At 38.5% G+C, this 144,179-nt stretch overlaps 2 protein-coding genes and 1 pseudogene across 2 annotated transcripts in view; 2 read left to right on the forward strand and 1 right to left on the reverse strand.

Moving 5' to 3' along the window:
- The first annotated feature begins 35,845 nt into the window (after positions 1 to 35,845).
- On the forward strand, positions 35,846 to 43,710 carry LOC139727132 (uncharacterized; annotated as a pseudogene).
- Positions 43,711 to 48,080: 4,370 nt separating this feature from the next.
- Positions 48,081 to 103,175, forward strand: LOC139727097 (pituitary homeobox 3-like). The gene is made up of 3 exons (XM_071638077.1): positions 48,081 to 48,554; positions 74,418 to 74,632; positions 100,809 to 103,175. Exons 1-3 carry the CDS (start codon positions 48,359 to 48,361, stop codon positions 101,376 to 101,378), a joined length of 981 nt encoding a protein of 326 aa, XP_071494178.1. The 5' UTR covers positions 48,081 to 48,358; the 3' UTR covers positions 101,379 to 103,175.
- Positions 103,176 to 138,933: 35,758 nt separating this feature from the next.
- The window catches only part of LOC139727098 (uncharacterized), a 7,618-nt gene continuing 2,372 nt past the window's right edge, over positions 138,934 to 144,179 (reverse strand). The window contains exons 3-4 of the mRNA XM_071638078.1: positions 143,986 to 144,154; positions 138,934 to 141,241 (exon numbers count right to left, since the gene is read on the reverse strand). Of these exons, the coding sequence (XP_071494179.1) occupies positions 140,988 to 141,241; positions 143,986 to 144,154 (423 nt within the window). The 3' untranslated portion in view covers positions 138,934 to 140,987. The remainder of the gene's footprint in view (positions 141,242 to 143,985; positions 144,155 to 144,179) is intronic.

Genomic DNA, 144,179 nt, shown 5'->3' on the forward strand with positions numbered 1-144,179 from the left:
AATTGGCCATTACCATTAGTCGATACAAGTTAAAAATTCCCTTTTGTGACTTGACTTGAGGATCTGATATCATGACTCAACATTTCAGGAGAACTGAAAAGTCGTCAATGACAGCAGAGGTGTAAAAGAGATCGAGTGAAGTCGATGGATGTAGCATCAGCTATGAGACATACCTTGATAAGTTTGAAAGGCTTTCTGTCGAGGGACTGGATTTTGACCACTAAGACAACTCTATGTACAGTGGAGCCCAACACTGCCACCATGTTATTTTTCGCATGATTTTCATGTTCAATTGGTGCAGAAAGCTATCTGCCTTGTTACTGCAGTGTCAAATTCTAGCAGTCAGGCTGTGAATGTCATGAGTAGGTTGTCCTCTTGTGGGACAAATTCATTTACTGTCTTCGGGCATATTTAATGGTGTGTGCATGGAAAAAAAAAATCCATAGAGGTTATGCAACTTTTATTCATTGTTTAGTTTTCATCAACCTGCTTCAATGAGCAGAGGAAGAGTGCCAGCTTTGCAACCAATATGCCATAGATGCCTTGTTTACTTTTTGTGTGGATGTGTCCTTATGCAGCTGAGTAATTGTTGATTGATTCCCAGCAATCAAATGCCTTGTAAGTACCAGAGAAATGCCTGTCAGTTGTTGGAATCTGATGTCTCATAGCAGAAGAGGTAGCTTTATAAAATCAAGTTTCATGGGCACTTCCCTGGTAGAAGACAAATTGGTTGGATGTTTAACCCACTGCATATGTTAACTTGTTGGGTGCTCTGCAGATTCTGTGGTGTTGAAAAAAAACTTGCAGAAAATGGATTAAACACTGGTCCCCTTGACCTGTCCACTGCATCCAGTGGGTACCCAAAGAAGACACATTGCAATGACCACTAAACCAGTGACCTTTGGGACACAAATGATTTTGCTCTTGTGGAAATAACCAATGGTGTGTATCTCCAAACAAAAGATGGAAGTGTGGGGTTTCTAAAAATGGAATATGCACATTGTCTAATGCAAGTTTGACATTTAGACATTTTTACCGATGCTTGCCAAAAATCTCCAGGTATCCCAAGCCGATATGAAGGGATTTCTGCGAAGAGCCATATGAACAAAAGCTGCAGTGACGTGTGGTGCCCATTCAGATAGGAATCATGTTGACAGGATGTAGATTCAACCGACTGACTGGAGAAATGCTTATTTTTGTTTAATCCTGTCTTTTCTTTACTCCAGGTATTCAGTAATGAATATATTAATCCTTAATTATTTTTGTTTTCAACCTTTTTCAGACCATTGCTTTTCATTGCAATTTTTGTTAATTTATTTTATTATGAATAATTGTTAGATTTATTTCAGTTTGTCTTATTTTTCTTCTGAATTTATTTTTGGACAACAAATTGCAATGTGAGGTATTAAGTGCAATGCTTGTTTGTAAATTGATATAATGATAATTATAATTACATTATAATAATTAATATATCAAATTCAATTTGATAAACGCTAATCCTGATTACTGATGCTGTATTTCGTCAAAGCACATAGGTACCACCTGTAGCGTGTACAATGTGTATCACATTGTTTCTCGACAGTGCCGAGCATGACTTGAAAGGAGAGCAGCAGTTGTTTCTCCCTCTTTAACACCTCCCTGCTATGCATGGACCATGTGAAGTGTCCAGTATAAGGTTTTCCAGTGCTCCTGGTGTGTGTGGTTATAGCGCCATCTTATGCAAAGTGCTTTACAGTGTACACAGCCAGCACTCAGTCTCGCTTTGACTGATCTGGGGGGAATTCACTCCACTGTGTTTTAACTATGTGTTTACCGAGCCCTTTGTCTTTCATCCCAGTATAAGGTCTCTTCATCAGCTGATATTGTTAAGCAAACTTTATGTCACAATGCTGATTAGGTAATGTGCATAAAGAAGAAAAAAAAAAGGAGAAAATTATGCATATCTGTGTTTGTAAAAGAGAACAAGAGCTAAAAAAATCGCACTCTACAATTACTGGAGGAGATCCAGAAATAACAGGCAATAGCTTTCATATTCAGTGAAATAATCATAATTCATGATTTCATGTGGAACATGAAGTGACACAGTGGTTGAAAAACCGGTTTTTGTGTCATGCAATATTTATGGAGTTGGCTTTGTAAATTTTGTTGACATTACTGCTGGCGTGTATGAATGAACGTGAAGAATTTGAAGCTCATACCCGTATCCAAGAATTTCAAATCTTATGTCCTGTGTGAATCACAGTATGTAGTAATGGCCAACACTTGCATTTCTTTTTTTTTTAAAGGACTAATTTATTTTCTTTTCTTCTCTTTTTGTTGTTGTTGCTGGGATTACATCTCTAGATTTGTGTTGATAAGGCGTAGAACAAGGCTCATGGACGGTAACGGACTATATGTACATGAGATATAATGATAATATTTCAATCTCAATCAAACTTTGTTACTTCTTAACTAAAACGTCTATTGTGAATATGCGTATTTATTCAAATGAGTAATCATGAATTTCTCCAAAAGGTTTGAGTGATATTTAGAAAATGCGGAAATTCAATCATTAAATACATTTTGATATTATTTTCCAGAATTGACAATTGTTGTGCATTAGTGCATGTAATAGATGCCAGTCATGTATATTTTTGCAGATACTTTTGAAATGCTCAAACAGAATATTGTTTGAATCCATGGCTTCCGAGTATGATTATGCAAACCAAAATCTTTCAATGAATATTTGTGAAAGGTACATTATTAGCAAGCTGTTTTGCCTTTCATCTAAAGTTTACTAAAGCCCATGATATCAGCATAGCACATTGAAATATCAAGTGCAGATATCCAGTGGGCTTAACAGTGGCAAATAAAAGAAGTCCCCAACTGCGGAAATAAAAATGTCCAAAACTTGAGGTCTTTTTTCGTTTCTAGTCATGTCGAGAGAATCAAATGTTGTTATTCCCATTCACGAAAAATGAGTGAAAAATATGACTATGAACTGAGATATCGTATGTGATGCAATTTATTTTCCCACTTTGATTTGTATTCAAAATTGAGGTGAATATCTTTCTTTTCAAAAATATCCTCCTGCCCCTGCCTCCGCACACACACACACACACACACACTCACACACACATGCACACTCCTTCAAATTTGATAGCTATGACTTTGCACTGATATCATACGTTAGTTTTGATTGTAAAGAGGATGTCCTTTTGCAGCAGTTGCGGTTTTCACTAATGTTAAAAAAATATATGCATAAAGATAGTAATATTTTCATTTTTAAAAATATTTTCCAAAGTGAAATATGTGCAAATTATGGCCATCTATGAATGCCTGGAGGATTCTGCAAACTCTGTTATGTTCTTCCTTCATCAAACTTCCGAGTGACTGCTTGTCTCTCAGCCACACCAAAGAAAAGTTGAATCAATCTTTCAATGACAAATGTTAACAGAGTGATGAAACTCGATGTGAAGTCATACAGTGTACATGCAAGCGAGCTTACAAATGTATTTGTCCAGCTGAGGAGATAATGTCATGTGTTGCTTGAACATAATGTCAATACACATTTTCCCATCTTTTTTTTTTTTGTTCTTACAGTAATGTTTGCCCGTTGTTTGGGTTATGATTAGACTGTCTTTGCTCCCATTTAAGGGATACATTTCCAGTATCCCGAAGTATTCCATGTTCTGGCTTATTTTAAGAATGGGTATATTTTCATGAAATTTGGCATTGAAGGAGAATTTTCTCTGACATTACTTAACCAAAATGTTGGCAAAGATAAGCTTTGGAGTGGGAATTTTGACACGAAGCAATTAGTAGTATGCAAATCACATACTTTCTCATATCAAGAGTTAATTCTTAGTGGAAAATTGAGCAAAGAAAATGGGATTCTTCTCAATGCTTTTTACTCTTAAGCTATTAAAATGATATTGAATAGCTTTATGATTCCTGAGAACTTGCATTCTATCACCTCATGCATTTTCAAGACCATTTTGTAGCAAGTTTACAGCGCCAAGTGGAAACCCGTTTTATTTTTTGTCAGTTATGTACTAGTATCTCGGGCTGATATATGTGAAGTAAGCTTGAGCGAGCAGACCTGTTGAAAACCGGGATTTAATTGTGATTAGTCAGAATGATAGAGGTCAGAAGGCGAATGAAATTTTGGATGCATGTGCTCTATATGAAGATGCTATCTGCTGACAGGCAGAAGGGTGCAAAAGTTCACAGAAATTGCTCATCGCAAATGCCCTTTTGTTACCCAACTTACGGCATCAAAAACAAAACAAAACAAAACAATTGCAAAATTTTGCAATAATCGAGAAATACATGAGACAGAAGTCGTAAAGAAACTACTTTCTTCGCATTGATAATGGCCATTGTAGCAAAATTGTAATCCTGATATGAGCAACGAGCAGGTGGAACATTCCAAAAGTGATGAACAATAATTGAAACATTTTATTGCAAAACGGGTTAACTCCATTAAAAAAAGGTATATATCTGCAAAAATGCAAAAAATAAAGAAAAATGATAAGAAAAATATGGGATATTATCACTCAACTCTTCAAGAATATTTCTTGTTGTGCATAACAGGTGAGGTATCGCTGAAAAGGTTTTATTTTGCTCTGATGATGGACTTTGAAATGTTTAAGAATGGCCGTTTTACAATCAAACTCGTCAATTGCAGATGTCCACCTACAACTGCAGAGTTGCGCAAATGTACGAGCAAATGGTTCTGGGACATTCTCATGAATTATCAAGTTGACCCCATGCATTGGAAGTTATTTCTGATTATCTCTTCCTGTGAATGTATCTCAGATATATACATATATATGACCTAGCAATGGATATAGCAATCAGAAGAGAAGATCATATCTAACGCGTATAGAGATGCACGTGTTTTCCTATATTGTCTCGTGGTATCTGAGTCTGTGAAGGGAAATATAGCATCCTATTGATTTGGTTTTTATGGAACTGGACACGACATATGAAATACTCTTGTTATTGTACAAAGTATATGCCCAGTATGTGGTGACTAGTAACATGGTACTGACAAGAAATGATGTAAAAAGTGTTAAATTATTACTGACGGGAAGATGGAGAGAAAATTTTTATTCATTTTTGGATGAATTAGAATAGAAACTACATTGTGTTAATTGCGTTGATCATTAATTCAATATCCCAATTACATCCCGCGAGGTTGAGTTTTGGTGTTCTGTGATAATGGCAAACGTACAGATATCTGTGAGATACAATGTACAACACACGAGGTACCGAATTGGGAGAGCATGGCATCGGTGAGCTGGGTATTTACATTGTAGTACATCGTACCACTCACTGGATGATTCGCTGTCCTGATAGTGTTAAGTGATGTCTAGAACGCTGCTAATCTCAAGCGGACAAGTAATGCCTTTTATCCACAATGAGACCTGTTATCTTCAAACCAAGGTTTGTTCTTTTTTCTTTCATAAATGAAAAATGTGTCCCAATAGTAAACTGTTTCGATAAACATCATGTGTGAGATTGTGGCAATATAACATATTAGAATAGAGAAATTTTGTAAAACAGATTGTATTAAAAGTAAGTACTATATGGGCATAAAAGAATTGTAACGTGTGTGCATGTGTGTGTCTGTATGTTTGTGTCTGAGAGCATTGTAAGCTATAAAGTGAAATGATGTATACATCTCGTTAACCCTGTCTTGCCAGAGCGTTGTTGTTGCCGTCATTAAGAATAAAACGATTTTGTTTTCTTTTAAACAGAAGTGCTTCCTGCATGTATTTGCAATGATGTGTATCCATATCGCCAGCAGGCTGTTGTGTGTGTGTATAGCATTTCCCAGGTGGCTGTAAAAGGTATATATATATATATATATATATATATATATATATATGTATATGTATATATAAATATTCCTATACAGGGTTCGGCGCCAACTGTGTTCTCCAGCGGCCCATTTTTGGCCAACTAATGAGTTTGGTGGCCCGATATATTTTTAGTGGTCCTCGGATATTAAATGTATATACTATATGTATTCTTGAAAAGAAGGTGATGGAAGCAATGCGATGAAGCAAAACTGCGGGGAAGATGCTCCATCAATTTCATTTTCAAATTGCACTCATCCAAATGTAACATACCACAGGTGAACCCCATCATAACGAACGCCAGTCCCCTGCCCTGCTCGCAGTCGCACCGCCATAAAACAGATGACGTGTTTGTTTGTTTGTTTTTTTCCAAGGAGGTATCACACACCTCCGTGGATTTTCATACACATAGTTAAATAGAACTCGATTGGCGGCCGCCTTTTGGTGGTGTATTGTACAAAGCCATGCAGATAATGCTACTTGTATAGGATGCCAGCGCCTGACTGGGCCTGGAAGCCGGAGATATTCACCAATAAAGCATTTTGAAATTACACGGAGTATATACGGTACGGAGGGTCATTCAGATTAATGAAGTTATTCAAAGTAATTAACTTTTTCCCTACTTTTTATAGAAGGAGAATTCCGTGCCTGCTACAAGTTGTCTGGTAAGAAAGAGTGAAATTTCATAAGTACAACAGTGAAAATTCGATCAATATCGAATGAAAATAGAGAAGTTACGTATTAATTGTGAAGTGTAACTAATTTCCTCAAACCACTTCTCAAACAGTCGATATGAATATAATGAGTGAGCTGATGTCATCCCCTTACAACTTGCAATTTAATTTGTACACAAAATCTTGAAATTTCCATTTTAATTATATATTCATTCATTTATTTGTTTACTAAGTCATTGTCCTTTTTTTTTTCTTTTTTTTTTGTTCAAACGCATTTATGCCCCATGCAGTCTCAAATCCTGATTATCTGACTGATCATTGTTCGGAAGTTATTCTGCCCGGAATCATGTTATGTTTGAAGCTTTAATAGCAGAAAATTTGAATTTTCGTCTCTTTTTTTTTTTTAACACAATCAATAAGCAAATTTGAGATGACATAATCAGCTCTCTCATTATACATATTCATGTCAACTCTTCAAGAACTGTTTTGCAAAAGTTAGCGAAATTTGACAACTTCCATCACTTGCCTAATTTTCATCCGATTTTGATCAAAATCAATTTTGACTGTAGTGCTTGTAAGATTGTACTCTTTTTGTTCAGAATAGTTTTTAACTGGTCTGTATGAAATCTCCGTTGAAGGAATGCTATTGTGTCTCTCAGGTACAATGTGTTTCTCTTGGCGGGAACAGTGTTACGAATCGGTATGATAATTATTTCACGTGTCCTATTTCCATGTGGGATTTGACCTGAATCCGTATAAGGTTGCCCAGGTTCATTAGGGTGGGGAAACACCTATTTACAGCATTTACTGTATTGTACAAATCCTGGCCAAGGAGATGAAATTTCATAATATTACAAGTCATCTATACCAACCACCTCTATACGCAGAGCCTCTTGTTGATTAAGATCGCGAAATACTGTATGTATTCGTATGCCTGAAAACATGTTTACTGTGATGGCGATTGAGCCACACCAGTAATTTGGCTACCACCTTGATGGTCATCACGGCTTATTATTTTCGAGTATTTCTTTTTTCAGAGTCCGGAGATAAAGATGGGAAGAGAAATAGAGATGGTAGCTGCCATCAAGCAAGAAAAAGAGAAGGACTCGCCAACTGCATAGTACACATACTAGGAAACCAAAGACCAAAATATAAATGTGGATTGAGTGAAAGTAGCAATATTACTAGAACTCATAGTTAAAAGTTTGAGGAAAATCGGACAATTGATTCAAAAGTTGTGAATTTTTAAAGTTTCGGTGCCGTCATTGCTGGATCCGAAGACTACTACTGTTCTTCTTTGACAACAAATAAAGAAAATATTCGGAGAATTCCACTAAATTTCATTTTTCATCAAATGTACAGATTCCATCAAATTGTTATTACGCTATGTTATACATTATGTTAAGGGAAATTCGCCCTGCTTTCTGAAAGAGATAAGTCAAGTGCTTCATTATGAAAAGTGAAAATATGTTGATTTTTTTTTTACTATTACCGTTATATTGTTGTCCACAATGACGTTATGAAGTATACTTTCCTCCGTATCCAGCGATGACGGCACCGAAACTTCAGAATTTCCAAAATTTTTTAATCGATCGTTCGATTTTCCTCGAGCTCTCACTAATACGTTCCAATATTTCTGCTTTCATTCAATCCACATTTGCATTTAGGCTTTGGTTTCCTTTAACTTGTCTGTGTAAAACTCGAAATAAGGTGCGAGGACCTACTCCATCTTCATCATGCTCATGGGCACAGAACCGGAACTGGATGATCAAAATTTAACTTCATAGTATGTATAGTGACCAATTCTCGCAGGAGGATGTCGACGAACTTCCACTTTTATCATAAAGTCAAAGTTTGTCTGTTCGTTTGATTGTTTAGTTATTCCGCAAAAAAAAAAAAAAAAACAATTAAAAAAAAATGTGAAATAGAAAAGAAATGAAATCAATCGCATAAACCAAGCAAAAAGAATTAGAGTTTACAATTTTGCGATATTCAATAGTAGGGGCCTACATGGCAATGAAAAAGAGAACTTAATAATTGAGAAAAAGCCTTTAGACCTTGTGTGAAATGGGTTCTCTCAGGTATGTGCTTGTATAGAGGCACAATGAATATCATACAATTTCAAACACCAACAAGAGAAAATAAACAGATATGAGAATTGTTATAACATGCAGACAAAAACAATGATGTTCACAATTTGCTGAGAAAATACTTTACGACATCTTTTAAACTTCTTTAACTACGTATAATACTGCATATTATTTGACAAGGAATTCCAGATAACAGAAGATTGAAAAGGCCAGATTTTTTATTTCAGCAAAAGTTGTATTAAACTTTAAACATGTAGATATGATATAAAGATTTTTATAAATAGATTACTATTACTTGCAGAGTATCTGAATGGCGGATGCTGTTATTCACGAGAAAAAACAAACAAACTTAGAGATGACAGATTCTGAAAATACTAGAAACCAAATTTTAAATTCCAGATATCTAAATAAAAGGGCTGAATGAGCCTAATAATCACAACCAATGCAAATACGTACTGGGCTTTTCTGTAATTTCACTGTTAGACTGACTACAATTTTTCCAAATAGCTGCACAATAATATGTTAAATAAGGTAACATTAACGAATTATACAAAATGACAAGATCTAAAGGTAGATAATACTTTAGGTTCTGCAAAATATAGACACACCTAGACAGTTTACTGACATAATTCCGCATAGTAAATGTTTATCATTATGTCAGTATGCACACCAAGAAATTGACACAATTGTCTAATCTTTCCATTAAGTGTAAATTAATAACTTGAAAATCAGAACCCTTACTAAATCTGTTATGAAACATATCGTTGGTTTTATCAAAATTAATAATTAACTTATTGCTTTATGAACTACATTTTTCTAATTCGAACTCAATATATCATTCAGATTTACAGTTCCATGGGTGTAAAATAAAGTGGTATCATCAGCATTTGATATGAAATCTAAAATATAAGATAAACAATTGGAAGAAGAATTGGTCATATCATTAATATACAATAATACATAAAATAAAGACATAGAAAATAAGGACTTAAATAGAACCTTGAAGAACACCGTAATTGATTTGAGTTAAAGATGAAGAACAGTATCCAAAGGGTCAAGTGAAAATCCTTAAGTTTTTCCTTTTTTCCGTATTTTGAATATGGATCACAGTTTTTAATGAAAATTGGTGTTTATATTACCAGATTGTGATTATTTACCGATCATGCGAAGCTACGAGTATATCGTCTCACATCGTCAAGATGTATAGACCTATTGGGAGAACAATAGAGGAGGCATGTCAGTCGCCAGAGCGATACGTAGTTTAAATGTTTCATCAAAGTAATAACAAAATCCACCATCAGTCTGATGCGGGGTTATAATCAGGTACTAAATCAGGAAGAAACAAAAACTGAATAAAATTGTTTTTGCTGACAATTTTACAAAAGAAAGTGAATATTGGCCTGGACTTCGTAACATTATCAACGCACTCTCTGGAGAAACTAGAACAGTTTGGGGGCAAACAAAATAATGATTACAAGCATTATCAGACTCATCCTTTCGTAGCTGCATCTTTAGCACCATTTTATCGATATCAATAATAGTCGATCAGATAAGTACCATGTGCCTTATTGGCACTTGGGATTTATTTCAGTGGTAGAACTATTAGTTTCTATTTTTTTAAGAACCCCATTTCTTTGCGCTATGTCATAACATGTTTTGGAACAGGCTAAGCTTCTCATTTTGCAGACAAATATTTAGACAGCCGCTTTACTGCATTGTGCATGGGTATTCACTTAAAGATATAGATTTTGTTTTCATTTCACAGCAACATTTCACCATTTTTTCAGGGACAACTAGGAAACACCAATTTTGACATAGCTTCTCCAGGAGTCATGAAAAATATTTACAATTTAACAGTAAGTAGTAGATGATATTAAAAGTATTCACTTTTGAAGATTTTGTGGGATTCTCAGTACTGTAATCAGTTACAATCCAGAGAGTGTGGCATGCGAAATTTACCAAACCGCACAGATTTTTCGATTTTTTAAAACTATCGCTAAGTTTTTCACAAATATTTCTGCAAATCACAGGTATCTAATCCACTTTCACATTTCAGTAGCTCCTACTGCAATGTAAGGTAATTTGCATATTTGGCTGTCGACATGCATGAGTAAAAAATATATTAATCATAGAAGAAATTGTCTTGTAACTTATTACAGTTGTACAGTATCCCCAGAAACAGTTTTAAAGCGGAATTTATAGTCTTTGACAAAATAACACATACAAAACAGTGAATATACGATATACAAATTCATATTCATTTTCTAGGAAACATGCAGATTACAAAGATTAAGATGTCATGGTAGGAACTACTAACATTTCAACATCGGGTATGTAATCATTTGCATATCACATGTACGTGTATATTATTATTTTTTCACTTCTAATTCGTTGATAAGAACCTACTCTTTTGACTATTATGGACACACCATTATCACCATGTTCCATACAATTGCAAAGATAATGAAAACATACTTATGCAACATGGCCTACTAGTGTGCGTATTGATGCATGGCAACTCCTCATTTGCATATTTTGCCAGTAATCTGCATATTGGCGAAGATTACATGTGATGATTCCCTATTAGCCTTTTCTCTGCCGCTCCTGCTTCTCATTATGGGATGAAATCAGTATTAACTTATCTAACTGTATGTCTTGGGAGAATTCATGAGAAGCAATACTCATCTCAGGGAGAATTCAAAAGTGATTATTTTATTTGGTAGCCATTTTGCTTGGTAACCGGGTTCGTTGGATTCAGTTTACTCGAATTAATGTGCTCTAGAGCTTGGTTCTAAACTTTTTTTTGCAAAAATGCCGCTCGCATTCCCATCTTTTTTTAACTCCTGTATGTAGACTGAACGACTTTATACGTCATCATGAAATGCAAAAGTCCAAGCTGCATCATCTCAGCGCCCAGTAGGCTGTGATTGAGTCTATAATTTGTTTGTTTTTTTTTTGTCTTGGAAGTAAGTCTACTGAGGCTATGCATCACTGATGCAATTCATGAACATCGTATATACCTTGAATGCTTTCTAAATCTTGCCTTCATCAACAATAGTTTTCATTTACAGTGCGCAGCGCGGTCAACGGTCGGTTTTAGCACGGCAGCCCCGACATGCGGCACGGTGTATGATCATCCCCTATCCTTTCTGCCTGCTGCGCGATGATTTATAATATTTCATTTTTCCTGGAGATAATCTCCCATTTTCAAGGTCACCCCAGGAATGAGACAGCAAGATAGGCTTTGGTGGCAGCGATGCGAACTCTTACAAGGTGCTGAAACATGACTTTATCCCGCCAGAAAATGACGCATCTAAAATTGATCTCGCTCGAGCTACGTGGCTCATGTTTTTTTGCATTCTCTAAAGTTTGTAGAGTAAGACACTGAGTCCTCTGTGCATACCATTTGTTCTTTTTTCCCCATGAGGGAATGATAGAAGGGCAAACTTATTTGACATATCGTTCATAGGTCCTATACTGCAATTCTCTTCAAACGAGTTAACCTGTCATTAATTGCAGATGAAAAATGCGTTCAAGGATATCTTTACTATCACCATAGATGAATAAAAAATCTCCTGACACTTGACGAAAAATAGTTTCAAAAACCGCGAAACTAGGAACGAAGGCTGATTGTCCTTCTCTTCTTTCTCTCTTTCTCTCTCTCTCTCTTTCTTTCTCTATCTCTTGCTCTCATTGTAAGCATAAAATTGTCATTATCAAAAGCCATAAGCGTGAAAATCTCTGTGGTATATAACACGTGCGTAATCTGCACTCGGCTTGAATAGAAACAGTGACGGCAGAATTGGTTCTTCCCGTTTTCCAAGATGTGTGATTTTGAATTTTCGGATTCATTAACTCTCACTGATAGCTCTCTCTCTTTTGTTGTTGTTTTGTTTATCTTTATATATAAATATTCATATATATTGAAACAAGAAAGGGAAAACTGACCAGAAACAAATAATAAATAGTGAAAACTTTGAGCAAAGAAAATGGGTTTTCATCGGGATTCGAACCCGAGACATCCGGATTACTAGACCGGTGCTCTACCGACTGAGCTATTGAAAGCCCTAGATCGGTGTTCGTCCCAAACCCTTAATTCTCTTTGCTCGTATGGTCAGAAGCTATTGTGTGTATGTATTAAATATTCATATATATATATATATATATATATATATATATATATATATATATATATAACGTATACACAAAATATTCATCAATATAGGACGAATAAAAAGAGACTTTAGACAAAAAGATGCACATATTTACATACTAATGATTATTAAATTTATAAAGATGAGTTCACCACAGCTAATTCTTGATACAGGAAGCATAGTAGAGTATCTGTGGCTGGCTGCAAAGGACTGCGAGGACAGAGATATAATGTGGAGCATTCAAAGTTGGAGTTCACGAGTTAACAAGGCTTCTGTCATCGCTTCTGCTCCTAATTCATCAAAACACATCATCCTGCGAAAAATAATACCGTGTACGCCACGCTTGTATCAAAACACCAACGTGTTTCCACATTCGACGTGGGGTCTTCCTACGGCTTGATCAGAACGTAATAGGCCAAAAATCGCTCTTAAGACGTCGCAGCCTCCGCAGTTTCCTGCCTCTCTCCGCCAGGCGCTCGGGGGATTTTCGGCTGGATTGCTGCGACGCGAAATTTCTGCCGGGTCCATCTCTTTTTAAAGGAATGAGAGCAAAAACCATCTCATCAGAGGGCCTACCCTCTAAAATCACCCCACTTAGTTCTAAGATTATGTTTGCTACGATTGCATTTACTATGTAACAGACCTTGCTCCATTTCACAAAACGTTTAGGATGGTGCAAAAGGCTGATTACTTAGTTTTGTTCTGTTCTGTTTTTCAGAATGTTCCACAGTGCAAACAGCTGAATGACGTTCCAAACACACCTGAGCATTGCATGCACTGCCAGGGGTAGTACCGTAATGAGATGAATGCTACACAAACTCGGTAAAGCGGAAATAACAGATCAGTGAAAGTTTGGGCAAATTAGAAGCATAATCCAGATATTTAATCAAATTAAGAAATAATAAGAGCATGAAGTGAAAGGTTCAGCACCAATTGACAAATATCCATCAAATCGAAATCAATCATTTACATCAATAATAATCATCTAGCACGGTGTTCAAAAGCAGGCAGTGTAGTATACGTCGTATTCGTATGGACTGTGGACTTGCCTTATAGTCTCTCACATAACAATAGTCAATTTTTGCCCGTTTGTAACAGATCTACAAGACTTTTTATTCGAGGTACATGTACATGATTTATTCTTTTATTACAATCGACGTTGATTTTTCCTTCGTAAATCTCTAGATATAGTTTTACGTTGGTTGGTGTTGGAATGTTACCACAGTTCTTGTTACTTTTCCCATCTTGAATGTATCCGTGTTGGACTGTCTCTTCCAATTTAAAAACAAAACAAATCATTCAAACAACCATTTTGATTTTCATGCCACAACGCAGGGCGTCATAAAAAAACAAAATGGAACCATGGCCCTAAAAATGATAAAATAATAATCTATAAAAAGCGCCTCAAAGATGCATATGATGAATTTGTCATGGCAAAGATATCACCATTCAAAGATCAAATATACAGTTGATTGAGCTATCATACTCTTAAAATGCGGTTTCTCTCAAAACGTCAACATGTTCCTTGCTAGTTCATCTCCTATAGTCTGTTACGTTTGATTTAAAATGAAACGATCCAAGATCATTTCAATGTACTCGTAAGTTCTCTTGAAGGATGTTTTTAATAATTATTCTTGTCATGCGTATGTCTTTGTCCTATCTTTATTCATCTGTATACATACCACAATTTCACTCTGACTTTGACATACAAAGCCGGCGGCTGTCACTGACGCAACCGTGTCGGAACTTCTGCATTTTAGATGTCGGTGTCGCAAGCAACTTCAAAAGGTCGGGATTTTGAATTCCCATTTAGGTTATGAGGTATGCCCTTTAACGTACTCACATTTTTAAAAAGGAGAGAATCCCGTTTATTCTCTCATTACGTGGGTAGGCTTGGCGGGGAATCTGTCGCGATGACACGTGTTTTGTTACCGTGCGTCTTTCTAAGCCATTTGTTGAAAGGTTGTGTGAGTTTTAATACTTTCCAAGGTCGTGGCACTTTGAAATGTTATAGTTAAACAGCACAATTTCAACGGTTAAAAAAAGAAATGAACCCTAAGTAATAAAGCCTTTCGACAAAATCAGTAAAAATGACACTTGACTTGCTACAACTCTAGCATGTATCTAACTTCAAACAGAAAGAGATACGCTTTGAAATTTTTATTTGAATTAGGCAACATGCGCAACTCGACCAAACGAAATCCACAGATTGACAAAGAAAACAACAACTAAGTGTACAACTAAGTCACAACTAAGTCACAGTATACAACTAAGTCACAACTGAGTATACAACTAAGTCACGTCAATTACACATTAATATACTGCAAGACAGCTAAGTTGAGGGTTAACTCCTTTTCAGTTCTGGTTTGCCATTTAGTTCAGTTTGTATAGGTCTTTAGGTTGTAACTCATTCCCACTTGATCTCCTGTTATCCCCTTCATTCCTTTCCTATTCAGATGTGTTCATTCACACCATCATCCGCACATTTGACTCTTGTTCAACATTCCCAGCCAGTTGTTATCTTCATCCTATACTTGGTGTCTTTGGTAGTTTTGGTGAATTATCTAGGTTCTTACTTTTAAGTTGGCCTTCTCTAGTGCTTTCATTTCTGTTTGTTGATTTGAATATTCAAAGTTGCAATTTAGTTTAGTTTACGCAAATAATGTTCATTGTGGTGAACTTTGCGGAGTGCAAGCAGCCTCGGAATAACTCAGTGCACCTCAGGGCTTCTAGAATGAAAACTACAATCTCAAAGCATGTCACTTACCTATATCAGAAACGATAAAGAACATGGCATTAGATTTTCTTCAACATGCCATTTTTCCTTCCTCTATTCTTTCTACAACAACAACAACAACAACAACAACAACAACAACAAATCTGTAAAAAAAGAGAGTTAATTCACCATTGACCATTTAATAACCTTCAAAGGAAAAAAAGAAGACTTTCAAAAATGTACACATAATAAATTCAATTTAATTCAATTTGATTCAATTCAAAGTTTATTTCATTTTCGACTAAACATACATGCTTCACTTCCTTTGATAACAGAGAATAAGGTAAACAGAACATTGTGTAATGAAAAGACTGTACAATAATTGAGGACTTTATAGTAATTATACATTGTAGTAAAAAAGAAACAGAAGTGGTCGAAATGAAGTACATGTATGACCTTGCTTAAAGTGCGAAAAATGGAGAGACCCACTAAAAAGACAGAGCTTGTAGAATGTGGGCCCCTCTGGAAAAGAACATCGATGGGAAGATTAATTGAAGCATCATAAATACCAAAAAAAAAAAAAGAAGAGGAAGAAGTCTGGAAGCCCACTAAGAATTAGATTCACAGATAAATACACTTACTTTCACAGACGCGAACAAACATGAAACAAGACTAGACAACAAATCAATTACTGAAGAAAAGGCTGTACGGGACAAAACGGAATGGACAAGACTAACAAACGCGAACAAACATGAAACAAGACTAGACAAATAGTTACCTAGAAAACACAACAAAGTAAAAATGGATGTTCCGATTATCAAATTCTCGTTTCAAAAGTTAGTAAAGTGTATCTTTTTTATACGTAAAAAAAGGAATAATTGTTTGTTGTGTCGTAAAGCTAACCAAGAGCTTGATTAGTGCTCTACAGTGACTGTCAGGCTTAACCACCTTCACTTATATGTCTATGCCTATTTTGGCATCTTTAGACAGGCAAACATTGTGATATATATACATATCTGTCTATCTATCTCTATCGATATATATGTATATATATATATATATATATATATATATATATATATATATATATATATATATATACATATACATAAATAGACATATGAATATGATATACATGTATAATGATTCTGTTTGTGATCATCATGCTAAGAATTATAAGACAATATGATTATTATATGGCAGCATTATGATATATGTATATATATGGCAGCATATGATGTTATTCTGATGATGATTTGAGGTTAGATTGGATATTTGTATTGAATTGAATGATTGATTTGTGTATATAAAGGAAATGATTTAGAAGATTGGTAATATGTGAAACTGCATTATATATTATATGACACATCAGGTTATTCATATAACAATCGTTCTGTTGGTAGGTCCTGACGAAGGCCCAATGACGGGCCGAAAGCTTGACAAATAAAAGGGAGACTAAGATCAAGAGCAACGTCCCGCCTCAGTCCAATTTCTTTCAACTATATATACATATACATATATATATATATATACACACACATATATATATACATACATACATATAGATATACATATACATGCACATGTACGTATATAAATGTGTGTGTGTGTGTGTGTGTGTGTATCGTACATACATCTTTGAAGGATTTTTTTTTCTGCTAATGATGTACAGTTATCCTGAAGCTCTCTAAACGAAAACTCGCAATGCCAAACAGGACTTTGAGAACTATGTATTCACTGAATCACGACGAAAACAAACGTTATTGTTATCTTTAGCTTCATGATAATCATCATAATATACTAGTATCGAATCGACGTCGTCTTATTCATGAATTGATTACATGTGTATTCAACTAACACATTGCCCATGGGAAGCGTGTATTAAATATATATGCGAGTGTGTCACATCTAGGAAGCAAGCCGTTACTTTGCATACCAACAGCGCGTGAAAGTTAAACTATGCAATCACAAATTACATGAATTACTTGTGAGCGCATTCTTTTCTTTTTTCCTCTTTAAACCAAAGGAATTTTTCGTTATCTTGTTGACAAAGTGTTTTGCTTTTATGTCTCCGCCACGAAGTGACGCCGGAGGCATCATGTTTTGGGGTTGTCCGTCCGTCCTTCCATACGTTCTTCGGTCCGTCCGTCCGTAATGAATTTTGTGGACGGCATGACATTTGTTGTATCTATTTATGAGTGGACTAACTTTTGGGTGAATATGCTCAAGGTCAGAGGTCAAAGGTCAAGGTTAAATTCTCAAGATTCACTATTCCCAATATCTGTGCAATGTCTGAAGGTATTTTCTTGAAACCTGGTGTATATATGTATTACCCCATAGAGTTTTAGGCCATGGGATCAAATGTCATACGTCTAAGGTCAAGTGAAAATGCTAAAATTTCACTTTTTGCTCCATACTAGTATCTCGAAAATGGCCTGAGGAACCTTTACGAAACTTAGTACGTATGCATGTCCTGCAAGTAAGTGATTATCGTACTTTGTTAGTGGGATTTTTTCGGTAATGAGTTTAAAGTTCAAGGTCAAAGGTCAAGGTCAAATTATTAAAATTCTACTATTTCCCCCACATCCCCGCAATGCCTAAAGGTATTTTCTTAAAACGTATAGTATATACAATGCAATACCATAATGGCTCAAGTTATTATCATGAAATTGGCATGTACTGCTAGACAACTATTCTCATGGGAATTTTGTGGTCATGGGGTCAAAGGTCAAGGGTCAAAGATCAGGTTGTAATGCTAGAATGCTATCTAATCCTGAAATCACAGTTTTTCTCCATACCTTGTACATTACTCACATGCATACACTTAATAAAACTAGATATGTACATGCATTACTGCACAATGATTCAGTAGGGAAAGATTTTAGCCATGAGGTCAAAAGACAATTAAGGGAAATGATCAAATGTCACAGTTTTCCCCATATTTTGAAAGTGGATGTTACCAGTTAATTTAGTGATTATTTGAAGAATTGTGGGCCATGGGTCAAAGGGCAAGGGTCAAACGTCAAGTGAAAATGTTCACGCCAGCCATCCATCCAAATGAAAAGTTCAAAGAAAGTAAACACTCAACAAATAGTGACAAACATGTCATTTTGATGTGGGGTGGGTTTTTTTTTTGCCAATTATGTGAAACTGCCAACTCACATTGTCAATACGCACTCTTGACCTTTTTGTTAGAACTATGCATTGTGGCGGAGGCATACAAGTCGTCATAGCGACATTTCTAGGGTTTTTTCCCTTTTTTGTAAGAAAAGATGGGGGATAATGCTTTATGTCAATGCCTGCAGTAATCTTTGCAAGTGAAATGACTCCGTTCATTTTCGCTGCCTTTCTATTAACTTTGTATTCGGGCCAATTTGTGTAAAACTCTTTCTTTTTTCTTTCTTTTTTTTTTTGTATTCTCGGTGTTCTACTATTGTCTGGCGTTAAAGTGTGCGTGAAAACCTACAAAGACTTAGCAAAACCAGCCACCAGTAGCCCTGATACTTTGATTCAACCACCATGACCATAAAAAACATGAAACTGAGTAAGCCAAGTTTCAGGGAAATTTAATAGTTCCTTATATAGTGTTTATCTCTCGCTTCTCCCAGCTATCAATGATAAATGACATTCAGTTGCCTTCCAAATAACAGTTGTCTACAATAGCGTCATGTTCATCCAAAAGATTTTTTTCTTGATTTTTCTAAACAGTATTTTATCTGTAATACACGAATATAGACGCCGATGGGTTAGCCGTGCTAAATTGAAGAACAAGCCCACCTTCATAGACATGTGGATTGAGTGAATGCAGCAATATTAGTAGAACACATCGGTGAGAGTTTGAGGAAAATCGGACAATTCGTTCGAAAGTTATGAATTTGTGAAGTTTCTACTCAGTAACTGCTAGATGAGAAAACTACAACAGCTTGTGATGTCACATGTGTACAACGTTATGAAGAAAATGTAAAGAATATTTTCTCTTTTCTTGCATAATAAAAAAGCACTTGACTTGTCTCTTTCAGAAGGCAGGGGGGATAATATTAACCTTAACATACGTCAATGACAAGTCGAGGAAATGCGCGCTTTCTTTTACAAAAAAATAGATTTTGTGAAATTCTTCCTTGCCCTTTGAACATTTCCCTTGTCCTTTGACCCCATGGCTAAAATCTCTCCATATTAACAGGGTCATTGTGCAGTAATGCATGTTTATTATCTACTTTTATTAAGTGTATGCATTAAGTATTCTACAATTTAGGTATGGAGAAAAAGTGTAATTTCAACATTGAATAGAATTTTACCATTTCAACCTGATCTTTGACCCTTGACCTTTGACCCCATGACCTCAAAATTTCCCAAGAGAATCATTGTCACTGGATTTACTCCTGCTCCGCACCACGGATTCTTTTTTCTACTATTTGACTGATCTTGTGTGATTCTAGCGTTTTCAGCCTTTGAATCACTCCTGAGTCATGTATGCGTTCGCTTCACATGCTACAGTTTTTAGTAGAGTACTCAATAAAATAATATCAAGCAATTTTAAGGGAATCGTGTTAGGTAAAATTAGAGATCGATTTCATAAGAGACCCTTGATTGCTTTATTCTCTTATGAGACCTGTATCTTATCAAGAAGAAAAAAAAGGGGGAAAAAGAGCGGAAAATATGCTCTCAAATGGCGTGCATCCTAGCAAAAATCCCCCGCTTTAAAGCATCTCCAGTCTAGCAAATCCCAAGCGCCTGTCTGTCGGGGCGCCGCGATATCTCCTTGAGCCTTTTTTCGGGCAGGTTGGGCTTCGTGGGAATTTGGGTGATTTCCAGAAAATATTGGTCATAATGTGCTACGATTAGGCTTATCTATCTCCATCTCTCCCCCTCTCTCTCTCACCCGCTCTCTCCCATGGTTCGTTCAGTGGTTACTTGCCACAACGTTTTGATGAACTGATTAAGCAGGAAGGGGTAAAAATGACACAGCACCAATAGTGGAAAGTGAGAAAAACTGTCACAAACTTGTGAAGAGTCTCAGCTAAATAATGTCTCATTGGTGAGTTTCAAAATGCACAATGAATTTCCCGCTTTCCATTTATATCAATTATTGATAGGTGTGTGTGTGTGTGTTTGTGTGTGTGTGTGTGTGTGTGTGTTGTGTGTGTGTGTGTGTGAACATGCGGAGGTTCTACGTGTATAGTCATCGCATTAGCACTTATCCAATTTGAACTTCTGTTATATGCAAATTCAATTATTCATGTTTTTCACTCAAAAAAAATAACGTAGAACCAGTTTATGTGGTATCGAATGCTGTGCAACCATGGCAGAAGACGTTTATACCCATGGCAATGAAATATGCAGCAAGTTCATGTGTAGTTGTACACAGAGTGATCAAGTTATACTGTGGTTGGTGGAATACTAGTTTTTATCAGATATATTCATATCTTGTCATCCTGTATTATACCACACGAGCAACAATGCAACATGGGTCCAAATGATAACTCTTTCGGTGACCTCCAAATCCTTAACAACTCTAAGATCTCGCGTCATTTGATTGGTCGGTACGCTCCGCTTATCTCACACGAAATGCCCTTTCTCTTTTCTTTTCCCTAAAAAGACGAATCTTACCTAATTTTCTTTTATTTTTCAGTTTTGTTTTGTTTGGTCCCATTACAGGAGAGCATTGACTGCCTCTATACTTGGACGTGCTCCAATCATATCAAACACTACATGAACTTGAACTAATCCAGGCGGAGACATTGATATTTTTAGTCCTTGCATTTTTTTAAAGTTTATCAAAATGTCTCATGTGGTCTGGCATCCTGGAGAAAGGTGACAAAGGATGCACCCCCCCCCCCCCCTACCCCTCATGCTCTTAGCTTCTGCCCGACGATGTTAACAACTTGCCGGCTGTTGACTTCCTACACGGCTTCGCGCTCTGTTGTTGGGTTGAAACCCCGCCAAGAAAATTATAAACTAAGTACTCCATGCATTGTTCTTATGAGTTTTATAGAGCCGGAAAACAATTCTACCTATTAACCGCCATTAATTGCTCTTTCCTTGGGCGCGTCTACCAGCGGTACATCTGACGCAGTGTGATTTCTTGTTCGGCCGGTATTATTATTAACAGTTTAATTTCGGGGAGATGATGGAAGGCGTCGACCGAGTGGTCCGTGTCAGATGTTTAGAGAGAATAATGAACATTGACAGCGCAGGTCAGTGTGAAATTCCATGTATACTATATCTATACTTGTTGCATACTCTCCATAAAAGTATCTATAACTCCCACTTCCAAAACACCAAGGGGGTGGGGGTGAGGTAAGGTGGTTTCTTGGTCTACATAAATAAAAAAAAAAAACACGTCAACACATCAACGTCAAAAAAGGAGTCATTCTAATGCTGGAGCTATAATTACTGAACAAACGATAATGGTTATGATGATGATGGTGGTGATGATGATGATGATGATGATGATAATAATAATAAAAAAATAATGATGGAAATAATTTAATGATAACAATAACAGTAATGTTGATGATAATAACTACAATGATTATTTCAATAAAAATGATAATTATCACACCAATAATCGTGGTCTTACCATGGATTACCTCCCTGATGTGAGGATTAACCACAGACCGACCTATTATCACAGTTCTTGAATGCTTGCGAAGTGTATCTCCTTGGTTTCACACACACACACACACACACACACACACACACACACATACACGTCCTGGCTGGTCCTAAAATCTGTATCATATAACTTTGATAAGATTTCTGTTGTCATTCTTTTATTTACAGGAGATGAATCACCTTGTGGGAAAAAAAAACACCCTGAAATACCAGGACTTTTCACTTAGCATGTGGAAGATAGTGTTTACAAGAACTCCCTTTAATTTTCACTCAGTATAATCAATTAAGTATTACCAATGAACGTCACATTATTACATCATTACTTTCTTTGAAAGGGCCCAAATATTATCCCCTAAACTGGCTATTTGTTGATAGCAACAACGGCATCATAGTTGGGCTGCACCGGTTGGTGCGCATTGCACTCACGGACCACGCCCCGCCTCCTGTCGCCCGCTAATCCCCAGTCGCGGTTTTTTCATGCGCGATCAGAGAACCCACTACGGAATGACTATTACAACAATAGGAAACAATAAATTTGGGATAAGCGGCCACATGGGTATTCAGAGAGAACCTCAACGCGCCGGAAGTGTACGCGCACGCCGAGCGTTATGCCACTCGCATGCTTCACTCGCCGTAATGATACCGTTTTTTAATAGTAAAGGCAAAGTCAAGTGACGTTAGGAAGGGAAGGGTAATGAATGGACGACGTGACAGCTAATGGAGTGGAGGGTTGTAGGACCAACATTGTCGACTTTATTATCGTTGAGGAATATAAGAAATAAGCATATTGATAATAGAAATAAAGATGGATAGAGAGATGCCGAGATAGAGCTGAATTTAGGACAGATGGAAGTAGGGGAGAGAGAGAGACAGGGAGAGGGAGAGGCGGGGAGAGAGTTGATCGTCCCTGGTAACATTGCTCGATGACAATAGAAGCCGAAGGCGTGTAAGGCAACATTGTTGCCATGGAGATATGAACTGCGGTGAAATTCAATACTCACAAAGCAATGCAGTCGCCTCAATATTCTGCATATAGCTCTTCCTCTGAAACAAGCATTTTAAACAAGACATTAACATCGGACAAGGCGGGGCTTCAAGGCATTTATGTTTTTGTGAGAATCTGTCATTGGGAGTTACTGTCTAGCTTTGTAACATCTCTCGAACGTCCTCATACCACCATCATTCTCTTATCATTGGCATTTGCAAGAAAATATCAAACATGAAGTGACTAAATCTAGCACTCATCAAACATTAGTAACGCTTTAATTACTGAATACTTCCCACAATTTGAAAAAAAAAGGTGAGTCGTGAATATCAATTTTGCTTGCAGCGTATCTCATGGGTGATGACGGAATCTGCAAATTGCCAATATCCAATCGCAACACGTCCACGTAGATAAGTATCTAAATGCCTTCAAATGATTTAAAGGTGCTGAAACAGACAAAGTATTCATTATTGTCATTAGCGTCTATTCTTTCGTTTCCTTCGTACTTCTAGCATAACAAAAACAAATAGAAAACTCAGTCTTCAGATCAACACCGTGCAAGCATAAAAAAGAAAACAAAATAAGAAGATGACAGTAAAAAAAAAAGTACATGAATGGGGCTGTGGTCTTGACCGCTGGATTATTACTATTGTCTTCTCGTGAGTGACGTCACCATCCATCTTGGGTCTGCAGGAAGCAGAAAGGAGCAACGGCACGGCATGTGCGTGACGTCCCATCATGCAATGGGCGCGGTGACATTCTGTTGGCGAATTCTCATCAACTCTCGGAGAGTGACAACCCGAGGGGCGTGTAGCCGTGTGCGAGGAAGTGCCTGCTTTGGAGCCGCTATGCAAATAGAAACCTGTTCGATTTGCAGGCGAAAAAAAGAAATGCACACGGTTTATAAATATCGTCCTCTTTGGTAGGTGACGCGGCACTGGCTTTGACAGTTGCACCGGAAGTACTCGTTTATAGCGAACGATTCAAGTGTCATATCCGAAGCTGTTGCCACATAGTGCTGACACTCGAAGTCGTGATTTAGTTTCTGGATTGCCACTATGTTTACGAATAATCGAGGTCAAAAAGCAACACAAGACAATTGTATGACGAGGGCAAGTACAAACCACACCGTGAGTGGTTTCCAAGTTCTCTAGGTTGATCATTAATTTGTTTTGCATCGAGTTGCAGTAGTACATCGACATCATGACATCATGCAGTCGTCGTCAGTGCCAAGTAGTCCCTAGAAGAGACATCACAAAGAGAAAGAGAGAAAAAAAATGCTTTGCTTCCTTTTCTTTTGTTCATTGCTTTACTGTCATGTTCGTTCAAATATTACTCAACAATTTTGTTCAGTTGACTTTCTGTTATTTTTTAGTGAAAAAGGAATGCAGAAATATATCAAATAAGAAAAGGCCCTATTTAAAAATCAAAATGATAAAACAAAAACAACAACAAACGAATGAACGCACATGCCGAGCTGGTAGGTTTGGAAACGCAGGCATATTTTACTACATGATGCAGGCTTCTTTATTCAAGAGAGATGAAATGAAAGCCATATTTTCATTTCACATTCCTTTTATTCTGAATTCGATATCGCGAAGAATTGTGCGATGCTGCTGATTCAAGAAACGAGAAGCCAAATGCACACGTGGAATGGCCTGGCCCCTTTTTTCGACACCCATAACGAGTAACGACAACCCTCCTCGCTCCGTCCACGTCACCTCGTATTATTCGGCTGGGCTTGGTCCACGCAGCTGTCCGCTAATAGTGACCAGCCGATAATTAGTTAATAGCCGCCGTTTAATCACTCCCTATCTGTATTAATCGAAGCTTGATTATGCCCTTGTTTCAAACCCATCCAGAATCTTGTCTATGATCCCTTCGGCACGCTCATCGAATCGGCACCTAAAGGCTCACATTATCCTACTTTGTCTTTTTTAAATGCGTTCGCAGCTTCTTGATAAGCCGTGGATAAGTGAAGTAAATGCAATGTTATGGATAGGGCTGGGGACAAATTTTGGCGACGCTTAAAATGTCTGACCGGTAAGAGAACAGTGAAATGTTTCGGCTTCCACACCTATGCAAACCCTTTGAATCAATCTAAGAAAAGGCAATCAACGTTAAGCAGTTGTGTGGTATTCAAGCAAAACGAATTCATAAATTTGGCATAACCATATAAACGATGAGCCTGGGGAAAACGAATACAATTCTAGAAAAAAAAATGATAAGAAAATGAGAGTTTTAAAGGCATTCTGAGGGCACTCAACTTTGAATCCGTTAATCTAAAACAAAATCAAAGTTTTCTGCGCGTTAATGGCGCAAATAGTCATTGCAATTCCACTTTTAGTGGACCCGTCCTTTTTTTCTAAAAACGTAGTTAATACAACAAGTTTGGTTTGAAATCATGCATACATACTCTCAATTCCTCAAGGATTTTTAGTTTTCACTTTGTAGTAATTATCAGTAATTTCCTTATATCATTAATGTTTTGTGGAAGAAAAATCAAAAATGGATTGAATTGAATGAATGCAATTCCACACCATCTTCAGCTGATGTTAAAAGAGTATAAATCAGACAGACAGAAACATAGAAGTTTTAGCGAAAACAGACTGAATACTAAGGAAAAAATAATTGAAGCTGCACATGTCTAACCGAAACATCAGTATATCAACCGGATATCTATGCGTTGAGGTGAATATTATCATCCTGAAACTCCCAAGTCTCTCAATGTGTGTACACCACACAATATCATAAAATTGGCTTTGATCATTTACCAACTACAAAAATCTAACTCATGAAAATCCATCTCTATTGCAATAATAAACATTTGAAGTGAAGTTTTCTTTCGTATTTTATGTGAGAAAAAAATAGTGAAGATTGATGTGCATGTGAATGGAAGATTTGTAAGGCCATGGGTGTCGTCGCCTTATTACCTACGCTCTAACTATGTATAGATAGATTTTCGATATACACTCAGCAAAAAAAAAAGAAAAAAAAAAGAAAGAAAGTAAACACTTTTTCGAGTTGAAAATCAATGTATTATATACCACATTAAAGGTAATTTAATTGACTATCAAAGTAGTAGGTCAATATAAAGGGAAACTTTACGCGTGAGTGAACACATTCGTTTTTGACCTCCAAGGCACAAAAGTAAAAATGAAAAATTGACATGCATGTCTTTCATTTGGTAGTGCGCTTTAAGATAACAATGATAACAAAAGACCAGTTTAACGCAAAGAGAGACATGAATGAAATAGCAAAAAGAAGTTTTCGTTCTCTTTATCTCTTTATAACCTCAAACAAAATCAAAGTTAGAAACTTAAGGGGGAAAGTAAGAATTTTCTGTCAACTCAGACTTTAAATAATATAGGGAGTAAAGGCATAAGGATGATTAAATGAACAGAATATCTTTATTTCATTATTTCAATTTAGCGATTGTCATGAGACAATTTCAAGAATCAAATATCACTCTCAATTTTCCTAATTTTAGAAATCAATTCAAATTCCTACCATCTTTGTTTATATTGCTTCTCTCATTTCTTTTGAATCTGGGTCTGACGGAAGATTCTTTACTTTCCTCCATTATTTTAGCCTTTATTGATCTTTTGGGCTTCAAAGATATTGTAGAGGTCAGAGCTTTATTTTTGCAACCTATTTCATGTTTTTGTGTTAAATTTGTCTTTTTCCCTATTGTTACCTGGAAAAGCACTTATGAAGAGCATGCATGAATGACAACTTGCTATTTTTTGCAATTTTTACTTTTGTGCCATTGAAAAGAAAAACGAAGGTGCTCACTCATGCATAAATTTTACCTTATTATTGACCTGCCAGGTTGATAGCCAATTAAATTACTTTTCATATTATGATATATAATACATTAACTTTTAGACAAATACTCTATGAGAAAAATAAACTTGAATAAAGTGTTTATTTTCTTTTTTACTGAGTGTATATGATATTTGAATATTGTTTTTCGAGTGATCCACGCTTTACATGCTCCATAAATGAGTGAAGTACATATGGTATTGTGTTATGAGCTGTGATAATATAATGTGTTTGCCGCATCTATATACTGCGTTATCGACTTATAAGTATTGTCACATCGCGTAGTCTAAAAGTGCAAAATTAGTCGTAACTTCATAAAAATACAAACTGGAAGAAGGAATCATGTCATGACGTCATAAAATTAGCTATTGACCTACACAAATATCTTCACTAAAGTTTATTATCATCCTTCTCATAGAACGTTGCATAGATAGGGTATCATTTCGGACGAACTGGATGGCAGTTGCTAAATTTTCAAAACAAAAACAAAAACACGATTTGGGGTAAAAAATTTTACGTAAAACCTAATGAGTGAGTTGGGAAGTCATATCATAGATATTGTGTGTAAAGTAAAATTCCGTAATATATGTATAGATATAGGTCTATGATATGCATATAATATATCACATATTCATACCGTTGTATGAATATGCGATATTCACGTAGGCCTATTCATTTATGTATTTATGATATGTGCGTATGTACTACATTGGATTATGTATGTGTATGTACATATATATATATATATATATATATAATGACTGTATAATGTATCATAATCATATAAATGCACTTGCAAATCTATGTTTTTGGGTAGGATAGAAATGTTCTGAGTTTACTTATATTTTCATATATCTTTGATAAACATAAACCATACCATCATGATATAAGTATGAACTACCCTTACAAATATTCGTTCAAATCTTAAAATAGTACCGTGCTTACGCACAAACATTTAGATATACTTAGGCCCTACATACCTATAGATATTATAAGTACATACAGCCCTACTTAGGGGTACAGAACAGACAATTTAAGGGCTTTTTACACTGGTAAATTTTTGCTTAGCCCCGGACCAACGGTGGGGCTAAGGGGGGGGGGGGGGGGGCCTTAGCCCCACCGTTGGTACGGGACTATCCTTAGCCCACTTTCTGTTTACACTCGTTTTTGCCAAAGTGGGCTAGCCCCACCGATAGTACGGTACTATCTGGCCCTGCAAAATAGCAGGGGTTAGCACCGCAATTGCGGTGCCAAGCAAGTGAGTGTAAACAGAACGAAAAAATAATCCTGGGCTAAGCGAAGGAGGCGAAGTCCGACCCTCACTGACCAATCAGAAACGAGGTAATCAAGTGCTGCCGGTGCGTGCGTGTACGTGTACAGTACACAGCGTAATTATGAATATTCATGTGGTTTGGAAAGTCCGGGGCTAAGAAATACGAGTGTAAAAAGGTCAGTTTTCTCCTTAGCCCCGGACAAGAGATAGTACGGGACTAATTGGCGAGTGTAAAAAGCTGAAAAAAATTGGTACGGGACTAACGATAGTCCTGGGTCAGAGAAAGTCCGGGGTTAAGAAACACAAGTGTAAAAAGCCCTATAGAAACCCTAGACCGAACTCGTCGGAGGAGGGGGGGGGGGGGGGGGGGAGGGGTAATTAATAACGTTGGAAGGGCACTGGCATGCGTAACGCGGTGCAGAGCAAAGGGTGTAGTCCACACCGCTGTAGTGATGCGGTGTTGAATCACTAGCAGCACGCCGGGGCTTGGCAACCGATGAATAATAGGAGTTTGAGTGATAGTTTAATAGGTCCCGGTCTTGCAACGACACTTCGCGAATCGACGTACGAGGCTTTTCACCACCACCGAAGTTTGCAACTTCCCCCTTCTCTCACCGTAATTGCTTGTACCGTTACAACAAGCCAGTGGCGGGGTCATTATCTCTCTAGTCGACTCATTCGCAACATCATTCGCTCTTCAGTCTTCGGAATTAACAAACCTTGCTTTAACGGTAACTGTCCTCCACAGCACATGCGCAGAAGGCCTACCAGTCATCGACTTTCGAGTTAAAACCGTTGGAATCTCTGATTTCCTGCCTGCAAGATTCAGATAACCTTTTTCTGTTTCTTTCTCTTGCCTGGGAATTTTTTTTTTTCGTGGGAAAGCTATGCAACGTATCGCGGAGGAAATTTACCACGAGTGAGATATTAAAAACATTCGTCAAACATTCATCACTTCACTCCTCTTTGACGGGAAAATTTGCACGTCATTCGCGTCAACACTGTAATCATACTTGGGGCTCTCGGCTTGATCCATCCAGTAGCGGTGCCAGCTAGACATCTCAGCCGTAACTTCGGGGCAAGACGAGGCGCGCGCAACTCATCGTCCTAACCCGGCTCGCACTCGGTAAGTCATACTAATTTATCTAATTAAAGTTAATCTCTTTAGTTCAAGCGTCTTTTCTTTCTCACTCTCTCCTTTGACAATAATCCGTGGATCACATTGATCCATTTATGCTTTCATGGCAAAGGTAGTTTGGTAACTCAGACGAGAGCTTGGTAAGGTGAGATCACCTACTTAATTGTTGAAAACTTCTTCTGCTCCCAACATCTTACACTGTCTTACGGAGCCCACAAGTTGTTCATTCAATTCTAGAAAATCTCAAGTTGAATGAACATGTATGAGTGCCAAGGTTCATTCCTATGTCAATCTATATTACGAGCTACACATGAATTATCGTAATATGTTTATCTAGCGCGTATGCTCATTACCGATACAATCGAATTGTTTGTAAAGTTTCTACAGTGCTATGCTTTGTGCAAACTGTGTTTTAAATTTCTAGTACTTTTATATCAAAAAAAAGTTGAACCAGTTTCGAGATAAAAGTAACAGAAAGTTTGCAAACATTGGATTCCATCGGAAAGTTGTTCGGAAGTCAGTTTGGAAGTTTACAGCTCTCTGTACCCTTTTGAGTGTGAAATTTGCATTGACTTCTCTGGTATCACCATGGTGATATGAATTCCGTGAAGAGTGCCTTTTAGAAGCGTGGGATAGAGTTTTGTTTCCCTTCATGCAGGTGCAATAGATTAGCGCGTAATGACTAAATTGTTGAAAAAATACCAACTACCAAACGATAAACACTCCTGTAGACGGTTAAACAGTTTGATGTAATATATATATATATATATATATATATATATATATATATATATATATATGAAGAGTCGATCGCACAATGGGTTAGCGTCATTTTGTTAAACATCATCAGAAAGACTAAGATTAAACCTTTCCAATGATACCTCACTTTTTAAATAACAAGGAATATCTTTGAAGTTATGATTAAAAATATCCAATATTTTCTGATAAATTTCATTGTTTTTAGCGGCTTTAATCACACATATCTCAAATCAACAAGAGCAGAGTTAACTCTTGCAATGAAACATCCATAACGTGCACCAATTAGCCTCTAATCATGTAAAACTGTTCTCAATATTAAAGCAAAATCAGCCAACAGTTTTTTTTTTTGGGGGGGGGGGGGGGACAGGAACGCTTACATATTAGAAATAAGCGTATTTTGATGTTTCGCTTAGTTTGTTTTATTTCTCCCATTGAGCTTGTGATTTCATAAGAAAATCAAGAATTGTCAAACAAATATAAGCAAGAGTACTCAAGAGAAACCGATATAAATACGTGCATGATAAACATACATACATTTCATCGATATTTATGTACCTTATAGGGTACATACATTATATCTATCGTATCTGAGGTATATTAACAGGACTGCTGGAAGAGACCGTTATCGATAACTTAAGCAATTTGCTTGACCAGGAAAACAGCCTCTCTGCAATGAATAATAATGCTCAAATATATGATATATGTAAAAATGATAACATACTTTGATTAGGTAAGAGTGTGGTAAGAGTGATCTTTACATATTGAAATATGTATAGTATGATATAATATAATATAATATAATATAATATAATATAATATAATATAATATAATATAGCATAATATAATATAATATAATATAATATAATACAATATAACAATATGATATAATATAATATTCACATAGACAAATACAAGTGGTATATAAATAATCAACGAATAACACGCTTCTTGCGCCTTGCTTACATTTCCTTTATGATATCAAAGTTTAGCCAATTAAAATTCATTTCCTAGAATCACGACCTCGCATCCTCCCTCACAGAGTCGTTGAGGCGGTACATTGTCTCGTCCAAACATGTTTTAATCAACTAATCCCTGTCCCACGTGTACCCTGTATCCCAACGCCCCTTTTCGCTGCACCGGATATAGGTATTTGCTGATGATTATAGCCCCTAAAGTTGTGGCGGCCCGAGTTGCGGTTTTGATGGCGTAGTGGAAAGGAAATCTAGACCACTTTTGATTTTTCCAGGACTACAAAGATGTTACTTTTTTTCCCTTCTTGAATCTAAACAGTATTCATGTGTTATCCGCTTCATTCACGCATGCTTTTGTAGAAAGTTCAAATTTGCCGTCGGCTTCCTCATTGGAAAAGGCTTAAAGAATTCAACCTTTGCTTTGACATTGTTGACAATTAAATGCTGTTAACTAGGCCAGCAATCCATCATACATCATACATACCATACATACTAAATGTTTTTTTATGTTTCTGTACTTGAGTAGGTTTTATTTACTGGACGTCAAAGTCAAGCTTGTAATAGCTTGAAATGACGAACCACACAAAATGTATAATTATGGCACATATATGTTCCTTGTACAAGCTATTTATATATTTGTGTATAATGCATAATATATTCAAATTGTGAATAAAATAAAATCAAGTCAAATCAGATCAAATCAAATTAAATCATTGTGGGAATGAAATAATCAGAGAGACGGTCATGCGCTGCATTTTTTTTTTTAATTTAGAAAGGAGTCTAAAGGTATTGCTTTTCCCATGGCCTTTGGCTCGAAAGTTTTTTTGTTTTGTTTTGTTGATTATTTGTATTTGATTTTCCCTAGAATGCAAGCACATTGCACCGTGCTTGAAATGAGATGGCAACAGAGGATGAAGCCACACTGTAATCTTTGATGAAGTCATGCTATAATTCATAGCTGATATGAGTTTATTGACCTGGGAGTTTCAGTCATTAATGCTATCTCTCAAGTTTCAAGTTGATTTATTTCATTGCCAACAAACAAATAATTAGAAATACAATGAAACACTCGTATACACAGATGTAAGGAAATCAGTACCACAATGCGATGAACAGAATAACATTGTAAAAGAGATACAGGTAAATTATCAACGGAGATACAAATAACTGTTACGTCACTGTGGTACATGCATAAACAATATTGCTGGAAATGGAGGGGACTGCTTAAAAGCAGAGCTTGTAGAATGCAGTCCCCTCATATGCTATCTCTACGTATGCTATGAGAGAGAGAAAAAAACAAGAAGGAGTAAAACAAACCCACAACTCTTGGTTGGAAGAACTCTTGCATAACGTGAGAAGGACAAGGTGTGATACAGATACTCTCACTAATTATGTTATTACTGGTGTGAGAATATCAGCCCAATTAGCAGTACACCCTCATGGCTGCCCAAGGTGACTCTTAAAGCATGCTTTAAAAAAAAGGGGGGAGGAGCATCTGGCAGTGAAACTAATCCGTGCTCAAGTAGACTTTAAGATACCGTTGCGCAAAAAGTCACCAGTAATATCAACAACAAAAAAGAAAAAAAAAGTTATGGAATCACATAGTCCCTTGTCCGCACGAGAAGGTAATATCTGGCAAAATTATAATCAGACCTGCAGAGGCAAACAGCCAATAACTTCTTCTTTTCATATTTTTCACTATCCAAGTCACTTTCATTGCTTTGTCTGTTTGACTTTACGCCAGTCAACATGAACCATGAGTGATGTTTCGATTGTGCATGTTATTGTTTTGCAAACTTTGATTTCAGAATACGAATAAAAAAAGATAGTTGGATGGATAGATAGCCGGAGAACAGAAAAGAAAAAGAGGACGAACCGATTAGTATGGGTTGTTATTGCTGAATACTGTGAAAAAAAATAAGATCACCAGGCAGCGAAGTAAAAGTTAAGATTTTGATTGCACTTAAGACTAGAAAATTGAGAAATTTTAGTTTCAGAAACAGCACTTTAAGTAGCAAACAAAAGTTTGTAAATGCGATGAAAAGATGACGTCACAAATAACTGTCTTATGCATCGGTCGTTGGAAGACTTATGATGTGATTACAGCATTATCTTACTAATTTGCATAGACGCAGTGGTGACGATATCATTGTTTCTTGAATTTACATAAATCTTGAGCATTATGCAATTTTCATGGTCTGTAGTCTTAACTCTGTTTTCTCAATAAAACTTCTGTCTTTTCGTTGATTTTTCTTTATGTCTTATGGTAAATGTGTGGATGGAGTTGAGTGTCACCATAATGGGGCACATTATTGTGACAAGCCAGATCGATAATCTAATTGATAAAAATTGGTATAAAAATACAGACATACACACGACTGAACACACACATTATCAATATACATATAATGTATGTAACCATTATAGCACTGGAAACGATGACAATAGGTACATATCAATATCAGCCGTAAACAAGGATCCTGGGTATGGTTTAAAAGATTTCTCCTCCTTCCTGGCTACACAGGACCTTATTTGGGCAAAAAAAATCAAGACGATAATAGCAAAAACCGGACTGACGTACGATAACAATGCATTATTCTTAGAGTTTGTAATATGGGGGGGGGGGGGGGGGGGTAAAAACTCCCCCTAATGGGAGAGAAGGGTAAAAACACTTGCATCTTCCGATGGAGTTTGATAGACAGCACGGGCTGGGGGTCACCGCCTAGAATGGGCGTGGCTGGTCGGGTCATGTGCTCCCACTCCTATTTCTGTCCCCCTCAACGCCCATTTTGTGGAAAAGGAGAGGAAGATAGAAGATGAATATTAAAAGAAAAATAATGCACCAGTGCTATAATGGTGTCTCCCGTACCTCCCCCCCCCCCCCGTCTCTCATTCTCTTTCTCCCTCTTCCTCCTACACATGACATTCAGGTATGGCGTGTTGAAGGTAATTAATGCCAATAGCTTCCAACCGCGATGATAATATTAACAATTTGCCAGTATCGTTGTCGTCCTAGCGGTTTTGACAGTTTTGATGGTATTAGTCATGAACCTTTTTATATACACTCATAACCAATTTAACAAAAAGAATATGAGTTTGATATGAGTGTTGGAACACTCATGGAAAAAAATGCTTGCTTAAAATCACCTTACATTTTGAAGACCCTAATTAATAAGTAATAAGTAATATTGATTTGCACTTCAAAAATATCAAAGTGGTTTTTTTTTTCTTTTCAGTAGTAAAGTCCAACGAGAAAATATATCTGGGACCATTTGCTAGGTTACCCCTGTCAAACTATATTAAATTAAATAATCAGATTCATTCAATTCAAATATCATACTTCTATGATACTTCTACACACACCACAATGGTGGTGGATAAGAATTTTTAAGATACTGAATGTTAGCAATGGCGGCCTTGTGACTTATTGTTATGTATTCTAATGCAATTAATGGTCTGCAAAGACTGGTTTTAACAGAGAACGTAACATTTGAAACTCGATCTGAAGCTTGGTACGTAATACTATAATGCCTTTTTCTCTTCTTTTCTTTTAATTCTCTTCTTCTGACACATAGCAATTACGATATTCTGCCTCACCCACCTCTAAAAAGGTCATATCCCTTAAAACTCAAACAATAATTCTAAATTTGTATGATGTACATCTTGAATTGGAAACAAAATAAGTTTATGATAACGGACGGATAAACATTGTGCAGGAATTGGATAGAGGATTAGACAGACAGAATCCTATTGAATCCTACCAATGTTTCGGTGTGTTTAGGGTACTAAGTATGGAATTGTAGCCCTTTTTAGAATTACACGGAATTATCAGTTGGCATTAATGTAAATAACAACATCAAATACCGTTACAACTGAACTCTTGATTAAAATCAAGCAAAAGCATAGCAGTTTTGGAAATTTCTGCTTTTTATGTTGCCAAAAATTATCACATTGGTTGTAATTATGTACCCAAATTAGATAGGTAATTATTTTAATGTTTCCAGGTTTCCAATAATTTGCAAAGCAAACAAACAATCAAAGCATAAAATCATTCCTATACAATACTAGTAATTGTAGCAAAAGAAATCATACGAATTGTTTACATTTTCAGCGTTCGTTGTATCAAATCAAAGTTTCCAGCTAAATCATACACAGATTTTTTGCCATACACTATTTATCTTCAACAATCATATCACTTAAACAACTTAAACAGCTGAATATTTCCACGTTTACATAAAGAGATAATGGAGAAACCTCATAGTAGACACAAGAGTTACACTGGCGCGCCTCCCTTGGCTCGACGAAACATTTGCATATGTACCAGATGTGATATGAAACACAGGAAAAGATGTATGTACTTCCGTATGAAATACATGAAAGCCAGCCAATACCGTCGAATGAATTCCACTGATATCCGCTTTCTTCTACACCCGTATGTTTGTCATAATTCTTCAAACTAAGTGAAGGTTGAGCTGCTTTGAAACTATAAATAAATTATGATTTATTTGGTGTGGTCAACATAATTATTATCAAAGTCACAGCATAGCATGAAGGCATAAACGCATCGAAGTCCTAGGTGAGTATCGTCTGTGAGACGTTTTCATATTGATTTGATTTTGTAATATCATTTTCCAAGAAATTGGTGCACATTCGTTGGCATCTTTTTTCAGATGTATTTTGATATTGTTGAGCAGTTCTGAGGCTTATAGAAAAAGACTGCTCTGCAATCTTTGACATCTATTGTCTCATTTCATTTTGCTCTTTATAATTTTTCTCTTATCATCGCAGATAGCGCAACATGTACCATCATCCTTTCGGCTCCGATCATGCCGCCGTTCCAAGAATCAGCGACAACACTCTCCCGTTCGGCCTCGGACTCGGAGTGCTTGGATCGAAACTCACGCCGCCGTCGACCACGTCGTCCGATCCACTCGCCAGCCATGACGACATGGCTCACCATCCGTCGTCACATCGCCAACCGATGTCGCCCGAGAGCGCCAGCGGCGACATGATGTTGCCAGAATCGGCGGCCAGCGGCATCCCGCGATCGGCAGTGGCGGCAGTGGAGGTGGAGCTGGGCATCCTCCACCCAGCTTGGGCATGGGTGGACAGCTGGTTGCTGGCTTGCACAACCCGACGGACCGTTCGATGACATCGGAAATGGATGGCCTCGGATCGCCTGCTCCACGGACGGCCATGGGATCACTCGGGTGCGATGAAACAGCGCCATCTCCAGGCGGAATGAGAGATGATCCCGACAACGTGATTCTTGACGATAATGTCGACGATGGAAAAGGTAAGGGAACTTTATCAAGGTCTTGCCGGACTAGAAGTATGTGTGTGTGTCGGGGGGGGGGGGGGGGGCTGCAGTAAAACTCTCTTGAATTAGAGCCTTGTGCCGAGGTATTGATCTTGACCGGACGGATGGACAACGTGCTAATTTTTACCTGTCCTTTAATTTAAAAAAACAACAACTATCAGATAACTGCTAAATATTGTATTGCAAAACTAATATGTCGGCATTGCGCGTTGCAATGAGATATTTTCGTTTGCAAAATCCTAACACGAAAATAAATCATTCGTGTTCAATTTTTGTTTAACTTAATTCCAAAATTAGTTAGTGACGTGTTCCCTGAATTAAGAACAATGAGCCTGCACAAGGAGCATGCTATCTACGCAGACCTAACGAGACCTATGAGAACATAGTATAAGAATGTTTAATGTAGGGCTCATTCAGACTGTAGTACCGCTACATACCTGGTCAAGTGGCATCGTTATAGCCCTATTCAATCTCAACTGACGCGCATCTTGACAATACCGAAACGCCTGCAGAAAAAGTATGATAGCCAACGAGAGAGGGCGTACAATAGGCTGTGAAATCAAGACTTCGTGCTCAGTGCTTCGAGACGAGAAGGTCGTTCGCACTGGACACGAACGTGCATGAAGTATACGTGCAGTTTTACCTATTTTTGTAGTAGCTCCTTGTCTGGTCTATGTCACCTCATCCCATTCAATGATCGTTGTTGCAAAGTCGCCAAAAAAGCTCTCTAATGGTCCGAAGTTTTAGAACATTCAATAGAGCTGATACTTGAAACTCCTGTGTGAGGGCAGTGTTGTGTGTTAAACCACTGTTCTTTCAATATGAAGCTGTAATTTCTCCAGGTTTTGCAATATATTTTATCATAATTTTAGCAACGCAAGCACAGAAAGATGGATGAAGTTCTAGAGATCTCCTAAAGATAATTCCCCATGGTATGGCAGCCAACAATTCAATTACTTCAAAATTATGCTGTTGCTTGTTGCATTGTCGTCATCGGTACAGTGCACACCGTCACAAGCGGAGAACAATAACTGATTCTAGTTTCAAATGAGTTCGGAGGAACGCGACGGTTTGCATTGTCTCTTCATGTTATTAAAGTTGCAGGCAATCTGAGCATTTTTATGATGACGTAACACCACAGATTTCTGTCTTTATACAGTGGCGGATGGGGGGGGGACGCATCGGGTGCACCCCCTTTATTTTTTGTTAAAACAAAAGAAATAAAAAGAAAAAATGGGGGGGGGAAGGAGTGGGTGTGCCCCTTTAATTTTGTAAAGGCATCCCCTCTTTACGGAATTCCTGGATCCGCCCCTGTGATATGTCGTCAAAACCACTGGTTAGTAGTTCGGCCGTAATTTGGCTTTAAATGCCAGTCACTGCGGCACTGTAGTTTTGCCGCGTTTTATTTCATTTCAAGGAATTATTCCCAACATCTTACAATTCTACACGCAACATTTTCTCAGAGCCCCACCCCCACCATAAACGGTGCCCGTTTGACCCAATCATCAAGGAGTTATAGCGGACGCACGTTCCATAAATTAACTCAAAATAACGACTTAAAGCGATACACACCGTATCATTACTTTCTGGCTTCTGATGAACACTTCTCCGCGAGAAATGGAATTCTGCTACCGTGATCAGATGAAAGAAGGGACATCATAAGACTTCAAAGAAAGAAAGAAAAAACCCTAATTTTAAGAAAGAGATATTCAAGCAGGACCACTGCTGAGTACCGCATGATAATTCTTATGACGTCCTTTTTCTAAACGCTGATATTGGCATGGAAGGCACACGGAAATTAATCGACTACCTGTACTGTAGGGAATTTTCTTACAGAAAGTACAAAAAAAAAAATCGCATAAGTTTGCTACATGAGGTGTCGTTCGAAGCCAAAGTAGGCGATTACTTCTCATAGAGCTGCTAACACCATTCTAGTGGTAAACCGTTAATTCGAAATAAAGTCAGCCGCTTTGTACAGTTTACGTTCTCTATTTTCGGAGAATGTAAAAAAAAAATAAACTAAAAAGAAAGGAAAATGTAATTCCGTCTTTAACAAAGGGTACTCAATTGCTGCATCACTGTCCTTGAATACATCAAATACAAAAGTATGTGTGCCGATGCGAGGTGAGGTGGCACCGTTTTTATAAGGAGTGCGGCTTGAAAAATGATTATCCGCTTACATAACGCGGCAAAGCGGATACCACCCGCGGCTCAAGAATTGTTTAGTCTTCTATAAACAGAAGTTTTAAACCCAAATTTCGCACTTTTGGGGCCAATCGGTTATTCACAGTGCATTCTGAGTTTTACTGAGGCCTTTTCAGGGAGCTCGAATGGTTGATATCGCGTGCGTGTGTAGCGTTAGCAAAACATTGGTATAGATCTCATGTGTCTCGAATTAAGTGCGGAGTGTCATGATTATTCATTAGCTCAATGTGAAGTAGGATAAGATGGCAACATAGACGACCAGAAGAGACAGACACACAGAGGTAAAGCAGCAGGTACACTGATCTTTTTACTTGTTTATTCATGGATTTGGGTTTTGCAATTGCGATTTGGGGGAATGGATGTTAATGGAGGAAGAATCTTCTCCGGGCTTTATCCCTCGTCAACATCATGGTCATCAGAGAAGACGCAGATGGACCTGGTCGACTGTTCTCTCACGAAAGCACGAGCAGCGTGACCGCCGGAGCACATGGACTGAGTCCTAGACTAGCGATTTACGAACGTTTAAAAGGGAGGGGACATATACGAACATAACTTATCCTCTCCAAATACACCCCTGATCATAAACCTGTAATTTGCTTCAAAGCCTGACACGCTGCGCTCTCTCTGACCACCGGATTTTTATTGGCATATAAGCTGTCACGTCCGTCAAAGGGGAAAAAGAAACGTGGAATGATCGTGTTCCAACTCATTGTTAGACAATTTGGCACCGACACCAACATTACTAAGCAAGGCTCTCACTAGGAACGCAGTCCTACTGTTACAATGGCGCATCGCTGCACTCACCTTCATACTCCGGCGTCATCGCCTGGAAAATGCGGCAATGGTAAGCTTTTCATATATGGTTAAAGTAGAAAAAAAAAACTTGAGATGAATAGGAGGAATCAGTGGTAACTTTACTCCGCCAGTGTTTTAAGGCGTTCCACATCCCGTTCTGTTCGGCACGAAACTTCTGCATGCCTCTTATCAATCGATCGTCTGAGCTTCCAATGCGCGCGAAAGTGATGTGTGACCAAGGAGGTAGTGTTCACTAGTACCTCCTTGGAGTTACAAATTTCTTGCATTAGTGTACTATGCAACATGTCCAGCATTGGCAATACCCGAACATTGCGTAAAATTGAAGGGATGCTGGAGAACTAGATGTAAGAAAAGGGCGGCGCGCGGCGGGAGCTGGAAGAGGAGAGACATGCAGCCAGAAATACTGAGTAGTATACTGACAAAAAACACAAATTCAAAATGTTGTTGAAGAACGTAAGAGTAAGGACCGTCGACCATGGAGCCATTACCATGACTACTTCCTTTTATTTTCGTCTCCGGTATCAATACTTTCATGCAGGTGTTAATTGTCTTCCTCATGATTACAAGTGTATGTGTGTGTGAATACAGCTGACGAAAAATTTCTAAGCTCTGACGTATCCTATACTCCTGTAATATCTTCGCTTTCATGATAAATGTCAACAGTTGTACTCCATAACATCGTACTAATATGCTCAAAGCGTAGTCTGTGCAGGGAGGGTCTCACCTCCCTGGTCTGCTAGGTCTCCTCGTTCGAATGGCGTGATAATTTTGACATCAGCCCGCTAGAGTTCTTTCGTACTTGTCCTATCGTACTTGTCATGACATAAAGCACAACAACAACAACATTAGCAATAGCAACAAGAAAAACCAAAAGAGATAGTATGGCGAAATGAGAGGAGATACCCCCTAAATTTTATCGGACACCGTAGTGGCGTAATTATGTTTGTGAGATTATTTGCCCTTTACTTTCAATACATTGTCGTCTGAAGCTCGTCAGCATTTAGATATAGAGATTCCTGATTAGTATGAGCTGTGTTATGATGGGTATAATTGGTTCTATTTTGGTCCAAAAGGTTGGCTGATTTGTACAGAAAATGTTTGTTAGGTTGTAAGTCTAACTCAGAGAGCTACAAAACAATGTATAGTCATCGATGCGCCAGGAAATATCTGCAAATATGCTTTGTATCTGCCTGTTGTCCAGTCCATCAATCAATCAATCTATCTATCCATCTATCTATCTATCTACCCATCTATCTATCTATCTATCTATCTATCTATCTATCTATCTATCTATCTATCTATCTATACATACATACATACATACATACATATATACATACATAGGCCTACATATGCATGTAGCTCTACATATCTGTTTATTTGTTAATTCATACATGTAGGCCTATACAGTATATCGGTATGTATCTATTTATTACTGTTTACTTATCTATATTTTCATCTATCTATTTCTGTCTACCTATCTAGCCATGTATTCATCTATATATTCATAGTTTTGTATAAATCATCTAACTACATTTCCATTTATCTGTCTATAGAGCTATCTTCTCATGTATTTATCTTTCTACGAATTATTAACTACTAATGACTTAATATTTATCTTCTAACCTGCATCTTTTTTCTTATTTATCTATCATTTTTTATTTATATTTCTCTCTAACACTGTTTACTTTAGTATGTTTATCTACTCATACTTTCCCCTGTCTTTCCATCTTTTTGTCAATCAGAATATTTGGGAACCTATTTTTACCTTCAATATGCCTCATGCGTGTATTGCAGTACACGTTAGGAGAGCGTGTCGAGTGTGTAGCGATCGGATGTAGCCATTGTTTTGGACGGTGTAGTTGTTTGAATTACTCATAATAGCCTAATTAATGAGATTAAGTGTGACTGGGATTGCTCTAGCGTAGGTGGCGTGATTGAATTGACAACCATTTCGGCACATCAAACAGGGCGGGGACGCCAGGGTACCAAGGACATGGAACTCCCGTAGATCGTGAGTAATGAAAAAAACTAGTGAACGAGAAACTTCGTTGCCGTGTTCCATCCAGGCCAAACATGTATTTGAGTGACGGCTGTCTCATTTGCCAATCATGTCAAGACCTGTTGCGGCTGTAGAAGTGCTCCTTCTCAGCTAATTCATTTTTGCATATTTTTTGTATTGCCCTCTTTCTGACTTGGCTGGCAAGAAACACCCTTTCACATAATTATGATGAATAGACATATTATAAAAAAAGGTGGTAGGAATGGTATAGCACTCAATCAGACAGAAACATTAACATCAAGCTATCAAGGTGATACACGACAACACGTTGGGTTAGATATTTGTGCATCTATATCATTAAACTGATAGGCGCAATTACGTACGGCGTCTTGAAGGCGCCTTGAGTTCCTATTATATGCATAGCCAAAAAATGACTACAGTAATGCTAATGGTGGGATGGAGGCCATTTAAGATCATCAGGTTCCCGTAAGAAATGGAAATGAGGAATGACAGTTTTGAGTGTTGACAAAGTTCTTTGATGTAAAAAAAAACAAACAAACCCAGAAATGAAACTCCGATTTCCATATTGACTAATAGGAAGTGGACGAAAATTCAATAATTTTCTTTGGCAAGTGGGGGTCTGAGTTTGATCAATCTTTAGACACAGCCTGTGTGATGATGTGTACCACAGGTGTGGAAATTGCGAGGAATTAAAGAAGGCGTGAATATATTGGTGAAGGGTATGTAACTGTTCTGTTGATTTGTAGGCCTAGATATCAAAACGCTTATAGATACGCTTTAAAAAAGATGGTAATATTGGTTACTTTGATCCCTCTGTGTATTCGTGTATTGGCAGTCGCATCACTTCTTCCTAAAGTTGATGCTGCTGTTTTCTCTTCACGCACTAGAATCAAACGTGAATTCTTGCGCCAAGAGATGGGGAGAAACGGATTGAGTTGACAAGCTTTCTTACTGGCATGTTCGCCAAAATTCCCTCAAATGAAACAAATTGCGACGAAAGAAATAACGAATAAAGCACTACACAATTGTTAATCCTTTAAACTAGTCGGAAAGTTGTCAAATCACGAAAGTAGTCAAATCATGCATGCAATTCATTGCTGAGATGAATAACAACAGGAATGTGGAGAATCCTGAATGACGCATTCAGAAAAGGGATACTCAGAATTTTCCAATCTTGTGTGTGATCACCATTCTCTTCCTCTCGATTGCCGTAGGAAGTGAAATTGTTATTTGAAATCATGTTCGAACAATTAGCAGAACGAGAGACAAAAAGGACGATAAGGTTGACATGGTTGATGGGTTTGATAGGAAAGCGAGCAGCTGTCGTGTGTACTGATATACGAGAGAGTGGACGCCCAACAAGCAGCGCAACACACACACACACACGCACGCACTTTTTCTTTCTCTCGTTATTTTTTTCTTGAAGTTTAACTTTAGTCTTGATTTTCTGCTGGTCGTGTGGCGGTAGATCATTAAACGACATCCACATCTGCATATGGCGTGCTCGCAAGCATAATTGGGATCAAGTAAGGTGTGGTGGAAAACTCTAAAAATAATGTCCACCACTTTTTGCCCTTACATCACGGGAGGGATCAGCGCCTTCGCATGCAGAGGAAATCAATTTTTGGGACGAGCCATTTTGGAGCACTCGTGTGTGACCTATGACGGCTGGGGCAGAGTCATCACATGACCCCGTCTTTTTTGTATTAAAGACTGACACAACAAATTTCCAATGTGTCCGAATCTCGTTCGTAGAATTGAAAATAAATGTGTAACAGAAATTTCTCTGTGGATAGAACAGTTCACAGTGAACTTGAAGTGTGCCACCCTGAAGGGTTCTCTCGTCAGTCAGGAGGCAAAAAAGCAAACAGACAAAAACAAAACATAATAAAACACAAAAGACGAAGAAATCAGGTCCAGTAGCTATGAAAGTTGAATAATGACGTTTCGGTAGGCCTCTCTTCTCCCCACCCATATAACAAACCGCTGTTTGTCAACATTTCGAAGCCCCTTTAAACTTTTATACTTGGTAGGAAGGACATTCTTAATTCTACTTTCTCCTCAACAGGAAGAAGAAGTTGGATTATCAAGAACTAACGAAACGTTTGGTTTTGACCAGACAGTGATGTGCGACCCGGAAGTGGTCTACCTCCACCTCCAAATCCGTAACGTGACTTCCGCCATCGAGACCATCAAGGGCAAGGCGTTGTGGAGAGTTGCTATAGAGCGGTATGGAAACAAAATTTCCGTCTCACAGAGAGCGCACGTTAGTGGGTTTGCGAGAGAGAGAAGTTCTTAGATTTTTGATAAAAATTAATGAAACAATAAGATGAAAATCAAGGCAATAGTATCAAACAATAAGCGGAATTGAACGAGCAGCATACAAAGTATTGAACATTTGCATTATCGTATATGTCATCGAATACGACGCGCCATGAGCATTTTTGATTCGCTACCTTTTGAGCACAGAGTGACGTCAATTCCACCAAATTTTCAAACACTTGCAGTTTGCAATTCGTTGGGATCTGTTTTGTATTCTTCTTCTTTTTTTTCTGTTCTTTAAAACAACAACAACATTTTTTTTTTTTCTGGTGGGGGGGGGGGGGTGTTCTGTGCAGTGGGTTAAAATGTGCCCCTCATTACCATAAGTAAAACTTGTCATTGTCATTATGCTATATATCAAGTTAGAAAAGGAAGACAATCCAGCATTCTAAACTGAAAAAAAAAATAACAAAGGCAATTTTTTTCATTATTTTTTTTACACCCATTGTCATCCTCTTCTCAACTAGTGAGACGTTTTTCAGTTTTGCGAGTACGTGATAATGGAAGAGCCACAGCTTGTGCCAGTTACCAAGTTTGATGGTTGACACACAATTGTCTTACTTTTGATTGATGGTAGAAGCAGAATACACCATTTGAAAATAACGTCAAACTAAATGGACAAGTCCCCTCCAGTAACTGTACTTCCTCGGAAAAAAAGTACCCTTTTCAATTTCCTCATTAGAAGTCAAATGTATATTATTTTATCCGTGGCTGGTTTTACTATGCTTCGCTTGGAATGCGGCGATTTTATTTTTGTTATTTGGACAAGTCTTGTCGGTACAGAACCCACCAGAGAGCCGTTGCGGTGAGTGAATTGCCTCTCCCAGCAATCGCAGCACTCGGGGCCCAATTCACAATCTAAAATTCATACCGTACATAATACATACATACATACATACATATACCCAGATATACCTGAGCATTCCAGTCTGTCAAGAACAAACATAAAACCTACGATATGGAATATAACATATATCATTATGCACATACATGTATTTGAACATTTATTCACTCAGTTATACATCCATGTATTCATGTATTCATGTCATTCATTCATTCATTCATTCATTCATTCATTCATTCATTTATCCTTTCATTCATTCATTCATTCATTCATTCATTCATTCATTCATTCATTCATTCATTCATTCTTTCATTCATTCATTCATTCATTCATTCATTTTTAGCTGCATTTCAAGATGAATCTTCTTCTCGTCGTCTGCGCTAAATAAAAAAAAAGAAACTGAAATGATTATTATTATTTGTAGATGTTATTAACCTCCACTTTTGGATTGGGATCTGTCAATACTCTCCAGCAGCTCTCTTCGAAATATGGAATTGACTAGTTCATTAGAAGACTGTTATTTCATCATACAATAAGCAATCACATCATTATCTTCATCCTTCGCTTCTCCTCTTCCATTCCATCTTCATCATCATCCGTTTTTCCTCCTCACTCTTCTTCTTCTCCTCCTCCTCCTCCTTCTCCTTCTCCTTATTCTCCATCTCCTCTTTTTTCTCTTCATTCTTCTCTTTTTCCTCCTCCTCCATCTCATCTTCTTCCTCTTCCTTCTCCACCGTCTTCTTCTTCCCCTCCCCTCCTCCTTCTCCTCATTTTCCTTTTACATCTCCATCTCTTTCTTCTTATTATCATCGTGGGGGCGCTGTGGCCTAGTGGATAAGAATCTTGCCTTCCAGTCGAGGACCCGAGTTTGAATCCCTCTCAGTGCTTACGTCCCTTGACAAGATGTGTGTCCCTCTTCATCCTGGTGTATAAATTGGTATACGTGACAACGCTGGGGTAATAAGAATGGCAGGGCCCTCTGGAAGAGCAGTGACAACACTGAAGTGGCTACCCTGGATAAAGAAGACAGCACTACTAGAATGTTATTATCATCCTCCTCTTCCTCTTCTTTCTCCTCCTGCTCCTGCTCCTCATCTTCCTCTTCCTCCTCCTCCTCCTCCTCCTCCTCCACCTCCTTATTTCTCCCACCACTTGTGTCTTCTTGTATTTTCTACTTGTTCATCTTTTCTCCTTGCCCGTCACCTCTGCCTTCTTGGACGATTTCACTCACATTATTATAATCCTCTTCTTGTCCCTCACAAATCTGAAACATGCTTACCGGTAAATTCTCCTCATCTCTACACCCTGATGCCATGGAGCTAGCGAAATGCTGATACACTGACGCTATCGTGCCTATACATCAACCCGCTGCTCACCCCTCTCTAGACCATGGACACTGGTTGACGATTAGGTCTCCTTTGGTGATGACACTAGTCATCCGCAACCCTAACTTTCCTTTCTCAGCGTCATTCCCGCCGTCAATTACAATTCTCGTCATTCTTCTGTTCTCAGGCTCCTGTTTCTCCTCCGTTCTCTAACAATGTTATCATTACTATTGTCTTGTACAATTATCATTTTTGTACCACAACTAATATTGTTATTATCAATATCATAATCATCAATATTATTACACCACCAATATGTTATTAATAAACATATCATTAATATTATTAGATCATAATTGTTAAAGTGTCATAGATAGTATTGTTGTTATCATCATCATCAGCATCATCATCATCATCGTCATCATCGTCATCATCATCATCATCATCATCATCATCATCATCGTCGCCATCATCATCATCATAGTTATTACAATAACTACAACTTCTGTTAAACTATAAGAGTAGGACTCTTTCCACCTACCACTGTTTTTTAGATAGGTACCTACATATTATTATGTCAGTCATGCTAGAAAGGAAATTGAATCCAGAACCTCTTGTGCCAGGCGACGCGTGTTCACCGTGTGTTCACCATCATACCACCACGTTACCAGGGTATTCCTCACTATATTCCTGCGATGAATAGGGCAATACATTTTCAACAATAACAATAACTTATTGAAAGACTCGTGGATGTAGTCAACCTTAGTTGGAGATACTTTTCTGTCATTATTGTATTCATCAGTTGTACAAAGTCAAAAGAATTTTAAGGTTTTGATTCCGAGAGGGTTGACACCAGGGCCTCATTTCATAAGATATGTTAGGATAGTAACTCTTGCTGGAATGGCAACTTCCCATAGCAACAGTCAATCAAGAAGCTTGATTCTTTTCGTTTCCATGGCAACTACCATTCCAGCAAGAGTTGCTATCCTTTCACCTGCATGTTTATGAAATGGTGCCCTGATAGTATCATCAGTGTGCTGAAGCTGCGCTGATGTAGGGATGAGCATTCCATGTGCATATGAATAGCGTTTCACCACCATAGACCAAACAATTTATTCCTGTGATACACTGGGCGGAGTTATCATTTTTTTTTTAAATGAAAGAAAATATCTTGCAATTTGTAGATAAACAGATGACTTAATTCTGAGATCAGTTTATATAATCCACTGACGTGTGTGATTTTAAAAACCTGAGTATATTCCTGATAACTATTAATATTCACTTTGAGTTTGTTTGCAAGGGGAACTGATTATGTTACAATGGGGAGAAACAGCGACCTCTCAAATATCTTCTTATGCTTCTCTGAGCTAAGTTATTGTTAGCACCGACGTTTAGTATTATTATGTTCTTTTTTTGTCAAAGGCAGCAACAGGTATCATGGAGTTCCTTGACGTATATTATGTTTTTACGGAGTATCTTTTCGGTGTGAATGGATTCTTTGGTCCATTTATTTTCATCTTTCCTCCATCCCTGCCTTTTCTGGTCCCCGACGACATTTTCCTCGGGTCCTGTGTACTTTCCACCCGCCGCAGTGCTCCGTCAGAGGTGTATGGACTTGCTGATTGACGAAACTTGGTCCTCAGTGCACGACACGACCCCTCCTCCCCTTTTTCGATGTCTTGGAGGAGGGGTGGGGTCGAGCTTTCATCCGTCTATAACTTCGTGCTCAGAAAGGAAAAAAGGGAGGTTGGCGTAAAGAAACAAGTCATTATGCAGGTCAGCCTAAAGAATTCCTTTGATTGGTGGAACGCCGCCCACCATATCTGCCCAGTGCGCGTGCGCAATGACTCCTTGACACAGCAACTCTTTTGCTCTTACTCTTTCTCGCTCTCACCGTCTCTTTCCCCGTCTCTCTCTCTTCTTTTTCTGTATTCCGGTCTCCCCCATGTCCTTACACATACGCACACGTAATGTTTGTGTACAACGAGTGTATGAACACGTCCAGGGTTGGTTTTATTACATCGACGATAATAAATTAGCACTGATAGCCTTAATACCATTCATAAATTTATTGCGAGTTCCAAATTTGTGAGTGGCTAGTCAGGGTAATCTAGCGTTTATACTCTGACTTAACAACTGTTCTAAATCAGTGGAAACTGTCGGCTTGCAAGTGTTATGCATATAATCATGTTATTTGGACTGGTTAAGCTTGCTAAGTCTTTGCGTTGACTTTTTTTCCTACGGCTAGCGAGGGAGCCCTGTCCGCGTAACAAGCGGGCCCGAGCCTAGCTCGCCTGCTGGATTTCGCCGTAAATCCAAGAGGATTTCGCTCCGAGGATAAACGTACGGGTGTGTCGGGTCCCCACTCTAACCCGGAGTTAATCCATCCCGGATTTTCAGAAAGTTAAGAGAAAAATAAGGAAAAGGTAGGGGAATATCTTGACTCGCTGGAGGACATGGATTCCGTACCTGGGCCATTGTCGACTCTGGAGGACTTAGTCGGTGCAGGAATACCCGGCGAAGGGAGTGCAGCGCTCGTTGGGATGAGCGCACGATTCGGCTGTCACTCGGCCGACACTGCCCCAGCCCCGGGAGGCTATGCCATGGGCTCGGCGGTCAATAACATTCTAGCCGCGAATAACAACGGAATGGGTACGTGTTTCATTCTTCATTTTCTCTACCTTTTCACCCTAGACAAAAATAAGGTCAAATTGTCGTGTAAACTAAACTTGTACCTTCTTGACCTGTATGCTACGTGCAGACTGTATCCGTAATATCAGACAATCATGATTGTTACGTCTCCCAAGGCATTTGAGAATTAAGATAGATATATAGTGAGATACCTATCGTATAAATCACCCAGCAGCTCCCGGTAACACGTTACGTCCACAGTACGGATTTCTCGCTGACCGAGAGTGACGTGTGTAAAGGTGCTCTGATGTCTCCACACAGTTGATGATATGAACCGATATTATCACCTGTACGTTGTTTTGGTTACAGTATCCATAATCATACTATATTATGCCACCCAGCATGGGCACCAGTCAGGGTTTATGGGGGGGGGGGGGATTCATTATACCCTTTGCATATTATTTATTTGAAATTTTGTCTCCCTTTACTGCCCGCCAAACTGCGAAATCCTCCCAAAATGATGAGAAATACATTCCCTCCAATCACTGGCAATCCGTGATTGTTGCTTTTTCAACCTGTCATGTGTTCCATGTAAAAGTTATGCACCTGTGGTAACTAAAGTAGCCATCAAGACATGAAAGTATCATTGAGGCTTTCAAAGTTATTGTCTTATTTTGCCGTGAAAGTTGTATAAGTGAAAGTGATAATGCAGTCGACATTAGCCTATTCAAAATCAGCCCTGATAATGGTAACATATTCAATGCAAAATATTTTTGTTGTGATTTGATATTGTGAAGTGCAGTGATAGAAAGTTTAGATTAAAGAAAAATAAGTATATGGATGTCTGATAAGTCTTCAGGTTTATTCTTTTATTCATGTGAGAACTCAGCCAGCTAAGTTTCATTCGGAAGAGTATCTCGAAACAGCGTCAAGAATAGACAATTTTATTCGAGATCGTAGCAATACATACACAATTATGTACAATTGCAAGGCATGCCAGGCACTAACCTGTGTCTCGTGATATGACCTTAGAACGTTGCTATCACTTCTGTCGTAATTTTTGCCTAATTACGGCAGACGGCGTCTAGAAACAAAGCTGGGTCACGTGACTATTAGTCATTCTAGCGTCAGTCCAATCACTTTCACTCTTTGCGCCAAGATTACTCACCTGAGATCCCTCTATAAGTTCCCCTGATATTATTCAGACGCCATGGTGTCAAAATAGCGACGAATCCGATGATATTCTTTTGATAAAATCCCTTGTGTATCATAAACTTGTATTTCTTTAAACCACAGTCAGAACGGAAGAGTGATGTTTAGTACGTGTAAACATGTTTTTTTTTTTTTTCACAAGCACTCTCAAGAAAAATGAGAAATTGGAAGAAAAAATATACGCGACTAGAAAAGAAAATGATTTCCGTCTCATCATTGTTCATGTCCGGAAGGCTGTGTTTTCTGTGTCTTTTGTCGCTCACTGTGCAAGTTTTGTGGAAAGGACTTGCTATCGGGTCTATACCTCACTGCGACATGTTGAACTCTGCGTATAAGCTTACATAAAACTCGAAATTTTCATACGACTAAATGGAGCTGGTATATATATACACGCTTCTTTTCAGGGTTGAATGTCCCTCCTGGAGGCAACCACGTGCGTTTTGACCTATACGTAATAATTCAAACGCTCTTTGAAACTCTAGAAAGTAGTAGGAGATATTAACAATTGCTACTCGAGGAATAAAAAAAAGCTTATTTGAACTGAATTTTCTCTTATTTTTTATTCCCCCCGAAATGAGGATAGTCCACTGACTTGACGAGTCACATAACCGAAGTATGTTTTTTTTTTTGTCTCTCCCCTTGTGCCGCATTATATCTATAAGTAAGATGTTGTGTGATGTAATCTTTAAGTATTTTGTGACCACATAGAAGTTTGAACAGGAGGAATCACAGTTTCGGTTTTGGAAATTATAATAATTATAATGATAAAAAATGGTCTGATGCGGTGGCTTCTATTTGTGGCAGTCATACGAAGAAGGTTGGAGATTGGACATGTCAGGTGCTGAACAGAAAACGGCATATCCACACTTTGATATTGACTTATATCTCTTATGCCATTATATATATACAGAAGACGAAAACTTTGCATAAACATTCACTAAAAACATGCTTGAAAATTGTGCCAATCATCGTCGCCTACCACGAACAATATGCTATGAAATCATTTCTCAGATATTTATATCTCTGAGTGATTTCAAATAATATTTCAATCATCATGATTTGCTGCAAATTCTACTTAATAACCTCAACATCCTTTGAAGAAAAAAACAAGTCCCCAAAGAGAAGAAAGGAGGTAAATGACAATTCACAAAAACAAGAAAACAAAAGAAAAACAAGGCAAAATATTGACTCTGATGAAGGGAGAAAAAAATACACAAAACGGATCTTTCTTTTTTTACTCAAGTTTCAGAGGGCAGAACACGTCTCTACCGGACGTGTCACTCAAGACCCGCAAGAAACACACACACGAAAACAGACGCAAACGAGGTGTAATTACACGGTTGGTATTGTATGCAGACGTGCAGAAGATGAGTCCACATACTGACTTTCTCTTGCTGTTGTTGTTTTTTAATCATTTTTCTCTCTCTCTTTTCCTATGAACGGGAAACATTTTGGGGACAACAAAAGCGTAACCAGGAAATGGCCGAAGATATCGGATGGTTGCTTGAGATATAGTCCTTCTATACTGACAGATAACGAAAGAATCATACAGAAATTTATAATAAAAGCGAAAGAGGCCCCGTCTCATAGATACAAGAGCTGTATATTTTGATTTCAGTGGGTGGTGTTTAGACATGATTAAGGAAAAATAAGACGCTTGCTGAGATGAAAGAACCTTTACCCCATCAATAAGGAAACATAAACAAATACACTCCGTTGATTCCCATTCATCACTGCATTGTCTTGTGAAAATGTCTCGCAGGCGTTAACCATCAGTTCACAGCAAACTAACTTTTGTAAACGGAACAGTATTAATACAACGGTGTTGAATTTTCGGGGGGGGGGTGTGCTTGTAGATAGTTGTGGGCATTTTGATTGCGATAAAAATTGATCGTTGTGTAGAATCTATATATTCCTATAACCCTTTACAGCTTATATGAATGAACAGCTAAAGTGAATGCTGAACTTTGTTTTAAGTATCCGAAATTTCTGTCAAAAGCCTGATTCAGTTGTAAATGCCTTGGAATTCACTTCGTCTTTCAAGAAAGAAACTTTTAGATAACATACGAAATATTTGGAAAAATGTTCATGCTATTATATTAGCTCAGAGCGAATGATAATGAGTTTTATCAGTCTCAATTCTGTCAAAACAAAGAAAACCTTTTATAAGATTATATAATGTTGGTTTTCATGGAGAGAGATATATTTTGTGTTTAAAAATAGATAGTAATGTGACGCACGTCATTTTCGCTATATTATGGGACATTCCCAAGATTAAGTATTTTGATTGAGCTTTCTCAGTGTTTCCAGAGATCGATCACGTAGACGGTGGTGTCGTATAGGCCTTTCATATGCCTACACAACGTCAACTTCCCGTCAGTCATCTATCGATCACGCGATCGTCGTTCAAGCACGATATCTAGTGGAAAGATGAAGCGGCAATTAGAGATTCTTCGGTGCCCGAACCGCCGCGATGGGTTCCAGTTGATAGCCGCTCATCATTCGCGCGCGATGACATACGCCGGTTGTCTGCACAACGGCAGTCAGGCTCGTTCCAGAAGTACTTCGAACTTGAACTTCATTTTTTTTCTTTAACCTGGTGGGTCATCCTCCTCCGCAAACACGATTAGCTAAATATTTTCCCACAATTAATTGAAGTCACTCGTACACAGGCAAACGTCTTGAAAGATATGCCAGAGATACCCCCCCCCCCCTTTCCTTCTTCTTTGTACTCATCTAGGAGCTCACCGGAAGCAAACCTAATCGACGTATCAGCCAGAGGGATTATAAAATAACTAAAACACGCAGGAAGTTACAGTCGTGCATCAACTTTTTGCTAAATTTTCCTCTCCAAAATAGTCATAGTCAGTGGCAGCTTTTTATCTTCAAAAAACTATTCATTATGATGTCTCGGAAAACGTGTAGGTAATTTAGCAAATCTTGGTAGAATTCTTTTAAGAGTGTCTGTACTGTTCCTGTGATCATACCGAACTTAGAGATCTCTGGGGTTATGGCGTTGTACCCCGACGAAACTATATCATTGTCTTGCTGGAAAATAAATATTTCGTACCATCTTTCATCACGACTTGCCAACCAAATCGCGTCCAGATTAGCGATGAAAAGCAACCTAAGATGTTAACATGTCTTGGTGTTTGTTATTGAAATTCAAACTTTTACCCATCTCAACTGGCCCGAATTGTTAAAATTGCTTACTTTTTTTCCCTTGGAAATATCTACATGGAAATCTGAAACCTATCTGTTGATAGCTACATGCCTCGATCGAAAAGCACAAATGAAATGCGCATGCGTCAATAGGGTAGATTTTTTTTTTAAAATCTCAACGAAGGTGTTAATATTTGTCAAAAGAGTAACATCATTTGACAGGAACTATAATTCTTATTGATCGAGAATCTTTGAGCAATGATGACGTTTTACTGGCTTTCATGGCAATATCAGTAGTTTACATAAAGACGCATTTAGGTTAGTGGATGAGGAACACAAAGCAGTATATGATTCGAAAGTTATGCCCAACTTATGCCCAAATTGTTTGATTTGTGATACAGCCCTGTCACGCAGAACTATATCCGTTTAATACAAATGGAATACGGACATGAGTGAGAACTACAATTTTAAACATTATTACTGCACGAATAGACGTCTTTTTTGTCCTCCGTTCAATAATGAAAAAATTTAAATCTTCCAAATAAAATTGTGAGACATATGCCATTCATATGACCTCAGGTTAATAATAGTAAATGTACACGCTTGTATCTTAGTGAGTTAAACACATTTTGTGCACAAATATGTTCACATATCAATAGACCATACGTTTGTTTAATTTTCCACAATAAATTATGATTCGCATTCTCAACTTTCCTCCGAGAATTCAGGTTCAGTGTTTGTTTGCTTTTTCACGTTAATTCAGTGACACTCATTGCCAGCAAATATAAATATATATGAGTACAGGTAGCATGCGATTAATTTTAAAATGATAGGGGCACATCTCTAGAAGTAGCAAAAAAAAATGTGACAAATAAATATTGACATTCCACAATAATATGCAGTCAGAGCAAATAGAAATAGAAAACTGAGACGAAGATTGACAAAGACACAGACACAGACACTGACACTGACATAAGCAGACAAAAACAGAAACATAGACTGGGATATACAGATGGAATGAAAGAATCATCGTTTCAATGCCCAGTAATTAAGGAGATGATTTGAATGGAAATTATTTTTCTTCTTAGAATCGGTGAATACCAATTTTTTAAAAAAAATGGTTTTATCAGCTGTATTCATTATGAAATGCACATCACAGCGAAGTGCCTCTGTGCTGCCTTCTTTACCTTACAGCGTTTACACACGGTGTCAATATTAAGATAATCGTGTTATCGGTAATGAGTCCATCGTTGTGAAATTGACAACAATTGTTTATCTACACAGTCACATCGACTTGCAGGTTTATATTTTGTATAGAAACTTCGGGATGACTAAATTTAGTGATGAAAATGGCTTTCTTGCTCAACGAAACCGTATGCATGCCATGGTGGGTGATGAGGAAGCCAGAATCGCTGGCTGGCGATTCAACTCGCACCCTCGCCGCTCCGCACATTCCCTCTCTCGGGCCGGGCTCCCTGACTCTGGTCCGATTTTTCCCCTCCCCACCCGATCGCACTGTAGTCAAATCGGGTGCAACAAGAGAATCGCGTGTACTCTGTCTGAATCCTATACCCGAATGTGGCGGCCCTGGCGACAGAGGAAATTTCGACCACGGTTCAGATTTATCTCCTGGTATTTCTTTCATTCTGTTTTTTTTTTTTTTTGCTCTTGCACATATAAGTTGATAAGGACAGAACATGTTTGAAATATCATAACGATACGCGAAGCTTGCAAGTGCAGTTGAAACTTGAAGTTCTGTCTCGTACTTGCAATGTAGTGGACGACGTACCTGTCAGCCCGTGTCTCAGATGATAGACATTTTCAGATATTTTGTAACATAGATCATATTTGGATGATAGTAATGGTCCATTATGACGTATGATAATGTCACTATAGCCTGCCAACTCGGATTCTTATAACCTTTATCTCGGCAGCGTTTCCAATGAGCAGATTTAGGGGAGGCCTCGTATATCTCTCCACTTATCCCCCTGCCTGTTCTCTACAAAAAGAATTTACTAGTGGGAGTCTGACTGTGACAAAATGTTTCGCCGACTGACTATTCTTCACCACAAGTTAGCATTTCCGTCACTTCCCACGTCGAACTGCGTGATATGAGCTAGAAAAACAATCACAAACAAATGAGGAAGAAAAGAAGAAAAAAAAAAGAGGAGAAAAACGACTGATTTTGTTGTTTCTTCTCCTGAGGCGGGCATGGCAGCACCCAAGACGAACAGTCATCACTCTCCTTCTAACTCACTCCGATGGTCTTGTGGACGCGCGTCCTGATTAGTTTCGATCTGTCTAATCATGAAAGTATCTCCAGAGGACTATAATAGTGTCAAAGTTGTTCTGTTTTTGCTTCCCCATCATTCGTTCTTCTTCTATTTTGTTTGAAGGGGTTGCTTCATGATTTATTGTGTTACGTCTGTTTTATATATATACATATATTTTTTTTTCATAACACATGTTCATCCCACATCTCTCTTCTTTTATTTTTGTTTGCGTATTGCGTTTGTTTTTAATTTGCATGATTTCACCACTTGAAATCCGATACTTCTGCGAGTTAACTAAACACGGATGATACTCTGAGTTGGATGCCCGCTGTCGGGTCGCGCAAGTTTGTAGCGGCCTATTATAGGGCAGAAGAAAAGAAAGTGGCGACGAAGCAGCCTTGACCTGCGCTGCCTTGGCGGGGAGATGAGTCAAGATGTGCTACAAGTTCACATGTTCAAGTACTAGATGGTGGCTGATCAAAGAATGATGATAATGATGTAGAACGATTCCAGGTAACCCAGAGAGATTACCGATCATAATGAATTCAAGTAATAACATGCGTATTTTCTGACGGAAAAAAAGAGAGAAAAGACTTAGTGTTTCTTTGATGTTTGAAAGACGTTTATTCGTTTGATTGTTTGTTTGTTTATTTTTGTATACTCTATTTATAATTGTTGATACGTGATACTTGTCACATAATAATAATTGTACTCAGACTTAATGCTGAATATGTTTTAAAAGATTGGTATCTAAGTAAAAAAAAAATACAACCCAAAGTTTATGAAATGTTCCTCGAGATACAAAATAAAAGCCATCTAACATTGCTTGTAAGACGTTCTGGAAGGAGTATTTCCCACATTTCCATTTATGCTCATGTATTGGTTGGTATACAAAGCACTCTCTTCAAGTAACCCAAATTTGCCAATACATGAGTTATGTGGGGAACATTTTACTTTGTGCATATTAGTAAGTAGTTATCATATTAGCAATGAAGAATCACAGGAAACATCGGACTATATAATATCCTCACACCCTCAGAGCAGATCATCATAATTAGTATTATTATATTATATCTTCGCTGGATTTGAATAGACGAGAATGCACTCCAACTTATAAATAGTACGATACAATGTCATAGATATCAATTCTTCGTCAGTTGGCATCAACTTATCTTGTGAAATAAAAAGTCAATCAAACAAAACACTATAGGAACTGTACTATTGAGTTCTTCACAATATTACGGACTCCGCTGCGAAGAGTATAGGCCTAGATATAGGAGCTCCTTGATTCTCCCAGTTCTCAAACATAGTATTATCCTCTCTTCAAACAGTCACTTCTGGGTTTTAAAAAAATATTGATGATATTATTATCATTTTTTTTTTTGGTTAAATGCGTCGGTGCGCTTCACTGATGAAGATCGTGTGGACGGTGCTCGAAATTGCGTGCTGCTTGTATGGCTTTTCCCCACACTCGTGCTCAAACAATTTTCCCCAAGTTAGCAAATACCGGAGATGGGGGCTTTAGCCTTTCAGTCCTGAAAGGCGGAAATTCCACCTGAACGCCCATTCAGAGACTCATAATTGCTTGATCTCTTGTCTTCTTCCTACGAGACCTCCCCCCTCCCCCTCCTTACCCTTCTCTTCAAACAACCCCATCCCCTTCTATCACCTTCCCATGACTATATAATTATTATAGTACAGACTTATTCCTTGTGCTTTTCTGCCCCAAAACTACAACCTATTATGAATGAAAGTTCAGTCAAATATCCAGTCTTTTACCTCAGGCCTGACGTGACTAGCCTGTGTCATCATGTGTTGTACCCCATAACTTGTAATCCCGGAGGAGTTTCATAATTACTTCATGAGTGTCGTCTGCTTTCTTCATGCCCTTTTTTCCCGCCATTATGAGAAAACAAATAAAAGAATAAAAACAAAACAATAAATCTTCTGTCGCTGAGAGTAGCTTTAAAAAATTCGATGTCGGCCTTCTTAAAGGGGAGAAGTAACCCTACCAAAAACCCCAAATACAAAACTGGTATAGCTCAAAACAGCTAGCCCTGCCAAAAGCAGCAACTAAGGGGAAATTCTTAGAAAAGTTTTTACTTTGTCAAACTGGCATAATTATCATGGTATCTACAATAACTTCCATGACCCTTTTAGGCTATGCTTAACCACATGCTTACTGTTCCTTTTGCCCAATTTTCAACTCTTTTAGATTGTACAGAAGAAAATAATGTCCTTTTTACATGAATTTGCACGCCAGTGTATTGGCAACTTTGTCTTGAAGGGCAATCAAAATCAAAATAACCAGAATTGCTTCGGGGTTTTTCATTCATTCATTCATTCATTCATTTTTTTTTTCCATTTTCAACAGAGACATATGAATATTTTACAGAAATTGAATCCATAGATTACATCACAATACATATTAAAAGATAAGTTTACAGATTATTTCAAGTAAATGGAAATGCTGGAAATGGAGAGGAATGCTAAAAAGCAGTGCTTGTACGGTGCATTCCCCCCCCCCCCCCCACACGTAAAACAACAAATTATATGATTGATATACTGTCATACATAAAGAGCGGAAATACAAAGAAAATAAGATGTTTAAACCAAACAAAGTCGAAACAAACACCCTGGAAAAATCCCTACACTAGCACTACTAGCACGCTGAAATCAATAGAAAATTTTCTTGTTAAATAGGACAAATAAACCAAACAAACAAAAACGAAATGAGCGTAATGTAATTTCCAGACCTGACGTCACAATCTCGTGAGCGAAGCACTTTTGTGAGATGTTAATGTTACTGTATGTAGGTATAGATAGTTGTCTTGACCCATTTCTTTCTACCCCCAGTGTATTTTAGTAACATTTCGATAAAGACGTTTCTCAATATATAGTATTATTATGTGTTGATGAAGGGTAATCAGAATAAGTATCAATCAACTCAGTGTATGGAATGAATTACATTTGTCCAGATTTTGGCCTCGAGAATGACATTTTTTTTTAATAAAGTTTTTTTTCCCCTGTAAAGGAACCAGATACTTCCTTAATGACGACAGCACAAAAGCTCATTATGACTTAATTCAATTTTATAGAATAACGAATGACGACATTCTTGACGTAATGAGTGATGGAAAACTCAAGGTATCATCCTCATTTGGCCAATATACGTCTACGGCTACTGATGGTTGTTATCGGATACGGTGTGATTTGAGGGCGGGCTAAAAGTGAGCAGTCCTGCTCCCAAGAGTTGCGGCGGGTGTGAAGTCTTCACGTCGCCTATCGGAGCGGCGCTGTTTAGAGCAAGTACAACTTGAGTAACAATATACTCGCAGTGCCCATACATATCAGTGACTCAACTTTTCTCTCGTTCTTGAAAAAAAAAAAATCACCCAATCTGACTCGCTGTCTTTCCGTCAGATGACTTAGCAACCCACTTACACAATATTGGCAGTGGTTGTGGGCTGAAACGAACGAAGAAAGCAAAAAAAAAAAAAAAAAAAAAAAAAATGAAGCCAGAGTCCGGTTGATTTCACGGAATCATGATTGTATGTATCTGTGTTTTTTCGGTTCTTCTGAGCCATTTTTCATGGTCGATATGAAAACATACTGCGTCCTCTGTTAATCCGCGTACATCACTTTTTTACTGCTGTATTCCTCGACAAAGGTTTCGAGAATAAGTGAACTCAAGTTTATGCGAATATTAAATCAGTTACATAATTATTGTGCCACTTCTTTACATTGTAGGTGCAAGAAACAAAAATCTTCTTTGACTTTGATAATTTATATATACTGTAAATATCGATAGATAGATAGATAGATAGATAGATAGATAGATGGATACATTAATAAATACATTGATATATATAGGTACTGATAATATCATGATACATTAAACAGTACATTTACCGTATGCGGTACAGGCATTCATCAAAATACGGTCAAAATCGTTTTAATTTATGAATCATACCAAACGGTTTCGTGCTAAGAGAACTTGCTATTGTTGAGATTTCATGGGCAGTTCAAAGACCAGTAGAGATATCTGCAAGGACTAAAGATGATTCAGTTCGAAAGACATGGCGACTTCTTGGGGATATTTGTTTACCACAATGTTATGGAATGTCGTATTCTGGAAAACATTATCACGTGAATTTCCTCTACTATAAAAATTGTCATAATCAGTATTTCTTTGCTTGCATCTCACCAATTAGTCTTTGAGTCTAAAGATTTTTTTGTAATTTCCCCCAAAAGGGGAAGACAACGTCATTATACCGGAGACTATCATTATGAGTTTACACATCTAAAACAATTGTAGAAAATTATGATTTCTCAGAAATTTACAGCGAGTCGGATTTTGTAAAGTAATGCAAAATTCCGCCTATTCTTTGGAAACCACGAAGTAAGGCGACAACATTGTTTCGATCTGTGGCATCTAATTATAAACCTTCAAATAATGCTGTCTAATGTGACAGATTTGTGGAAATGGATCTCGTTTTTTCGCCTTTGTTTGTTGCCTTTCATTTTTCTTTCCCGTCAGACTTTTAAACAATGAAAGCTACCAAATTACAGCCGTCAATATATCCGAGTAATTATCAATGTCTTTTAGCAGACGTGAGATCTAGTGGGATTCTGGCCCCTGTACTTTTTATTAGGTCACGGTCGTGGAACTTTGGGCTTGAATTACCGGGTTTGGCCCGATCATCGCAGCGCGGTGGGGCAACAGATACGGGGAGGAGAGAGAACAAATAATTTGCGGTAGTATTATATGATAATTTGGGCGGGTTTCGCGTTTCAAGTATTGGCAGTTATTTGACATTATTTTAACATATCCGTTGTTGGCATCCTATAGCGACGGAATGATGAGGGAAAGAGAAGATTTGGTCGAATTCCATCCATCCTGTCATGCAGTATGGCTGCGACTATAGCCTATTGACAGATTGCTGCTTGTCACCGAATTATAGACAACAACAACAACATCACAATCTCATCAATGTGAAATCTACACAAACGTGCATTTTTGGTCCAATTTAGTGCTAGTTCTATTATGACACTAGGAATGTTACGCCGGTTCATGTCAACAGACACACTGATATGTTTCTTACTCAATAGTTGAACTCAGATGTTACATACATCGACCTAAGTATGTCAGCCTCTGTCATTACTGTAAATGCTTTCTTAAACCTGCCTGTGAAATAAAACCGAAAGTCTGATTATGGTCATAATGTGTCCATATTCGTGACGAATTCTTTTGAGTTCCGCCAACGCTTTCGATTTCGTTCCAGTCTGTGATTTCTTTAAGTTTATGCTCCAAAATTACACGTTCTGGCGGATACACATGCACTAATGTGCCTTTAAAAACATCGGGATATTGAGATCATGTATGACATGCTAGATATGTTGTGATAAACCTGCGCGGGATCCTCAACAGTTGTCATGACAACGCAATCTCTTTTCCCGCGAAGGCCTACTTTCTCGGTAAAGGACTGCAGCGATTGTCTTATAAGAGAAGGTCATTTAACCACAATGACACATTGCTGATCAAATATTATGAAGCTTCGTAAATTTAGCGCAAACCTTTACAGTGAATGCTGATAGATGAAATGGGAGTCATTCCAAAAAATGTAAGAACATAAATCATTACCACCCTTCCCATTAATTTGATACTTATCTTTTCTCGATGTACCACAGACAATTGCCTTCATGATACCAATCATTGCAAATATGTCATGTTACATGTTTCATAATTTCAACTCTACCTTGACAATTTAGTCTGTGAATTTATCATACGAATATCATATAGATATAAATTGCAATCAATGACCTCAGTACCCATGTTCAAACAATCGATCGGCCGTTCCCATGATTTCTACCCACTTATGGCGCTAAATTCTTGGTTTGAAGGAGGCAGAGAACATGACTGTTTGAGAGGAGTACAAGTTTCTTCCCTTGTAGGAAGGGAAATCATTGGTTAGTCCGTTACCCTGTCAGCGTGATATGATATATGGTTTCCCTTTACAAGCGCAGACGAATATAGATTCGGCTGCAATCATGTGGTATAGGGAACCATCATGGAGGTCGCAGTCACCTCATACGGAGATGCATATAGGATGAAACACCATGTACCATGCGTGCCCTTTGTATAACCTGTTCCTCCTTTTCTCTTTCTTTAACCCACCGCGGACCTCGAGTTCAGCATACCTTTGACATTGCTTACATACCTGTTTGCCGATTTTAATGACAGAGTTAATGAAGGAAACTTGAGGGAAATGACAAGCGATGTCATGAACCAAAGGGCACGGAAATATGCTCTCCTAAATAATTTGAATTTCATCATGAGTGACTTTGAAATACTCTGACTCACTGCTTGGTCGATTCGCAGCGCGTCGTAGTTCTCTTCGGAACATTCTGCTTGTATACTTTCTATGGTGTACCGTTTCGTGTCTTATTCTACGATTTGCAATCAAATAAGAATGACTGCAAAAGGGTCTCAGATCAAATTTTGACCAAAAAAAAAAAATTGTGGATCAGATTGACGAACAAACACGTGTTGCTGCTTGTTGTGCTTTTAGTGGTGTCTGGCAATCCTGTGTTATTTCCACCGTGGTTTGTTTTTGCGTGAAATCCACTTTCCCTGGCTTTCGTCTCCCCTCCTCAGTCCTGACCACACCCATCGTTCCAGAGGAACACCACTGCCCCCCTTTGCGTGCAGGCATCCCCTCTGCCCTGTCCCCTCTAGGCGAGATTTAGGCAAGGGCCATGTCCTGACGTTGTTCAGGAATGTTTTGAACCAAATGGCATGTAATTTGGCCCCTTTCTGAACTAGTGTCCTTGTTCGACAATCCCAGAGACAGTTGCCGTTTGCCTACTACATTGACACATTGCGAATCGAAAGTACAGCAGTTACAAGTCTTCATGTACATCCTTTGAAATGAAATCCATCTCAAAGATATAGATTCTATCTCAAGACGATATCACTTAACGACAATGATATAGGTAACTGAATATGTTTGATTGATTCGATGAATACAAACTTATCTTGCATCGTCTGACCATTTTTCATTTCCTCCTTGGTCCGACTGATCTTCCTATTGCATGGCTCGTGTGGAATTGAATCTACGTTTTCAATGATGAACTGAAGCTCATACATCATACAAGTCTTTTCCTTTGCTTTACTCTACATCATGATAATTTGTATCATTTTCTGTGTTGAATTTTGTGAAATCATTCATGCAGACGATGAAACCACGATCGAAATGACAAAGGTGGGTTGTGACGAATTGAAAAAATAGAAGAATCCAGCTTTATGTGACCTAGAAATGGCTACATCATGAGCATCCTGGACAGAGTTGTTGGTGTCGTTGTTTTTGTTAATTATTTTCCCTCCAAACCGCCACTTCCTCCCCCCCCCCCCCCCCCCCCCCCCCCTCGGTATTGCTCACCCTCAACCCCTATCCATACGATTCCGCATCCCCTGTATCAAAGACGCGGGATGCGCCCCTGAAATGTTCTGTCTAACTTTTCTTTTTCAAGATGTCTGCGCGGTTAGTTTACCTCAAGCGGAGATTTGAGGCAAGGAGAACCGTCTTTGAAAATATCAATGCTTGGGGTTTAACAATATTGCTGCATCCGTGAAAGTGGCTCCATCATGATTTTATTGTGGTCTTTTGTTTATTTCGGATATCTCCATAGCTTCGGTTCCAGTTCGGTTTGCATTTTGGCCCTGTTCTAATGATAACTCTTCGATCTTCTGCTATACGTTTCTTCTTCTCAAAGTTACAAATTACATGAAACAAAGTTACAAATTACATGAATTGGAAATGGAAATTATAATCAAATCAATATCAGACTTATATCTCAAAACTCTGAGCTTAAATGTAGATTTATTACTGTATGTTCACGGATTTTATGAACATGCCCATCTCAGGATCCATGCCCAACCTAAAAAAAAAAAAAAATATCAAGATTAGCGATACCAATAACGTTGAAATGTTGTTCCCACTTTTCATAGAACCGCGGAAGAGTGCAGTTTTTGGTCCATATTCCATGTAGTAAATATGTCTGTAGGTATTCTCTGAACTGTTGTAGTCTTCCATCTCCTTGGAATCTCTAATAATGTGAAATTCTTGTTGTCAGAATAACTATGAAAAGTAATTGCATCCCTGGATTAAATTTCTCCACATGACTATAGCTCAGTGCTATGAGTGTCATTGTGGATTAAGCCATGACTTGTTCAGTTCATTTTCACTTATTTTCCATCCGACATCCAACAAAAAGCATAGCAAAATACGAAGTATAGATTACACCATTACATTATTTGATCAGTTTAAAAAAAAAACACATAACACAATATGAATCGTAAACTATATGATAAGATATGAAATGTAAAACAAAGCAGAAAACTAAGAACATCAATGCAAACTTTGAAAGGTTGAGCAATAAGGATGAAAAAAAAGAGTGATCTACTAAAAAGCATGGCTTGTAATACATGGATCACTCAAAACGTAGAAATATGTTATTAAACAACATCATTTTAAACAGTCAGTCATTAAGTACAAAAAAAAGAGAAGCAACTTCAGACTAATCTTACAATGTTACAATCTGATGTAGGCACTATTCGCTGAGCCGTATGTGTACCCAACGAGACAATGATGGCGAAGAATGAAATGCAGACAATAGAAAATACATGCACACATAATATTATACTTGTGCAAGGGAGACAATTAACAATTTTGTACGACAATTAACAACTTGTCCGTATAGTACGAGCAACACGTGGAGTAGTGGGGTACTTGATTTGGTGCTTCTGGACATGATTAATATCTATCTTTTTTTTTTTCACACATGCATGTTCACATGCATTTTTTTTTTATTTTCATTTCCAATCAAACACAGGTAATACACTTTGACATGATTACATATATTGGAACATAATAATACATATTGGTTCTTAAAAAAACTTCATGGAAATGGAAATTGAGGAAATATCCTCTGCCTTTCATTTCTTTCTTCTGCCCTTTCTCAAGAACTGCAGGCAACATCCTTCTGTCTCCCTTGCTTTTGGGTCACCTTTCTTCCTAACATAGAAATCCACTCTCCCTGTAGCATCTCTTCCCTATATACTACTTCTCTTTTGAAGTTCTGTGAGGAGTTCAGATCCTTGTGTTGGTTTCCCGCCTTTCCCGTCTTTCTTTACCAAAGATGCTCACATCCTTCTCGGAGCTGCGGAGAACATCCTTCTCCACCCGGTTCGAGAATCTGTAACAGTTGTTGTCCGATCGTTCGATACCCCCACCATCTCATAAGCGCATTGTCATTTGCGCATCATCGCCTTCAATCAGTTTCTTGAGCTGAAACTCAAAGTTGTCTTCGCTTATCTTCCTCCATCTTCTCCGTCATTCCTCTTTTTTTTTCTCTCCCTCTCTTTCTGCAGTCTAACCTGCTTCGAGTTAATATCCGCTGACTGGCTTCTATCTATTTTTCTATCTATCTATCTATCTATCTATCTGTCTGTCTATCTATCTGTCTATCTATCTATCTATCTATCTATCTGTCTGTCTACCTATCTATCTATCTGTCTATCTATCTATCTATCTATCTTACTATCTACCTATCTATCTATCTATCTATCTTAGTATCTACCTATCTATCTATCTATCTATCTATCTATCTTACTATCTACCTATCTATCTATCTATCTATCTATCTATCTATTTATCTATCTATACATCTATCTATTTACATTGTATCTAATTATCTATCTCTCTCTCTCTCTCTATCTATCTCTCTATCTATCTCTCTATCTATCTATCTATCTATTTATCTAACTAACTATCTATCTATGTAGCTATCTAACAATCTAACTATCTATTTGTCTATCTATTTCTATTTCTCTGACTTCATGATTATCATTTCTCGTTTTCAAGTTTCTCGTACTCGTGTTCTCTCTCGTCGTCCGTCTGGCCCATCTATTGATTCATTCAGACGTTCCCGTCGGAGTCAGTCCGTCTTTATGTCTCTCTGTGTGTCTGTATGATTGTTCTTCTCTCACTCTATCTATCTATATCTCTGCCTCTCTCTGTCTCTGTCTTTGGCAGTTGGCTGCCCCCTCCCCCACACTCCCCTTCGAGTCTTTCTACCCTTCCCCTTCCGTCGCGCCCGGAGCAAAGTCGGAAGGCTGTACAACGAACAAGGAGTGTCAACCGCCCGCCTATGCCTTCCTCCACGGCGCAATGACTAAACACCCTATTGCTTTGCGGCCGGAGGCGAGAGGAAACCCGATATGAGCGCTGCAATTTGGTTAATATGAGGGGGAATAAGAAATGGTTATTGTCAATAATTTTTATTTGAAGTGACTGGTCTGTTCTGAGCTGACGTCTGTACTCTCTGGACAGTTGCGTTGATACAGCGATACCGCTGTAAAAGACAGCCGATGAATTCGTTATACAGCCGCAAGTTTTCTGGCCGGTTTTGTGCGTGCTTTCAAAAGTCATGAGAAATACCATCGGATCCTGTTGGCATTGTGTTGATTTGCATTCATTGCGAATAAAAGAAAATATATAGCAATAGTCTTATTTAAAGCGATGTTCACATGGCGTATGATTTTAAATAAATCAATGTTAATCTAGTTGTGCAGTTTACAGCATTTTTCCAAGGTATAGCATTAGCAATGATACTTGCCAATTTCGGCCACACACCATCCCATTAAAAAAAAATCATACGCGTAAAGCGTGACGACATTATTTCAGTGTATACGCTGTATCATATTATTCATGTTATGTTAAATGCCGCAGGTAGGACCATTGTCGTATTATATTACAGCATAATGTTCCAATGAAACAACAAAGAATAAATGAGTTGTCAATCACCGTACTCAAAGTTCCCTTTTTATGTCTAAACTCTTGGGCCAGACTCGGCTCATCTGCGACGAATTATTTCATTTCTCCCTGTCCTGTAATCGAATTTGCCAGTACATCAATCGGCCATTTACTGCGTCCAGAGATAAATCAAAACCGATGCGTAATCATCCTTTCTCGATCGACTCGTCACTGGCTCCCATCGAATTGCGTTTGACGTTGCCGAGTGAGTGATTTGTTGGGGACATGGAAACTGAAATTCCTCGTATACGAAAGTCTTCCCCCAAAAGAGAGAGAAAGCGTGTAAATTAAAACTTCGCACAAACGCAAGTGATTATGTTTGTGGTGAGAATCACAGCGAATGAGTAATGAGCGGCGGTCTAGAAGCGCCAAGTCACCGCCTTTCCCCCTTTTTAATAAAAATAAAGCGAAACAAAACAAAAGAAGAATCCTCCTTGAAGTTTGACTCATATTATGTTTCACCCGCGAAGATACACCTTGGGTTTGGACAGGGAATCTAGAATCACGCAACAACAGTATATAGGGATCTGCCAATGCAAGCGCAGGGTGATGACGAGAAAAGTTTCGACCAATCAGAAAGCCCGGCTGGTTGAGGCGGATTTAGTTTTAAAGTTTATCTTTATATGGTCAGTCACTTTTCAGCATGTGCGGATAAGATTCTTATTCGCTTACTTTATTTGATTCTAGTAATACCCTGTAAGATACATCATCCTTTTATCGCCAATCTCAACCACTTTTCAAAAGAATGTGGAATATGGTCACGTGATGGTTTAAATCAGATATTGACGTGACTTTAGCTCTAACATTTAAAAAAATGGAGCAATGAGTAATGAAATATTAGCTGGACATGTGCACTGCTCTGCGAGAAACAACGACTGATAACACTCAAAATAACATCTAAAATAATTGATAAACCTATTACTACGAACGTTCTTAAACAAATAACCCTTACGTCATATTATTTCGATGGAAGATTATTGTGCAATCGCTTCAACTGCAAACTGCAAACTGTGGATTTGCTGTTGTTCTTGTATTCTCCACGCCATACTAATCATCTTGCATCCATGGCGTCGCTATACAATATGATCAACGTCCATTCCGACCATCCGTAATCTTTCAATTAGGCGTTTATTGGAGCACGTAGCAGAGACTGACAACTCCCTTAGCTAGCTCTGATTAGCCCTCTTCCTGCTGCTCGGATAATATTTTCCCTAGAATCCAGTTCGATTTGCGAAGACGGGCACTTCTTATCGCTGCTATCTGGCAAGGATAATTCAACCCATCTTTGAGGGTAAACTAGAACATCCAAAGACAGCAGCGAATTGCGAAAGTCTTGATGGCCAATCATCAGTTCAGATACATTTGCGCTTCTTGAAAATGAGTGATCAATTGGGAATGAGAACAATATTGATTCATTGATAGATCGAGCGACATGAATGTGCCATGAAAATATGACTATCACGTAACCACAACACGAACGTTGAAGTAAGTATAAGGACAAGCGAAAATAAACCACGGCAATAGTTAAATATAAGCCTATTTCGAAAGACAATCATTATCTGTATAACTATCATTTAAAAGACGTGACATTGTTGAAAGATGGATAACCTTGCAGAAGACACAAGATTTGAAACCACAGTGTAGCTTTATAGTCACTGGCATAATATACCTCAAAATAAACTCGTTTGATTTCTTATACCGAATTTGTGACGACAGAAAATTCGTCTTCCTCTCCAGGAACTACAAAAAAAAGAAGCAAATTCTGGAAATTTTTTGTCATGTATTATCAAAGTTGTCATGTAGATATGGATATTACGTGAACTTCAAAAAATATCCATTTATCAAGGGGAAAATAATAATCATGTTACTTTTTCAATATTTCAAATCAAATTCTCTGGATCCTCTTGATCCTCTGAAAAGTTAGAGAATACCTTACTAAAAGCACCCTACAAATTCTTTATAAGTACAGTGTACTCATATTACCCAATATCATTACGATTGTATGAGGAAACTGTGGTATCAGTTGAATCGACTGTATAATTGTCATTACAAAAACGTTATTAATGGTTCTCACTACTTAGTACAAATTGAATGTTTGTAAGACTTTTGGATTCTCCGATATACATACGTGGCAAACACCAATATCAATTATGAACATGCTAATAATCAGCTCCCTGAAATGTTTGAAAATAATGCTAACTTCCTTAAAGCATTCATTCATACTCTGTCCGTTATGCAACAGATTATTACTTGGAAAATGAACGTGGTCCTGATGTATGGAACTCATTGACTGACGGTCTTAGACGCAGCTCTTCTCTATACAATATAGTTAATCATCCTATAATACCAAAAAAAAAAAAAAAAACTCTTCTCGCAGTGTATCACTCGAATTACAAGTTATGCTCACCGATCCATTTCACCCCCCAAATCATAACAATTGGTTCACTGTAAAATTATCATTGTTTAAAATACAAATCTTTAGGTAAAATTAGTTGGTCTTGTTTTCCTGTGTAAAGCTCCCAACTTCTGAACACTGCATGCTGTCGCTTCTCTTCTCTTTTCCCTCTTCTCTTCTATCAACTTTTCCTATCCTAGTGTCCCCTAATTCTTGCTTTTTCATTTCGTTTCTGTCTTGTTATATCGCCCTTGTGTTGTCCCCCTCGGTCAAATGACACTGAAAATACTCGAAAGTTCACGTTATCTATTCTGTGTTTTTTGTGTTTTGTTCTTTCAGTCAAAAATAACAGGAAACTGTAACAAACCATAATGTTCAGAGGTTGTTATCCAAGTCAAGCGAATTGTACTTATCGATAATGGTCTCCTCCACCTGTATACTTTAAGATATACCATGAAATAAATGTACGTAATATTCACATTCTTATACATTTCTAATGAGTACTCTTGTTTATGTTTTCATGTGATTTTTTTTTTTGGGGGGGACTATGTCGTAACAACTGTTTCTTTCATACGAGTGGAGAAATACTGCAGGGCGTGTTTAGAAAGCAGATTTACAAAACTGAACAAGCCTACCCTGCAGTATTAAAAAAGAAATGAATAATAGATAGATAAATAAAACTTATTGAAACTGAAACAGAAACTAATTTTAGTCTCTGTGTAAAAATAATGATAAGATCATGACAATGTTACTCTACCTTGTGTTGGTAATGTACTTCGCTGTCGAAATCCTTCTATTGTATATTCAGTTGTTGCATATCAATGGCACAGGTAATTTCTTCAGAATGATTGACCTGCACTTTCATTTACCTGACATAAAAAGTCTCTACCTACCTACCTATCTATCTATCTATCCATCTATCTATCTATCTATCTATCTATCTATCTATCTATCTATCTATCTTTATTTATACATGTATAAAAGCAATACAAGTAAATGTGTATCAGATAAAAAAGAAATACATATAATCATAGTGAAGAGTCGTGCAGGTGACTTTAAGGACAATCTTTCGAGGTATTGGTACAAATCGGTTTGCATGTGTTCCAATCAGCTTTTTGTCCCGACACCAAAGTAAGTAGTGTGGGACTGAGTAAGACACAAACGGGGGGCCCCTGCTAACCCTCAAGAAAGTTAACCTCAAAAGATCATGGAAAGAAGTTCTCATGACGCGAGAGAGACACATCAAGCTTTGGGTAGCTTCCGGGTGTTCGTATATCGACCTAGTTGCGCTTCCATTCTTTCTTCCCGCCATTTCCTGTAACAGAATATGGATCGGCAATAAAATGCGGACCTTTCGTTGAAATTCAAGCTTTTCTCTGTGTGTCTAGGACGGAACAACGAGTTCCCCCATTTGGCCTAATTAAGCGGTTTTTCATGTCCTATCGGAACAACTTGCCACAGGGCAAAATGGCTATTATGCTTGACTTACGGATGAACTCTTGTCTGGTGAATGAAAGTGCAGTTAAGACATTCCGAAGAAATTGTAAATTGCAAGTTGCATAATCACAGCAAGATGATGAAACAGAGTTCGCAAACTTTGTTTGGGCTTAAGAAATGTATCTGTACTTCAGGAATATCCAACTTCAGTTTTTTATGTTTGGAGATAAATGTAGCGTGAAGTATTGGACTGTTGCACGCCAGAAACTTAGGACTTCAGTGCTTCGAGTAAAGTTAAAAAAAGCTTTGTCGTTGTATCGTACAGAAGTTGATAACATTTTCTTTGTATCGTACGCCGCGATGCTGAGTCCTAAGCAACCGAGCGATGATAGTTTGCTGGTATATATTTGCTGTTTGGACTTGACGCTTGAGAAGATAGGAATTTCATTAAGTCTTCTTTATGACGTCAAAACAAAAGTTATCGTTGTTGTCGTTTGTGACGTCAGGAGAAAAATCTTGCGTCTTCCGCCGTTCCATTGCGTCGGGTGTGGGATATTCCTATATGCCCACAAACTTCGCTCCAATAAATTGATCCGCTTCCACTGTTTGGAGCACTTTCTTGACACCCGTATTTTGTAACTCGATCAGGATTTTTAAAAAGACGGAGATTCAGGGTAATGAGAACACAAACATGACACAGGAAACAGAAAATAATAATAAGGTCATTCGGCGGAAGTGTGACATAGTTGTTGTGTTGGCAGCTGGGTCTCTCGGTCAGTATCGATTTCATGAAACACGGAGAAATTTTGTAGCGGATTGGAAAGGAGGTAAAAAAAAATTGTCTTCGACTATGCGACACTTCCCAAGATGGCATCGTATAAGGAAGAAAACCAATTTTCACAGCGAGAGATACAAAGATAGAAATATTGAATTTGGTAAAGATGAAGCATACAACCATCCCAAACAAAACAACAGCAGCAGCAGCAACAACAACAACCAAAAGTGTTTGGCTTTCTAGATGTAAATAATTATTCGTCGTATGAGAATGTCGGTCAGTGTAGACAGCTCAGCTGTGAATGAAAATTAAGGCGTTAAGACACCAATTGTGTTGAATAGGATGCCAGCTGGTATAGTTTTCCTATTCTTTTTTAACTTTTGATTTGTGTGACCCAGTTTGATCACTTCCAGTAATTCATAGTGACCCATAACTTGGAGATGAAGTGTGATTGTGCGAAGAACCAAGTGTAATCTTATACACTTAAAAAAAACCAGAACAACAAAAACTGTTCCATAAATGTTGCGCAAAATTCTGGTTTAAAAAAAAGAAGAAATTTGCTTATCAAGCTTATTGTATACCACAAAATCTGCCAAATCAAATCAGTCTTGTATCTTGCCTTTAAAAGACAATTTCACACAACCTTCAAGTTGACTTCAACATTAGAGGATGGTAGAGGAAGGTTTCATCAAAATTTGATCTAAACTATTATACATGAGAAAGTTGGGAAATTTGAAAGATTCCTGTATTTTCACAAATCAATGATATTATACGCAACCACACATTCTTCTGGGCAAAGGTGATGATGTAATTTCTTTACATAACCAATGTCTCAGACAACAACAACAAATAACTTTACCATTTACATTTTGATACGACATCAATAAGGATGAGATGATAAGATGAAAGCAATGATCGTCAAAAGGGAAATAAGAGGTTGCTCCTGCTATCGCGTGAACTACAAACAGGATAGATAGATGGATAGATAGATAGATAGATAGATAGATAGATAGATAAATAAATAGATGAATAGATAGATAGATAGATAGATAGATAGATAGATAGATATTTGTGCTGAAAAGAATGGAAAAGTTGTGAGATGGTGACATCTCCTTTTCGATGTTTGCGTGTACTAAGTCCAAAAAAAAATGCAAATTCTAGAGTTCCAGAACTGTTTTTGTTAATTTCAAGTCCGATTTTGATGCAAGTTCTATCTATCTGTTCGTCTGTTGATGCTGCTGTGTGTGTTTTTTTTTTCTCTCTCTCTGTCTTTCTGTTTTGAACAACGTCAACTTGACATGGTGTGAAATACACTTGAAAGCCCGCTCGCAGTGATCGTTGATATCAAAGAAAACGGAATTACCTTCTCCCATGTCGTCATGAGATGGCGCCTTGTTAGTGGACACGATATCTATTAATGAAGTTGCTCATTATTGTTGGTCATGGAGAAGAATAGATATTGATACTCATTTAGAGCACTGTGACTGCAATAAGACAAAGTTTGACTAACTGATGACGATGTGTTTCGCAAATTTAGCTCCAAACGCAAGTCTCGAAAAGTGCATTTATTTTCTAGTTTTAGGATATGAAAGTGAAACACACGCACACACACAAACGGTTGATGCAACAGCTCCTCAGGTCAATCAGTGTAATGAGAACAGTCCGAGTTGTATTCAAGGATCAATTTCCGATTTTTTTCCTCTCATCTCACGCACCAAAGATGTTTGACAAAATGATTTGCCGAACGAAATTACAGAAAGAAAATTTTTGCAAAGTTTCCATAGCCGACGTCCGTCGCACGTCTGTATGATTACCGCAACAATGCAGCAACTAAAATAATTGGAGTTCTATCTGGTGTAGCGTCTCTCTCCCTCATTTCCGACTTTACTCACGAGTTGTTGCTGCGATCTTTCCGTGAGTTTCCGAACAAAGAGCAAACAGTGATGTTTCCGGTGTCTTATAGAAAAGCAAAGCAAAGTAAAACAAAACAAAACAAAAACAGCGACACTAGCGTGACCCTTTCCGAGATAAGCGCCCTCACAGTCGATTCGCACACCTTCCGCAAAGCGCTCCGATCAGAGTTGTTCCACTGACCCCTCTAGACTCACCAAAGCCAAGTCGAAGCGCGTTGTCACGGTCTTATGAATGTATTTTCCTTCTGGAATCTTTTCCAAACATATCGTGCCACCAGTCTGGCTAAATTTGTTGACTTTGCCGCTAATTTTCCTACTCCCCCGTTCCGTAGATATTTCTTTTTTTTCTCTTTCTCTATCTCCATCACCTTTTTTTTTTTTCCCTCGGCCGCATGTAAAAGGAACATGTGCTGACCTTGGCAGTGGCGTAACGACAAAAGCGATAGTGCTAAATTGATCTCATATTATCAGTGCAAACAGTTCAATAATGTGTGAGTGACTTTGATGAGTTGAACAGTGCATTGTGTTTAAGGGTAAACGTAGAATCGCTTTCAGTCTGTTTATTTTCGTTTGAGTCATACTCGTTGGAAACAGTTCTTCTAAAGTCTCTCTTCTTCGCTCTCTCACCTGATTGATGTGTCACCTGACGAGATTTCTGTGTTGTTGTTGTTGCATACGTGATTGACGCTTTTTTTTCTGATTGTTTTGTGCGAACCGACGCGAGTCACGATGTTACAATCCGACGTGAGGACAGTACGAAAAAACGCAAAGGTACTCAATAACTAGGACTGCGTGATGCCCAAGTATTTTACTGTCGTGCCGGTTCGTGCAATCATCAGTGGCGCACCAGGATCGCCAAATTAACTGGCGTCGGCTCCACAGCAGTGCCACTGCTGTGCCATTCCGTAACATAGATTGCGATAATACATCATTCGTTGTATATAGGCACTTCAAAGTGAACCTATAGGCATTTATCATCGTGTCATCGACAGAATTATGTCACTTTCTCTCAAACAGATCTTTCGCACTTCTGCTATGTGTATGTGATGGGGGGGGGGGGGGAGGGAACCTCCCCCCCCCCCCCGCACACACATACCTCGCAGCTGTCTTCTGCTTATGCCAATTAATCTCCATCATCTTCACCTTCTTTACCCCACCCTGTATACACCTACACCCCTTTATTTTCCTTTTTTTTTTTGCTCTCATTTAATCAGAAAATAATTAAAGATCAACCCGCAGTCGTTGTAGTCGTCCATGCCAAAGTGGTCTCAGTAATTTCAAATTCAGTATTTCTTCCAATCTTGCCCCTGATCTTTCATTTTAAAGGCGGTATTTACATGCCATAACTTTTGTAATACCGTGTGTATTTCACTTTCACGAAATATTTGTTTTATCATTTGAGATTTCTTACTTCCTTTCTGGTGAATATCAAATCATTACAGTCACAATATAGTCTTTGTTACCATTTTTTCTCTGCTTGACTAATGGTTATTCACAATTTAGACTAGTGGATGTGAGCAACTTAACTCGGATGGATGTAAGCGACACAACTTAGCAATATTCTACGAAAAACAAAGGTGTGTGCACATTATTATACAATCTAATTGTAGCAAGGAAATGGGAAATTCCACACAAGAAACAGCAACAGCTTGTAAAATGAATGAGTAGGTCGGACATCTCATGTTTCATTGTGGAATTTCAACACTTGCCTTGGTGAAAATTGACCGCTATTGTTGTCCGTGATGAGTTTGAAACTGCCACCTCATATTTCAGACGACCAATCGATCGATGATAATCTTCTTCTTATTTTCAATTTTGTATTCATTTGTGACACGTGCAGACGGTAACTGCGAAAAGTCGTGCAACGATCCGGACGCAGATGACGGCGGCGACCAGGATAACGGGAAAAAGCGCCGCCAACGACGACAGAGAACGCACTTCACGAGCCAGCAGCTGCAGGAATTGGAGGCTAATTTCGCACGGAATCGCTACCCAGACATGTCGACGAGGGAGGAGATTGCAGCCTGGACGAACCTCACGGAACCCAGAGTGAGGGTACGTTTTGTCGTGATGCAGACGATGATATACGTAAAAAACCAAGATATCCAATTTTTACAAGACTGTAATGTCATTTCTTTAATTTGACAGACGGCATCCCCTTTGATACTGATCAGAGAATGGTGGATCATGATTGGTACTATTACGTCATTCATGGGCATATAAGTTCTTCTCTTCCACCATTTTCTCAACTTCTAAATGTGAAATAAAAACAAAAGAAAAGAAATTGCTTGGAAATGATATCCAACACTGTTACCCTAAGCCACCACCACTACTTTCAAAGCCATCGTACTTCTATGCGCGAATTCCTCAGCATCCTTATAAGCCGTATGTGTTTGTGCCTCTGTGTGTGTGTGTGTGTGTGTGTGTGTGTGTGTTTGTTTGTTTGCTTTTCTAAAAATGCATGTCTATGAAATCACTTGTTTCATTTAAAAGTTACTCTTGGTTAACATCTACCTATTTACAACACCATGATGTATATTTATTTATCTATTTTTTAAATTCATTTATATATTCGTTTATTTTTTAGAGGAAAGTTTGAAGCATTACTGCAGCTAGGCCCCAATGTCCTCCTACACTATACTGTTATAGGGCCAACTTCCGCCTACTTGCCGATCCCTATTTCACGTGGTTTCGTGTAGAATAGATTCAATGTTACAAAACCTTCCATGACTTTTTCGTCTGCCTGTAGAATAAGAATCAATCTCTCTGACTGTGACGAACTTTCATACCCCCCCCCCCCCTTCTCATTTGGTTTGAGACATACATCGAATCCATCACTCAACGGAAATTCATGTTTACTGTCAGAAGTCGCATCCATCTATTCCTCTTCCTCCTCACACAAACCCCACCCCCCCCCCCACTCCGAATCGATGAGGAAAATGAACGAAAAGGAAACGACAGGAAAGGAAAACACCGGGATTAAGTTTGTGTTTTCTCATTTCCTCCCAATGACTGATTGCAAACTATTAGGGAACATCTCTGTTATGACGAAACCGCGTGGAGGAAACAGAATGTCACAGAGATCAATGGAAACTGCAAACATTGAAACAGAAGTGATGAATAAAAAGGGGGAACGTGATGAATGGGGATATAATGACGAATTACGCGCTTTCAAATCTTAGCCCTTTTTTTCAATATGATATCGGAACGACGCTGTTGTTCTGTTGCCAGTGAGCAGAAATGTGATATTTTCTTTTCTACGGGATCTCTCTATCAGAGCACGGTAAGAGTAGATAGTTATTGGGCTTACCGCTTGATTTACGCTGTCTGTCCTACAAAAAACATCCCAACGTTATCAATATCGAACGAGTATCTTGTTTATCGTTCTTTTTCCGCAATCTGTTTTGCGTTATCCACAAGAGGGGGCACATTTCATTAATTACAGATCTGCCTCATGTTCAGTGCATATTCAACTATGTGAGGAAAAATATTTCTCATAGATAATTTCAAGTCTCCGTAATGCATGTTTGTTCTAATAAACCATTATCAAATCAAATCAAATCATTGAATGTCTAGTAGCCCGGCCAAGTAAAAGTGAACAAAAACCTTAAACGGAATAACATTCCCAGGATGTTGCTCTTATTTTCTGAAACGGTTGTTCTTTGAATTTCCCCCATTTTGTTTACATCAGCCATTTACATACAATCAAATCGAGGTTTCTTCCTTGCAGGGTGAGACCAGTCTGGTTTTCGGCTTGTTATGTAAAGTTTGATGTTCATAAATTCAAATGGGCAACAATTTCACGTTTGAATATTATGATGGCCGAATATTAATTGAAATATCGGGAAAAAAATCATTTCCATCTGTAATAGTGGCCATGTTCTCCTTCGTTCTCGTTCGTTTGTCGAGGTTAATTCGGGTGCAGTATTAAGATTCTGACACGAACAGTTTTAGGCAACCCTGGATGCAGTTTACTAGCTCAAGATGATACTCGCACGAACTCTGTGTGTGTGTGTGTGTGTGTGTGTGTGTGTGTGTGTGTGTGTGTGTGTGTGTGTGTGTGTGTAGAGTGTGTGCTCTGTGGGGAACAATTCGGCTTCATCCACTTTCTCCTTAAACTTTGAAGTCAGCGCGATGACTCAGCTGAAAAGAAGAGAGGTCATAGCATCCACAATCTATATTGTATTGTTGTATTTATAGAGAAAAGAGGGAGAAAGAGAGCTAGAGAGAAAGAGTGAAGTCAAAAGGGCGAAAAGCTCGTCACTCACACGCAAACCGCAGAACCACCATGGTTCATTGCTGATTATTGAATCATGAATTGAACCGCTGATGAATTGGTCACGATTTCTTCGTTCCTGTCTTCGAGTCCCTTTTCTGTTTCACACCAGAAATCCTAGGATACACCGTTTAACCCTTTCTGCGCCATTGAGTCAAACCTGCTCAAATTTCACACGTGTACATAGTGGACAGGAAATTGATGTCGCATGCAGTGGGTTAATAAGGGCGTCAAAAAAACCCCACAAAATGTTAACGAGCTATAATAACTAGTATAATCGATTCGACTAGTCATCCACAGGGTGGCAGATTTCGCGCCCTGGCACATCAGACAAAATAATGATGAGGCTTGTTCTTATCAAATAGCACCCTCATTCCATTCACTTCCGGAAATCCATCTGTGGCAGACGGGTCCAATATCACCTCCTTCTCTATAACTAACTGTGTGCCCACTGCACTTTTGGTGTGCACCGCTGTAGTATCGAGTTTCCCACCATTTTCCCCCCTCCAAAAACCGCATTTTGATGAGTCCATGTATTTTATAGAAATACACCAACAATGGATTAAAAGACAGTTGGACAACAATGATTAAAGTATATTTCTTTTTTTGTGCAATCCTCCACATGTCATTTACGGTTAACTCGATTACTCATAGTCCCGTATTAACTGTTGGACAATAAAACGACACGAGAATGTAGTTTCGATGCACTGAAAGCGAAGAAATCTACATTGAATGCTGGCACGCAGAACCACAATCGTTGAAAGTGGTTACCAATCGATGACACATTACTGGAAAATCCGCAGAGTTTAGTTCATTTTTATTTCATTCTCTTGTACGTCTTTTCCTCTGTCTCTGGACAAAAAGCGGAGATTATCACCTTCTCTTAAAACTTCCAGTTCAGATATGGTGAAATGATTATAACCTTATCCAAAATGTACGGCTTTCATCATACCCAGGAGTACATCCGGAAACTTATGAGAAGTGAAGCTGAATAAAAAGAGTATCAGGCTTAAACGTAAATGTATAGTAAAATTTATAGGTATAGACCAAAGCAATATAGACGGACCTTGATCAGGATCAAGAGTGCTACCGTAGTCAAAGAGCAAAAAAAAAAAAAAAAAAGAAAAGAAAAAAAAAGAGATAGGTTAATTATTATTATTATTATTAGTAGTAGTAGTAGTAGCAGTAGTAGTAGTAGTAGTAGTAGTAGTTGTAGTAGTAGTAATAGTAGTAATAGTAGTAGCAGAAGTAGTTGTTGTTCTTGTTATAGTAGTAGTAGTATAGTCTATTATCCTATATCCATATTCATTATCAATTATGTATTCATCATTTTATAATGATTAGTTTTGAATTTTTAAAATTAAGTTTTACTTTGTTTTACTTTTTTCAATAGCTGAACTAACGTTTGGTCACGTTGTGAAAAATTATATCCCACCCTCAATTCAGAAAAAGAAAGAGCAACAACAAAATATTAAAAAGAGATTCAAAATAATTAAGAAACTCAGAGTGGAAGAAAGTGTGAAAGAATGATATCAGGCTAGAAGTAATAACGTATAGAGTCTCAGAACTGATACGGTAGCGTATCTCTTTTAATTGCGTCTCGTCGAATGTCAAGTATCAGTTTAAAAAAAGCCAAACAAACGGACACTGAAATATAGTTGTAAGCAGAGAGATAAAAAGAGGGAAAGAGATATAGATAGATAGATAGATAGATAGATAGATAGATAGATAGATAGATAGATAGATAGATAGAGATACACGTAGATAGATAAATAGATAGATAGATAGAGATAGATAGATAGATATAGATATAGATAGATAGATAGATAGATGGATAGATAGAGATACACGTAGATAAGTAAATAGATAGAGATAGATAGATAGATAGATAGATGGATGGATGGATGGACAGACAGAGGAAGAGAGGGATAGAATATGTGTGTTTATGCATATGTGCGTGTGTGTATCTGTCTGTCTGTGTCTGTGTCTGTTTCTCTTGATGTGCTGTACGGAGCACACGCCCTTCGTGTCCAGAAGCCGTAACGACAGCCTGGTCTGGATGTCGCTTCTGTGGGTTCCCTCCGTGGATGGCTCCGCTAATCATAACTTACCCTGGAAAAAAAAATCAATGAAAAAGAAGATGACAACAACAAGAAGAAGAACAGAGAGCGAAAAAGACAATTGGTGCTCGGTTTTCAAAGCGTAATTTATACGTTTAGCACGATGCTCCAAGCCTATGACGCATTATATATTTACGTTTTGACAAAGTTGCGACTCGCCCTAGTAATTATTGCAAGTTCACGAGCGACACTGGGTGGAGTCGGTAATTGGACAATTGGAAAAGCTTCGCGTGAGAGAAAAATATAAATTGACAATTTCCGATATAACCCTCCGTACGACGAAGCCAGTACAAAACCAGTCCAGCTCTCTCCCAGTAGATAGACAAATACAGTGTGATGTAAAGAGGGGAAAGATACAGACACTACAAGGTTTGCAATGAAGAATTACAAGTAATAAAGAGGCTTTTGTTCAGGTTTGAGTTTCTTCAGTTTGTCTCCCTCTACAAATGAAAATAATATCTTTCTTTCAAAGAGACCTTTGTGTTCAAAATTAAATGGTTGAGTTTATTCGACATTGCAGAAAATATATGATACATGAACAAAAAGACATACAAATGAAATAAGAAGATAAGCTATGTCATGTCCGTGATGGTGATTGAAATAAGAATAAGGACATACAGCGACACATGATGCGCGTCATTGGTCTACAAACTTTTAGGCTTGAAACGGTTGACAATTGGCCTGACAATATTTTCAGCGATTTCGATAATAATGGTATATCAAATAACCAATGTTAGTCTTGCAATCCAGTTCATGATATGTTATGTTATTCTTTTGGATTTCGACCAGAGTATTTGTTAACTTGCTTACTACTGCCTAAAACAACTTGTTCACATTGCCGCTAAACGATCCCGAAGAAACACACACAAAAACTGTGTCTGTTGTCGTAAGGGCAAAATCATTCTCGAGCAATAATTGCACTTCTTGGTTTGGGGATTCCAACCTTAAAGAGACTCCTATTTAGAGTTCTTTCAGTCCGTCTTCCGCTTTAAAGATGAATTGATGTTCGTGAGTCAGGAACGTGATAATAGGGGTAATACTGTTGCCCGTGCAGCGGGCCTGCATTAGTCCACAGAAGACGGCAGCCGCGATAGCTGCTGCGACTCTATCCGAGACGGGCTTTGCGAAAGAGCCGAGTCACAGGGGGGTTTCTTGAAGGGTGCCAGAAGTATGTTATGGGAATGACGGATGACTGGATTAGCTTTATTTTGGGATGCATTGTCTTCAAGCAAAAGTACAGTTCACTTCTGCCAGTGGGCAATTCCACGTCTTGTCCGGCGGGCAAAGCACATCCTTTTCCCCCCTTGATTATCATCCATAATATAAATACCAACTTGTTGGTTAGTCCTCCAATAGGGCTCGGTATTCAGTAACTTCAGCCAGACACGTCTCCAAAGTGCACTTCATCCCGAATGACTCGAGAACTTTTTTCTCCCCTGACACGCCAGCATGTCCAAGGAATAATACCGTCCCCTTATACTAGTCATTATGGACACGAAAACGAAGAAGAAAAAAGTGATAACTCATGTCACTTTACCATAATTATTGCACTATAAAGTTTCAGATTTTATACATTAATAAGCTTTTTGATGGACATGCCGCATGCAGATTATCATTTATGACTCTACAGTTATTCCTTCTTCAGTCATGACTAGCTGCAGACCAGGCGACTGCGGACGGCTCTTCTTTTAACCCCCCCCCCTTAATTCTCCTTTGTTATGATTTGCTTTCCTCGCACCCATTATGTTCATGGTCAATAATATTTCCTAATCTCGTGCCTTGGCAAGAAAGATCATGCTTAAAATACAAAATACACGAACGCGTCCCTAAAAGGCAAATGAAGACATTTGTATAATATTGTTGAAATACCAGGCAAGGCTCCAGCTAGAATATATTATGGACATTATGTTTTCCTGTATTTGCATGTCCTTCAGTAGAATAAAGACTTAGCGCTGACCTTGTGCAATCAAAGATTTAGATGCCGAGGGTTAAAAACTAGATCCCTCCTCTCACTGATCACAGTCTTGGTTAACATGGACAGGAAACTCACTCCACATATAGAATTGTAACCACTATCGTAAGTAGAGAAGCCTTTTATTTGAGGAAGAGGGGGGGGGGGACAACGAAAAGATTGTCCATGGCAACAGGTTACACGAGGTGCATTTTCGGGAAGAAAGGAAGCACAGGAAAGTTTCAAGAAAAATTCCCGATCTTTCCCCAAACTATACCAAAGGTAACAAACGGTGAAACAGAAAGTGATTTGGGCCTCCTATTTTTAAGGCCAAGTCACGGTAGAAGACAATACCGTTTCATCACCCCCGTCTAGCTGTGTGCATGTTTTATGCGGGTAATAGAGTGTGCCTTTGCACATGTCAAGTTCAATAGCTCAACTCATTTACTACCCTCATATTTTCTGACGGATGGTGTACAGTGCACGTCAAGACGAGCGTTGTGACGTCCAACCTCCTCTCTCTTTTTTCTCCCGCATCCTCGCTGGGCGATTGTTACCATAAATTAACCCCATAAACAAAGTCGTCAACGCATAGTGCATTTACACACAGTGGCAAATTATGCAGTGATTCCTTTAGCTTTGGAAGAGTTCATTAAAAGCTACATTAGAATGCTGCGCCGCCGTCTTATTTTGGCGAGTCGAAGTCCGGCGCAGTCCCTCGGGAAAACCGAGGGGGGAAAAAGAGGTAGACAGATGCGTCTACAATTGCTATATACGGGAAAGAGCATAAACACTTTTCTCGTTATATGCCCATTGTACACGGTGACAACGAGTTCAAACGTTTGAATTTAGCCTGTCACTTGAGAGAGAAGGAAAATAGAAAGATAGGGAAGAGAGAGAGAGAGAGAGAGAGAGAGGAGAAAAAGGAGGGGAAAAAAAGTATGACGAACTTGCGTGCTAGAGCAGGTGAAACCGATCCCTATGGCTGCCCACGCGAGACCGAGCGGCACGTCAGTGGACTGCGACCCCAGAGCTTCCCGGGTCTGTCGCACGCGCGCTGCCTGTCATTCTCGCGCTCATATCTCATGCGTTTTAGCGAGCTGTCTGAATCGGAGGCTGAGAAACAAATTGATGAATCGGGGAAACCAGCTCAAGTTACGGTGAATCGTAACAAAGTACAACTTAAAGGCGCATCCACTTCTTGTCGTATACATCATAAAGCTTTCACTTTCCTTTTCTTTCTGTTCCGACATTATGAACAAGCAAACAACAACAACAACAGCAAAAACCCAGAGAGATGTACACTCCTGCTTTCACAACAAGTGCGACCATTTTATTGGGAACAAAAATTTGACTTGTATACTCAATCGCACGCAATGTTGTATTCAGCCTTGCAATGCATGTCACTGTGAATCATGAAGGTGTATGAAAAGTAAGGAGAATTCATCTCTTTGTAAGATTTGTTTATCTTTTCCGACGAACTGTTATAAATCGCATTTTTATTTATTTTTTACTGTTATTATGTTTCATTATTCCCTTTAGAGTGAAAATACAGAAAGATACAGTTTAGACCTAGGTGTATAAATGGGTACCTGTACCTAGGGTAATAATAATAATAATATTATTATTATTATTATTATCATTATTACTTAACAATAATTGCGGCCATCCCCATTTGTTCAATGAATAAAAATGAAAGAATGAATGAATGTCTTACATAACATAGTAAACAACATCGTTACCAGAACGAGAAACGAAACATGAAATCACATGCATTGACGCGTGAAGCCTACATAAGAATCAATGACTAGTGAAAAGTAGCCTATGTTTCTGGCGTATGTGGGAGACCACATTAATGTGGAGCCTGATTTAAGGGGAAATATAGTAATTGATATCTTCGCCTTGACATTGAGTATAGCGTCTTTCCACGCGTAACCGGCTTCCAGGTTAGGGCCAGACTCGCCTCCATAGTCCGGCAACCTCCCGCTGTCCCTGGAGATATGGCGTCCCGGTCGGTATTACGCCCCAATTAGCATGGAGGACTCCGTCTTCACGGCCTGATAATCGCTTAATTACCTTCTCTGCAACAGGATAAAAAGAAAGAATGAAAGAAGAAGATGCACGGGGAAGGGTTGGAAGGAGATATCAAGCTCACTCATTTTTTTTAATGACGATTTTGTTACCCTTCATTCATAATCGTCTTCTCTCATACCACCATCGATAGAAAGATAGGACTAGGCATGAGGACTGGAAGAAGTAGGATTTGGAGAGCAATCTTGGACGTCGTATTATAGCTCACTATAGCTGGGATAGCACTGGGATGAGACGTCCTTACACACGGTAACACAGAATCAAAGATGTCGGCTTAAAAAAAGAGGGGGGGGGGGTTTGAGATGAAGTATCATGAGTGTGTGTATGAGTATGAGCATCATTTTTTCCCCTTAGAGTTAATGAGAGTCAGAGATCCAAGTGGGGTTTGTTTGTTGCTACGAGCGTCCGATTTCCCAAACCGTTCACGAATGGCAAGACTGGTTATCGTGGATGAGAGAAATCCCATCCGAATGCTCACTCTTTTTCACCCCCATCGCATCGGTGGTCGTTCTCAACCTTATTCTGCCAAAAACGAGCAGAAAGCAAGACGAGATAAACGTGTATTTAACAAGAAAAGTTTCGATAAGATCGGATCCTTCGCAAGGAGATCTAGTGGAAGGGGTTGATACGGAGGGCACGATAGGGTTGAAATGCCGCCTCAGAGGCGTATGTTATCAACTTGCGGTATCGACATTCTAGTTCTACCGCCAAATTATCTGACGCATCAGATGATGTAAAAACGTCGCACCAAGTTAGCCGCATTAGATGTTTTAGCGGTGTTTCGATATTAGACGAGACATCTACTTGTGCACCCAGGGAACCAATGACTTCCTTATATACTTGCGTCATTTCAGTCCTTACTCCAATTAGTGAAACATCTACTTCTCGAATTACCTCCTTTGGGGTACGCATTTTAATCAATAACGCCAGCGCTATTTTGTCGTAATTATCATTTTATAGTTTCACAAAACTCTAAATCCTAAAAAGAGAATAGAAAGAAGAGAGATAGCTGGGCAAATTGTGTTCTCAGTGGAAAACAAAGTTGGAAACTCTTATGGCGTACACAATATTACAGAGACAGTTCAAAGTAGAAAGGGTTTTGGTGTTTGCTTTTCTTTTGATTTTGTTGCGAGTTGATTCTTTGAAGTCGTAATACCTTATACTACTGCCTTGCGTCTGGTAAAAAAAAAATCCAATATTTCCCGTCAAAGAGGGGACTTTAAATGTTACTCAGTCATTTATTAAACAGAGACCATTTTCCTTTTACTTCTTTTTACATCGGCCTCTCAACAATTCATTTCTACCATGTACGATCACAATTTGGATAAACTTCCGAAGGTTCATTTCGAGGAAAAAAAAAATCGGAAATCACCAGATGTCACAATCAAAGCTTGGTAATAAATGTCTAATTTTCTTACAGCACACAAGTATTCAATTATTCATGTTGCAGTTGCTTTGAGAAATTGCAGAAGGTCTTCAAAGTGCATCAGACATGCATTGCAAACAGGCAATTTCGTTACAGTCCAATGCAGGCAAAATTATTTCACCTTCCACGCCACTTACCTATGATTATTTTTAAAGAGCATCATTCCAAGTGCTGCCATTTAAATAAATACCTGTAGTATCTCCTACGAGAGTATATCAAACTATTTCAACGTATATTTATGAATTCTTTCTGATTCTAATCGTCCTAATATCAAAAGCATCGTATGTGGATGTCATTGGAATATCAACTCGGACCGATTCACTGTGATCAATAAAATTGCCATTGCCGATTCCTGTATTATGAGCACCGTCCCATAAATTGCGCCATCTTTGTCGTAATTACACCAGGGTGAACGCCGAGTCTGGTATACATGTAGGGGGCCTACTTGCAAAAATATTCTCGTACATAACTGTGTGGAAAAAATCGAAATAAGACGCATATTAAACTATAATCATTGTGTTAAGTACACACAAAATTTGTTCTGTTTTCAATGCACGTTTGTTTTCATGAAATTATTCCCAATTGTCTATTACTGTACACATCAGGTTGTTTTTCTCCTTGTTTTCTCTTACGAAGTACATTAATTATATCATGCTTCCCCACATTTACGTCGATAACAGAGTAACTTTTGATTGGTCAGATCCTTTTTTTTTCCAACCTCGAAGTCAATGGGTATTGTGATTCGCCGTCAGCACTGTAGCGTGTAGCGTGTCATGTGCTTTACTAATTGTGAAGCACATGACATATAATTAGTTCCAATGATTTCTCATTCTGGGATATCAAACTTGTTGGATAGGAGTTTTTAGCAATATCAGGATATATGATGATTATAATTATGCATTGTGTCAAGAGGCGTTAGAGCAAAATATTGTCTTATTTTCAAAACATAATAAGCTCCTCCTTTTTTCTTTTTTCTTTTTAGATTGGAGTGTGTCTGCCCTGTATACCCATAGTCACAGTCTTGATTAGAATAAAATGTCTTCTTGATAACTTTAAGTTGGATAATAGCCGGATATTAAACAATAATAGAGGACTACTATTTCAACTTTCTGACAAGAGTTAAAGAGGAATGTTCTCGAAAAGTCACTGCTCTCTGACGTCGTTTGACAGCCAATGAAAGTATTGTCTTTTTTCGTGTTCTTTAACGTATCTAATAAGAAGTACTCTTCTGCGATTAGAAAGAACATTTCTATGCCTAAATATGATATCTACCCTGCTGTCCAGACCGTAGGTCAGTATCCATGTGACATCTCACAAGTGTGTCGGCCTATATTTCATTTCATTTCATTTCAATTTATTTTCTTATTTCTCAATCAAGAATACATAACATAAGACAATATGGAACTATGCGTGACATCCAGCTTGGATGTACGATGGGACATTACAAATAATCGATTATCTGTTTTGTTGTGGTTTATATCACTGCCTAATTTGTTTGACTCTTTTGGGACAACGTTTGTCTGTTTTGGGTTTTTTTTAAACCAATAGTCCAATCAGTCCACGTTTGTGATCAGTGCAATTGTAATTTTCCACTGTAAGGCTTGGAGTATTAGTTTCCGTACAGTAATGGTCAGTGCCCGGCGAAATGATGTAATCATGATTTATGCAAGACAAGTCAGCAACATCTGTGGCTTCGAATTCCCCAAAATATTTCTTGACATTCACTTTGTCATCGGACTAAATGTTCCATATACCGCCCCATTTTACTGAATTTCTTTAATTCTTGCTTTGCTTTGATTTATTTTTAACATATGCATATGATTCACTTTAAAGATACTGGTTTTCTTTATCAGTGTTTATGTAGCTGACCGTGCTTTGAAGTTCTTCGTCAGTTTTTTTTTCCTTCCAGTCCAGTCCCCTCCTCGTCAGTTTCTTGTATACGTGTAGACGTATGAATAAGTGATCAGATATTCCAGCAATGTAGGTTATGAGAACCCTTTGCCATTTTCCTCTTAAGAAACTCTTGCTATTAAAACCACACACACTGGCGGAAAGAAATTTAAATGGTGTATCGCCGGCTCTAATCGCCTGGGGGCGCGTATCCCTGCTCGCCCAGGTTCACTTTTCGCGATGTGATGGCTCAAATTTGACCTTCATCGTGTACTGTTGTCTGTCAAATATGATTTCGTGGGATTTTTTTCCCCTCTGCTTCTTTTTCCTTCTTCCTCTTCTACAGCATTCTTAGTCGTGTTTTCCGTGGTTATCTCTCGTGATGTGGGAATTGAGAAGATGGAAAATAGCCTCGGGAGGTTGTGTTGTAGCAGAGCTGCAGATGGACGGAGACGGGGGGAGAGAGAGGGAGGTTGGGGATGGAGAAGAGAGGGATGGGTTGGAAGTGGGTGGGTTGGAAGTGGGTGGGACGCGGAATGATTTTTGCAACCCGCCAAGACCGTCCGTCACTCAGCAGCGACAAGAACACGTGCTGCTCCCGTACCTCAGCACATCCTCGGCTGCCGGGCTGTCCAGCCCCGCGCTCCCCGCTCATGGCCGGAATACGAAGGGGGTGTCGCCCATCCTCCCCTAGCCGAGGATCTTCCGCCGAGAATGATTGTGTCATTTTTTTTTTGTCCTTTCATTATTCAGCATTTTTCGTTCCACCCTTCACAGAGAAATTCTTGATTTTAAATTCATGGAATTCCCGATGACGTGCACTCGCCAAAATGGATAGAGAGTCTGGCACAAAATGGTGGCTGCGATGAAGAGCCGCGTTAGTGTTTCAGAGCTGAAAACTGATGCATTTTTGCATCAATAGGTGAAAAGAAAATTCACGCAACGTTAGAATAAATTCCAGGTAGGGTGACAAGCGTGGCAATTACTGGCACTACAGATTGAATTTCGACATCGGAACCACCCAGTCACGCCTCTGTGGAATCCTTTACACCCGAGCTTGCCAGACAGACACCCGCGCCAGGAAACTGTCCGAATGCTTAGAGAGCTAACGAATCTCGGTGCAGTCCCCACGGGTCACCCCATCCACATCCCCCCCCCCCCCACTCTTCCTCTCCTCCTCGTAGACCAAGGCGGATGTACGCTTTGCCAGAGTTTGTTGATGCGTTTGTCGATAACCTCGCAGTTTGTCCGCTTCGCTCCGTCGTGTTACTGAACCCAACCGTGTCTCCCTAAAACTTCCTTGGCAGGACACACTTAATTTTGCCTTTCTGAGCTCTGGTAATCCCCCATGCGGGACAATGCGCTTAGTAATTTCCCACGTATAACCACACGTTGAGCCGCGAATAAGAACATGAGAGGTGTAGGGTTTCGCATGAATGACAAATCTCTAACTTTAAGGTTCATCGGCCCGCTTTTGCAAAAGATATGTCTCACAATATTACAAACATGATGGTAGATGCAATTTTAGCTCAGAACGCTATACGCATCAAACTATAAATGGATTTTGCGTGGATTCTTTTTTTTTTTTTTTTTAGCAATTCATTGTCACGAAAAGTTAAAGGCGTCTTCCAGACGCCCTAGGAACAGATCGTTTCGCCTCTGTACTGGTATGACCGCCGAAACACAACTAGTATACCCTGTCAATTGTGTACCATATAATGAGTGTAATCTTTCCACTGTTCATCCTGGTAAATTCCATCTTGACAACCACGTTCTTCCATCGGGAAAAGCTGACAAGTTAAACAATAATCATTAACTTCTTTAAAAACCAAGAAAAAAAGATTCAACTTTAAAGCAAACAAGCCGACCCGAAGCATCATTCTTGGTCATTTCAGATTGAAGTAGCGGTGATTTGCCATGATATTGTTGTTGTGTCTTCTTAAATCTGAAATATTTGTGAAGAGTGAGTTTCGTTGACTTCCGAAATGGGGAGTATACATTCATTGCATTTTAGAATTATGAAAAGGTCGACACACTCAGGAAGCCGAAATGGCAACAGACTGACGAGTTTCATCGTTTCAGAGCTCAAATACGGCAGCAGAATCTGTAAAAAAAAAAAAGAGGACACAAAGGAAAGGTAAATTTGTGAAGTGGTTGACATTTGTAAATTCTATCACAATAGATTCACTTACATTTCCTCATCTTACTTAGAAGTAGAACAAGTTTATAAGGTATCAGCATAGAGCTACTATTGTAGCTACTATTGCAGCTCCATGGTATCAGCAAGTGTATAATTTTATATTTGAAAAAAAAAGAAGAAGTGCGCTCAAGGTACACAATGAAACACACAACAATGGACATTTTTCCCTTTTCCAAAAAATTTCACGGCATTATCATGTTCAGTGTCATTCGCTAGTGAGTAAAGCAAGAAACTGGGATCTCTTGCATCCTCAAGGCAACACCATGTGTTAATTAACTTAGCTATCCACTGTCATTACGCCGTCTCCACAAGTTGACATTAGTTTATCCCTCGCGGTATTATCGCGGCGAGATAGGATAACGGTGTCATCCCGGTGCGGCAGGTATATAGGGTCGCGGTGGCGGCGGGCGGCGGCGTTTCATTTGTTTATTTACGATACACCACACCTGAGCTGCGACTCGCCTCACCACCAACGCATAATCAACGAGAGAGCTGCCTCGGGATGCATCCCCCGGAGGCATTTCACACCCCAAAGGAAAGTTCGAAAGGTGAGAGCATCAGCAGCTCAAGGACTGACATTAATGATCCCACATTGAGAGGGGAAAAAGAAAATGATGTATATTTGCACCTAATCATTACATCGAACTTTAACTTCCCCAATATGACAGCGTATGTTTTTGTAGGATAATGGTTATGCATATATGGGTGTCATAAGTAATGAAACAAAAATGAAAAACCAATAACGCTCCGGTGTTTTTTTTTTTCCTGAAAGCTGCCCACTGAAATGTTGTCCCGTAACTCATGATTTCCAAATTAATTATGATGTGCCAGCGACTGACTTTACTGGCTCTCTTTCTTTTCCTTGACTGCTCATTGATATGACGTCACACCAACTTAGATCTTATGAAGACGAGAAAAATTTGTGTCTATCAAACCTATTCTTACTGATTTTCAAAAACAAATCACAAGGTCATTATTATTTGAAAATGGAATGATTGATAGAAAAGGTAATTGTCGATTGAATTCGTATTCAGTTACAATGATGTCACCTTTTTGGTTGAAACAAATCGTTTTCATGCAGAGTTCGGCCAACTCAGAGTTAGATAGGAACCATTTTGAATCCTACGTTTAATTCATGATACTCTCAAACACTAATATTGATCCATTGATATCGAAGAAAATCAGACCTTCGTACCGTGATGAACCGCATCCACGTTCTTTACTAGGCAGCCAGCGTTTGTCTCAGTAATGGCGCCATTTCATTGTCCAAGAGTTGGACAGAGTTGGACGATTTCTCCTCCTGTGGTTCTGATTTGAGATGTGAACGGTGGTCCGCGGCTGGCAAGAGATATCAAGTCGAAGGTGTCACTAATTTGCACCTCGGCGGCACTGGTTGGTGAGGTAATTAATGACAGGGCGGGTCGAGTTTCCATCACGATATGGCCAGACAGATCTAGCGTCAGCGTTTGTATGTATATACACTATGGAACGCCAGTTGTATCCTTATCACTTCTAGGCTTGCTGACGACACGAAGCGTCTTTCGGAACTTCTTGCCTGCCGTAATCACTCACTTCAAAGGAAACGGCGACATATGAAATCAAAAGTGTATTTTTCATATAATGAAGTCTATTTTCGAAATACTTTGTCTTAATCAGCTGAACTGAATATTTAGAAAAAAAATATAATGACTATCAAAGATTTAGTATCTTTTATCTATGAGCCTGCATGGAGAGTAGAATAACAACATGCGAGTCATTTTAAAGTTTTAACGGAATGTTTGATATATTTTAGCATGTTCAAAATTTGCATTTTCGACTAAAACCTTGAATGGATACTCATGTGACATTACTCTCATTTTTAAGAACCAATATTTCAGATTTTTTATATCCGTTTTGGCGTTACAGTCAAAAATTTTTTAGACTTGCTCACATCGTAGTAGCAATATTACAAGAGAGAAAAGCTACAAAAAATAAAAAAACACCGATGACTGATGAAAAAGTAACACTTCTATGAGACGTCCTTTCATTAAAAGAATGAATAAATAACAACGAAGAGAAATATCTGACCTTTGGTTAGTAACATTTTAGGCGAATTTTGTATAATCAAAAAAGTATTAAATAAAACACTATGCGAAGTGAAAGCCAATGACTATAACAACGATTTAATGCACTGCCGTGCTTTTATTTAAGTACAAAACTTTGCGAAACGTATTTACAACCGTCTTTACAGGAAAGATCACTGTGGGGATTGTTGGGGGGGGGGTTGTGCGTGTGTGTGTGTGTAAACTCTTTTTAAAGACAAATTGTCAATAATTGTCAATAAGTCAAAGCAGACATCTTAGCTTGAGAACAGATTGAATGAAAAGTTCCCCTCTTCTTGTGGCCTTGCAGCTGTACAATGTACAAAATTTCAGTGTGAAAATATGCAAACATGAAAAGATTCATAAGAAATACCATCGTCCCACCATCATTCATCTGTTCCTAAAGGCCGGTAAAAAGATGACATGCTTCTTCACAGAATAATACAGAGATGATGTTGCTCCTTAGTACAGTGCTCTTCGCTCGCGAAGAATCGCATCCCAAAGATGCCAAGTTCAGATGGATTCGGCCTGTATGTTTTCTCTCCTTCCAAAGAAGATATATAGAAGACAGAGGCGAGAGAGAGAGAGGGTCCAAATAGAAGGGAGGGAAGGTTTTTGTAAAGGGCGCTTTTACATCGTTGTCTGTCGTCGCGCCGGGCGAGCGGGGTGTCAACGCCGCATTACCGGGCCGATGTTGTCGCATTCCACTCCCCCACCGAAACCCATCAGCTTGCGCCTCACCTTTCCCCATCGAGACCCTTTGTTCTCCACCGACCAGGTGTAAAACTTGACATGCCGCCGATACTGATCTGACCCGCATGTCACTCAGGCCGGGAGTAAGCCCGTCTCTCTCGCCTTTCACTAGCTAGTTTTACTTCTACTCTCTGAGTTATACACACACTCCCTCTCCCTCCTTCTCCCTGTCCCTTCTCCCTCTCCTCCCCTCTCTTCTATCTTTCTTTCTTTCTTTCTTTCTATCTTTCTCTCTCTGAGAGACAATCTCCTCCAAACACCCCAACGCCTCCACCCCACCCCTATCTACTTCACCCCACCCCACCCCGGCCCACTCGCGTCCTCCCTGTTTTACTCACAGACAACACCAGACGATGTTCGGTTTCCTGGTTCAAACTTGACCTTCAAAGTATCTCCTGACGAAATCTCTCCAAAATTGGCGTGGTAAATACGATTTCCAGATGCCCATTAGCAGTGTCGATGTGTTCGAAACAAGACAAACTGTTATTGTTTGTTTTTCTTTTTTGTTATTTTTTTTTTGCGTTGCTTGTTCTCTTATATTTTTTAGCCTTAAATTGATCCGCATATTTGCAAGGATTCGGGATCATAGTGGTATAGGGGAAAACGCACACAAAACTGGATACAACCTACAATAGTTACATTACTAATGATATAAGAATAAGAATGGAAATCAACTTTTATTCAGGGAAGCATTATGTAGGCATGATGTAGTCCATTGTATTGTACCAAGGAGGTACCAGGCGAGCCTAGTACCTCCTTGATTGTACCTATTTTGTTAAAGAATTAACACTATTATTGGGATTTTAGGTAAAAGATGGAATAATTTTGGCCCTGAGGGATGTAGGGATGTTCTCTGCACAAGACGCGTTTCTTATTTCTTTTTAGCTTTAATGAGCAAGAACCTCCAAAATGGACAGAGATTATGATGATGTCGTAGAGCCTCTGGGAAAATGTTTTCGTTGTTACCCCAAACCCAAACTGATCCGTGCGTGCCGCTGGTTCATTCACTTGATAATTTCATACCTGTTCGCACATCGCTTACACCGAACACCGGTCGGTGGAGAAACTCGAGCTCGCGCCGCATTTGGAGCGTATTATTTGTGCACGCCATGCCAGCCGCCATGTCAAGGGCTCCCTCCAATAACATGTTGCCTCGCACTGCATGCTGGGACGTGATGAAACATCCGCCACGCTGAATGAAGATGACACACTCGTACCTGCCCGGGGATGTACGGAGTGCATGCAGAACTAGGGACACACACACTAAATCTTGCGCCAGCGCCATGGCCGTTTCAAGTGCATTGAAATTGAAAAAAAAAGAAGAAGAAAGATATCACAGCTTACTTTTACACAGTATACCAACCCTAATAATCAGAAGCACAGCTGCTATATATTGTGAACAATCTTTGAAGGTTTACATAATGGCCCAAATTCACGAAGGTGGTACAAATGAAACCATGGTTTAAACCATGGACAAAAACCATGGAGCGCCAAGTGTCGCACGGAATATCTCGTTACGAAATTGGTCATTTCGTCAACAAAATGACCGTTTCGTTAACGAAATTATAATTTCGTGGACGAAATGTTCATTTAGTTACAAAATGTCATCATTTCATTACAAAATAATCATTTCATCGACGAAATGACTGATTTCGTAACGAAATATTCCATGCGACACTTGACGCTCCATGGTTTTTGTCCATGGTTTAAACCATGGTTTCGTTTGTACCACCTTCGTGAATTCGGGCCAATACGTTGTTTAAGACTGAACTGCTGAGCCCGCAGTTGTCATTTGAGTAAAGTTGATTCGTGAAACATTTTCACAAAAAGCTGCACTGCAGTCATATAGGCCTACAATGTAATACATATCTTTAAGCGTGCACACACGCACTTACTCGCATATCAAAAAATGTACGAGTCGCGTTGTTTTATCCAGTAAATTTCTGATTTGGCTTGGGAGATTATATGGATTTTACAAACTATACGTATAAACGGACAAGTACTGTCACCTCGATACGTGAAATCCTGCAGAAAAGCTGTCGTTATCTTCGCCCTGACACGGTGACGAAAATGAAATAAAACAGATATTCAAGGTGTTCCTTAAAGGAACATGGTCATCAGCATCCAACAAAATTAATGTTCATCGTTTAGCATCATCTTCATCCCTACCCCCCACCCGTCCCCGTCATTAAAAAAACAAAACACACACACACAGACACACACACAAATGCTAAGTTTCAAAGGAATCACATCATGGAAAGTGAACAATTCATTGTCACTTATTTCGTTATGTCGTATCACTTTTTTTCAGAGGGTAATTCAATCATGCGTTCATTGATGCATTTAAACTCGCAACATGTCATGATCAAGGTGTGCGAACGAAGTACAATTCCGAACCCACGAAGTAGTTTCTTATTTTCCTCCGCACATTAAATTTCAGGACTTTATCCCCGCGAAGTGAGCGTCCATGTTGCTGTAGATTTGTTCCATATTTTCTTTTCACCTGCGAGGGATCTCAAATTTTGAGCTGGACCGTGTGAAGCTAGAGAACGAGTCGAGAGGACACAGGTCGGTCGATGTTTCGGTATTCCAGACTTTTATTTAGTCTGACGAGAGATCAAATGTGCCTGTTACGTCTTTTCTGACGCAAGCTGCACGCGATGACAGAAGGCTGGAAAAAAACAAGTTAAAAAAAACGAGAACAAAACCACTAGAATCATTTGTCCTTTCTGTCCTTGTATCTGTCCTTCATTTTACATCTATTATCGTTTTGTAGATTTGCTCGTAAAATAATCAATTCCAATTCGGTTTTTTTTTTCCGTTAAATAGTCAGAGAATAATCGCTGTAAGTCATTAGGCTGATATTCCGATGTGACAAACCGCAATAGCCCTAAGCTAAATTCGACTCATTTTGCACGACATCTGCTACTCGCGGAGGAGATAAGATTGTCACATATTATTATCGCTGCGTAGTGACAAGACAATTTGCAATCATTTTTCCTTAATATATCACATCACATCACATGCTCCCTGTTTAAGAGTTGTCTACTTCTCCAGATTGACATGCTTGACCAGTGTTGAAAGACGATCGACTGCTTTACACGCTACTGCAGGTAATTGTGAATCGCACTTTTTTTTTAAGCTGAAAACCTTGAAGAGTTGAAAATGAACGGTGCAGAACATTGTAACAGAGCTGCAGAGAAAGACGTACCACAAAAAGACGTTACAAAGCTTATGTATCAAACTGTCGAGTTGTCACGCCATTCAAATTCTGACAGCGTCTTGAAAATCACCTACAAGACGGAGTTTTTGTATCGGAATGTACTTGATTGTGAGGTGAACCAAAATGTGACATAAAGGGATAGTCAATTATACGAAAATATGAGCAAAGAAAACCAAGAAATCCAAGCCACATGAATTAATACGACTTCGACAACCTGCCGTCTTAGCTGGTTAAAAAAAAGTACTATTTAGCCACACGCCACTTGATGAGGTGAAAGTGACTGGCGGCAGGACATGGATGGACGGTGTAATCAAACGTGGGATGAGACGAGTTAATTTGGATGACACTTGAGTGACATCTTCCCAATGCGATGGGCTCCCATTTTTCCCTTCTCGAGTTCTTCGGCAGTCCTTCCTCCGTCTTCCCCCCTCGTCGTGTCACAAGGGAGATAATTAAGTGTGGATATTTCACCGCGAAATTCTTGCCATTTTGCAACTGTTTTGCTTCAACACAATCCCTACTCGCGTGGGCCACGATCTTAAGCCGAAACTACTCCGAGAGAATATTTTCACCGAGTTTCTTCCAACACGTCTCAGATTCCATGTTACGGCTTCGACAGCCCCACCCCCCCCCCTCCCCCTCTCTCTCCTTCCTTATCTCTTCTCTTTCAAACAAAACAAGACTTTTGTCCCTTAACCGGCTAGAAATCTGATTTACAAGCCATGCGAGCAGCCATCGTATTTCGCTCTCTCTGTTTAACTTGGCACTTGTTTCGATTAATATCGGTCATGTAAAGTATTGTTCAATTATATTTTCATGTTATGATTTATGTTATTAATCGATCTCTTCTGCGTTGATGAGAGAGCATGATTTCACATTACGGATGACTGAACGAGATAAAGCAACCGCAGAACGAAAACATCAGGATGGTTAGAGAGTTTTTCTAAAAATTAAAAGAGGGAGGATATATTCCAGCAGGAAACGCGTTGTGAAGTGATATAAACAAACTTGTACGGTTAGAACAGCGCAAACGCTGGAATGTACGACGAAATTCGCAGGGACATATCTGTGTGTATTTGCTTGTCGCATTTTGTCGCTCGTTATTATCGAAAGACAATAATCAGCGTTTTAACAAGTCAATGGATAGAGTGATATTTCCTGTGGGATGTTTCACGAAGAATTAAAGTTGAACTTAAAAAGTTATTAAAAGATCGACTTCAAATTATGGTATGCCATCGGTTTCTTTTTAAATTTTATCCTATGTTTCAAATTGCTATCAAAATTTACAGACAAAAAATCTCTTGTCCCTTACTTAATTAATGCCTCTATGAAAAAAAATCTCAAAAGTTTTCATTCTTATGTAAAAGTTAGAATATTATTGAAGTCACACACCGCCTGCCATAATTTGAAGTTGATCTTAAAATCCAAGATCGACTTATTTATTAATTTATTGTTGTTGTTTTTTGCCAAACACCCCTCTTGTAATTGTATTTCGTGCGTTGCGGGCAGCATCAGAGACGCCGTCTGCTATTACAACGTTCATCTGCCTGGTGCCTTTAGAAAATCGTTGTGTATCTTTTCGTAGTCTCTGCGGCAGCGGGATTCCCTTGAAGAAGAGTTTAAAATGTCGCTCAGTCAAGATCCATTTTTCTTCAAGTTTCCCCTTCCTGTGTCATCGGGAGTGACACGAAGGAGGGTGGTGGGAGTGACAATCGAAACAGTTTTTTCTCCTGACACTCTTCAGCGCCCACCTGCCCTCGTGTTCACCTCCCAAAACTTCCCCCTTCCCCATCCCAAATGCGTCCTCATGCCCTCCTGTATACCCTAAATAAGAGCGGGCCGATTACAACAGACTGATAAGTCACTCCCCTAGTGATTCGACGTTTTACGACGCGATTCATCCGATTGGACGTCGTCGACTCACAAGAGCATGGAAAGTGAGATTGTCGAAAATGATCAATCGGGGATGAGAGAAAAGAGAAGTCATGAAAGCCCGGATGACTTTGGCCGTTCAGTTGCCCGCAATCTGATATATTGGCGTCTTGAGAGCTGGCTTAACACTGTAACATGGGAAACATAAATCAGGAATTAAAGATTGTTCATACACTCATAGAGTCGCAGTATACATACTCGCGGCGGTAGCTTTGGGATGAGAGATGAATTTGACCCACTTTGCGTCGTCACAAAGCATCTATATGCTTTACAATAGCATATAATCCCGCACAACACTACAGCAATAATTTCATTTCTGTGTTGTATTTTGTTGTAATTCAAGTCGACATGAAAATTACTATCGCGAAGCTTATCTTCGCATATTTTTTGACGTCTTAAGGTCGGTACAAAGCGACAGCGAGAGCCATACCACAATTCTAACTTGTTTGGTGACGAAAAGAGTCTCGAAGACACCAGAAACGCCAGAGATATAGGCACTTGTGGAGTCATATGATCTGTAAACTTCGTTAAAAAGCTTTACTCTCCCTCCTTGCTTCATCAAATCATTCAGAGCGTTTTTTTATTTCTATCATTATTGCACAACAAGATGCTTCTTCTGAACCAAATATCAAATCCAGGTGGCGTTAAGTAACCCCGTGTCAGCAGCAGTAGATCCCAACACCACGAAAGATGACGACATTGAATCAGTAGTGTGGGGACAATGTGTAAAGGGGTTAAAAAGTCCGCTCGATGTATCCAACTTTTCTTACGGTGATAATTGGCGGCCAGTTCGCACTATCCAGTTCGGGATTTGGAAATGCGCCCTCCGTTGAAGACTGGTGGAGATCTGCGTGTAATCCGGTTATTTTGAGAGCGCATCCTCGGGTTGGAGAGTGGGGGGATCGTACGGCTGATTTCACCTAAGACTTGTTGATGCCTTTGGTGTGGACACGAGTGCTTAGCTAAGATTCCAAGGGAAGTTGACACCAACGTACAAGACGCTGAGAAAGAAAGGGAGATGGAGATATAAAGAGAAAGAAGGTTTTTTGTGGGTTTTTTTAACAGTATAGTTCTAATGTTGCATAAAAGCAAAACAAATACCCACACGAAGTCAGAATGGCTATTGATTCTCATGAATTTGGACTTTATTTAATGCAATCATCGAGTGTCATCAAGATAAGCTACTTATATATGTAACTGTTTGTTTGTATGTCGACGAAGGTTGTTGTTGTTTTGTTTTTCATCGCAATGCGTATTCGTAGAAACAAATCCTGGATATGTGATTTTGTACGCCCTTTTGCTGACATCTATCAGTCCATGTATTTTATCAATGCGGAGTATTATTTTTTGTTTAAATGTCAAACGATACATCGTGTATTTCTTTTAATTTTAGCTCGAGTATTTCCGTTGTGAAATTGGCAATGACCAGTATATTTGTAGTGAGTCTGAAAGCCCGAAGAATCATGAATTGTAAACATTGTTGACTTGTCGCGGAATGAAGAAGCGAAGGACGAGAATTATGATGGAGTGGTCTGTCGCCATGTATCGCATCGTGCATAGAATGCTAAAATTGATTCTGTTGCTGAGTGTGATTTGTGATGAAGATGGGAGATGGAAGTCCTGATAAGTGTGTTGCTTGCGCTCCCTCCCCTATCCCCCTCCCCCCCCCACCTCTCTCTCTCTCTCTGAGTAAATTGAAATCGTTCTTAATGCATCAGATGTAACCAGAGTGAAGACATTTTCCCAAATTCGTTCATTGTCGTGGTAGTTGGTAAGATGTCATCGCCGCGGTTATTCTTAGACCACGGCGCGGAAATCGAGGCTTTATGAGGAGGCAGCGAGTAAAACACACATTTACTCGCCTCTCGTCGCAGATTCATCGGGCTTGTTACACCTGCCCCCCATGATCAAAGCAGCTTAGAGCACACATTTGAGACAGATAACCACTATGATAAAGTTGTCGTGGTGAACTTTTGCCCTATGGCCCAGTTTAGAATGTTGCACGAAAAATATGTAGTCCTACTTTTGCGATAAGCCACCACATGAAAATATTTCTCACAATGCATGGATGGAACGAACGCACACAGGAGAAGGAGGGAGAAATTTACTTGAGATTGTCACCAGTTTTGTTTGGGGTTTTGCTTTCCGATGCTCAAGACCCCATGGCGAAAACACATCATAATGATCTAGCAGACTATTCAGTCAAAGAAATTCCTCTCAAGCAGGCTCATTTAGAAGGAATTTTCTGTATCCAGTTGTTTCAGTTCAGTGTCTTTCCAGTATTGTGCTCATTCTGTATGTTCGGGGCAATTCAAAGAAAATAACTTTTTCCGTCGGCTCGAAAAACTAATAGCGTTTTTGGTCCCCATCCTCTTGGCGCTTGATTGGTGAAGGTCAATACCTATTGTGACTTGCTTAGAGAGCTAGTTACAATTGATGATCATAAATATTATGCCTGGCCAAGCCACTCTAAAAAAAGAGAGATAATGGACACTCAGATGTAGCGACTTTTTGGCAAGAAACTGTTATACAGTGCACTCGATTGTAGAGTTGCTCTGCCAACAGCCATGATGATTACATTCATTTTGTTTGGTTGTTTGTATGTTTTTTTTTGTGACCAGTATTTCTCTCTTCTCTGAATGTTCTAGTAAGAAGACGCCAGTGGCTATAAAATGGGTATTTATGTTGAAATTAATTTTTGCTTGTGCAACGGTAGAAAAAGGAATCACAGTTTTTTCGATCATTATTATAGATCAATTGACTCCATGACTTTAAATTATATCGCATTAATTTTAAGGAATTTCTGTGTGAAATTTACTTCAGTAAAATAATAAAGTAACAATCCATTTTTATCACCTCATCCTTAATAACTAATAAACTATAGTTTGGGTTGTGTGTGTGTGTGTGTGTGTGTGTGTGTGTGTGTGTGTGTGTGTGTTGTTGTTGTTGTTGTGGTGGTGTTTTTTTTTTTGGGGGGGGGAGGGGTATACCATTACGTCGGTTTTTCACGTTGTGTTTGTCCAAGCACTTGTCTCTTGTCCTCATAGACTTTTCTGCCCAACTGTGCCGACAGACGCAAATCTAAGCCGCGTATTGAAACGGCACGGAGTGTCGGCCGTCGCGTCAACTCACACGTCGATATCATCGGCTTATCTAGATTTTTACAGTCGGCGTTCCATACACTTGCCGCTCCAAGCCAAACTGTTGTTATCATTGATTCATACACTCCATGCTCCCTCTTTGATTAGGTGTTTGGTTTGTTGTAGTTGTTTTTCCATCAATGAACGCCCGAAGCATTTGAAGCAATTGAAAGCTTCTTGAAGGATGTTTTATAATAAGTTATTCACCCTTGGATATTGAAAGTGAACATAAGGTGGTATTAAGAGAACGAACATCAAACACACACTCGACCCTATCGGTGTCTTATCTGGTATAATTGTATTTTTTGTAAATAAATAAATAAGCACACATTTCACGATGACCCCATATTTTGCAAGCAATGTTTTTCAGTGGGTCATACTCCATTCATCACAAAAGACGATACTTTAGCTAAGGATGACGTACAAAATTGCACGAAATTTAATTGCCATTGGTGTTGTCAAAATGAGAATGTGTCTTCGCCCCTTCGGTTGTGATGTGACTAAGTGATTCAGGATGATAATGATGAATTATTATGAAGATGTGGATGTAGATTTATTATGAAGAAAACAGTAATGTCACTTTCTGTACTCGATAGTTTTGTTTCCGATAATTCTTTGAAACATACTTCAACGTATTAGTAATCGGAAGAATCGTGATCTCGTTGAGTACTCGTTAAGGGGTATTTTAGTTATTATGAAATAAAGCGTCTTTTTAATGAACTATTTGTTACGTTAGATGACGTTGCATGCGAAAAGACACTTTAATTATGTATGATCCATTATGGACATAACTCGTCAGAGGCCATGTGTAATATTGGCCTTTGTAGTATTTTTTTTTTTTATCGTGGCTAATGTGCTTGTTCAATTTTTTCTCACATTTATAATTAGCACTTCTCTTGCTGAAAATACATTCCTCATAACCTGTAGTCACAATATCCACTTACAACATGTACATGTGTAATTATGTCAATTTCATTTGAGACTTATCCGTTGGATTATAAAGCTACATCCTCGGAGGTGCTGAAGGTGTTCATTTTAGATTTTGAAGTTTGTGTTTATCTTGTTTCATACTGATAATTGACGATGGAGAGTTATTTTCTAACCATGGTTTGTCTCTCTTTATATCCTGTGTTCTTTCTCTGACTCAGATTTGGTTCAAGAACCGACGCGCCAAGTGGAGAAAGCGGGAACGCAACCAGCTGAATGAGTTGAAGAACGGACTTGGGCAGCACCACTTCAATGGACTTATGCAGCCATTTGACGACGGACTTTACCCGGGATACTCGTACAGTAACTGGGCCACCACGGCCAAGCCCGCCGCGCCCATGAGCTCCAAGAGCTTCGCCTGGCCACTCAACTCAGTCAACCCGCTCTCGGTAACCAGCCAGCCAATGTGTTTCAACCCACAGACCAGCATGACGACTTCCTTTTCGCCCGCCACGCCGGTCAACGGCGTCGGCTCCCAGCTGAACTCTCTGAACAATGCGGCGGCGGCAGCGGCGGCCGGCGCCGGGCCGGGCTGTCCCTACGCCACCGCACCGGGGACGCCGTACGTGTATCGCGAGCCGTGCTCGAACAGCATAGCTTCCCTACGGCTCAAAGCAAAACAGCACTCGGAGAGCATGACTGGCCTTACCTACCCCGTGCGACAGAGTCCGACATTCTCGGCGTGTCAGTACGCCGCCGGCCAGTATACCAGCTTTAGCGGACCTTCTTGATTTGCGTTGTCCAGCGTACCATATTCGTTCCAGATTCCTGTATATTTCTTATAGCATTAAACAAGCAAGATAAAAGACAGAGGCCTGTTGTCGACTAAAAAAAAAAAAATTAAGATATTTATGCCATGACGTGTGTGGTTTGTGCCATTAATAGACGATTTGCACCAATTATGCTACGCATTCATTCGCTCCCACCGAGCGACAATGAATGTGCAGATGTCGCAACAGCACACTCACACAAACTTTCAATTCTGAAAGTGTTAGTCCAACCACACTGCCATTGTCAATAAACGTCATCATCAGAAGATTTCGGCTGAGAAACGCCAAACACTTACATCAGTCCTTCGTACTAGAGTCCCGTCGTACTTTTTGAAACATGCAGAGGTCTCGTGCAGAAAAAGGGCATTCTATAGCTTTTATTTTGTCAGTTTTCTTTGTCTGTAGAGTAGTGTTTCGTTGGATTTTTTAGTTTACAATAGTGATAAGAGGATTAAGGAATACAGTAACTACTTCAGCTTTCAAGAAAGAGAGAGAGAGAGAGAGAGAAAGAAAGAGAGAGGAAGAGATATGAAAACAGAGGGCGAGAGAGAAAAAGAAGAGACGCTTGTATAAGGACCTATTTATTAAGTATGTTACCACAGTATTCTTGAGGTGTATCCAAAAGCAAACAACAGCATGTGTTATTCACGTAGTTTGTAGCATTGTTGAAGATGTTTAAACTTGAAAGTGTAGTCAAGTATGTCACTTTTCTTTAGTAGGAATCTATCCCTATATTTGTGCCTTATATATCCTTTTGTTTCACCCCCTCCAAAAAAAAAAGGAAAAGGAAAGAAAAAGGAAGGAGGGGGATGTAGAATCATCTTCCGGTCACTGCTGTTTGCAAAAAGCTCCGAATTTTCGATCAATATGCTATGGGACTCCAGTGAAGGACTTAATATTTTCAATCCATCATCAGTCACAAAATAGAATCAACAAAAATCACCAAAGATTGAAAATTCTGAATAATTTCATATGCTTTACATGTGCTCATGGACGCACACTCATCATAAAGTACATTTTTTAACGGTGCTATTTTACCATAATATGCGGCAACAGACCAAGCAAGTATAAAATTCAACAGTAAATATGTAAATACATACTCTAACTGTGAATTATACGGGATGTACAGAAAAGAAGAAAAAACTGAAGTGTTAATAATAGATGTGGTTGTAATGTATTTAAGACGAATTCCGGTACATGTATCTTGTTCGATGTATTCCAGGGTGTCAGCGGTGGAAATTACGGACGCGATATCTTGCACACGCGGATCAATAGACGGAGACAAAGCTCAGACTGATATGCTGTGAAATATCTCTTGCAGCTATGTGACGCATAAGGAAGTGTGTGGACTTTTCCCTACCAGATCCAAAACGGTCGGGAGCTACTTTTCCCCCCTGTGGACAGCATGTACATAGACGTCTCCGAGTTTCCTTAGCACTTCCAAAATGGCAGTTTATAACAGTTATGGGCAGCCATTAATGTTGCATCTATATCGCCTATATGTAATAACATCTCAGCCACCGACCCATAATTATTATTTCGACAAACCACGCTCTTCCATGAAAGAAAAATATAAATGTATTTATGTCATCATTTTGAGTGACTTCCCCACAGTACATTATGCGTGATATATGAATAGTGCATGATAAAGAGCCAAGAATTAATTTCAGACAGGGGTTATTTAACTTTTTCTCTGCAGCAGCCGAAACAAGGGGATCGCACATATTTAGTGAAAATGATTAACAATTTCCTGTTTGTGTATCATCATGTAATTTTTCTTCTCTATGCCTGTAGGCTGTTGGGATAGGGTCTGCCTCCTCTTGGAGGAATAGAGACGTTATGCCATGACAAGCATTGAAATAGTTAATGTTGCCGATCGTTTTGTCAGCTGAGAACGGAAAACGGCTGAAACTCATCCATTCAAAGGATGGAGGCTATTTTTTTAATGCTTTGTATTTTTCCATGGTCGCGGCCTCCCCCCCCCCCCCCCCCCCCCTCCCAACAGCCATGTTCATTTTTGGGGGGTTTTGATCCGATTCGATGAGATTCTACTTCGACTAAAAACAAAACAAAGCAAAACAAAACGTATTGTCACTGTGTGCAACGCAGCGACCAACTTTACTCAAAACTTTGTCGGGATGAACCGTCCTGTGCTAGTTTGAATATGGCAGCAACTGACTAATTGGGTAAAATCACATCAATCTACCTGTCGAAATGTTTAAGGTATAATGAAGCGTTTTTCGTCATAGCGAACTGATGCCATTGATTTTGAGGATATTAATATTATATGCCGTATGAATTTTTAAGAAAGTCGAAGATATGGAACGAATAGATTTATTGTATCTATCTTTGATCCGTAACTTTCATGTTGAATTAAGATCTTTTGATGACAATGCCATCAGCTGAAGTTGAATAAAACAATATTGATATGAAAGCATACTCTTAGAGGAGTTTATGTTAATGATGTCACAAATTCGGAAGCCTATGTGGGATCATAGATCGTCCACGTTTATTCCAATTAGGCGTAGCGTAATGTCAAAGTTTGTCTGCTTCGCGAAAATAAAGCCAAACAAAAACAAACAAATAGCATGCAAAAGGATACGAATTTCTCTGTGTTCGAGCAGTTTATTATGGCCATAAGTTTTCCGGCCATTATCTGCGAATCGCCCTGCGAAAAGAAATTATCCATGGTATAGGTGTTTGTATCAAGAAAGCACTGGATGAGTTCTGCTTGTTGTGTTATGCTGAAAATGTTTACAAGGCACGCGCTTTAATCCTTCACTTTGCCAAACAAAAATTATGTCCTGCTGGTTGGGATTTAAACTTTAACTTTTTTCTCACAAGTTCCACCCTTCTATCTTTATTACTTAAGGATCGCTGATGTGACATTTCCTATTTCTTTTGCATGAATCAACTTATTTCAAACTTTTGTTCATTTTCCCTACACACACAATCTAATAAGATTCCGAATGATAGTGTCAAGAAATGCGTGTCCGAGGCTCTCTGGGCTAGATAAGATGGTTGTTCAGTTTCCAAATGCCACCGCCGTAGAAAGATTCGAAAACAACCCCTCCCAAGAAAATCAAGTTCGAGTCAATCCGTAAACATTCGCTTGGTTGTTAAGAAAGTTCTCGATGATAAAACGTAGATAAAGAATCACTACATCGTGGCGGTTTCTGGCAAAGATTGTCATTTGACGTTGTCCAGATGTGATGATTGTAATTGATGTTTTTTTTTGTCTTAGGTAAATACAGTTGTGTAGATTTTGCAGGATAAGCAAACGTGATGTGCCCCGTAAATCTTAGTAACATTATTCGAGTGTATGCGATATCGAGAAAATGAGATGTATATAATTATACCGATGATAACATGTTGTCGTGTGACTACCGGATGCGTGAGTCCGGACAACGAGATTGTGGTGTATTCATGATTTGTATGCAGAATAACAGAGTGAGTGCAAATGAGCAGGTTCTCTCGCTCTGTGGTCTTTTTTTTTTTCGTTGGGGGAAATGAAATTTAACGCATCCGTTGTGTTTTTCTTTTTGTGTTAAGTTTTTCTATGAATTACTTTGACTTGTGTCCTTTCTTTTCTATATAATAAAAGGTGGAATTATGACATGAAATTATTGATAATGCGAGCTGCTCTTTCGCTGTGTCGGCGTCTCTTTAATAATCGATGTTAAGATCACTCAGTATTAAGTGACCCATTATAGCCACACACCGTCATTCTCCCGTCAGTGTTCACTGAGCGTGACGTATAACATGAAATTCAATCATATTAAAATGTCTTCTATCAATACATTGATGAACTCATAAAATTATTATAGGTTGATCAATGTATTGATAGAAAAAATACCTTCAACTTGTCCAGCGGAAAACCGCTCAGCCTGAAAAAAAAAAGAGACTCTTCTCATGGTCGTCAGCCACTTCTTCGTTCGACGAAATTATTCAAAAAAAAAAAGGCAAACAGAAATTACGAACAGGGTTGAAATTACGTGTTGTGGCCATACAAAACCCAAGATGTAATGTTATGACCCATTTACATAGTCCAAAAAAATACTACAATTGTATTTTGGATGTGAAATTTCATACTTTTCAATTTGCTTATTAACAAGAAATGGTTCTTGCTTGAGAAAAACAGAACAAAATTTAAGTTTTGTGAGTTCAAACACGCAGTATTCTAATGATGATGACAACGAAAGTGTCGACTGATTTATATGATTTATATGACTGATATATATACTGAGTTATAAGGGAAATGATGATGTTGATGATAGTGATAGTAAACTGATAATACAGATAGCAGTAGTGATAATGATGGTAATCAAATAATGATAATGCAATTATCTTTATCGTTATTGTAACTATCACTATAGGACCTAATTACTATTATTGTTATTATCATTACTACTGCCGAACTTGAATTTAAACGTGCAGGACTAAGGGATTAGAATAAACAGCCTTTTCCGAAACCACTAACACTGTTTGACTCCAACCAAAGACCAGAAAGTTTAGTACTTGTTCACACCAGTTCATTATCAAATTAGAAGTTGTAGAAGAAGTAGTAGTAATGATAATAATAGTAATAATAATTATAATAATATCAACAATAATGAGAATCAACAAACCAATAATTCTGTGTCATGTAAAATGACTCACAACTCAAACTCTTTAAGGACGATCAAGAATTGAGTAACAAGCCCAGATTTAATATGATATTCTAATTTATTGCGAATAGTTCAACATGATAATTATATATATATATATATATATATATATATATATATATATATATATATATATATATACTGAAAGGAATATTAATTTTCAAGGCATTTGCAACCACTAATGATGAAACAACAGCAAAGACAATGTCTTCAAAGTACATAATTGACCGTGATCGGAAGATTTATTACCTGGTTAGATTATAGCTCCAAATACGATGTCGACGAACTGACACAGAAAAATGTATTGTTTTCGAATGAAACACGCGCTCACACGTACACGAAGACACACACACACACGCACACACGCACATACACACACAAACAAACAAACACGCACATGATGTCCTTATAGCCACGATATAGTATGATTATTATTATTCAGTCCACGTCCCATTGCTAAACAGAGCAACTCAGATATGTTATCTATCATCATACTCATAGTCACGATACATAATATTCAAGAATCCAAGGAGTATACAGGGTAGCATCCATAGCTCCATAGCTTCATTGAATTCTTCTGAAATGATGTATCGGAAGAATAGTGTAAATAAACAACACAGCATTCATCACTTTCTCTTCCTCCTTTACCCCTCTCTTGCTCTCTATTTCTCTCTCCGTCTTCTCTTCTATCTCCATATATATTATATGTATATAATATATATATATATATATATATATATATATATATATATATATAATATATATATATATATGTGTGTGTGTGTGTGTGTGTGTATACATATATGTATATATATACATCTATTATATATTACAATATCATGTATAATCATTTATATTCATCTCTCCCTTTATCTTCTCTCTGTCTTGTCTTCTGTCTCTATATTCGTATCTCTCTCTATTACAATATATAATCATTATATATACTTCTCTTTCTCTTTCTTTATCAATAAACATTCCAAGCGGCATTAAATTCATCCTATTTTAATATTTATCTGAACTTGGATGAGAGCATGGACAAAGTTCTTTAGGGACAATCATCATACGGTCAGTTGTAATGACCGGTGGCTGCAGTTTAGCGTGACTGAAGAGAAAAACATATTTTCCTTTCCATCCCGGTCGCTGTGGCACATACATAGTTTTGCAGTCGGACGAAGTGAAGAAGTAGATAGGGGAAAAAAAACAGCAGCCGAGGCCTATTCTCTCTGATTTTTCGTCTACTTCACTCTACAAAGTAAACAGCACATATTTCCAGGGTGGAAAGGGTCTGTTTATCCATTGCACAAAAACATAACCTCAATTACAATAGACTTGGGCCACGTTATGGAGTCAAGGCCATTTCGGATGTACATCCTGAGGAAATTCTAGTCTCAAGACAAGGCGCTTGCAGTGCCGTGTTTTTCTGTTCTTCCCCTTTTTTTTTTCTTTTTTTTTTGTCTGCAAAGCATATGCTTAATACGTTAATATAATGATTTTCATATGATATATTCAGGCTCTCAGATAACGTGCTAAAACAGCTAGGACAATATAGTGAGAGATAATTACTTTTCAGCGAGTAATCGAAGATGTCATTTCATTTTATCTTGTGAATCACTGTATGATACATTCCACAAGGACACGCTATCTAATACCAATTATTTTGGTTGTGCTCTGCCAAGAATATGAAGAGTTTTCTCGTTTTTCGTTAATTTTTTTGTCTTCGGTGAGATGCACGATGATTTACAATGATGATATTTGCTTGTTGATGTCATATGCGTGTTTGCATCAGCGTTAGAGTATACACACCAAATGAAAACATGAATATGAAATAAGTTCACCCCCGAAAAGTAAATCGGCAAATATGGGTGTTCCATGATAAACATACAGGAAGTCAAAATACATACTCATTAAATGACCAGCCTTGCTCATTATTTTGGAGCACATTAGACAAACTACAAATTCTTGAAATGCTTTTTGAAATAAGTCCTCCGCCAGTCGAAATTCATATCAAACACCGCAAAGTACACATAGAAGTCAGTCTTGAACTGAGACTACCATTTTTTCTTCTTGAAGAAAGGCGAAATTGTGACCCTTGACATTGAAAAGCCTGGCCTGCATTTGGTCGTCAATCGTCACTACAGAGGGCGTGTGTCTAGCGAAAGAGTCGCTTTGATGCTCAACGGTGGAGAACGCCAGGTAAAAATCTTCACTGGGAGAGAAAGGCGCTTTGGGGGAAATTTAGGGGCGCGGATCAGCGGTAGAAAACACTCCTGGGCCCCTTGCATAAAAGCCCTATACTCTAGCAATAAGTTTCTATTGAAAAGAATAAAAGCAGCTACCATACAGCAACAGCTAATCAGCTTTCAGGGTCTCCACTGGTTGTCATGGCAGCTGCATCTTATTTAAGTTACTTTTTAACGATCATTTTGTCACCCGCGCTCTTTACTTTTTCTTAGCGCCATTACTTCAACGCTCCAGGCAGGCATAATATCCTTGGTTTATGAACAAAATGATTTCTGCGTTCGTATTTTGATGATAATAATGATAAAACTGATATTTTAGCTCACTTTGAATTGGTCAGCCTCTGCCGCTGATACATCGAGCCATTCATGCACATGGGTATCGGGATTTCGGACATTTCGAGATGTATCCATTATAGAGTTTTGGATACACTGACAAGTAGTAGTTAAAGCTTTAAAAAACGCGAAAATATGTCTGTCGATGCTGATTTGTTCCTCTCCTCCACTTCAAAACGTGATTCCACCAAACACATCATGCAATACCATCAGATCCTGGGTTTATCGTTTTCGTGTGTGAGCGCCTGTGTGTGCGCGTACGTGATTGTATGTCGTATCAGTGGTGCACAGGTTAATAGAGGAAAGATCTGGAAGATCGTAAAGGTGTATGTCTTTTAGAAAAAAAGAATGTAAAGACATACCTTGAGATAGGATGATCGTTTTCTTTTACTTTTGTGTGGGCGCTCTTGCGCTTGTACATGAATACAGTTCCATTTCATTTCGTTTCATATTAATTTCTAACAAAGTATAACTACAGTGTAACATTTGCATAAAACATAGGAAACATACGAAATTAAATAGGATTATTTCATACAAAGTCAGGGGAAACATGGTGCAAGGAAATTAAATTATTACTGTGACTTAACTGTATCAAATAAAAAAAAGAAGCTGTTGGAAATTGAACAGAGCATCAGCAGAAATGAAGTGGTTATGAATTCATTCATTATAATGCAGGGCCTACTCATTACACTCGTGGTCAGTCTGATATTACCTGGACCCTTGGCTTGAATATGCTACTATGTAGCATCATACCTTATGTTTTCCGGATACAGAGGATCGTATGTAATCTTGTCGTGATGATTTTTAAAGAAGAACTTACAAAGTCTTTTTCGTATTCTAACTCCATCAGCACTGAACTTGTACTGTCACTGCCTGGTAATTTGTATATATTTATCTCCTATGGCGACCAGGGATGAGCGCTTTGTATCCAGTGGAAAAGGCGCTCTAAAATGTCTACTACTATTATCATTAGTATTAACTGGAATTCTGTGTCGTATTCGGATTGAATTTCAAAGCATTTTGAAGTGATGTCAAAACTTCAGATTTCCGAATCACTTCTTAAGGAGATGATTCTGCACGCCTCTATGATTTTAAATTGAAATTATGGCATGATGTGAAATGTAGCAAGAAAATGAGATGTGGCGTAATATGACATGACATCGATATGACAGTTTAGGTGTGATCAGTAATGGTTTCGTCTTCATTTTGTTTGTTTGTTTTCATTTTCCATCTAACAAGAATGCTGATAGCACATAATATTCAGCTGCTGCACTATAGCTGGTTTTCCATGGGGTTAGTGCGCTAGTTCATCGGGTTATGCACCCTTCTTTGCCATGAATGAATGAATGAATGAATGAATGAATGAATAAATGAATGAATGAATGAATGAATGAATGAATGAATGAATGAATGAATGAAGAGGGATATGGGTAGAGACTCTCCTCACGTTTGTATGTCTTACCAGAGGGATTTTTTTTTTGCCTCTGGTATACTCGTAGAGGGGACGGCATGATAACACAGACATTGCTCAGTATAAGACTCACTTACTTGGATTCGAACCCGCACCCGAGCACGAGTCATTGAAAGGCAGATACGCTACCGACTGAGCCACCTCGGCGGTGATCCCTTTCTTTTTAAAATCATACACATAACCGGGAACCCTTATATCTTTTTGAAACTTTGGATTTTAGTCTCACTTTAAGTCTGCTAATTTCAATTTCAGGCAATATGTCACTCAGACCAGGGAGATTCATTACCCCTGCTGAGATATGAAATCGAAAATGTAGTCTATGTGTGATCGGTAATGGTTTCTACTCCCTCTGACATTGACATTTCTCCACACTTTCATTTTTTAAAATTACCTGCATAGCGGAGAGGCAGTATATTCTCGATGAAACCAAGGGTTTCAGTTAAGTCGTCTAATCTTGTTACTTTTCCCAGGCTGTATCCACCACGAATGAAAAGAAAAATAATTGAAGTGCTTTGGTGAAGTCGACTTGGCAGAAAGGTTGCCGAGATATTAGTGCACAATTAGTCACTAAAGAGAATAATAAGCCTTCACCGAGTCATTATCTGGCAGTAATCAACTCCTATTTATGACTTCCACGACTGTACTGAAGCTACATCAAGAATTGTCAAGGATATCATGTTATTCAAGTAACGAAAAAGGACAGAAAACCTTTCGAGTAGGCCTACATACTTTTAATGTGGCTTCCAGTTGGTGGTAGGTACATTGAAACTTCGTGCTCGAGATGTTCAGATTATGTTTTCGCGCTCAAATAAAGACAGAAATGACATTAATCATGCGATGTTTACGTTTTTTGTTTTTGTTTTTTGTTCCTCTTCGTTGCTGAAACAACATGGTATCCTTGATGTAGCTTCAGTCAAGAGGGGAATCTCTGGTGTTTTTTTTTTTTTCACTGGGTGTCTTGTTGTAAAACCTTGTGAAGATAACCGAGTATGCATCTTACCCAAAGGTCCCGACGTAAAACAACAACAACAACAACAACAACAACAACAACAAAATGAATAAAAAAAGTTTGGGCTAAACTCCTGAGGAACCAGTGGGTAACCATATCATGGAACTGTACACTGTGTCCACTACCATCGAACACACACTTTCATTCAAGTGGTCAGTCAAATGGTCACAACTTTGTTCAAATACGTGCAATATTCGGGGGTCTGATGGTTTTGTTCAAATAGAGTCATGAGCAATTAAGTGTGGTGTCACATGTAATATGTCGACTGCAGGCACCAGTCTTTCGTGCGTGTGTGTGTTGTTGTCGTTGTGTTTTAGTTCGAGCCGCAACTTCTTTCCTAGTTGCTTACTTTGGGTCAATATCTTTTAGAACATCATGTTGTGTCCCCTTCAAAACCTTGGAATGGTCTCCAGCTGAAAAGTAACGTAAGGCAAACAAGAAGACAAATTACGAGTAAACACATCAACCTCAGACAGCAGCTATTAATACCTACTAGCAGGGAGGTCCCTGCTACTAGTTAGGAGAGAGCATACCTCCGCCTAGCCATGCAGCAACTCTTTTCCACCCATACACGCATGCAATTTCCCAATACGGAAGCTTTGATTTTGTTTACGTCATCAGCTTCCAGTCGCGCCTTTCCCGAGCAGTTAGAGCATTCGCTTTAGTGCGCGTACGCGCAGGTTGAACTCCCAACTGCACCGACCTTATACGGCAAAAGATCAAAAAATGCAATTTAAAACACAAACAAATCCATTTGTTAATTTATACTCCAAATGATCTCACTTCAACATAGATAACTCGATTATGAATCAACCCTACTAACAATTTCTTCACGAGAAAGTTTTGACATGTACCAAACCTATAACCCTTGAATATATTGGATCATGTAACTCCTTCTCACTTACAAGGGCATAAACATAAAAAAAAACAAATACATTATGCAAATCTAGAATGAAATCATTCAAAAAAAAAAAAAAAAAACCGACCAACCCTTCCCATCCTAGCTGAAACAAATCTACATCTATCATAAGTGTTAAATCCTATACCAATATCTGTCATACCATTTATAACTAACTATCCTTCTTCAAATCAAATCCCCATCCCACCAACCCCCGATTAACCAAAACCTAAATCATCCCACACGCACATTCACCAACCCATACACACACACACACACACACACAAACATACACACACACACACGCAAGCACACACACACGCACGCACACACACACACACACACACACACACACACACACCCGAACCGATACTACCTTCCTTCCTGATGAAATGACTTCCCAGTGTTGATACGTAAGACATAATGGACCGTATCCATAAAAGCAGCATCCGCCCGCACGCAAGCACCACTCTCTTAATTTCTAGGACTTAAATTTTAAATCTTTTTTACGACTTAAAATATTTTAAGTCTTTAAGACTTATTTTAGGTGGCTTCGATTAAAAGTTGAGTGTCGAAGCTGTTCGCAATCTAAATCTAACAAGGACTTAAACTTTCAGCCAATCAGATGACTTGTAAATGACGTCATGCGCTATCTTGAACCGCCTAAAACCGGAATTGGCGCTGGCCGTCACTTTGCTTCATGCGATGCTAGATAGCGTAGTCATACACACACATTCAGTGCACAATATGTACATTGTACATGTACTATAGTACTAAATTGTACCTACCATCATCGACCATTTGCAAACAAACGCTATTGACTCGAACAGTTGAGTTGGTCTTGAAGGCCAAGGCAGAAGTCATGCAGGCCGGAGTTTTTTGAGGGCATGATCTGACGGAAGCTTGACCAAGTTGCTTAAAGGTGAGCATATTACTGTATGAGTGCTTAAGAATGTGTTTGATAACTCTGGGACTCAGTAACCAAAGATAAAAGATGTTAAGATGTGCACTAACCGCCCTACATTTTTGGCGAGTTTAAGCCTTGCCGCTGTATACAGCGCTGTCCATCCCTGAAGCGCCAGTGCTAACGTTAGCTGTTCATGGCTAATGTGTCTATCCAAACATTGTAACAAGTTACATGTAGGCTAACGTTATACTAGTATTGTGGGGGCTCTATTTCGGTGAAACTGCAAGTACAAGTGTAATAATACAGGGACTCTTATAAAGCGCCCATTCTACCCAATGATTTACGATGTTGGTGTCTTGACTGAAAGGTAAAGCTATGGCCATGGGCATAACAGGCTACTGTAGCGTAGGCCTAACTGTCGTCTAACACTGAGTAACAGTAACAAGTTAGTGTCAGTTCACCCCTTCTTACACTCTTGTAAGGTTTAATTTATCAATTTCTACGTAGAAAGGCACAGTTCTAGGCCTTATCATGCCCCACTATGCTGTGATAAAATGTAGGGCATATGCTGTTAGATGGGTTTTATTTTTAACGTTGTGTTTAGGCCACCAATAGTACGTAAACCCTATGGGCGCTACAATAGAACGGTGACCAGCCCAAACACGAAGCCCCCTGTGTGATGAGCGCCCCAGGGTTTAGGGCGCCAATGTTGCAATGCCAGTGCAGTGGCGTCAAGCTCTGAACTGTAAAAACTTCTATCGCATGGGCCATATTGGCTGACATCACCAATTTCCATTGACTCCCATATTAAAATAGGGGGTCTACAATTAATAAACAGTTTCTGTTCCATTGCATGACTAGGTCTACTGAGTCTGATGTCACAATAAACAATTACCTTTGGGGTGTGCACTCAACACTCTTACTATCAAGCGTGCATCATGTCACTCATTTTACTGGAATAATCAACTTCAATGCTACTTGCACTCGGCTGCGTACATGTGTATGTAATGTGAATGTGCTACTGATTTGCATTCCATGAAAATACTTCTACTATTATTGCTACCACTCAGTAGTAGGCCTGGACACCTAGGCCTTATGGTTGCCATTTCTGCACTGAATTCAAGACTCTTTCTTGAACTAGTAAGTCTGTTAGTGTTATTGTTGAAGGCGTTGTGTGAAACAATATGGGATTAACTTGTGCAATGGAACAAGATTTCGCACCTGGATAAAGGTATTCTACTCCAGTCTTTCTCTTTGTAGCATAATCAATGTGGTGATCTGTGTTTGAGTAGAAGGGCAATTCCGCGATTAGTAACGTTACATTTGAACAAATTTAGATATTTGTTTTTACTGCTAAATTACCATTTATTCATTTCAAGTCAAAATTATGTCAAAAACATGTTCATCATTCCCAGGTTTATGATACAGAAAAGAATGAATACAATCCAAGAAATAATAGCATTGCTATGGCAACATAAAGGGCTGGTTAGTAACGTTACGAAAAAAGGACATGACAAAAAAATCAATGTCTTGTAACAAAAAGTGTGCAAAAATTCAAGTTACTTCAAACAAAGTGTTGCATTAATTTCAATTATTGCATCATGACAAATTTTCACACAATGTATTTTAGCAGTTCGACCAATAATTTCTTAGCTAGACCCCCAAAAGCGTGGTTAGTAACGTTACGGTTAGTAACGTTACATTTGTCCGGAGTGATTCCGCAGGTCATTTCACCCTTTTGTAATTGACAAAATGTCACATGACTTCTGGAGTATTTAAATGTATTTATCTTTTACCCTTTAGCAAAACTTTGAGGAAAAATTTTCAAAGGAACCCACTGTAATTTGCATTTAAGTGAATTTCAGCATCCCCAGTCCCACATGTACATTTTAAATGATGGTTTCAGATCTCGCGAAATCAATCAATACGAAAGATAAAATCTACTGAATTTGAAAGACCTTAATGATTGGTGAACATCCATCGCATTAGTTGATACCTAGATTAAAGAGTAAGATAAAGAGGCACATTTCTTTTATCCATGTCATGTCCACCTAACTGCGGAATTGCCCAGAAGGATCTAGACTTAGAAATTCTACAGATCTACACTTCTGGCTGAGATGTATGCATTAAGCATCACATACATCAGTGAGAGAATGTAGTGAAGTTTTACAATATATGAGGCCTTTTTTTATTTTTTACTTTTAATATTTTTTAAGATAAAGGGAATGCAAATTACCTGTTATTTGTATAATTTGTACTCCAAGGAGTACTCTGTCAGGACTATCCCTTCTTGGTGTTTAGATATGCAAGACATCCCTGGTATTTCTAAAAATTGATTTTAACGATAACATCTGAAACAAAAATCAGAGATATTGGTCTCATTTTTTCCTCCAGCATGAAATACAACCCTCGAGACCAATAAGAAATAATTAATTACATAAAAATCTAGAAATGTGGCTATGGCGACCGTTTATACCCCCGAAGCATATTTGTTTTCTTCCTTTTTTTTTTGTCAAGCGTTTCTGTTTTTCATTTTCCACTTCCTGATCACTGATACAATGTATTTCACAGTTTTTGTGTTTATTTTCACATCAATGCGGACTTTGCCCAGTTGTACCGAGAAAAGTGCAGGAGATGGTGAACAGATGGGGGCCATTTTACGTCAATAGAATCTTGCACTTGCCAAGCGAAACCACCCTTAGTTGCAAGACATCGTAAGAAGATGTGAAGACATGGATGGAGACAGTAAGTCCTTCCGCCAATCCTCATAGATCTTGTGGCATTGATTATAATTACTGGAACAATTTCTGTCCAAAGTGTGAGAGTAAAACTTACTCATTTGTTTATGCTTCATTGCTATTACACCTTTCAGGAAAGTGAATGTGTACGAGTTTGCTCTTCATAGACTGATATTGATAATAAGTCGAAAACTGAATGTTAGGGATTGTCAGAGCTGATACAATACGTCATATCTAATATGTTAAAGAGAATGGGTGAAATACTTAAGTTGAAAAAAAAAATTGTATTGTGTTCCATTCTATAGGAATTTTGTGGAATGTCACTACTTGCAGCGATGCTTCACAGACCCAACATCCCCATGTAGAAGAAAGGGAGAGGACCTCTCATGCTCCCGAGGGATGCCCAGCAGTACCTGGTGCAGAATGACTATGTGCCTGTAAGTACAGTATATGCTTAATGTTTATAGACTTGAAATCAGTTTATGATCAAATCATTGAGCTTCCAATTTTGAGAATTATCAATATGCATGTTTCATTGGGCTTTTAAGTACCAGCTCATGTTTAGAGAAGAATATTTGAGCTTCGTATCTTACAAAGCAAGACTCGTGTAGAATCTGCATGTACTCAGTAACAGGTGGAATTTAAAAATCTGAATTTCTCATGCTGTCGTGAGAAATACAAAGTTTTCTTCTCTGATATATCAGTGTTTTTGACGCGATTCTTCTCAAACAAACTTTAGAACATTCAGCAATGAGTATTGTGTAGGGGTATCTACCGTGTTTTGACAGTTTTCTTTTAAATTCATTAAATTACGGATTAAAAATGCATGCTGACTTCTATTGATTTGTAATAATATGTACATCAAATATCTTATGAGTCTGGAATGTGTAAATATCAAGTAGGCCCCATCCCGATGATGGCAAAAAGTAATCTGATTTCTGGGAACTTTTTTCAAGGCTTTAAGGTTTACCAGATGAGACAAAATGTTTTAAAATAATATGTTCCGAAATATATCAGAAATATTTACTTGTACATCACAAACTAAAAGTTATGTGATGAATATGTTATGAGTACATTGTATTTAAGATGAATATGTAAAATTATATTTTAATATTTTTTCCCTCCAGAGTGCCCTCTCACTGAGAACTTAACTTCCCTCTATGTGATGCAAAGTTTATTTGATAATAATTGTAGCCTTTGTCATTTGCTCAAACGATTCAAGTGAAATTTAGTTCGAAATGTCAGTAGTGCTATACATGTTTAATCTCTTTTCAGGTAGGAACCAATGTTCATGGCATTGCTGATGCAGAGACTCCAACCCCAGCCCAAAGCATCTTCTGATCTGGAGATTCTCCCACCTGAAAGCCCTAGCAAACGGGAAACGCCAAGTTGATCCGCGCGAAACGTATACATCACGAGCGAGAAGCGCGAAGTTCAGTGATGTTAAAGATGCCACCTTCAGCCAGCCCTGCTTAGTCAGATAAGGGAGTGACTAGACGTACATCCAGTCTTTTCTCATCCTGGACAAGACCATACTAAGTCCAGGCTGGAGATGACCGGAAGCAAGAATTTGACAGACTCTTTAAAGCCCACAGTGTCTTCATCGTCAAATATGCTTGGGTGCTTGAAGCATTCTTTGATTTTGTGGCGGCATATTCATGTACTGCTACAATCCCAAGTGAGGGCTTCGTTCTGGGCATTAGCCACGAACTTCAAGAACACGTCAGTGTATGATGCTAGTAAGATTTTTCGACATTGTGCCACAAACCCATGCACACAAGAAGCATATCTGACTTGCCCTGATGTGCAGCAAAGTTTTCTTAATTTTCGGTGAATTCTTAAATCAAAGTAACACAGGTAAAATGCTGCAATGTTTCCTTTGAAGATACTATCATGCATAATGTTTGACTCATGGATATTGAGTTATGTTATGTGTGCCTCACTTTTCCACTTATATTGAGCTACAAATCCATGCACACAAGAAGCATGTCTGTCATGCCCTGGTTGTAGTAAAGTTTCCTTGTAATTTTTTTTGTGTGCATTTTTAAATGAAAATAACACAATAAGGAAAGTTAATGCCGCAATGTTTCCTTTAGAGCTGCTATCATGTATGTGTGTGCCTCACTTTTGCAATATTTCAAGTTTTTGTACATGTCCAGTTTCAATTTATTTACTGTTCATCTTTAGCTTGTTTTCTGTATATTATGTCTGGTTGATGATGAAAAAAAAAAAGTAATGCCAGATCCGCATTGATTTAAATTGAAAGAAGAAAGTTTAAGTTCCCCTGAACACTTTTGTAATTATTCAACGATTACCTAATTTTCATCACTCCCACAGTGTTGTTGAGCCATTGTCCATCACATTTATTGAGCGCTGATTTGTTGCTATTTTCATTATGACGTTGTGGCTAAACACTTTAATATGAAACTCTCTATTTATAAAGAAATAAACTTTGGTTTTCCAGCCAAAATATGTGCTTGAACCCACGAGGAAGGATAGATTCAGCGCAGATGGGCACCTTAAACAAATTTAGAGCATTTGACTTGAAATTTGGCACACATGACCACTATGGTATATAGATATGGAAACAATGTGGTGAGCATTGCGTTGCCATGGTAACAGCTTTTTTTAAACCAAAAAACATACAAAATTATTGTGGATTCAGCTAACTTCCTTTAGTCTTCGAGCATTTAGCTAGAAATTTGGCACAAAAGACCACTGTGGTATGTAGATGTGTAAACGTATTCTTTCGTAAGTGTCGATCAATGTGTTGCCATGGTAACGGCATATTTTGAATGAAAATCATACAAAAATATTGTGGATTCAGTTAACTCCCTCACTCTTTGAGTAATTGGCTTGACATTTGGCACATGCAACAACTTTAGCATATAGATGTGCAAACTTAATCTTTCATCAATGGTGAACAATGCGTTGCCATGGTAACAGCATCTTTTCACTAAAATGCATACAAAGATATTGTGGATTCATGTAACAACCTCAGTCTTTGAGCATTTAGCTTGAAATTTGGCACACCTGACCACTATGGTACGTACATGTGCAAACTTAACCTTTCGTCATTGTTGATCATTGTGTTGCCATGGTAACAACATAGTTTGAATGAAAATCATACAAAAATATTTTGGATTCAGGTAACTCCCTCAGTCTTTGAGCATTTGGCTTGAAATTTGGCACATGCAACCATTGTAGTTCAGAAATATGCAAACTTCATATTTCATCATTGTTAAACAATGTGTTGCCATGGTAACGGTGCATTTTCAATGAAAATCATACGAACACTTCGATTCTCCTGTCTCTGTTTAGAGCATTTTGGCTTCAAATTTGGCACATATTACCTCTACATTACCTAGATGTGCAAAAAATCTTTTGTCAGTGTGGAAAATGTGTTGCCATGGTAACAGTATATTTTGCATGAAAATGATACACTAATGTGAATTCAACTAAACCCCTCACCCTTTTAGCATTTAGCTTGAAATTTGGCACATATGACGGCTATGATATAGGGCCTATAGTTGTGCAAACTTCATTTTTTTCTTAATGTCCAACATTGTGTTGCCATAGTTACACAATTTTTAGTAAAAACCATAGAAATCATCAGTTTATTTATCTTGCTCACTCATTTTTTGAGCACTTGATTTGAGAGGTGGAACAGTGCATTGCCATGGTAATTTTTTTCTTTATTAAAAAGTAAGAAAAAATAATCCTGGTTGAGCTAATTCCCTCAGTTGTGGGTGGGGGTATATTAATCACAATGAGTGATAATTCTAGTTAAAAATTCAGATTGCATCACTTCAACATAGTGTTTTGTTACGAGATATGACATCAAAGTAATCAAGAAACTAGTGGTCCATCTCACTGAACAGTCTCTTGAGATGGTTCCCTGTCATCAGTTGAGATGGATTCTTAAATATCAATAGATTAAGCAGGAATTTGTATATTCTTTTGTCAAACATTTTGTCTACCAAAATGCAGTATGGAAATGTACTTATGTAAATCCATTTCAGACAATCGATATTCAAGGAATTTTAGAAGTAACTTTAGAATGTTAATTGTTATTTGAGCTTCTTAATGTTTTAAGGTGAATTTACCTCAGAGTTTACATAGATCTTGCTCCCTACTGTTGTATGTAATACAGTTTGGATTCAATTGTAAATTTTCCCTACGGAATAGTGGAAAAATTAGGGAAGTCTGGTAAGAAATAAGGAAATGCAACACGTTTTCAGAAAACATTTCTTGACTAGTCCGTATGAATATGCAAATACATGCAGGTGAAAAGTGTAAAAATATTTTGAAGGAATGACATCAATTCCCTCATTTGGACGTTCATAAAGACTGGACAAGATCTGTTTTCTGGAAATGTGTGAAATTGAAAAGAGGCATATCTTCCTTATTTCGTAGCTGATTTTCATAGTCTTTACACCATTCTGTGTAGGGAAATTTCTTCTCTTTTCTAATGTGATTACACTAATTTTGGCCTTTACTTCCCTCTTGATTAAATTTATACTATGCATCATTCCAAAAAATCAAATAATTCTTTAAATTGCATGCACGGGACGTACAAAGCGTGTAAATCTAAACGTCAACTTAATGGAGGCTGTATTATTTATTACACGGCATCATTTCTAAAATTTAAGTTATTAGAATTCATATATAATCTTATATTTGTTCATAGTTTCCATCTTACGACTTAACGATGTTCACCAGGGAAAGAAATACATAAAATGAAAGTGAATCGAGTCGTATGGAGTCATCTTGCAAGATTTAAAAAAAAAAGTGAAAAAAAGTAATCTATTTGGCAATGAAGGTTCCAGTCGTCTAGTAACTTGTTTACAGAACACAGTGAAAGAAGCATCAGTAACATGAATGTGAAGATGTGACCATCTGAGACTATTGCAAAATATGCTCTGTTTTCATCATGTGGTATTTCATTTTTTCTGGAGCCTACATGTGTATGACAATCATCTGTATATTTTGTAACTTATCGTTGTTTGTGAAAAATGCATCAGTTTGATTTTGTTAAAATAAATAGACCTCTACATGTGAAGAAAGTGCATCAATTGGCTGTCATTTTCAGTAGTCTTGAGTTTAAATCCATGATGGATTTATTTGAAATAAATCCAAGGAAGGCTTAAAATAAGTCTTTCGTCGTTTAAATCCAAGCTGGATTTATTCTAAAAACAAGTCTAAGAAAGATTTAAATGTAATCTAATAAGACTTAAAAAATAAATCCTATAGACTTGAAATTTAAGTCGAACATAGACTTAAATTTTTAAATCCTAGCTAAGACTTACTTTTAAGTCCTAAGGTTTTGTCTGTATTTACAGTCCGCTAGGACTTAAAGCAATAAATCCTTAGGACTTAAAAATAAATCCTAGAAATTAAGAGAGCACTCCGAATTCAAATACAAACTCATCAAACAGATAATAATCAATATAACTTTAATGCCAGCAACAGCTTACCCCTCCCCACGCGCAGCCAAAACACATAAAAGACACATTTTCCATAATATACAGTAACATGCATACACACACACACACACACACACACACAAAAAAAATTACACATACAAACACACACACGCACGAACGGACACTCAATATCATGTGCGCGCGCACATACACACTTCCTTGAAACCTCACCGTGACTTTTTACCTGGCTTGTTTGCATGGATGTAGCCATGTAAGTTATGATTTGGTATTTCAATGACTATGTCAAGAATGATATTACCCCCAAAAATGTGCTTCTAGGGCGGGCGACAATTTTTGCCGTCAGCCCTCATCATAAATTGTCGCCAGACGTCAATTTGTGACGGGGCGACAATTTAAGCCGACAACTCCGTCAAAAATTGTCGCCTGTTTCAGGGGGCGACAATTTTTGACGGGGCGACAATTCATGTCGCAACAAACGTGGTATTAGAAGGCGGCACCGATTTCTCTAGCTCCATACTCTCAGCGCCATGGAGGAAATACGGCTTTTTTCCACTCCTGTAAATATTTACTTCCCACTTCTTCTTTTCCCATCCTGTAACTTGGAATGAGAGAGGGAGAGTGGGGGAGGGAGGGGGGGGGGGGGGGGGGAGGAGGGAGAGAGAAGACGAAAGAGGGGAAGAGAAGGATGGGTAGGGAGAAGAGAGTAGTAGCAGGGAGGTGAGACGCTAGAGACAAGACTTGTTACACAAACGCTGCGCTTGTGACGACCGAGTGAAAGACGCGGTGGCGGTGACTGTCCCGTTGCTTTGATGCCGTATTTCCGCGCAGTCGCTTCCACGCCGATCTCTACTGCTCACAAGTAATAAAGGTCACAAATTCGTCAGTCGCTTTCAAGATTTTGTATTCTACTCTCAGCCTGAAAGAAGAAAAAAAAAATGCAAACTAACAAAAAGTCTCCAAGAAGATCTCTTCTGTAATTGATTATATCACGATTATTCATACTCTCTTTGATCCGTATATTAGAATATTCAACGATATACATTTGACATGAACTGTAAAGCTTTTTGTAGCTTGCAATATTGACCCGCACTGAGATAGTCTTGAAAGGTTTTTTCATTAAAGAGTACATCCATGCATTATCTCTGTTTTACACGCCGTCATTTCGTTCACAGATTTACCAATGTTTGACAAAAAGCTTGACCAACTATATTGATTTCAACGATCGCGGGGGTGGGGGGATTCTGTCAATATGTCAGCCTGGACAGCTTAATTTCTTTCGATACTGACCACTGAAACATCTGAAATTAGTGACTGCTTCACAGTGTGTTGAGCTGAGAACATTATTTGACGTGAATGAACGCGATTAAAAGTTCGTTGCCATGGCAGCTGAGTGAAATCCAGCTAGTCGAATATTGTGATGCTTTCGAGGGCGCCGACTGCAGCAAATACTAAACCGCCCTCAACGTTTTCGCATACTCGTCGCATACTCCTTGGCCCGAATTCACGAAGATGGTACAAAATGAATTTGTATGGAGCGCCAAGTGTCGCATGGCCTATTTCGTTAACGAAATCAGTCATTTCGTAACGAAATAGGCCATGCGACACTTAGCGCTCTATACAAATTGTCCATGGTTTAAACCATGGTTTCAATTGTACCACCTTCGTGAATTCGGGCCCTTAAGTCCCATAAATTTGTTCCTCTCGATCCATCTTCCCATCTAAGCCTCCCCCCCCCCCATTTTCTCCCTCTTCCACCCTCTCTCTCTCTCTCTCTTTCTGTCAATCCCCAAGACCCTATATGACCATGTATTAAGAACGTTATGTTCTCACACATCTTCCTAAGATAAGAAAAACACTCTCAACAAATTCAAAAGAAATCATACCTATGGTCGAACGATGATTATCAGCCACGCAAAATTCACCCAAATAACCGAACAATAAAGAGAAAATGATATTGTGTCTTTCCATACATGAAAATAGGTCATTAAATTATGTGAACGCTCAGTGAACTGACTACATCAAGTTTTTTCCTATTTCTGTGAATATATTTTCATGTGTACTGTGCATAATGATTCATATTTGCATTAAAGAGATATGGAAACTGATTTTTCTTGTAATACTTAGGTTACTTTTGCTCCCATCTGAGCTGACGATGAATAAAGCAAAGTTATTTTTAACATGAGATGTCGTTGAATATAGTCATCATAAACACGACCCCCTAACAATAAAATTAAAGAGCATTGTGCATTATGGGGTTTTAGTGAGCTCTTTAAATCATTGCTTCACCCGACAAGCATTAATGAACTTTTATCAACCACATACAATATTAAATATCAAAAGACAAACAGACAAACACAACAAAAACTCAACAACAACTTCTTCTTCTTCAACAACAACAATAACAACAACAACAACAACAACAACAACAACAACAACAAAGCACAACACACAACAATAACGTAAAAAAAAACTACTTCTTGATTTAATTTTTCGGTTAGCCTGTGCTTGCATGTCGTGCATTGTGCTATGATAGCAATTTTGATTGAGTTGGCCAATTAAACTTGATGGCTTTTGAACTTTTGGTGCGTTTAGTTGAATTACACATTGACCAATCACAGAAAACGGGACTGCCCAGCCAAGTTGTGAAAGGCTTCTGAATAAACCACTCGAAGACGAAAACGAAAGAAACTCTGATGTGAGATAAGAACCCGTTGTATATAAGTGCGTGATTTGAAGAATTCTGGATAATTTAACTCAGCTATGGACTATAAACATTAGGTTGCTTGGTATCGATTCAGTTTGTGTATATATGATTCAATGGGTCTCCATCGCTCTCTTCGTAATTATGTGCAGCCATTGTTCATTTTCCAGGCACGCAGGTTGAGATGATTTCGTAGAAGATCATGCGCAAGGAAAGGAAGAAATAACGAGGGACAAAAAAGCACAAAAGGCGGGATTATCACCACCTTGGTTTCATCTGTACGACCCGCGAGCGTCGTTTGAGTATGAGGGCGGGTTTTGCCTTTCCTTCCCGCGGGGCACCAGTTTACCCGTGACCCCTTCCGTAATTGCGCTTGTCGTCGACCAATTAGCGGCTCCAGATCTGACCTTGGTCTGACCCATAACCCCACATGGCTCTCTTCCGGTACCTGGAAAATTGCGAGCTTTGAAAGAAGGGTTAACAAAGAAATAAATAAATACATGAGCGACTTCAAATTGGACCTCACACGCAAGCGCAGTAATCACACCTAAAAAAGCCCCTAATTGTCAATTTGTTTCCAATAGAGATAACATACTAGGAAATGACAGCTTTGCTTTTGTATTTGAACCTCTATTAAAATTCTTATAAGAAGAGAAGATGATACACTGTTTTTGATTTGAAAATGATTTGAATGACCATTTTTATTAATTGACTTCATGAACAGAATCTATATATGCAACGTGCGTACATATACGTATCATAATATCTATGTGTATTCATATGTAGATGTATATAGTACATGTATATATATATATATATACATATATATATATAAATAGGCCTATGTATATACACACATACGTGTGTGTGTGTGTCTTTGTGTGTGTATGTGTATTTCTTTGCTACAGGACTAGATTATTAATATATCAGTACGCTAATAAATGTTTGATCATAAAGTTGGCATTTCTTATGCTTTCAACTAAAAAATAAGTCACAAGTGAAACTTTAAATTGTTTAAAATCAAGGTTTGCTGTCAATATATGATTTTCATAATTATACCCTATTCAAATTTGTGGATGTTTCATTCTCGGGAACGTAGAGACGAGCTATTCCTTTAACCTGCTCGTCTGAAATGAAATTCAGTCGTTGGAATCCAGTTTGCACAGATTACTTGTTGCTATGTCGGACCTTTTTTTTAAAGGGTATGCAAGGTATCAAAAGTACACCTCAACGGAAGGAGTATGATAACCACTCTAAAAATCATTCGCATTTTTTATGTGTGTTCTGTGCAATGAAAGTACTACTCAGCAAACACAAACCCATGCAACCTAGGGGGTGTTTCATAAAGCTGTTCGTAAAGTTACGAACGACTTACGTGCGACTGGTGATCAGTTCTGATGTGCTATACTTATCAGAGTTTCAGTAATTCAGCACAAGAACTGATCACCAGTCACTCGTAAGTCGTTCGTAACTTTATGAACAGCTTTATGAAACAGGGCCCTGGACAAGGTGATATTTTCGTCACTTTACAAGTCTAATATAATTTGCACACCAAGTTTCACTTAAATTTCGTGTAACAACAGGAAACCAGTCACAATAAATCGCACCATTTGCTACAAATTAGTGTAGACTGGTGATAGGCTAAGAAAGATGACGTCAAGAAGGAAAGGGACTGTATTTTGCTATGATATAATCGACAAAATCGTTATTTCGGTCTTAATCATCATCATTATTATTTTTTTTTCACACATGAAGAGACTAGTCTTGAGGTGGTGACAACATCGCCTCCTCCAGTTAACTGAAAATGTGTTAATCTTAAAAAAAAAAATATCCTATAACTTTTCTTTCTTACATCTGATTGTGCAGCTTTACTCCATTTTTTAGATTTAGCTTGAAGATGCTGTGAAATTGTATGTCTTTAAAGGAAAGAGTGATATAATTGAAAGTAACGAATAACTTAGTAAGACTGAGTAGGACCTGAGAGAAATTGATTATAATGTAACATGTACGGTTCGACTTGTCTGCGAGAAACAGAATCGTTGGTCGCAAAAAAAATCATAAAATCAGACCAGGTGATGACGTCATTGGCTTGCAAGTCTCCCATTGGCCTAGTCATTTACGTCTTCATCAATGGTCTTAATTGTTTGAAATGAAAACAAGATGTATAAATGCTGTTCTTTGCACCCAAATACGATGGAACAGTTTGAATGTTACAATAATGGTCTTGGTATGACGGGGACAGGGATTGCAGTTGCTACGAACCACAAACATGTTTTTATCTCTTTTTTTTCGCCCACAGACCTGGGATAGTTGAAATAGAAGTAATGTTGAAGGGAAATGCCAGTCGGTTTGTTCACCCCTTTCTTCCATTTTTGCGTAGGGAATTTTGCTTGTCTGTCCGATTATACGTCTATCTTCGTGATAGCATACCCAACCACTCAAAAATAAACAAACAAACAAATAAACAAATGAGACAAATAAAAAAAGAAAACCTGTTGAGGACACACATCATAAGGAAAACGTTGTTTGAATATTAAACTCATTGCTGCAGAAGTTTAAGATGACAGGATACTACATCTCGGCAACTAAGATTGTAAGACTTTGGTCGGATAATGTCGGATTAATCCTTCTTCTCTTCTCTTCTGTTCTGTTCTCTTCTGTTCTCTTCTCTTCTTTTCTCTCTTGTATCCTCTTTTCTACCCTCATCTTTTCTAGTCTTGATTCTTCTCTTCTCTTTTCAGTTTTCCCAATTTCACTCTTCTCTTGTCATCTCTCTTCTTCTTTTTCTCCTTTCTTCTCCTGGTTGATTGAATGCTGCTTCTCGACCACTAAGTTTGTGAGATTGGGTTAGATAAAGAAGTAATCATCCTTCTTCTCTTCTCTCGATTCTTTCCTTCAACCATCTTATCTTTTTTCCTTTTTCTTTTCTCTCCTTGATGCTCTTATTACTTATGGTATCAGTGGCGGATCCAGGCAGGGGTGCACCGGGCGCGCCCCCTTTATTTTTTTGTTAAAGCAAAGGAAATGAAAAGAAAAAAAAATGGGGCGCCTCATCCCCCCCCCCCCTTTGATTTTGTAAAAGCGCCCCCTTTTTATAGGGAATTCCTTGATCCGCCCCTGGGTAATGTAACAAGGAGATGGTGATTGTATTTTTCATTAAAGTTGGTTGAAATTGAAAATAGTTCTATTCCTCTCTACAACATGAACAACAACAACACCATCATCATCATCATCATCAACAACAACGACGACGACGACAACAACTAGCAGGAACAACAACAACAACCCACAGAAGGACAATGCATCTACCGCCACATTCCAGATCGAGTAGGCCTATACATGCCATTGTCATGATGTCGACAAACTTTATCCAGTCGAGATGTTTTATGTTTCCAGTCTTTGAGAGATAATCCTCTTATCTATAGGGTTTCTCAAATTAATCAGTCCCGCGCTGAGTATGTCATTCGACCTCAAAGATAGTAACTTGTCTGCCTATTAGGCGCCGTATATAGATGTGATTTGTGAAAACTTCAAAGCTTAAGGATGCTGATGAGGAACCAAACTTGTTGCGAGCTCATGATTCTAATGAGCGCTCCAATCTGAGCAGGGAGTTGATTTTTATGAGATTCAATAGCCACAAAGAGTTATTCGTCGCCATCAGACATGGGGAATTTTCAGACTTTTGAATCAGAATGTCAGTCCTAGGTGACATTGAATAGATTGGTGTTGGTTGTTGGTCGTCGTCGTCGTCGTCGTCGTTGTTGTTGTTTTCATTTCTATGAATTGAGAGTCAACTTTACAAATGTTATAAAACTGAGGGCAAAACGCAAGTATTTTTTTCATTTGACCCGACACCTCGAGTCCGCACAGTCGATGTCTTTCATTCTTGTCACCATCAACTGCTGCAAGAAGAAGAGAGGAAACGCAACTTTATTTAGTAACGTATTTTCATCTGCTAGTAACTGTATTCATCTATCTATCCATTTATCTGTCTGTCTGTCTGTCTGCCTGTCAATACATCTCTCTATCTCTCGCTGATTTGTTTGTGTTTTTTTCTTTTCTTTCTCTACTATTTTTCTTCGAACGAGGATACTCACTCTGCCTGCGGGCTTCCAAAACAAGGCAACAGTGCAACGTAGCGAAAAGGGCGATATAGGCTTGCAAGAACTTTATCTTCATTCAAAGAATGCATTTGGCGTTATGACAATATTGCAAATGAAGTTCAGTTTCGTAAGATTATCCTAAAGTACACGTCTTATGTTTCAGTTGGTATTTTCTGACCATCTATCTTCTTTTCGCATTTTACCACAAGACCTGGACGTGCCACGGGGACAGAGTATAACTAGAGAAAGGTCGAAATAATTCTTGTATGAATCAGAACTCTCGGGAGCTTTTGAATTAACAAGCTTGGGAGTAGGAAAAAAAAAACGTTTGGAAGAGGAAAAAAAAGAGAGGAAAATCCTAACACCATTTCATAAAGTCGGCGGCGGTGAAGCAAGCAAGTGACCGCGTGAAACGCACTTCCTACGGAGTTAAACCGCCGCATCCCCCGGCACTCCTGGGCACACGTCTCTCAGCACCTCGGCGGGCCGAGACGTTGAAACACCGCGGCCGTACTTTCCTGCCATTTCCCCCCTACTCTTGTGATCACCAATTTTGTCTTGGTAGTGTTTAGATATTTATCTTTTCATTTCTTTTGGAGGGGGGGGGGGGGGTCCTCGAAAGCCAATGAAACTTAGCAAAAGAATAGTAAAGGGAATACAGAAATGGTGCTAAAGATAATTAAGAAGTGGTATAGACGGTGCGAAAAGGAGAAATAAAGAGGGAAAGAAAAGAGGAAGGGTGGTTTCCGTTACATGATTCGTCGACCAAACGGCAAGTGGGGGCAAAAGAGACTGGTTGGGGGGCAAAAATACAAAGGTGAGAAAATTTGATACTACAGAAGCAGTATTTTCGTACACTCAAGGCATGCACGCCCTTTGGGACTCCACAAAAGGTCCCTTCCTTTGTGTTCTTTTTTTCCCCTTTGTATGCCTCCCCACCTGGCGAGCCCCACGGCAAGGGGTCGGGCTGGGTCGCTTTATGAGAGAGCCGCTTCTCGGCCCTGGTAGACGAGCTACTCGGCACACAGGCGTGTCCAGGTGTGAACAGGTGAGCCCCGGGAGGTGGACTCGCTTGATACTCACTTCTCCCGGAAGGAATACAAAAAAAAAGTGAGAATGGAAATTTTTCTTTTCTCCTCTTCGTTTTCATCCCTATTTCGTACAGTTTCGTATTTTCCCTCAAAATAGCTCTCCTTGTATCAATTTGGTGCGGACTCCCCCCGTTTGTGGCATTCTCACCGTATATCGGCGAACGCAGGTGAAGATTATAGAACCGATGGTTTCTTTCTTAGTTCATACCTTAGAGCACTGTCTGGTTTGAGACTGTATGCATCGTTTCGTCAGTCAATGCACATCAGACCTCGTAATGTGTTTCCTAAGATGGGAGCACAAGATTGCCTTTTCTATCATCCAAAGACAAGTAGGCCTAAGTAGGCATTTCAGAACAAACTCATAATGAACGCAACCTCAAACGACAACAAAAGGTGGTTAAGCTGTTTCTCCCAGTAAGGTAAAAAAAATATATGAGGGTCATGAGAACAGGAGCAAATCAAGACTATGATGAAATTGCCCCTCAAGTAAAAGATAATGAAGGTAATGGATCAGACATGAAAGAATATACCAAAAGAAGACATCTATAACGTCGAAAACACGTGTATATTTTAATACAAAATTATCAATGCGGTCAAAAGGGTAATAGAAGCGAAGTGTGGGCAGAAACATTACTTTACTGGAGAGTCACGACATTTCATGATAAACTAAAACCAATGATTATAAGGCCTGTGAAGATAGCCTATTTAGCTCTTCAGCATTTATTTCATTTTCATATCTGTAATGTTAGTGCAAATATGCAATAATTATTCCAATATATATATATATGTATATAATAATTATGGTAGTATATAAACTTGTGTACCTACTTAAAGTGATATTATACATATTGCACTTCCGTCACCATCTTGGGGTAGCATGGGCATCCTTGAAGCAACGAGGGGCACTGGTCAGGGTTGTGGTCAGTCGTGTTCTAGGACAAAAGGGTCCCGGAAGACCCCACCTTACATGACCCAATGGTTATGCTCTTACTCACCTCTTTCCCCCATGCACCCCACCCCTCCATCCTTCTAGAAAACCTCCGTCTTTGTCACTAACTGGTTACCGATATATGTATCACCCCAATCACAAGGTGACGACAGGTGGAGGGGAAAGCGGAAAGTACATGGATGCTGTCAAGGTCACGGTTTTTGGACCGAACGTGAGGAGGGACCGGTCGGAGCCGATGACGACAAGGAATCTTGAAGACGCCGCTCGAGATGAGAAGACTCCCATCGCACGTCAATGACTCTACCCCCGAGTGCCGAGTCGAGTGGTAACGCGGAGAGTTGCCGACAGGCTCGGTTGGAGGAGATGGCGGCTGATGTACTCAAAAGAAAGGACTCGAAAAGAGAGAGAAAGTATGTGTGTGTTGGAGTGAGATATAGGGTTGATGTGATGATTAATCTTATCGAACAATGAAACAAACAAACAAACAAACAAACAAACAAACAAACAAACAAACAAGCAAACAAACAAACAAACAAAGACCAGGTGCCCAGAGAAAAACAACGAGGCAGACCTGAGAAAAGATGTGTGATGACATTATGTTTGTAACAATCCTGGAATTGGCCTACATCAATGAATGAACGGAGAGACAAACATCAGGAAGATTAGATATCATTCAGATGATAAATTTTGAGAGGAGAGGGGGTGGGGGCAGGAGGAGAGGATGCTCTGATACAATTAAGAGAGGGGGAGGGAGATGCTCCGTACACAAGATGAGAATGAAGACAAAGGGATGTCAAATCTGTTTTGAGACGGAGGATGAACGCGTACAAGACAAAAAGATAGAGAGTACGAGACTCGTCGCATAATATTGTGCGACACTCGGGTTCGACTTGTCCTCCTCTTCCTCGGTCTGTACGTCTTGGCCGCAGAATGTCTTCTACATTGTTTGGTCCCAAATGACCAATTTGATGCAAAATACCACTAAATCGAAGTGAATGTTCATATTCGTTTTTCACCCGTGCACTTCCAGCTGTAAATGCATAATATGATACAAAAACAAATGATTGTATGACACGTTGAGGATAAAACTTTGAGATCCTTTAGTTGTTTTGTTTAATCGTGTTTTTTTTAAGTAAACGATTTTCAACATGAAATGCATTCATACCTATCTGATGCACCTAATCAAATAATTTACACTTGGTTTAATGTATAGTATAAAATATACTCTAATTTTACTTTCAATTGTTCTCATTGGCATTCCCATTGCATTGAAATATTCATTTGATCAGTACATGACTTCTCGGTCCTCTGCATAAACGCTCCTTAACTACAATTGTTATTGTAATCCCTGCTGCATAGACATGCATACTGTATAATTATTATATTATCATTAATTTCCTTTTATATCGTTGTTTATGCAAGTCAAACGATTCTGTGTTAAATTTACTTTGTATATTTCCTATACATGTTCATAGTTATGTAACTTCTGTATATCGTTGTTTATGCAAGTCAAACGACTCTGTGTTGAATTAATTTTGTATATTCCCTACATGTTCATGATTATGTAACTTATGTATATTGATTTGCAGAAAATAAAGTATCTATCAAATCTAATCTAATCTAAAATCTAACCTAGTTCTGAAAGTCATCGCTTTATCAGACAAATTACAGTTTATCATATATTACGAAAGTGACATTTCGTATTTTTGTCAGAATGGAATTTTCACTGATTTTTCACTTATATGACTGATATTCCATTTCCTCATCATCTTCCCTCACCATCGCATCTCTGTTACCTTCATCGTCAGAAGTCATCGTTATTGTTGCTGTTGTCATTGTCATCCTCGTCACTGTCACCGTAGGCACTGCACGCAAAATTCTTGATTATCGGAAATAAAAATTTTCTTTCTCTGTCTCATCTTTTTTTTTCTTGGTTCCTTTGTAATACCATCTCCACGCAAAGCATGTGCATTTGATATTCCGGCAGAATTTGGCACTTTAGTTTTGATCACACATTTAAGCACAATCACGTACGCACGCAATGTACACACACTCAATACACACACACACACACACACACACACACACACACACACACAAAGAACCCTATCATTATGTAATCGTATAGACACGTCGACTTACAGTTATTCTACCACCCGTTTTACCTTCATGTTGTCAAAGTGTACCTTCAAATTGTACCCACTTCTTCATAATGCATGCGTATATCACAATTCAACTGTCGAGCTACCCTGGTCTTAAGGAACAGCATACTTTTTTTTTGTATACACTTCTGCTTTTCACATTCTGAATCCCAATCAAGCATGTTCTTAATAGTCAGTTATTGTTTCATGTTGTGTGCAATGTGAGAGTGATTTTGAAAATGTGAAAGCTTGTTCCGACATGTGGGCACCATCAGGGCCCCATTTCATAACATATTGATATGATAGCAACTCTTGCTAGATGGCATATTGTCATGGTAATGACAATAATCTAGCTTCCATATTGGCTGTTGCTACGGGAAGTTGCATTCCTGCAAGAGTTGTTTATCATATCCTAACATTTTTTTAATGAAATGGTTACCATATTAGATTCTTACGGGTTGTTATTTTTTCGGAGGTTTTTTTTTTTCTCGTTACTTCTGAAGAATCATCCTTTGAGCCTTTCGAGCGAAAAAAGGAGCATCAAAACGAAGGCTAATCACGTTGTACTTGCGAGTTTTTGAGAAACAAAAAACGCCGAGCAACTACTGGAGTGCTGACTGGGAGAAGTGTGATCGTGATTTGATTGTGATCGTGCCGTCGTTTGTGATGACATGATCATGACAGCTTTGCTAATATAACTATATTTACAACCCAATAGCTAATACCATCAGAGTTATTAAGATGCAACGCTGGTGCATGAATATATCATGAGAAAAGTTAGATATACAATTGTATATAATTATGTAAACATTATATGATATAACATGTATAGACTTTATATAATCATGTTATAACTACAAAATAGGAATATTACAAGTATGTTGTTATGTATGAACGCAGAAAGGGGTTTGTGAATGTATTGGACATGTAGAAAAGATAGGGAGAGAGGGGGGAGAATGGAGAGAGAAAAAATGCACCATTAGAAAGTGCCGCCAAGTTGATTGAAGAAAATCTCCAAAAGCCGTATTACATCTAACGAAATTTTCAAGCTCACTTTTAGTCAAGAACATCATTTCTGTACGAATGACGACAATGGCGATCATGATGGGAGCGGTGCTGAGAGAACAGGAGAGATCAAATCTACACACAAACAAACACAAAAGAACCAGGGCGGAAAGAACATCAGCATGGGAGAGAAAATATGTCATTTCATTTTCGTTTCATTCCTTCTTCTTATCATACTTTTTTTTTACCCTCTCCCCCTCACCTCTCCTCGCCTCTGAAGTTCAAGTTCGCGTCTTGAAAGACGCGCGTCCATCAGTTGGCATTCTGCGGGCAGCCTGAGCATCATCCATAGATACCGGAGTGCATCTCAGCCCCGCTCCCTCCGATCACCGCCGCGAAGAATGAGATTTCTGACAGTCTAATGAAGGAGGGATTCGCCTCGCTCTACAATATTTTCATATTTATTTGGACTGCACCTGGCCACGTCTGCCAGCGATGACCAGATGGCGCGCGAATGACAACCGGCTTTCACGACAGTGGTTGTCAGGAGATATTAGCACATGACTCAAGAGAGGAAGAGAGGGTGGAGTGGGAGAACGATGGACGATGGAGAGGGAGAGAGAGGGACAAGGGGGGGAGATGGAGAGGGGGATAGAGAAAGGGGAGGAGATAAGGAGGAGGGGGACAAGGAATGGGAGAACTAAAAACAGAAAGGGAGAGACTGAGAGAAAGAAAGAAAAGGAAAGAGGAAGAGAACGAGAGGAAGGAATAAAAATGAGACCGAAATGACAGGCTGTATGAACTAAAGATCAGTATTTAGGGATTGAATAATTGGATGTAATATACTGTAAGAAGAGTAGCAATTATTAAGTAGCTGAACTTACATTTTTTTTAGTTTGTATGTAGGGGCTTCATCATAATATGAAAATCGGCGAAAGACTTTCCTGCTTAACCATGTGTTAACCACCGCTATACTACTGCTGCTCTTATTACTACTTGTACAGAACTATTTTTACTATTGTGCATATACCGTCACTAACGATGTTGAATACCTCTACCAATGCTATTGATAATACTTGTACTTTAGTTATTGCCGCAGGACGCATACTAATACAAGTACCAAAGTTGCAAATATTAGCTCATTACTATACGACTAGCACTTCTTCTACTTCTTATTTTGCTACATTTAGTGCAGATGAAATACATTTATCATGAGAATTGATGATGACGATAATTCTGTTTATATGATGATGACGATAATTCTGTTTATATGATGATAACATTGATTACAGTACTTATTTGTTGTTATAGGAGTTTCAAATGCAAGACCAGTTACCACTATTAATCTATTCATTCATACATTCATTTACTCATTGGCTTCTGCAACTCTTTCATGAACAAAATTTTATACAGAAAATACTTTCATCTACATTATGTGTATATGCTGTCGATCATGTCGAGATGGAGAAAAACAAAATAAACTTGAACTTGAACTTGATCTCAGACAAAATACAATGAAATTAAAGGCACAATTTGAATTCGTGGTACAAATTAGAATCATCAATCAGGCCTATCATAATCAATGAGCAATGTGAGCTGTATTTTCTATCATGGAATATGGGGTTGCAGGGGTTGAAAAGTAAAGCTTGAAAGCGTGACGATCCTGGAAGAAATCTTTAATATTGATACTGCCTTTGCAACCGCGCGTTTGGCCTCTTATGCCACGTCATAACATTTACTTTTCATAGAAATGGTTATTTCTAAAGTAAGAAAAAGCTTACGTCTGCAGTCTATATGACATGCGTCACTTGTCCTTTCTTCGATTATTTCCCTGAGAATGAGAGCGAGAAATCATACAGGATTACCAGTTTGAATGTGTCATTGTTCGTCATGTGGTGATCTGCACACTCTTCAAACATTGTTATCTCGTTTCATAACCAAGTAAGCCTATAAATCAAGGGAAAACAATTAAAGAACTTAAAATTTTCATTACGCAGTGTTTCTTTTTTCACACTTCATAACTTCTCTAAAATGACATCTTGAACATGTTGAAGCCAGGTAATCCCCAAACTCTGTTTTCCCCTGAGCAATGTACGTATTGCTTAACGCTAATATCCGACGTGTTTCTCGTTATTATGCAGAGGTCAAATTGGACCAAATATCGTGGACAGCAGGTTGCGTCTCAAGAGCAAAAGTGCATTTCCAAGGGGTCACACGTGACCCGTTTTGTCCTTGACCTCTTCACTGGGTCGGAAATCGGGTCATTTGGCCGCGGGCGCAGTTTTGTCATATTTCTTTCAGCGCGGGCCGTGTTTCTTTTTCGGAGTAGGCGAAATTTGTCTTGTATTCTTCCGCGAGCTGAAGCCCACTGGCGGTCTAGTCTTGTTAAACAGACCAATAGTTGCAATTGATGAATGAATAAATAAAAAAAGAAAATCGACAGGACGATGAGAGAATTATGAGACACCTTCCGGTGTGTAACATTCATTGTTGTGCTAGCTATGGATTAGTCGGCGAGCTGCGATGTCGAGAAGCTTTATTTGGAGGGAAATTTTGCTTCAAAGGGCAAACAAACTGATTGGACACAATCAAGTTCAAGTTCAAGTTGTTTTATTTCATCTCCAACAAATTGATACAATGAAATATTTGGATATAGACATAATGACACGAAATCAGTACATCAATGTAGTAAACATAATAACATAACAAATAATAAAGAAAGAGGGAATTGTTAATTAATCTTGATGGTAAACTCCGCAGCAAAGTTGCTGGAAATGGAGGGGACTAAAATAAAGCTGCAGAGCTTGCAGTATGCAGTCCCTTCATTAAAAAAAGAAAAAAAATCAAATTGCAAAATAAAAAAAGAAATCCGGGCAAAATGCATATATATATATATATATATATATATATATATATATATATATATATATATATAAGACCAATAGATTAGCGGAGATATGGGCAAACTCGGAGAGTGTAACGTAAATGAGAGATTGCTTCTTGGATTTTCACTTTTTACATTTGTCTTGTAAACAGTAATCCGGAAAGAAGTTTGGTGTTTGCCGTTTCGTCAGGAACAGACGATTACAAGTACAAAAGAAAATGCAGTGTCGTAGAAGAGTCATGACAAATATGCGCTTTTTACAACAAAAAAAAAGACGATAACTTTTCGTTTTACCCAGACAAACATTAGTACACGAGGAATATTACGCAAGCTGTATAGTAGTGACCAATAAATCTATCCTATACATTATCACCTGAACGCTATATGTGTGATAAATTAGCAGAATTCGAATGGTGTCAATTTTGTCGATATCTTTTCGATCTATTTTGACCAAAAATTTTCTGCCTATGTTCGACAGATGATTTTTTCTCTCTCTCTCTCGGGGTACATTCTCGTCTAATTATATCAGAATCACCTTTGTATGGTTAGAATGGAAGGAGGGAACATTATATCTAGATTTATATTTCATACAACAGTCATCATACAGGATAACTATTCTCCACCTCCATGTTGTGTGATGGCGACTGGACTAAGAGGCTACGATCAAGGCATACATCGGCAGGCGGTATTCGTTTGAACGTTCCGACAATATACCACACCAGCTTATAACACAAACACAGCAAAGAAGCAAAGAACGACGACGAGGATGAGGATGAGGATGATGATGATGATGATGATGATGATGATGATGATGATGACAGCGTGGTGGCAGGATGATGACAATTGATGTCGATGACGTGGAAGAAGAAGGACGGATGGAAATTTTCATAATGATGATGACAAGTATGGGCCTACACGTTGTCTGTTGATAATCTTATTGTCATAGCAAAGTGTCTAAAGTCAATACATTTTTCATACAGAAAGTACACTGAGCTTTTTCACTAAGTTCTAAAATCAAGTGTAAGTTCAATTCCACTCATCTTAGGGACAATGTTTGGATCAATCAGTCCTTAGAAGTTTGGAAGTGTTTCACATTTTGGAACAATTTCATCTTGCTCCCACTTTGCCACGTTCATCACCTTGCTACGAATACAAGTTGAATGTCTATGTGTCCTTCCTAACTAGATCTGATCTGAATCTGTCCCAACTTTGGGTTCATCGTTTGGCTTGATATAATTCCCATATTTGTGAAACAGGGCTTAGGTGTGTAGGTTTTTGTAAATTGATTATCGAAGTGCTATAGTTTTGTTTTGTTTTGTTTTGTTTTGTTTTGTTTTGTTTTTGCCGCGAAGACTATAGGAGATGATCCTAAGAATTCATGATACCCACTTGCGACAGTGCATGACGACTGGTCAGTTCATGATGCGATAAAAGACGAATTTCGTATAGTAGGAGGACAATAAAGAGCTTTATAACTTTTTGACAACCATTGTATCAAAGTACAGTAATGTTAACATTTTTGTTCCCCAACACCGCTGGTAAGAGTTTCTTTTCTATATATCAAAACCATTAACTTTTTCTTCTATCACTACCACATGTTACTCGTTGTAACAGATTATGATATCATTGTGGAATCTGTAGTATAACAGTATAACAGTACATCGTGCTAAAATAATTGGAGGCCCTATGAGCTGAAAAATCAAACCATGATATGAAACAAAGTTTTGTTGTTATCAGTCACTAATGTTCTTAGCTACTTGTTTCATTTATTTATTCATCTTATTCATTTTATTACTTCTTTATCTAAGTATTAATTTGCATGTACATAATACGAGTATGCATTAATCAATAATTCCCATAATTATCGATTCAGGTATGAGAGGGGGCCTTTTGCACTCTGCGAAGCCACCAAGACGTGTCGAGGAACTGTAATAAATTTGGGCTTCAGTCCACCACGCGTACACTCCAGCATCAAACTGATGGTATCTTTGCTCATAAAGACGGACCCGGAGCAGACCGAAATAGCCGTCATTTCGCCGGGGGCGCTGGGCCTCGTTACTGTATACTCCGCAGCTCGAAATGACGACTTTTGTTACAGTCCATTGTCCCAACAACTTGTCCAGCACTGTGTCGGTTATAACACGCCCACTTCTTAGGCTGAAAGCAATTGTAACGCTCTGATATATGTGGTGTCTGAACTATAGAGCATTGACTTTATTCAGACTCTCTTCACTATTTCATTCTATGCAAAACACGGAAAAATAATACACGACAATAATACTTGAGAGTTTAGTTGCATAGCAGCTGGTTAAGCGCCATTTCCATCACCAGATAGAGATAAAACGTTGCCAGTATTACCAGTAATACTACACTTATTGCATATCAAGGAATATTCTTGAAGTTGTGGTTAGAAATATCCCAAATTTCCTTACCATTTTTTTTTTGTTCCTTGGAAGGTTTCATCACAAATATCCCAAACTGACGAGTGTGGAATTAACTCGTTTTGTGATTAAACTCTTCATTTCCTAGACTTAACTTCAGCCACTCGATGACGTAAGCAACCGACTTTGATAAAGCCTTTCTATGCCAGGTACTTTGGACAGTGTGTACAATGCTATAGGGTCCGCTGTGCCAGTCAGCACTCAAAGCACACAAAAGGTTAATTCACTATTATTCGATCTGTGCAGTCTGTTTTCAAAGCCAAACCTAAAACTGTGGTCTCTGGTTCCTATTAAAGTGCCTTCCGTTTAGAATGAGAAAACCAGCCGTTATTATATATTCTTTGATAGTGGAAAATTTCAACAATTTGTAAGTCTTCACTTTTGCCGTTTTTCGTTATCGAGCTCAGGCAAAATGCGGGACTTGGATTGTGACAATATTCTCTTTGTGACTTCAAACCCAAGCCCCCCCCCCCCCTCCTTCTTCTCTCCCGTAATCATGTTCGTATTTGTGCACGCCAAAGCTTGTTTAGTTGGTCCTAGTTTGAAGGTATGACACCGTTCTGCCACGAAAAAATCGTCCATTTTTGTGGCGGAGAGGAAGTGGTGGTATAGAGCGTCCAAGACGGCAGATTTTCTGGCAGAACACAAAGGTTAATACTCCTGCCCGTCTTCCGATCGATAACTCATATGGCGGGGTATTACCTTGTCACTCCACGGACCAGAGGGGGAGGGGGAGTGGGGAGGGGGACCCCACAATCCGCCCCGTTTGGTGCCTTGACCGAGTACAACCTAACCCAGTGTGGAGTAAATTGAAAGTTGTTGTGTACTTTTGCCTGGTTTTCTTCGATCATCTGAGAAGACAGTGACGCGTGCATGTGAAACGTGGAATCTCGCTGCGATTTTTCTCTCCAGTTCTTTTTCCCTTATTCGTGTAAGCACCGGAAGTTTGAGGAAAACTGTTCTTTATTCAAAGCTTGCACCCAGCTTACATTACTAGAAGCATCTGTTCAAAAGAGAGTCATACGTGTGGTTCAGTCACGAGTTTGTGTGAAAGTCTATTATAATTCATGCAATTTGATTCTGTTCAATATAATATTCGACCTTATCTTACATCAAAATATACATACACATAATAACAGATAATAGGATAAAATTTGCTTCATTTGTGGTAAGGCTCAGAGAGAAATTCCATACAATAATCAGTAGTCCAGGATCGAAACACTTTGTAGCGAAAAAAAAAAAAATCTACTACATTCAACCATTGACTATAGGAGTTGTTTCAAGTTCTTCAACCCGTAAACACGGTCAAAAATAGTTCCAGTACGTCAGGCTTTCTTATTTTTCATCACGAATTTAGCGAAGACATTCAAGATTACTTTTGTCCTTGAACTAAAAGTTCGCACTCTGTTTTTAGAAAAACTTTTTGATCACCTACATAGCTAACAAATATTGCCTCAGGCCATAAGACAGTTCGTAATTAGCTCATGTACGCATTTCCCAAATGATCTTTTCTTTTCCTTTCTCAGCTGTTTAGGAAATTCACTCATTTTCAGACCAACAATAGTTACAACGCATAGGCTTGCTAGTCGTCAAAATTTATGTAGCTTATGTTCAATCATAGAATTATCCCGAATTGACCGGGTGACGAGAATGTCCCACACTTTGGGGAAGCATCCAGTTCATCGTTCCACGAACTTTTTCTCACATTATTGTGCAAAAATTGGGTATTGATTTTGCTGCTGCCAGGTGGATGTGCTGGAAACACCATTTGTAAGAATTACATGGATAATCATTACAACACAGATGCTTACCTCAGAGAATTTAGAAACCAACATGCCTGTTATCACAAATCGACCTTTCGAATCCCTGTGCAACATGTCTATATCTCGACACATGGTGGCGCTAATTTCTCCAATTGCACACAAGCTTCTCCCGTCGTGAGTACGGTTCCATGACATCATTTTGCTCCTGCGGCAATTATTGCTCCCATCAAATATCGGCACGCTTAATAGCAAAACATAAGTTTTACCCACATATCCTAACCCTTATCCTAATCCTCACGTTAAACTAAACCTAAAACCCTATCACAACCCTAACTCTGATTCTTTGGAGAAAATAAGACCGGAGCATTTGTCGCGTCACCTCTCATTGAGACATGATTCGTTCCGAAGTGATTATACCACGAGCATTACATTTCTAAAGGCATAGCAGGATTTTTCCACTTAGCACTCTATAGGTCGCAGTGATTTACCTCGAAAAGCTGTTGGTAGTTTTGAGTTAATGAGTAACCACAAAAATGCCAACAGCATAACTTCTAGCTCTTCAATGATTTCCTGGAATTGGCAACGGTAGCCAATTGTACCTTGAGGTTTCAACATGAAAAATAACATTTACACAAATAACTGTTAGTGTTATGATTTCGAAAATATTTTTCTCATTAATTTTGCACAATGAAAGATTGACATTTTGCATAAGCCTGACCACATATTGAATTATGCATAATTATCTTCACACGATCTTTAGTTGTTGGGGCTTTCTTTTTTCACTAGAGTTCATCTCGACGCTGCTGACTTGTTCCTGTCACTCCGCTTTGTGCAAAGTGCGGCGACGAACCACGCGAAAGGTTGTCGTTTTGCTTCGCCATAGTGGAATCAAATGGATTGCTCATCACCTCCTCCCCCTCCTCCTCCTCTTCCTCGGGCTCTGTACACCGACAGGCGGCGCCCTGCGCCTTGGGATACAGTTCGCATCCGGGATCTATGATGATTACTCCGACCAACCCCATCGCGGAATCGCAAGCTGTCAGAAGATAATGACGTACGAAAGGGAACAACAACTGATGAACTTTAAATTGTTGAGTATCATCATAATAAGAGCAAGGGTAATGTATTTGCGTGCTTGAAGTGTTAGGAAATGATAACACTGCATCCTGATGGAAGTGATCACATCCTCAAACTAATAACCTAAGTATCTAGAGTACATCAATGCGATCATCAATAACATAATTATCATAAACTCACATGAGGCATAATTATGCACCGTTTTGCAAGCGTCATGTATGATAAATTATGCACACCACATAAATGATATGAAACAACAATTTCATTGAAGTCTATAGTGGTCAAAGTTGCATCGTTTGTTCATACGTAACTCGCGGGCCCTAACAGGAAAAGCTTGCAATCTGCATTCTCCTAAATTTTATCGACGATTTTGTTATTATTATTATTTTTTTTTTTGCAAATCATTTCTTTATGCATAGATACCTTATTGATTCATTTAACATGCTGTTTTGGTGTTCTTTTTCATACTCGCGTTTGAGCCATTTTCCATACTGTACATAAACAAATAAGCTACTCGGTACCATCGATTACATTGTTTTAAACAATAATAATATTGAGGCAAAAAAAAGAACCTAGGAATGTTATTTGTAGTCACTCTTCACTTGTCACTTAAATATATCTAAATAAGATAAGAATGTCACAGGGAAGGTTATTGTCTTTGAATAGTAAGAAAAAACAAAACAAAACAGAACGAACAAACAAAAACCAAGGCATCAGTAGCCGGCATCAAAAGCTTGTCATTCATTGATCCGTCCCTGTCATGAGTTTAGTTTTTTCTTTAGATATCAGACTTTTGCTCAAGATTGTAATTGGTTCATAATGACTCTTCTCGACCAAATGTTTTGAAAATGTTTAAACCTTTTAACTCTAGAAATGCTTAAACTAGCTGTCTCGTTTCTGTCAGGTCATTATGTCTAGATAGATTCTGATGTCTAAATTGGTGTCAGATACGCATACAGTTGTAATGCCAGTCTTTGTTTTTTGTCTGTTGTTTAATGTACAGGTGCATTATATATATTGTGTATGTAATTACTTTATCTATACCTTGTTTGTTATTCTTCCATGCCCCCAGGTGAGGCCATTCAGAAATAAAGTTAATTGTCATTGTCATTGCCAATGTCGTTGTATATCCGTTTTAGTTAGGCGATTTTGGTTTCAAAAAAGACATAATCAGCCGGAGTAAAAATAGGGGGCCTACCCGAATTACTATAGTGTGCGAAGTGTGTGATCTTGACGTCCAGTTTGATGTGCTATATTGGACCCCACTAATGGTAACTATGATTGTTGTGATGCAGGGGCGGATCCAGGAATTCTGTAAAGGGGGGGGGGGGGGGGCGTGACTAATATTTCTGGTGCCACTTCCGGGTTTCATTTCATTTTTTTTCTTTTTATTTCCTTTGTTTTTAACGAAATATAAGGGGGGGGGCGTGCGCCGGTTGCGCCCCCTCTGGATCCACCACTGTGATGGTGGCTTGACTGCTTCTGATTGACTATTCATGTCTAATCAGTTAAGTTTCGGGATAATTTTATCGCAGAAGTCATCCTGCTGTGTTGGTTGTTGTTATTCAAATCAGTTAAGCCTCTCTGTTTGCGCTCTTAAATTCCTTCACACCAGTACAGCTTTTGGTACCCTAAGACTTCGGAACGCGTGAACAGCTGGCTTGTTGTATTCCCCTCAGTACTATACTGGCTGGTAATTCTAATTAATTCCAAATTTTCTTTGAATGTTAGTACTTGTATGTTCAGTCTTTAGGTTTCCCGTATTTCCTCCGAGGACTCGCATGTCGAGTTGTTCTCTTTTCACCATTATTCAAATCATACTACTACACTATTGTCAACATTGTTAAATCAACTGTCCTTACATCTGCAGAATGTGGTTGTCTGTATATCACTATTAATGTATTGAGAAGATTCTGTTAGTGCACCAGGTATTTTTGCCTTTCATTTTTGTTTCTCTTTATTTTGGTCCTACGTTGCATCCGTGCTCCTCATCTTTACACTCTGTTCAGAATTTGGGACCTACGCTTAACAAGCTCGCTTTTAAGTAGGTTCCGTCATATTTCTTTAGCGTTATACATAGAACCAAACGTACGATGATTGACCACTATTTGTTTTATATTCTTACATCAATTTACTGTACATCCAAGCCGGATATTATGATTCACTATGTTTTTATTATATTTGATGTACATTCCTTCATTGAGAAGTATGAAAATAAATTGAAATTGAAATTGAAATTGAATCTTGCCATCATTAATAGCTCTGAATTGCACTGCATTTCTTAGTATTTTTTTTTCTTACAGATTAGATGGAAATAGTTCATTTCATCATATTATCCGCACACAATCAGAAAGAAAACGACAAAACTTTGACGGTTTGAGAGAAAAACAGGCAAACAAGACCTTGGATCTTCTCAATTTCGTTACCAGTCGAAGAATTAATTATGGATTTTGCAATTAAGGGGCTTTGGAAAATCTGCGTCTGACATGATAACAATTATTATATTATATAAACAGCAAAGGGCTCGAGGGAAAGATTTTTTTTCTTGTTTACTCTACCTTATGAAACTATCATAATTGATATAGTAAATTGTGTTATTACAAAGGTACAGCACAACGAAAATAACTAGGGATTCTGGGAACGGATTGATCAAAATGAGATTCTGATGTGGTCTTGATCCCCCATCAACCGAATCAGTCTCACCTTGTTTCACCGACTCGGAACCGATGCGCCCCGCCTCGACCAGCTCTTCGCACAGGCTGGCCATGCACTGGCCGAACTCCATGTCACACAGCATTCGCTCTCGCTTGCACGTATGGTAGCACCGTTCGTGGTTGGCACAACATTTCGACGCGCCGGCAATACGATCCCACTATATACATGTAATATCAGAATAT

The sequence above is a fragment of the Diadema antillarum genome, unplaced genomic scaffold (genome assembly GCF_040938485.1).
Source record: "Diadema antillarum isolate AM-2024a unplaced genomic scaffold, OU_Dant_1.0 seq00000119_RagTag, whole genome shotgun sequence".
Taxonomy (NCBI): Eukaryota; Metazoa; Echinodermata; class Echinoidea; order Diadematoida; family Diadematidae; genus Diadema; species Diadema antillarum.

Excerpts from the sequence above, each read along its gene's own strand:
- LOC139727097 (XM_071638077.1), top strand. The coding sequence starts at position 48,359 with ATGGATTCCGTACCTGGGCCATTGTCGACTCTGGAGGACTTAGTCGGT. Across the intron at positions 48,555-74,417 it reads CGCGAATAACAACGGAATGG|ACGGTAACTGCGAAAAGTCG; the intron begins GTACGTGTTTCA and ends TGACACGTGCAG. Across the intron at positions 74,633-100,808 it reads TCACGGAACCCAGAGTGAGG|ATTTGGTTCAAGAACCGACG; the intron begins GTACGTTTTGTC and ends TCTCTGACTCAG.